Source organism: Anomaloglossus baeobatrachus, chromosome 1 (assembly GCF_048569485.1).
Source record: "Anomaloglossus baeobatrachus isolate aAnoBae1 chromosome 1, aAnoBae1.hap1, whole genome shotgun sequence".
NCBI classification, from domain to species: domain Eukaryota; kingdom Metazoa; phylum Chordata; class Amphibia; order Anura; family Aromobatidae; genus Anomaloglossus; species Anomaloglossus baeobatrachus.
Genome location: NC_134353.1, coordinates 526,533,427 through 526,677,605, shown reverse-complemented (window position 1 = coordinate 526,677,605; position 144,179 = coordinate 526,533,427). Strand labels below are relative to the sequence as shown.

Sequence of the window (144,179 nt, the reverse complement as noted above, 5' to 3'; positions counted from 1 at the left end):
GTTAATCCTCTCTACTCGGTCACCATAGAAGCTTCGTACAATCACAGAAACATGGCAATCTGTTTGGTTGTTATGAAGTTTTGATGAATGAACATCTATTTTTTCTTATCATTTTATAACCGTACATGTCTTATTTTTCTTTTATATTTCTTAAACAGATATTTCTTAAGCAGATGGAAAAAGACCGTGATGGAGACCGAGATCTATTTCTGGTAATTATGTTATAGAGTTATGCCCCTATGTCTTTAGATGTAACTATAGGAGTCTCCCTGTACAGGGGTATAGAGGTGTAATCCTGGGGTGAGTGGGTGCCAGAGGTGTAGCTAGACGGGGGAAGGGGTCACACAAAACACATCGGAGTGGGGTCCTGTAACCATGATTACCACTATGGTGCCCCCCTAATCATAGAGGGTAAAGGGGGAACTGAGTAGATGATCATTACTGAGAAAATTGGGATATAAACTTTTAGAAATGAAAAACACTACATTTGTTTCTCCAGTTTCCCCCGGAGTGATTTTTATGGATGTCAGCCATTTTTGCATACCTTTTGCAAAGCTTTTTCTACTAAAGAGTGGCAAAAATAGTTGACAGCAGAAAAAAAAGATCACTTTCGGCATAGAGCAAAATTCATGAATCTTGCGCCATTTTGATGAATTGGACACAAAACGACATCAACATAAAACACAAGTCTAGAAAGAAAAGTCATTTAAAAAAAAGTAAATGATGAATCGGCCCCGTGTTTTTATATAGAAGAGACGTATTATATAGATAACAATCTCATGAGGATTCAGTTTCCTTCATCTTATCTGAGTCTGTATTTTCTCTTCCAGGCCCATTGACTTTGGAAAATTGACATCATTGCCCACACTTGAGACAATACCGTAAGTCTGTACAACAAGCGAAATGATTGTATACTTACACTGTACTTCTGCCATTTTGTGTCTGTGTAATAGGTCGAAAGTTATAGTGCGTAATAAAGTTAAATGTCTATTGCCACTCCTGAACACTCCTGTACATTTCTTTATCAATATCCTTGGGTATGCAAATCATCAAGATCCACTGATGGCAGCTCCCTTACCATCCAGCTTACCAAAAATGATGTCCCAGATATGATCGATGGGAGATAAGTGCAGTGAGGAGTCCTGCTTTTCTCTTAGACACAGTGATAGCTGGAAATTAGTTTTGGGATTATGGGTACAATGCCATAAAGAAGCCTTCACAAGTGAAAATGAACCAGGAACTGTTTAAAAACACAATGCCAGACCACACATTGCCTATGCTACTGTGAGCAGCTTACATTGCCTAAACATAGCACCAATGCCTGCATCATTTCCAGACTTGTCTCCCGTCAAGCACATTTGGAATGTCATTGGTCAGAAAATGCAAAGGGAGCTGCCAGAAGTGGATATTGATGATTTACATGAGAAAGTGCGTTCAGGGTAGCAGAACATTCCCCAGTCCACCATTAATAACATGCCAAGGTGTCTAAGTAGATGTATTTCTGCCCGTACAGCTCATGCTCCATCCTGAGTAAAACGAGGTGTTCAAAACTTTTTTCCAGTTTTTCATCATTTCCATATCAATAACATATCTATAGATCCTGTGATTTTCATAATTCCATGATTTTTCCTTCTTGGTGTTGCAATTTCCATGTTGTGGAGTGTATATTATGTGCTTTTGAATAGTGAGGAAGATGAGGAGGAAGATGGATTTGAGGACTATAATGCAGACAGTCAGGATATAGGATATTCTGAGATGGATACAGATATAAAGAGCGGATATGATAACATCAGCGAGTAAGTAAAGAATACAGCTACAATCAACTAATTATGTGCAAACACTATAGATGGGTATAGGAACTTAATGTATGACTTTTCTTAGGGCAAGCTGCATACATAGGGCAAGATATGCTTATCATATAATTTTGCCTCGGCAGACTCCCTTTAACCTATTAACGCTTTATGATGTACATATCAGTCATGAGCACATGTCACCTAGTGCCCCATGATGGATATCTGTGCCACGCTGATTGCATGGTACAGCGTCTCTACCTGTGCGATCAGCTGCAGGAGCAAATATACACGGCAAGTCACATCTGTAACTGCTGGGATTGCTGTTCTGACCAATCCTAGCTGTATAACTGTTTTCATATGCTGCTGTCAATAGTGACAGTGGCACACAAGGACATTACTCTGTTATCCCATTGGCACCCAGGCAGCACCAATTAGTATAGCCAGTGGGTTGATATGGCACCCAGAGACTTGGCAAAGACCTCCAGGTCTGCCATGTACCAAAGCGTACCAGATCCCAACAGAGGCAGGGCCTAATAGATGACCTGTCAGTCAAGGAATGAAGGGACAGTATAAGGCCCCCTTCACACGTCCGTGAAAAACACGCACGTGTGTTATGGGCCGTTTTTCGGGTCCGTGTCCCGTTTTTGTGTCCATTTTTAAGGTCCGTGTGGCATCTATGTGAACTGCGTATGCTAGCTGTGTGTGCGTGTGTAATGCCCGTGTGTGCGTGGGAAACTTAACTGACGTGTGTGTGTTGTGCGTGTGAAATGTCCGTGTGTGTGATGCTAAATGTCATTGATACATAACCGCTGACAGCAGACAAAGTCGTGCGCTGAGAATGAACTCGGGTGAACTTCACACGACTTCATCCTCATACCGCGGCTCTGTCTGTGTCGCGTCCTGATTAGCGGTCACCCGTGAAGCACTCACCGGTGACCGCTAATCTCCTGAGTGACTGCCGTGCGGAAAAAACTGTGGAAAAACAAGCGCATAGGGTCTTACCCCAATATGTGAGGGGTGGGGGTGGGGGAGTAAAACTACTCACCAGATGTAGTTGTGAGAAGCCACAACTACTGTAATCGCATGTATCACACAATCCAAGGCTGCAGCCACCAAAACGGTAGATAACAGAGAGCACAAGAGAGTGGTGTTTAATGCCGCGCCAATAGATCACTTCAGATGATGTTCAGACCAGTGTTACTTTATTGTTTTCCAGGTCAACGCGTTTCTGGGGCATCTGCCCCCTTCATCAGGACCACCAAAGAAACAGATAACATCCAATCTGTCTAGTACAGACAATGTATACAATATATAGACACATTGACGTCACAGGCACAACCCCTAAAGAAAAAAACGAGCGGGAAAGACTGCCACGTTGCATGGAATGACGTCAAAAGAAAAAAAAAAAAACAAAAAAAAAAAAAAAAAAAAAAACCACTTAACAAAACAAAAAAATTTTTTGAATAAAGATTAATCCCTATTTGTTGGTTAAATACCCTGATTTTTAAGGTTGTACCATATTCTGTTCGTCCCACACGGGGGTTTTTTTGATCCTCGCCGGTTCACAGGCAAGGTGCTTTTAAATCTCTATTGTTAGTTTGGTGGTTTCTTTGACCCTAGTATGTTCTTAGCGCGATCATGAGTAATCTCATGGTCGGCTCAAAGTCTGAGGGTGTACGGGTTCTATAGGTTGTTGCAGGGCGTTTATTAAGGAGATTGGCTGAGCATGCGTAATGGTTTTGGTTCCCACGCTCCTGCACTCCCGTGAACTTGTGCCGGCTCATTACCTGTACTTTGCTTCGGCGCATGCTCTTTGGCTCTTTTTCCCACGGTCTTGTCCTGGGTTGAACTGCGGTCTGAGTTCACAGATCAGAAGCGGTTCTTCTGAATCTCTTTAGTTCTTTCGCTAGGCACACTGCACTTGCTGTTTCATGGTGGTGGTTGAAAGATGTAAAAGCACAGGTGGCGGCAGGTTATAATGCCGTGGCTTTGAAATGTCTAAAGTGGAACACACATATTACAACGAGGGTTCTCATCCCTCCCTTGGGTAATCGCTGACTTGTCCGGCGTATAAGACAAGTTTAATTTCCATGGGCATACACGTATTTATTTCACGCACTATTGCGGATGAATGGTTTTACACACTTTTCTTTATTTGTCTTTTTTCACGCACATATATATATATATATTTATTCTTTTGACAAATATGTAAAATAATATGGATCCCTGTATAAGGAAATATATGTTAATACATGTCAAATAGGGATTAATCTTTATTCAAAAAATTTTTTTGTTTTGTTAAGTGGTTTGTTTTTTTTTTTTTTTTTTTTTTCTTTTGACGTCATTCCATGCAACGTGGCAGTCTTTCCCGCTCGTTTTTTTCTTTAGGGGTTGTGCCTGTGACGTCAATGTGTCTATATATTGTATACATTGTCTGTACTAGACAGATTGGATGTTATCTGTTTCTTTGGTGGTCCTGATGAAGGGGGCAGATGCCCCAGAAACGCGTTGACCTGGAAAACAATAAAGTAACACTGGTCTGAACATCATCTGAAGTGATCTATTGGCGCGGCATTAAACACCACTCTCTTGTGCTCTCCGAGTGACTGCCGTGAGCAGCGCGATTTGCGCTACTGTCACTCAGGTTACCCGCGGCTAGTTGGATCCTCCCCCCGTGACCGCAACTCACCTGTGACTTCATCGCTGTCACTCGGGTGACTTGCTGTCACAGGTGGAGGATCCAGCGGTGGCCGCGAGTCACCTTAGTGACAGCACAGCTGATCGCGCCACTCACCTCAGTTGCTGCGTGGAGCTCACAGGAGCGGCGGTGTTCTTCTGCTGCTCCTGTCACCTGCATGTAGCAGAGCTGGATGCGATGCTGGAGGTCCGTGGATTACGCCGGACATGGAGGGCTTTGTTGGAGTTAATAAATTGGTTACGAGGGAATTGGTTTGTGTTTTTTATTTATAATAAAGGATTTTTCGTGTGTGTGTGTTTTTCAACTGTAACCTACAGATTAATCATGGAAGGTATCTCGGGGAGACGCCTGACATGATTAATCTAGGATTTAGTGGCAGCTATGGGCTGCCATTAACTCCTTATTACCCCGATTGCCAACGCACCAGGGCAAATCGGGAAGACCCGGGTAGAGTCCCAGAACTGTCGCATCTATTGTATGCGGCAATTCTGGGCAGCTGATGGCTGATATTGTTAGGCTGGGGGGCTCCCCATAACGTGGGGCTCCCCATCCTGAGAACGGGGCCCCTCCGTGGGTGGCGTGGGGAGCGGGGGTGAATGCGGCAGAAATTCCCCGCGCGGCAGCTGACAGCGGCCCGCCTGCCGCATTCTCGGGGCCCGCTGCTCCTGCGACCGGAGTAGGGGCTACAGCCATCTCGCCATCCTCTGCCCCCGCGGGCGCCGCCGCTCCATCGGTCGGCATGGGGTTAGCATCAAACTCGGGAGCCGACATCTTCCATCCCGTTCCCCCTTAGTCTTTTTCCGGCTCCTCCTCTACAGGGGCGGGGTTTCGGTTTTCGCGCCTCCACTACTCGGGAAGACGCTCGAGCGGGGACTTTTCGCGCCCAAAATGGCGGCTTCTCCAAATTTTCGGCCGGACACCTCCGGCGGTTACAAGGCGCACCTCTACCAGACGGCAGAGCGGTAAGATCCTGTTCGTGACGCCAAGTTGTCGCGGGCGGAGGAGCTCACCCACTGCTCGGGTCCGGCTGCTGCTGCTCAGTGGTGGCTCGAGCGGTGGGCCGGATCCCGGGGACTCGAGTGGCGTTCCTCGCCCGTGAGTAAAAGGGGGTGGTTTGGTTTAGGGATATTGTCCGTGACGCCACCCACGGTTGTGGTGAGGTTGTGACACCACCGCTGCTCTGGATGGGGATCCCGGGAGCGATGACAGGGAGCAGCTTGGATGTTGTTTCTCCCCTCCGTGGGTAGGGGGGTTGGTTGTCCCGGGGCCCGGTGAGGGGTAGGGATGGATGGCAGGCGGATTACGGGGCCTGGTGAGGTGCAGGCTCACGGGGGCAGCGCTGTGCCACATGGCACGGTGGTACTCACTCAGCCAGTAATTCACACGGAGTCTCTGGTCAAAGAAACGGCTGGATGGACGGGTCCCACAGACGGCTGCGGTTGTTTTCCTCCCGGTAGGTTGATGGTGACTGCCTTTCCCTGCACCTGTGTTGTGTTTACGGTTCCAATGGCTTCCCACCGGTAACCCACTCCACAGCTTGGATGGATGCTGAAGGAGCCCCTTTTGCCCGCAGGCTCTGGCCCTGGGAACTGTAGCCTTGGCGGTGACTGTGTTTCCCTTTACGGTGTGAGCTGTTGCCTTCAATCGGGTCTTGACTGCTGGGAAACCCCGGAGGTTCCCTTCGCTAACGGATTTGACCAGTTTTACGGCGACTCCTAGCCTGGTCGGGGTCCGTAAGCCGTGCCAGATGGTGCTGGCTTCTCTTTGCTCTCCAATCCGGTACCGTCGGGCCACCGCCCGTCCACGGTCCTTACAGTTCGCTCCAATCAGCCTCTCCTGCAGACGGTCACCACCTTGCTGTTCCGTCCGGGCCACACACCCGGACGCCTTCAGTCTCCTCTGCTACCACTTCACTTCCAAAACTAATCTGACTCCTTTTCCCGCCTCCAGGACTGTGAACTCCTCGGTGGGCGGGACCAACCGCGTGGCCCACCCCCTGGTGTGGACATCAGCCCCTGGAGGGAGGCAACAAGGATTTGTGTTTGGCTTCGGTGTGCCTAGCCGGGGTGTGGGGTGTATTGGTGTAGTACCTGTGACGACCTGGCTTGTCCAGGGCGCCACACTTCTATCTGGAAATACAGAAATAAGCACTAATGTATCTCCGTTATATATCTATATAATACTGCCTTAGAGGATGACTTCCTGGATAAAATGTATGTATCCCATTGAAGAATACCAGCAGAAGGGACTATTATCCTATTATCTGGTATTAATTCTCCTGGATACTACCTCATATTCTCACATCAGAGAAGTAAACTTTAAAGGATGTTGGACACTATTTTAAAATTGATGGCCTATCCTTAGGATAGGTCATCAATGTCTGATCGACTGGGGTCCAATGCCTGGCACACCCTCCGATAAGCTTGTCTCGGTGCCGGAAGTGCTCAGTTCTGTAGTTGCCCCGTCTTCTGATAGCGGCCACAACCAGGTATTGTACATCCGCCTCCCATTTAAATCAATAGGAGGTGGATGTGCAGTATCCGGCCGCTATCAGAAAACGGGACAGCTCCGGAACGGTGCATTTCTGGCCACAGGCTGCTGCCGCTGGCACTGATAACAGTTGATCGGCAAGGGTGCCGGGTGTCGAGCCCTGGCCTATTAGACATTGATGACCTTTCCTAAGGATAATACATCAATTGTAAAGTAGTGTACAACACTTTTAACAATAAAAGTTAGAATGTAGAATAAAATAAGGGTCTGAGCCCACGATCAGTGTTTGCAGCATTTTGGATGTAGCAAGTTTTCGCAGCGACCAAAATGCTGCGGTGTACAGTACAAGTATAGCTTTCGGTGCACTCGGTCACCATAGAAGCTTTGTACAATCACAGAAACATGGCAAACTGTTTGGTTGTTATGAAGTTTTGACGAATGAACATCTATTTTTTCTTATCATTTTATAACAGTACGTCTTATTTTTCTTTTATATTTCTTAAAAAGATGGAAAAAGACCGTGATGGAGACCGAGATCTATTTCCGGTAATTATGTTATAGAGTTATGCCCCTATGTCTTTAGGTGTAACTATAGGAGTTTCCCTGTACAGGGGTATACAGGTGTAATCCTGGGGTGAGTGGGTGCCAGAGGTGTAGCTAGAGGGGGGAAGGGGTCACACAAAACACATCGGAGTGGGGTCCTGTAACCATGATTACCACTATGGTGGCCCCCTAATCATAATGGGTAAAGGGGAACTGAGTAGATGATTATTACTGAGAAAATCGGGATATAAACTTTTAGAAATGAAAAACACTAAATTTGTTTCTCCAGTTTCCCCCGGAGTGATTTTTATGGATGTCAGCCATTTTTGCGTACGTTTTGCAAAACATACAACTTTTTCTACTAAAGAGTCGCAAAAATAGTTGACAGCAGAAAAAAAAGATCACTTTCGGCATAGAGCAGAATTCATGAATCATGTGCGCCATTTTCATGAATTGCTTAAGCAAGCATTGTTGACCTTAGGGAGGTCAACATATCCACTGCGGAGACACCATCACGTGTTTCTCAACGCAGTGATTCTAGAGCATTGCCCCCTGGGAAGTATGCAAATAAGAAAGCCGCGGAGACACCATCACGTGTTTCTCAACGCTGGCAGGAAACTAGCCAGGTCTTTCACCGGGAAGGAACAACCACGGGAAGGGCAGTCTCCAGTCAAGGAGACCACCTATACCAAACATGGTATCCATCCACAGACAGCCGTTTCGGGGTATTTGCCCCTCATCAGTGTGGAGTAGGAATCTGGCTAGTGGGGGCAATGAATTGGACACAAAACGACATCAACATAAAACACAAGTCAAGAAAGAAAATTCATTTAAAAAAAAGTAAATGATGAATCGGCCCTGTGTTTTTATATAGAAGAGACGTATTATATACAGTCAGGGCCAAAAATATTTGGACAGTGACACAAGTTTTGTTATTTTAGCTGTTTACAAAAACATGTTCAGAAATACAATTATATATATAATATGGGCTGAAAGTGCACACTCCCAGCTGCAATATGAGAGTTTTCACATCCAAATTGGAGAAAGGGTTTAGGAATCATAGCTCTGTAATGCATAGCCTCCTCTTTTTCAAGGGACCAAAAGTAATTGGACAAGGGACTCTAAGGGCTGCAATTAACTCTGAAGGCGTCTCCCTCGTTAACCTGTAATCAATGAAGTAGTTAAAAGGTCTGGGGTTGATTACAGGTGTGTGGTTTTGCATTTGGAAGCTGTTGCTGTGACCAGACAACATGCGGTCTAAGGAACTCTCAATTGAGGTGAAGCAGAACATCCTGAGGCTGAAAAAAAAGAAAAAATCCATCAGAGAGATAGCAGACATGCTTGGAGTAGCAAAATCAACAGTCGTGTACATTCTGAGAAAAAAGGAATTGACTGGTGAGCTTGGGAACTCAAAAAGGCCTGGGCGTCCACGGATGACAACAGGAGTGGATGATCGCCGCATACTTTCTTTGGTGAAGAAGAACCCGTTCACAACATCAACTGAAGTCCAGAACACTCTCAGTGAAGTAGGTGTATCTGTCTCTAAGTCAACAGTAAAGAGAAGACTCCATGAAAGTAAATACAAAGGGTTCACATCTAGATGCAAACCATTCATCAATTCCAAAAATAGACAGGCCAGAGTTAAATTTGCTGAAAAACACCTCATGAAGCCAGCTCAGTTCTGGAAAAGTATTCTATGGACAGGTGAGACCAAGATCAACCTGTACCAGAATGATGGGAAGAAAAAAGTTTGGAGAAGAAAGGGAACGGCGCATGATCCAAGGCACACCACATCCTCTGTAAAACATGGTGGAGGCAACGTGATGGCATGGGCATGCATGGCTTTCAATGGCACTGGGTCACTTGTGTTTATTGATGACATAACAGCAGACAAGAGTAGCCGGATGAATTCTGAAGTGTACCGGGATATACTTTCAGCCCAGATTCAGCCAAATGCCACAAAGTTGATCGGACGGCGCTTCATAGTACAGATGAACAATGACCCCAAGCATACAGCCAAAGCTACCCAGGAGTTCATGAGTGCAAAAAAGTGGAACATTCTGCAATGGCCAAGTCAATCACCAGATCTTAACCCAATTGAGCATGCATTTCACTTGCTCAAATCCAGACTTAAGACGGAAAAACCCACAAACAAGCAAGACCTGAAGGCTGCGGCTGTAAAGGCCTGGCAAAGCATTAAGAAGGAGGAAACCCAGCATTTGGGTTAACAATCTCATGAGAATTCAGTTTCCTTCATCTTATCTGAGTCTGTATTTTCTCTTCCAGGCCCATTGACTTTGGAAAATATAAATTTTGGCCCACACTTGAGACAATACCGTAAGTCTGTACAACAAGCGAAATGATTGTATACTTACACTGATGCTGGTAATGGTTCTCACATATTCCTAATATCAGCCATTAGAATATGGTACTTCTGCCATTTTGTGTCTGTGTGTATATATATATATATATATATACCGTATATATATATATATATATATATTTATTTATACTGTACATGATAAAGATAAATGTGGGCTGTCACTCCTGAACACTCTTGTACATTCCACTGATGGCAGCTCCCTTACCATCCAGCTTACCAAAAATGATGTCCCGGATGTGCTTGATGGGAGATAAGTGCAGTGAGGAGTCTAAAAATTAAAAATTAGTTTTGGGATTATGGGTTGTGAGGTATCAACCGGCTGTATTACAAAGGGCCGGTATGTTTTGCAGAAGCGTGGGTGCTCTGCAATGTGAAGCTGGCTGGGACCTGTGGTTCCACAGGATTGCATTACATGCAGAGCCATGGAAGGGTGTGTGATGCTGATTACACACTCCTTACCACCTGTGGGTGTGGCTCCAGGGGTTAAAGCAATCCTGTTTCTGAACCTGGGTGGAGTGTGTCTAGGGCAGTCTAGAGAGAGACTAGCTCTAGACTTCCAGCGTGTGTGCTGGGAGAGAGTGAGAGCAGAGCAGGGAGCTCTGGCTGTATCAGCCTGTGTGGAGATTGAACACAAGGCTCTGATATTGAGTCTGAGGTGAGTGGAGCCAGGCCAGGGCTGTAGGGCCGAATCTCTCCAGAAGGAGAGACAGACAGGGGTCTGCAGAGGGCCCTGGGTGCTGGAAGGAACCTTGGCTAGAGCTGTACGCTGGCAGGTGCCAGAGAGTGGGGAAGTTGCTAAACTTCCACTATGGACTTGTAATGGACTGGATGCCCACGGTACGTGGATCGTTTATGTTTAAGAGCAGTTTATGCTGAGAGTGTTTTTAAACAAACTGCCGGAATTGTTCTAAAGAAACTGTGTGCATATGTTGCTGAAGCTACCTCACACCGTTGCAAGCGAGTGGAACCCCCACGTTGCAGGGCGCAACGTTACATATGGTGGAGAATGTGGGCATGCGGTCTGGTTGCTAGGGGCAACGCAGCCTGGTTGCTAAGGGCAACAGCCTAGGACGTATTGCTGTGGATCGGCGGGTCCACGAAAATTGTGTCGGCGCACTCAAGCAGCTGGCGGTGGATCGGCGGGTCCACGAAAATTTTTGTCTGCGCACTCAAGCAGATAGCGGTGGATCGGCGGGTCCACGAACAGTGACAGCGTGCTCGAGCTGCTGGCGGTGAATCAGTGGGTCTACAGGGTTCTCTGCTGCAGTGGCGAGAGACCAGTGACTGGAGGTTCCAGGCCAGCCGGAATTGCGAGGCCCTGCTTGGTGAGCAGTGATATACCACAGGCTGGAGATCCTGGTTGTACGGGCGGTACAACCCGGAAAGGTTAGTGGTTCTCTAAACCCCCCCCCCTGTCTTTGACCACCGGGTATTACCCATTGGAGCGCCCCTCCTGTTCCTCTTCTCTTTGCAGCATGGAGGGGCTCCTGAACCAGCTGCTGCAGAGCCAGCAGCACCAACAGCATGTTCCTGGAGGTCCAGTGACAGCAGTGGGGGCTAAAAGCCAAAAAGAGGGAATGGTCCCTGCGGACGTTGTGGAGGAGCTGTACCAGTTCCTGGTCCAGGGACAGCAGGAGCTGTCAGTGTGTAGCGATGTCGCAGCCATGGACCAGTTTGAGCGTACCCTTCGGGGGCCAGTATGGACACTGGGTGCCCAGGGAGACAAGGGCAAACGGTGTGAACTGGGGGCTAAGGACATTGCATGGAAACCGCAAAAGGGGGCGGAGTCCCAGAAGGGAATAGTTGCCCATAGGGGGGTGGAGTCCCATAAAGGGGTGGTTGCCCATAAGAGGGTGGAGTCCCATAAAGGGGTGGTTGCCCATAAGGGGATGGAGTCCCAGAAAGCGGTGGTCCCCCAAAAGGGTGCGGAGCATCCCAAATCCAAGGGTGAAGTGGCGCAGATGGACTGTAGCCAGGGACAACAGTGTTCATGCCACAAGTGTCCTGTTTGCAATATAGACCACCCATCCGACGAGAAGCCACGTCTGTGTTCCGTGGAAGTGGATGGGGAATCTGTAACAGGAGTCGTAGACTCAAGGAGCTTGGTGACCCTGGTGAGGGCCACCTCTGATGTCCACTTGATTCCTGGAAGGAAGATCCACGTCGGCTGCACCCACAGTAATGAGACAGAATACCCGGTCTCCAGCGTGGTCATTAAGACAGCCTGGGACAGTGGTTCTCATGATGTTGGAGTAGTCTCAGATTTACTACACCCAATTATTATAGGTTGGGACTCTAAATTATTTGTGCACTTGTGGAAGCAGGGGGACGTATACGGTTGCTTGTGTAAGAGCCGGAACAGCCCAAAGGAAACCCCACCACATTGGGAGGTGAAAAGGGGTCCTTGTTGTGCAGTTATGTGTGGTAAGGAGGAGATAGCACCTCCTAAAATTGACTGTCCTAAGTTAGAGGTGACCAAAGAAAATGATGGACGGACCCAACTTAGTGACATAAGGACTAAGGGAATAACCGATAGTGTGACCGTTAAAAACGGGGTAGCTCCAGAAAGGGAGGCAGATATCTGGTTAAGTGGGGACATGATAGTCCAGGATACCAGGGGGAGTGATGATGACTCCAGTAAAGACACTGACTCTAGTAAGGTGGCAAACGAGTACAGTGTGGTACAGATGGGCGAGAAGGGCAAAACTTCCTCCCGACGCCGAAGACGTAATAAGCGCCGAGAGGGGGCACAGTGTAGGCCGTCTGAGGGTGCAGAGAAAGTGACATGCCTGGTTAATGAAGACATGGTGCTAATAACACCTGCTACGGTGGAGTCAGACGGTGATATCCTACAAAAGACTGAGGAATCAGAGATTGAACTGACACATTGTGACGACAGAACTCAGCGGGCTGCAAGTGCAGAGAAGGAGCCAACCAAGGACGTAATGGTGGTGGTCCCTATGATTTCAAAGTGTGAAGTTGATAGTCTGTCAGGCGAGAGTGGTATAGGAAATGGAATCCTAGAGAGTGTGGGGAAAGGAATAATCCCCAACAGTCGTGGTGAGCAGACTGGTGAACTACCAAGTGCTGGGGTGGATGACAGCGAATTTAGCCCCAAATCTCTAAAAGGAACAGAGTGCCATGTTGAAGGGTGTGACACCCAGGCTGAGGGTGACACTGCAGAGACCCCAGAGGAAGTGGAAGATAATGCAGTGAAGAACCAAGAAACAGCTGGCGCTGAAGTGAAGAGAGCCTCTGAGTAGGTGAAGTCTGGACCAGAGGTCTCATCCAGGACTGGGAGCCTGCCTGACCCGCTTGGTAAAACCACGATGGAGGATATAGAGAAGGTCGTGGGTAAGGAGTGTAAGAAACCCAAACGTTCTGAAGCTGAGATGGAAGAAGCCTCAGAAATAGTGTGTCGTAGACCAGAGAGGTCCGCAAGTGAAGACTCATTCAAGAAGATGAGCAAAGACCATCTGCAACAAGAGATACTTCTTAGGCAGGCTACTGAGAGTCGAGTAAGGGAGCTGGAGAAAGAAGTGGCTGAGCTCCGAAGTCGCTTGGCAGAGTACCAGTCCAAGTCCCAGGGAGCCATGGAGCAGATGGAGCAGCGAGTGTCAATCCTGACCAAACATGTTGAAGCAGGGGAGGCCCAAAGAGAGCTGACTTTGGAAGCTAAACTTGACAAGCATGTGGCAGGGATGAATGAGACTTCTGTAGTCAAGTGCATGGTGGATATACCTGAGGACTTAAGAGAAGCGTGTGCCACCGAGTGCATGCATGACGAATTTAAGAGAGCTGTGGAAGCGTGTGAGGTCTACTGTACCCCAGGGGCTGAACAGTTAGTGATATTGTCCACCAGTGAAATTACTGGGCAGCGGGTGGCTATTCTAAAGGACATGCACTTCAGATGTGTTCGTATGAAGTGGCAGGTCCAACTGCAAAAGGAAGAAGCCACTAGACAGCTAGAGTATAAAAGGAAAGCGCAGAGTCTGGCGGAAGATATTGTCCAAGTACCCCGGGCTCTGGTGGGGAGAGTCATTGGAAAAACCGGACGAGTCATGCAAGACATGGTGAATAAATCAGGATTGGTGAGATTAAGAATCCCTGCTGCTAATGAGAGCAAGATACCCAGGGAAGCTGGTATGGTTCCATTCGTCTGTGTCGGGACTGTAGAGAGTCTTGGAAACATTCGAAGCCTTATTGAATATCGGGTACACCATGTACGTGACATGGAGCGGTTGTGGCAAGAAAACCTGAAAATTAAGGAGCAGCTTCGCCAACTGTGTGGGGGACAGCAGCCGTCTTCCACCCGTTGTTCAGGGGAAAGAAGTGGAAGATGGCGTGTCGGTCCAGTAGTTCAGACGCGCGATAAAAGGAATCGCCGACAGAGTGGTAACCTACGATGTACTGTAGATAGTGGCCGCTATGAGCTTAGAGTTCCCGACAGTAGCCTTGGGGGTACTTGAGAAAGCCTAGGTTCGGACAAGACTGTAGGTTTGACTGGGGACATGTCTCTCTACTACGGTGACCCTGGGAGGGGTTCAGGGAGAGAACGGTCTGGAAATGGGACGTCCTTTAACCCTAGGTTGACCAGACAGGGTTTGGTGACAGTGTCGGGCGATGCCTCAGGGACTACTGCTCTTGGACGGCCCTCTCAACTGGTGGGGCATGGCAGCGGGGATGCCCTGTCTCGCGGCCCCAGGTCATTGGCAAGTGTTCTCCCCTACGGGTTTGAACAGAGGGGGAGGGTATGTGAGGTATCAACCGGCTGTATTACAAAGGACCGGTATGTTTTGCAGAAGCGTGGGTGCTCTGCAATGTGAAGCTGGCTGGGACCTGTGGTTCCACAGGATTGCATTACATGCAGAGCCATGGAAGGGTGTGTGATGCTGATTACACACTCCTTACCAACTGTGGGTGTGGCTCCAGGGGTTAAAGCAATCCTGTCTCTGAACCTGGGTGGAGTGTGTCTAGGGCAGTCTAGAGAGAGACTGGCTCTAGATGTCCAGTGTGTGGACTGGAAACAAGCGAGAGCAGAGCCGAGAGCTCTGGGTGTATCAGCCTGTGTGGAGGTTGAACACAAGGCTCTGATATTGAGTCTGAGGTGAGTGCAGCTAGGCCAGGGCTGTAGGGCCGAATCTCTCCAGAAGGAGAGACAGACAGGGGTCTGCAGAGGGCCCTGGGTGCTGGAAGGAACCTCGGCTAGAGCTGTACGCTGGCAGGTGCCAGAGAGTGGGGAAGTTGCTAAACTTCCACTATGGACTTGTAATGGACTGGATGCCCACGGTACGTGGATCGTTTATGTTTAAGAGCAGTTTATGCTGAGAGTGTTTTTAAATAAACTGTCGGAATTGTTCTAAAGAAACTGTGTGCATATGTTACTGAAGCTACCTCACACCGTTGCAAGCGAGTGGAACCCCCACGTTGCAGGGCGCAACGTTACAGGGTGCAATGCCATAAAGAAGCCTTCACAAGTGAAAATGAACCAGGATCTGTTTTAAAACACAATGCCAGGCCACACATTGCCTACACTACTGTGAGCAGCTTACATGGCCTAAACATAGTACCATGGCCTGTATCATTGCCAGACTTGTCTCCTGTCAAGCACATTTGGAATGTCATTGGTCAGAAAATGCAAAGGGAGCTGCCAGAAGCGGATATTGATGATTTACATGAGAAAGTGCGTTCAGGGTAGCAGAACATTCCCCAGTCCACCATTAATAACATGCCAAGGTGTCTAAGTAGATGTATTTCTGCACGTACAGCTCATGCTCCATCCTGAGTAAAACGAGGTGTTCAAAACCTTTTTCCAGTTTTTCATCATTTCCATATCATTAACGTGTCTATAGATCCTGTGATTTTCATAACTCCATGATTTTTCCTTCTTGGTGTTGCAATTTCCATGTTGTGGAGTGTATATTATGTGTTTTTGAATAGTGAGGAAGATGAGGAGGAAGATGGATTTGAGGACTATAATGGGGACAGTCAGGATATAGGATATTCTGAGATGGACACAGATACAGATATAAAGAGCGGATATGATAACATCAGCGAGTAAGTAAAGAATACAGCTACCATCAACTAATTATGTGCAAACACTATAGGTGGGCATATGAACTTAATTTATGACTTTTCTTAGGGCAAGCTGCATACATAGGGCAAAATATGCTTACTTTATCATATAATTTTGCCCCGGCAGACTCCCTTTAACCTATTAACGCTTTATGATGTACATATCAGTCATGAGGACATGTCACCTAGTGCCCCATGATGGATATTTGTGCCACGCTGATTGCACGGTACAGCGTCTCTACCTGTGCGATCAGCTGCAGGAGCAAATATACACGGCAGGTCACCTCTAGCTCGTGAGATTGGTGTTCTGACCAGTCCTAGCTGTATAACTGTTTTCAAAAACTTCTTGAGATGGCGACAGAGACAGACAAAAAGAATGGATATGAGAAAGTCAGTGTGTAAGTAAAAAATCCCGCTAATTATATACAGACACTATATATTACACAATATTATATGTATCTCATTGATACTGCGCAGTGTACAGGACACATTCACAGGTAACCAGGACAGGGCCGATGTTAGATTAAGGGTTATTATTGGGGTTTGATATTACACCCGATGACCCTATAAGTCAGACATGTAAAGGCTATATCTTTATTATTGTACCGTCATGGATATTTATAAAGTGCAGCTTATATCTAGAAGAATCACAACAGGCAATGAGGTTCCTTAATTCTACATGTTTATAGTAGAGGTACTGCTGTGAGTCCTAGAATATTACTATCTTCTCTAATAGGATGGAGGATGAAGACTATATGGATGACAATGAGGATAATGAAGAATACCCAGATGAGATGAAAGATATGAACATCTACCCGGATGAGATGGAGGATATCGATGACTACCCGGATGATATGGAGGATATTTACAACTACCCAGATGAAATGGAGGACATGAATGACTTCTTGGATGAGATGTATGTTTTCCATACTAGGATCCCTGAAAGTGACTGTTGTCCCAATATCTGGGGTTAATCCTCTCTACTCGGTCACCAGAGAAGCTTCGTACAATCACAGAAAAATGGCAATCTGTTTGGTTGTTATGAAGTTTTGATGAATGAACATCTATTTTTTCTTATCATTTTATAACAGTACATGTCTTATTTTTCTTTTATATTTCTTAAACAGATGGAAAAAGACCGTGATGGAGACCGAGATCTATTTCGGGTAATTATGTTATAGAGTTATGCCCCTATGTCTTTAGGTGTAACTATAGGAGTCTCCCTGTACAGTGGTATAGAGGTGTAATCCTGGGGTGAGTGGGTGCCAGAGGTGTAGCTAGAAAGGGGAAGGGGTCACACAAAACACATCGGAGTGGTGTCCTGTAACCATGATTACCACTATGGTGTCCCCCCTAATCAAAATGGGTAAAGGGGGAACTGAGTAGATGGTCATTACTGAGAAAATCGGGATATAAACTATTAGAAATGAAAAACACTAAATTTGTTTCTCCAGTTTCCACCGGAGTGATTTTTATAGATTTCAGCCATTTTTGCGTACCTTTTGCAAAACATACAACTTTTTCCGCAAAAATAGTTGACAGCAGAAAAAAAAAATCACTTTCGGCATAGAGTAAAATTCATGAATTATTTGCGCCATTTTGATGAATTGGATACAAAACGACATCAACATAAAACACAAGTCAAGAAAGAAAAGTCATTTAAAAAAATATGTAAATGATGAATCGGCCCCGTGTTTTTATATAGAAGAGACGTATTATATAGATAACAATCTCATGAGAATTCAGTTTCCTTCATCTTATCTGAGTCTGTATTTTCTCTTCCAGGCCCATTGACTTTGGAAAATTGACATCATTGCCCACACTTGAGACAATACCGTAAGTCTGTACAACAAGCGAAATTATGGTATACTTACACTGATGCTGGTAATGGTTCTCACATATTCCTAATATCAGCCATTAGAGTAAGGCACTTCTGCCATTTTGGGTGTGTATATATATTGTGAGGTAGCGTGGTCGGCTGCGCGGCAGAAGACACGGGATCCAGGCACCAATGGTCACAGCACACGGTTTATTGCACAAACAAAGTCCAAAACAGCACACAACACGTTCCGGAATGTCCTCCTCCTGGACCAACAAGCCAGGTTCCAGAAATGGCTCACATGTTTTTCTTTGGCAGAAACTCAGGGAGTTGTGTTCACTCCCTCACACTAGGGGCCCACGCCCATGTTCCTGTTTCCTTTTAACCCTCCATTCAGCCTGCAGGGAAACAGCATTAACCCTGGAGTGGAGTTGCTTTCTATACATGGAGGGAGCACAACCGGCCGTCATAGACAACCCCGGTCACAGTCTCACATACCCCCCCCTCAGTTCAAGCGTGCGGGGTTGAACTCCCGCCATCAAACACGGGCCGCAGGACAAGGCATCGGCGTTGCCCTGCAACCTACCGGCCCGGTGTTCAACCGTAAACCAGAAGTTCTGTAGAGAAAGGAACCACCGGGTAACCCGGGCATTCCGTTCCTTGGCGGACCTCATCCAGACCAGCGGAGAGTGATCAGTCACCAAGCGAAACTGCCGCCCCAGCAGGTAATAGCGTAGGGACTCCAAGGCCCACTTGATCGCCAGGCACTCCTTCTCCACTACGCTATAATTCCGCTCGGGAGGGGTGAGCTTCCTACTTAAGAAGGTGACGGGGTGTTCCTCCCGCTGAACCACCTGAGACAGCACTGCCCCCAGGCCGACCTCAGAGGCGTCAGTCTGTACTATGAACTCCTTCCGGAAATCAGGGTTGACAAGAACGGGCTGTCCGCACAGGACCCCCTTCAGGGCCCGGAAGGAGTCCTCGGCCTGCGGAGTCCAGCGCACCATGACGGACTTCTTGCCTTTGAGAAGGTCCGTCAAGGGGGCTGATGGTCCCGCAAAATTTTTTACAAACCTCCTGTAGTACCCCACGATACCCAGGAAGGCCCTAACCTGCTTCGTGGTCAGGGGTCTAGGCCACTTCTGGATCGCCTCAACTTTGTTAATTTGGAGCTTAATCACTCCTTGGCCTATTACGTAGCCCAAGTAGCGGGCTTCCGTGAGCCCCAACGCACATTTCTTGGGATTGGCTGTCAATCCGGCTGTTCGGAGCGCGTTCACCACCGCTTGTACCTGTTCCAAGTGGGTCTGCCACTCGGAGCTGTAAATAATGATGTCATCAATGTACGCTGATGCATACGCCTGGTGGGGTTCCAGCACCAAGTCCATCAACCTCTGGAACGTGGCTGGAGCGCCATGTAACCCAAAAGGCAAGACAACATAGTGGAAGAGACCCTCCGGCGTAACAAAAGCGGTTTTCTCCTTGGCGGACTCCGTCAGTGGCACCTGCCAGTACCCCTTGGTCAGGTCGAGCGTGGTGAAATATCGCGCCTGTCCCAGCCTATCAATCAGCTCATCCACCCGGGGCATGGGGTAGAGATCGAACTTGGATATTTCGTTCAATCTCCTAAAGTCATTGCAGAACCTTAAGGAGCCATCGGGTTTTGGTATTAGGACAATGGGACTAGCCCATTCACTCCGGGATTTTTCGATGACCCCCAGGCGTAGCATTGTCTTCACTTCCTCTGATATGGCTTGTCTTCGAGCCTCCGGCACCCGGTATGGCTTCAGGCGTACCTTCAGGTGAGGCTCGGTGACAATGTCATGTCGTATCAGACTGGTCCTACCAGGCAGCTCGGAGAAGACATCAGGGTTCTGCTGAACCAGCCGTCTGGCCTCTCACCTCTGTTGCTTGGTGAGGGCTTCTCCAATCCTTACTTCCGGTTCGTCCTCTCCGGGGGTCGCTGGAGCCGGGTTTGAACGACCCGAAGAGGAGGGAGATGGGGGAAAAATCAACCATCAGGCTTTCCCGTTCCTGCCAAGGTTTTAACAGGTTGACATGGTATATTTGTTCAGGTTTCCACCTACCGGGCTGCAATACCTTATAGTTGACCACCCCAATTCTTTCCTTTATCTCGTAGGGGCCTTGCCACTGAGCCAGGAATTTATTCTCTGCCGTGGTGACCAATACCAGCACCCGATCCCCGGGGTTAAAGGTCCGCACGGTGGCTTGTCTATTGTAGCGGCCGCTTTGCGCGGCCTGAGCCTCCTGTAAATGCTCCTTCACAATTGGCATGACCGCGCTTATGCGGTTCTGCATTCCTAAAATGTGTTCAATCACACTTTTATGGGGGGTGGGCTCCTGCTCCCATGTTTCCTTTGCCAGGTCCAACAATCCCCGGGGATGTCACCCGTATAACAACTCAAAAGGCGAAAACCCCGTGGATGCCTGTGGCACCTCTCGGATGGCAAACATCAAATAGGGAAGCATCATGTCCCAGTCTTTCCCGTCTTTGGAAATCACCCTTTTGAGCATGGTTTTCAGGGTTTTATTGAATCGCTCGACTAAACCGTCCATTTGAGGATGATACACAGACGTACGCAACTGCTTGATCTGGAGTAGCCGGCATAGCTCTTTGGTCACTTTAGACATGAATGGGGTCCCCTGATCCGTAAGGATCTCCTTGGGCAACCCCACCCGGCAGAACACAGCAAACAACTCCCGAGCTATAAGCTTCGCTGCAGTATGTCTGAGAGGTATCGCCTCTGGATACCGGGTGGCATAGTCAACGATCACTAGGATGTGTTGCTGCCCTCGAGCGGACTTTACGAGGGGCCCCACCAGATCCATCCCTATCCGTTCAAAAGGGACTTCTATAATGGGTAACGGTACCAACGGACTGCGAAAGTGGGCCAGGGGTGCGGTAAGCTGACACTCCGGGCAGGTTTCGCAGAACCGTTTTACCTCCCCAAAGACCCCGGGCCAATAGAACCTTTGCAATATTCGCTCCTGCATTTTCTTGACCCCTAGGTGGCCACTCATCAGGTGTTTATGAGCCAAGTCGAGGACCCGCCGGCGATACGGCTGGGGCACCACCAACTGCTCTACCCCCACGCCCCGTATTTCATCTACCCGGTAGAGTAAATCCTGCTTAAGAGCGAAATGGGGGTACCTTACCTGGGCACCGGGCAGCTGTGCCACCCCGTCAACCACTGTCACCCGACTCCGGGCATGTATTAATGTAGGGTCCTGGAGTTGGGCTGTCCCAAATGTATCTGGGGACGCCTCCAACTCCGGGATGGGCTCGACCATCTCAGCCTCTCCTGCCAATACCTCTAAGGGTGACCTATCGGGTTCACATTCTGTCCCTATCATGGGGACCCCTACGGCAGGCGTCCCAGATTCGGGATTGTCGGGCTCAGGTCCCGGACTGTCCAATACCTGAGGGGACTTAGGAGGCCCCTTCCATAGAGTCCAAAAATACGGCAGATCCCTTCCTAGGATCACGTCATAGGGAAGAGAGTTCATAAGTCCCACCTCATGTTGCACCTGACCGCAGGGTGCTGTGATGGTGACAACCCCCGTGGGATAGTCTCGGCGGTCCCCATGTATGCAAACCACCCCCACTGTACGTCCTGTGGCCTTTACTTCAGCCATTAGGGTTGATCGCACAAGGGTTACTAAGCTTCCGGAATCCAACAAGCCGGTAACCGGACATCCATTCACCTGTATTTGGCACAAGTGGGGCTCAGTCTCCGGGGAGACAAGGTCTGCGGTACTCACCGCCTGAGCATACATTGAACCCCGCCGGGTAACCCCACAATCCATGGGCTCCGTGGTGAGTGGACACTGGGCTTCCATATGTCCAACCCGCTGGCACCGCAACATCTAATAGGGAAGGAAACCCCCTTGATGAGTTGTCGTTTAGGGTACATAGCCTTCCGGACCTCAGGGACGGCGGGCGCGGCCTCAGACGGGACGGTAGCGGACTCCCGCACCGGTGTCAGCGGTGGGTCCTTGGCCCGAGGCTGGGAGGGGCCGGACCGACGGGCGGCACGCAAACTCTCAGTGTCCCGTATCAAGTCCTGCGTAGCCACATGCCGCTCCACCAGGCACACTAATTGGTCCAGGGTACTTGGGTCGCCCTGTCCTACCCACCGTTGAATGGTGACGGGTAAAGTGCGCACAAAGCGATCAACCACTACCCTCTCCACCATTTGCGCAGGGCTCAGTGTCAGGCTGCAACCACTTCTTTACCAGATGCAACAAGTCATAGGCCTGGGAGTGTACGGGTTTGACTTCCTCATAGAACCACTGATTTACCCGCTGAGCCCGTACATAGGTATTCACTCCCAACCGAGCAAGTATTTCGGCTTTCAGGGTCTCATATTCTATGGCGTCCTCGGTACAGAGGTCCAGGTACGCTTTTTGGGGCTCCCCCGTCAGATAGGGCGACAATACCTCAGCCCACTGGGGGGTCGGCAGCTTCTCCCGCTCGGCCACCCACTCAAACACCGCCAGGAACGCTTCCACATCATCCCCCGGGGTCATCTTTTGCAACGCTTGTCTCACCGCTTTCCGGACGCTGCTGTCGTCACCCGGTCCTGGGGTTGTTGCTGCCGGTCCGGCACGGATCGACTTGGCCAGGAGAACCATCGGGACTTGGTGCCTTTGTTCCTGCAATTGCAAGGAGTGCTGGTGCTGTTGCTGCTGACGATCCAACGACCGGAGCAGGTGTGCATTGGTCTGTTGTTGCTGTGCATTAGCCTGAGCCAGCTGCTTTAGTATGTCCTCCATGGCGTCGCCGGGTTTGGGCTGTAGTATAGCCGCTCGAATCCAGGACATGCGCTACTACGTCACCAGGGATGGATGCTACACCTCGCCGGGCTGGCATGCCCGCATTCTCCACCATCTGTGAGGTAGCGTGGTCGGCTGCGCGGCAGAAGACACGGGATCCAGGCACCAATGGTCACAGCACACGGTTTATTGCACAAACAAAGTCCAAAACAGCACACAACACGTTCCGGAATGTCCTCCTCCTGGACCAACAAGCCAGGTTCCAGAAATGGCTCACATGTGTTTCTTTGGCAGAAACTCAGGGAGTTGTGTTCACTCCCTCACACTAGGGGCCCACGCCCATGTTCCTGTTTCCTTTTAACCCTCCTTTCAGCCTGCAGGGAAACAGCATTAACCCTGGAGTGGAGTTGCTTTCTATACATGGAGGGAGCACAACCGGGGCGAGACGTACCGGCCGTACATACATATATATATATATATATATATATATATATATATATATATATATATATATATATACACGCTATATGTTTCTATTAAGTAAAAGGTCCAAAGTTATAGTATTTATACTGTACGTGATAAAGTTAAATATGGGATGTCACTCCTGAACACTCCTGTACATTTCTTTATCAATATCCTTAAGTATGCAAATCATCAAGATCCACTGGTGGCAGCTCCCTTACCATCCAGCTTACCAACCCATGATGTCCCAGATATGATCGATGGGAGATAAGTGCAGTGAGGAGTCCTGCTTTTCTCTTAGACACAGTGATAGCCGAAAAATTAGTTTTAGGATTATGGGTACAATGCCATAAAGAAGCCTTCACAAGTGAAAATGAACCAGGATCTGTTTTAAAACACAATGCCAGGCCACACATTGCCTATGCTACTGTGAGCAGCTTACATGGCCTGTCGAGCATATCTGGGATGTCATTGGTCAGAAAATGCAAAGGCAGCTGCCAGAAGCGGATATTGATGATTTACATGAGAAAGTGTGTTCAGGGTAGCAGAACATTCCCCAGTCCACCATTAATAACATGCCAAGGTGTCTAAGTAGATGTATTTCTGCACGTGCAGCTCATGCTCCATCCTGAGTAAAACGAGGTGTTCAAAACTTTTTTCCAGTTTTTCATCATTTCCATATCAATAATATGTCGATTTTCATAACTCCATGATTTTTCCTTCTTGGTGTTGCAATTTCCATGTTGTGGAGTGTATATTATGTGCTTTTGAATAGTGAGGAAGATGAGGAGGAAGATGGATTTGAGGACTATAATGGAGACAGTCAAGATATAGGACATTGTGAGATGGATACAGATAAAGAAAGCGGATATGATAACATCAGTGGGTAAGTAAAGAATGCAGCTACCATCAACTAATTATGTACAAACACTATAGATGGGTATAGGACCTTAATTGATGACTTTTCCTAGGGCGAGCTGCATACATAGGGCAAGATACGCTTACTTTATCATATAATTGTGCCCCGGCAGACTCCCTTTAACCTATTAATGCTTTATGATGTACATATCAGTCATGAGCACATGTCACCTAGTGCCCCATGATGGATATCTGTGCCATACTGATTGCATGGTACAGCGTCTCTACCTGTGCGATCAGCTGCAGGAGCGCAACTGATATAGACGGCTGGTCACCTCTGTAACTGCTGGAATTGGTGTTCTGACCAATCCTAGCTGTGCTGCTGTCAATAGTGACAGTGGCACAGAAGGAGATTACTCTGTTAGCCCATTGGCACCCACAGCACCAATCGGTATAGCCAGTGGGTTGATATGGCACCCAGAGACTTGGCAAAGACCTCCAGGTCTGCCATGTACCAGATCCCAACAGAGGCAGGGCCTTATAGATGACCTGTCAGTGAAGGAATGAAGGGACAGTATAATACACAGCACTGCTTGACCAATGCTGTGTATTACTAATGCGATCATAAGATCTCATGTTCAAGTCCCCTTCATGGACTAAGAAATGTCATAAAAATTGCTTTTAAATTATTTAAAAAAATGTAAAAACACCCTCCTCAAAATTCCAGTTTTCACAATTAAAAAATTGGTTTAATCTGTAAAAATAAAAAACGTACGTTGTAAACAGCTATTATTATAGTATTGTCTCATCTGCAACATGTACTATAAGACTATCATTATTTATCCTGAACACAGCTAAAAATAAAAGAAACAATGCCATAATTACCATTTTTGTACATCACTCTACATTATATACTCATAAATAGTGATTAAAAAGTGTGATATCCCCAAATAGTGCCAATAATTACTACAGCCGGTTATGCAACTACCCGGATGAGATGGAGGATATTTCTAACTACCCGGATGAGATGGAGGATATTTACAACTACCCGGAAGAAATTGAGGACATGGACAACTACCCGGATGAAATGGAGGACATGGATGACTTCTTGGATGAGATGTATGTGTTGCATACTAGGATCCCTGAAAGTGACTGTTGTCCCATTATCTGGGGTTAATCCGCACTCTACTCAGTCACCAGAAAAGCTTCTTACAATCACAGAAAAATGGCAATCTGTTTGGTTGTTATGAAGTTTTGATGAATGAACATCTATTTTTTCTTATCATTTTATAACAGTACATGTCTTATTTTTCTTTTATATTTCTTAAACAGATGGAAAAAGACTGTGACGGAGACCGAGATCTATTTCCGGTAATTATGTTATAGAGTTATGCCCCTATGTCTTTAGGTGTAACTATAGGAGTCTCCCTGTACAGTGGTATAGAGGTGTAATCCTGGGGTGAGTGGGTGCTAGAGGTGTACCGCCCTGAGAGGGGCCCGGACGCTTCTTCCGCTTCCTCGGGCCGAGCCGCTCGAGGTCCGGGCTCGGGCTGTCGGTGGCACGAGCGCCTCCAGACCGGGGGCCACGTCACTCTTGTTAAGGGGAGTAGGCGGTGGGAGGATGGTGGTCGTGTAACGGGTCGTGACGCCACCCACGGGTCGTGGTGACGGGAGAAGCACCACCGCTGTGGCTGAAATAATGTCGGGCTCGTCCGGGATCGGTGCTGCGGCCGCAGCCGAGATGTTAGCCCCTCCATGGGTAGGGGCGGTGTGTCCCGGGGCCCGGTGGGGGACTGTGAGGGTTGGTGGTTGTTGTAGTCTGGGTGCAGGACGCCGTGCCGCGATGTAGTGCATCGTGCCCGGATGGCACTGGTGTACTCACAATTAATTCACACTGAGTCACTGGTAAACCAAAGTTCGGTAGTGGTCGGTCCCCGCGGCTGGCTATTGATGTCTCCTGTGGGGTTGATGGTGGCCCCTTTTCCCGTGCACCTCTGGATGTTTGTGTTTCGGCCCCCCCCTGTCTAAGCAGTGGTGGCCCGCTCCCCGGCGTTGAGCTGCCGGAGGAGCCCTCGGGTGCCCGCAGGCGCTGGCCAGTTGGGTGTTTGGCCCTTGGCGGTGGCGCTCACCCGATCTCCGTGGGCTTTTGCCTTCTTTCAGGACTTTGGTTGTGGATGAACCCCTGAGGTCCGGCCAGCAATCAGTCAATTTGCCTATACTCAGTGGCTTCTAAGCTAGGACGGGGTCTGAGTACCCTTCTGTTTGGTGCTCCGGTACACGTTTGACTCCCCGGTTCGGGACCGGCGGGCCACAACCCAGGCCCGGTCCGTACGGTTCCGCTGGTTGCTGTACCGGTACTCCTGCAGACGGCCACCACCGCCTGCCTGTCTGACGTTTTCCAAGGGGCCCAGGCTCTTACCCGGGTCCCTGACAGCTCTGCAACTCCTAACATTAAGGAATAACGTTTGGAACTCCATTCTATGTCTGAACTGGGTGCAAAAAACCTAAAAAACATCACTATGGGGAGATAAGGTATGCACACCAGTGACTATGGAAGGGGAATACATGGAATAGCAGAAACTGCTGTGTGAATACTGACATGAAAAATTCAATAGCTATTTGTAAGAATGAAATGTGAAAAATGGAACCTGCATTACTGCCATGAATATATGAATAAAGAGAAATTTAGCTACTGAATTGATCAATGCAGAAGAGCCCCAACACTACGCCAAAGTATTTCTCTACGTTGGGGTCCCTAGCTTGTGTGTGTCCTCTCATGCAGTTAAAAAACTTACCGTGTATGGGACGCTGAGACCCAGGCTATATATACGATGTGGATTGGCAATAGGTGTGTGTGGGGAGGGTTCACAAACGAAAAACTACTAACATTAAGGAATAACGTTTGGAACTCCATTCTATGTCTGAACTGGGTGCAAAAAACCTAAAAAACATCACTATGGGGAGATAAGGTATGCACACCAGTGACTATGGAAGGGGAATACATGGAATAGCAGAAACTGCTGTGTGAATACTGACATGAAAAATTCAATAGCTATTTGTAAGAATGAAATGTGAAAAATGGAACCTGCATTACTGCCATGAATATATGAATAAAGAGAAATTTAGCTACTGAATTGATCAATGCAGAAGAGCCCCAACACTACGCCAAAGTATTTCTCTACGTTGGGGTCCCTAGCTTGTGTGTGTCCTCTCATGCAGTTAAAAAACTTACCGTGTATGGGACGCTGAGACCCAGGCTATATATACGATGTGGATTGGCAATAGGTGTGTGTGGGGAGGGTTCACAAACGAAAAACTACTAACATTAAGGAATAACGTTTGGAACTCCATTCTATGTCTGAACTGGGTGCAAAAAACCTAAAAAACATCACTATGGGGAGATAAGGTATGCACACCAGTGACTATGGAAGGGGAATACATGGAATAGCAGAAACTGCTGTGTGAATACTGACATGAAAAATTCAATAGCTATTTGTAAGAATGAAATGTGAAAAATGGAACCTGCATTACTGCCATGAATATATGAATAAAGAGAAATTTAGCTACTGAATTGATCAATGCAGAAGAGCCCCAACACTACGCCAAAGTATTTCTCTACGTTGGGGTCCCTAGCTTGTGTGTGTCCTCTCATGCAGTTAAAAAACTTACCGTGTATGGGACGCTGAGACCCAGGCTATATATACGATGTGGATTGGCAATAGGTGTGTGTGGGGAGGGTTCACAAACGAAAAACTACTAACATTAAGGAATAACGTTTGGAACTCCATTCTATGTCTGAACTGGGTGCAAAAAACCTAAAAAACATCACTATGGGGAGATAAGGTATGCACACCAGTGACTATGGAAGGGGAATACATGGAATAGCAGAAACTGCTGTGTGAATACTGACATGAAAAATTCAATAGCTATTTGTAAGAATGAAATGTGAAAAATGGAACCTGCATTACTGCCATGAATATATGAATAAAGAGAAATTTAGCTACTGAATTGATCAATGCAGAAGAGCCCCAACACTACGCCAAAGTATTTCTCTACGTTGGGGTCCCTAGCTTGTGTGTGTCCTCTCATGCAGTTAAAAAACTTATGCAGTTAAAAAACTTACCGTGTATGGGACGCTGAGACCCAGGCTATATATACGATGTGGATTGGCAATAGGTGTGTGTGGGGAGGGTTCACAAACGAAAAACTACTAACATTAAGGAATAACGTTTGGAACTCCATTCTATGTCTGAACTGGGTGCAAAAAACCTAAAAAACATCACTATGGGGAGATAAGGTATGCACACCAGTGACTATGGAAGGGGAATACATGGAATAGCAGAAACTGCTGTGTGAATACTGACATGAAAAATTCAATAGCTATTTGTAAGAATGAAATGTGAAAAATGGAACCTGCATTACTGCCATGAATATATGAATAAAGAGAAATTTAGCTACTGAATTGATCAATGCAGAAGAGCCCCAACACTACGCCAAAGTATTTCTCTACGTTGGGGTCCCTAGCTTGTGTGTGTCCTCTCATGCAGTTAAAAAACTTACCGTGTATGGGACGCTGAGACCCAGGCTATATATACGATGTGGATTGGCAATAGGTGTGTGTGGGGAGGGTTCACAAACGAAAAACTACTAACATTAAGGAATAACGTTTGGAACTCCATTCTATGTCTGAACTGGGTGCAAAAAACCTAAAAAACATCACTATGGGGAGATAAGGTATGCACACCAGTGACTATGGAAGGGGAATACATGGAATAGCAGAAACTGCTGTGTGAATACTGACATGAAAAATTCAATAGCTATTTGTAAGAATGAAATGTGAAAAATGGAACCTGCATTACTGCCATGAATATATGAATAAAGAGAAATTTAGCTACTGAATTGATCAATGCAGAAGAGCCCCAACACTACGCCAAAGTATTTCTCTACGTTGGGGTCCCTAGCTTGTGTGTGTCCTCTCATGCAGTTAAAAAACTTACCGTGTATGGGACGCTGAGACCCAGGCTATATATACGATGTGGATTGGCAATAGGTGTGTGTGGGGAGGGTTCACAAACGAAAAACTACTAACATTAAGGAATAACGTTTGGAACTCCATTCTATGTCTGAACTGGGTGCAAAAAGCGTCCCATAGCCTGGGTCTCAGCGTCCCATACACGGTAAGTTTTTTAACTGCATGAGAGGACACACACAAGCTAGGGACCCCAACGTAGAGAAATACTTTGGCGTAGTGTTGGGGCTCTTCTGCATTGATCAATTCAGTAGCTAAATTTCTCCTTATTCATATATTCATGGCAGTAATGCAGGTTCCATTTTTCACATTTCATTCTTACAAATAGCTATTGAATTTTTCATGTCAGTATTCACACAGCAGTTTCTGCTATTCCATGTATTCCCCTTCCATAGTCACTGGTGTGCATACCTTATCTCCCCATAGTGATGTTTTTTAGGTTTTTTGCACCCAGTTCAGACATAGAATGGAGTTCCAAACGTTATTCCTTAATGTTAGTAGTTTTTCGTTTGTGAACCCTCCCCACACACACCTATTGCCAATCCACATCGTATATATAGCCTGGGTCTCAGCGTCCCATACACGGTAAGTTTTTTAACTGCATAAGTTTTTTAACTGCATGAGAGGACACACACAAGCTAGGGACCCCAACGTAGAGAAATACTTTGGCGTAGTGTTGGGGCTCTTCTGCATTGATCAATTCAGTAGCTAAATTTCTCTTTATTCATATATTCATGGCAGTAATGCAGGTTCCATTTTTCACATTTCATTCTTACAAATAGCTATTGAATTTTTCATGTCAGTATTCACACAGCAGTTTCTGCTATTCCATGTATTCCCCTTCCATAGTCACTGGTGTGCATACCTTATCTCCCCATAGTGATGTTTTTTAGTTTTTTTGCACCCAGTTCAGACATAGAATGGAGTTCCAAACGTTATTCCTTAATGTTAGTAGTTTTTCGTTTGTGAACCCTCCCCACACACACCTATTGCCAATCCACATCGTATATATAGCCTGGGTCTCAGCGTCCCATACACGGTAAGTTTTTTAACTGCATGAGAGGACACACACAAGCTAGGGACCCCAACGTAGAGAAATACTTTGGCGTAGTGTTGGGGCTCTTCTGCATTGATCAATTCAGTAGCTAAATTTCTCTTTATTCATATATTCATGGCAGTAATGCAGGTTCCATTTTTCACATTTCATTCTTACAAATAGCTATTGAATTTTTCATGTCAGTATTCACACAGCAGTTTCTGCTATTCCATGTATTCCCCTTCCATAGTCACTGGTGTGCATACCTTATCTCCCCATAGCTCTGCAACTCCTGTCACTACTCTCTCCAGAACTTCACTGTTTGAACTTCCTGCCCCAGGACAGTAGTCTCCTCGGTGGGCGTGTCTTTCCGCCTGACTCCGCCCACCTGGTGTGCTCTACTTTCCCTGGAGGAGGCATCAGGTCTCCCTATCGGGTGACATGTACAGTTAGGTCCAGAAATATTTGGACAGTGACACAAGTTTTGTTATTTTAGCTGTTTACAAAAACATGTTCAGAAATACAATTATATATATAAAATGGGCTGAAAGTGCACACTCCCAGCTGCAATATGAGAGTTTTCACATCCAAATCGGAGAAAGGGTTTAGGAATCATAGCTCTGTAATGCATAGCCTCCTCTTTTTAAAGGGACCAAAAGTAATTGGACAAGCGACTCTAAGGGCTGCAATTAACTCTGAAGGCGTCTCCCTCGTTAACCTGTAATCAATGAAGTAGTTAAAAGGTCTGAGGTTGATTACAGGTGTGTGGTTTTGCATTTGGAAGCTGTTGCTGTGACCAGACAACATGCGGTCTAAGGAACTCTCAATTGAGGTGAAGCAGAACATCCTGAGGCTGAAAAAAAACAAAAAATCCATCAGAGAGATAGCAGACATGCTTGGAGTAGCAAAATCAACAGTCAGGTACATTCTGAGAAAAAAGGAATTGACTGGTGAGCTTGGGAACTCAAAAAGGCCTGGGCGTCCACGGATGACAACAGTGGTGGATGATCGCCGCATACTTTCTTTGGTGAAGAAGAACCCGTTCACAACATCAACTGAAGTCCAGAACACTCTCAGTGAAGTAGGTGTATCTGTCTCTAAGTCAACAGTAAAGAGAAGACTCCATGAAAGTAAATACAAAGGGTTCACATCTAGATGCAAACCATTCATCAATTCCAAAAATAGACAGGCCAGAGTTAAATTTGCTGAAAAAACACCTCATGAAGCCAGCTCAGTTCTGGAAAAGTATTCTATGGACAGATGAGACAAAGATCAACCTGTACCAGAATGATGGGAAGAAAAAAGTTTGGAGAAGAAAGGGAACGGCACATGATCCAAGGCACACCACATCCTCTGTAAAACATGGTGGAGGCAACGTGATGGCATGGGCATGCATGGCTTTCAATGGCACTGGGTCACTTGTGTTTATTGATGACATAACAGCAGACAAGAGTAGCCGGATGAATTCTGAAGTGTACCGGGATATACTTTCAGCCCAGATTCAGCCAAATGCCGCAAAGTTGATCGGACGGCGCTTCATAGTACAGATGGACAATGACCCCAAGCATACAGCCAAAGCTACCCAGGAGTTCATGAGTGCTAAAAAGTGGAACATTCTGCAATAGCCAAGTCAATCACCAGATCTTAACCCAATTGAGCATGCATTTCACTTGCTCAAATCCAGACTTAAGACGGAAAGACCCACAAACAAGCAAGACCTGAAGGCTGCGGCTGTAAAGGCCTGGCAAAGCATTAAGAAGGAGGAAACCCAGCGTTTGGTGATGTCCATGGGTTCCAGACTTAAGGCAGTGATTGCCTCCAAAGGATTCGCAACAAAATATTGCAAATAAAATTATTTTGTTTGGGTTTGGTTTATTTGTCCAATTACTTTTGACCTCCTAAAATGTGGAGTGTTTGTAAAGAAATGTGTACAATTCCTACAATTTCTATCAGATATTTTTGTTCAAACCTTCAAATTAAACGTTACAATCTGCACTTGAATTCTGTTGTAGAGGTTTCATTTCAATTCCAATGTGGTGGCATGCAGAGCCCAACTCGCGAAAATTGTGTCACTGTCCAAATATTTCTGGACCTAACTGTATGTGACCTCACAGGGGATGGGGGTGTGTGTGTATGTGGCTGATGTAATTACCTGTGACCCCTGGGGTCCAGGGCGTCACATACCCCCTTGGTTTAATGCAGACCGTCCGCGGGCTGCCCGACCAACTCCGGTTAATTTTTATTTTTCAAACTGTAAAACGGGAAAGAAAAACGGGAAAACACTTACAATTATAATAACATTTGTACAAACTATGGTTACTGAAGGTCTTCCCTTAACGGGAGGCATTTTACTTTAACATTTTAAACTTTATTAAATGGGAACGGGTCCATGTCCTTCCGCCTTTCCCACCCAATCAACCTAGCCTTGATGCTGCCCCTTAGAAATGGGCAGCACCCTTTTTCCCCAGTCCGGAAACAGGAACACTGTAGGTCTCCCAGGTGGGAACGGGTACAGTACAGCGCACCCGGCAGTTGTTAAAGGGCTCCCCGGAGGATAGTCACCGGTCCCGGTGGTGACCGGACCCCAGCCTGCTCTGCTGCGGGTCCTACCTCCAATCTGCCTCTCTGGAGGCCAATGGAATGGGAAGGCATGATAAAGGGGGGCAGGATAGGGAAATATTTACAAGATCAAAAGTTTTTGGGTGGCCGGCAAGTCCACGGCCTTGTCCATGAGAAGGCACTCACGCAACAGGGGTTTCAACATCACACAAGTCCCAATGGGGACGGGTCCTCTTAGCTGCAACGGATTTCCACTTACTCAGCGGGAGGTTCCTCTTCCTCAACCTCCACATCGGGGGTGTACGGTGGAGGAGGGGGCTGTCTGCCACTCCGGACATCTAGGGTAAACCAGCCCCTCTCCCCTCAGTGCCGGGTGTAGTGCACCAAGTCGCCGGGTAGGAGGTCACGGTCCGGGTGCCGAACGGGAGATAGCTGTTTACATCCCTTTGGGAAAAGAACACCTCCACTTCCAGACCGGGGTCGTACAAGAATCCCCAGCCCTTGTCCTTATTGAAGCTCCGGACCTGACCCTGGTGGGTGGGGCCTAGTACCCAGTAGCCAGCGTTCCTTAGGTGCTCCTTCCCCTCGATGGTACGGGCTAGCACCTCCTCTCTCTTCCTTTCACGGGCCGCAATCTCCCGACTCAACTGGCTGGGCTGCCGCTCCCAGTACGGTGGGTTTCCATACCCGGGGTCTGCTTCAGTGGGGGTCTGGCCCAGCCGGCGCTCTCCCATGTTGACCACTATCAACACCCTCGGAGGGGAGCGCCGCTGTGTCGCGGCCGGCTCTGCTGCCCTGCAGCTGCCTCCCCGCGGAACCTCAGCTGAGGCCCGCGACCCTGGAGCAGTGTATTTTGCCTTTGGGGCCTTCTTGGCCCAGCGGGTTGCTGGAGCCTGGGTACCTTTGGGTGCGGCCACTTCCGGAGCCCTCGGCATCGCCTCCGGTTCAGGTGCCGTCCGGTAACGGGCCTCTTCCGGCAACGGGCTCTGCGCGGCCGGGTTCCATTGCAGGTCCAGGCCTGCCTTCTCCAGTAACTTCCCATGAGCGCCCGGGACGTACTCAGTCACCGATGTTGGGGGTGGGGATACGGGTGGAGGAGCAGCAACCACTGTTGCGGGCAATGGAGGAGGTGGTATGGCGGGCAACAGCAGACCGAGCCCCTCAGCCGCGATGGCCGACCCCTCAAGGGCATAGGGACGTGGGCGCCTCCCCACCCTGCCAACACCATCATCCTCTCACGGGCCCGCACAGCAGCCACTATTTCCCCCATCTCCGCCGCCCAGTGCTCCACCAGGAAGCTCACCTGGTGCTGGAGGCGGCGACACATCTCCTCCGTCCGGGCCTTCACCCACGCCGCTGTTCCTTGCGCGGGCTCCAGGGTATCGGGACGCGGGACAGGAGGCGCCATGCTGCACAGTGTGGGTCCAGGAACGGAATGGATGCAGGGTCCTGGAGTCCTCGGTTACATCCGGCAGCCTTCTCGCCCGCCGCCCCCTTGGTTTTCTCTTAACACTCCTCTTCCGGGGGCGGGGCTTCTCTTTTCACGCCTTCACTGCTTGGCGAAGACGACTCGAGCGGGAAACTTTCGCGCCAAGATGGCGGGGCTTCAACTTTTTCGGCAGCATGCCGCTAACGGAAACTTCTAAGGCGCACTTTCCACAGGTAAGTGGACTGTCCGAATCCTGTTCGTGATGCCAGAAAGAGTATACGTGTACCGCCCTGAGAGGGGCCCGGCCGCTCCCTCCGCTTGCTCGGGCTGAGCCGCTTGAGGTCCGGGCTTGGGCCGTCAGTGGCACAAGCGCCTCCGGATAGGGGGCCACGTCACTCTTGTTAAGGGGAGTAGGCGGTGGGAGGATGGTGGTCGTGTAACGGGTCGTGACACCACCCACGGGTCGTGGTGACGGGAGAAGCACCACCGCTGCGGCTGAAGTAATGGCGGGCTCGTCCGGGATTGGTGTTTTGCGGCTGCAGCCGAGATGTTAGCCCCTCCGTGGGTAGAGGCGGTGTGTCCCGGGGCCCGGTGGGGGACTGTGAGGGTTGGTGGTTGTTGTAGTCGGGGTGCAGGGCGCCGTGCCGTGGTGTAGTGCGTCGTGGCCGGATGGCACTGGTGTACTCACGATTAATTCACACTGAGTCACTGGTAAACCAAAGTTCGGTAGTGGTCAGTCCCCGCGGCAGGTTGCTGATGTCCCCTGTGGGGTTGATGGTGGCCCCTTTTCCCGTGCACCTCTGGATGTTTGTGTTTCGGCCCCCCCTGCCTAAGCAGTGGTGGCCCGCTCCCCGGCGTTGAGCTGCCGGAGGAGCCCTTGGTTGCCCGCAGGTGCTGGCCCGTCGGGTGTTTGGCCCTTGGCGGTGGTGCTCACCCGGTCTCGGTGGGCTTTTGCCTTCTTTCAGGACTTTGGTTGTGGATGAACCCCTGAGGTCCGGCCAGCAATCAGTCAATTTGCCTATACTCAGTGGCTTCTAAGCTAGGACGGGGTCTGAGTACCCTTCTGTTTGGTGCTCCGGTACACGTTTGACTCCCCGGTTCGGGACCGGCAGGCCACAACCCAGGCCCGATCCATACGGTTCCGCCGGTTGCTGTACCGGTACTCCTGCAGACGTCCACCACCGCCTGCCTGATGTTTTCCAAGGTGCCCAGGCTCCTACCCGGGTCCCTGACAGCTCTGCAACTCCTGTCACTACTCTCTCCAGAACTGCACTGTTTGAACTTCCTGCCCCAGGACAGTAGTCTTCTCGGTGGGCGTGTCTTTCCGCCTGACTCCGCCCACCTGGTGTGCTCTACTTGCTTTGGGGGAGGCATCAGGTCTCCCTATCGGGTGACATGTATGTGACCTCACAGGGGATGGGGGTGTGTGTATGTGGCTGATGTAATTACCTGTGACCCCTGGGGTCCAGGGCGTCACAGAGGCGTAGCTAGAGGGGGGAAGGGGTCACACAAAACACATTGGAGTGGGGCCCTGTAACCATGATTACAACTATGGTGCCCACCCTAATCATAGTGGGTAAAGGGGGAACTGAGCAGATGATCATTACTGAGAAAATCAGGATATAAAGTTTTAGAAATGAAAAAAACACTAAATTTGTTTCTCCAGTTTCCCCCGGAGAGATTTTTATGGATGTCAGCCATTTTTGCATACCTTTTGCCAAACATACAACGTTTTCTACTAAAGAGTCACAAACATATTTGACAGCAAAAAAAAAAAGATCACTTTCGGCATAGAACAAAATTCATGAATCTTGCGCCATTTTGATGAATTGGACACAAAACGACATCAACATAAAACACAAGTCAAAAAAGAAAAGTCATTTAAAAAAAATGTAAATGATGAATCGGCCCCGTGTTTTTATATAGAAGAGACGTATAATATAGATAACAATCTCAGGAGGATTCAGTTTCTTTCACTTTATCTGAATCTGTATTTTCTCTTCCAGGCCCATTGATTTTGGAGACTTTACATTTCGGACTACACTTGAGACAATACTGTAAGTCTGTACATCAAGCGAATATATACTTACACTGATGCTGGTAATGATTCTCACATACTCCTAATATCAGCCATTAGAGTATTGTACTTCTGCCATTTTGTGTGTATATATATATATATATATATATATATATATATACACGCTATATGTTTCTATTAAGTAATAGATCCAAAGTTATAGTATTTATACTGTACGTGATAAAGTTAATTGTGGGTTGTCACTCCTGAACACTCCTGTACATTGGGTAATCAATATCCTTTGGTATGCAAATCATCAAGATCCACTAATGGCAGCTCCCTTACCATTAAGGCTGACATGATAAAGATAAAGCAATGACAGATATAGATATATTTCAGAAAGTCAGTGGGTAAGTATCCAGCTACAATAATAAGCCTAAAGTGAACTTCTTAGCACGATTTTATAATGCACAGTACAGACATTGCTGTAATGTCGCTTTAATACTGGGTACACTGACACCTTTGGTGAAGAAATCCACTTTCTGGTTCTATAACCATTTGTAGTTTTCTGATAATTATCTTTCGGTGCAAAGGGGCCAAACTGTACACTGGGTCTTCTCCTCCCTGTCTGTGATTCCCCAACCTCTACACCTACCTCCGGTCTGTGGATGACCTGCCTTCTCTGATTGATTCAGTAGTGACCTGTCATTCTCAGACGGGAGACAGGTGGAGGGGCCAGAGGAATCACAGACAGGGAGGAAAAAACCCAGTGCATTTTCCAGCCCCGTGCACCAAAATCTAATTAGCAGAAAACTTCAAATGGTTAAAGAAACACAAAGCCAATTTCTTCACCAAAGGTATTCATGTAATCAGTATCATAGTGCTTTTACATTTATGTCTTTAATCCACATTACTTAATCGTGCTGGCAGGTTCTTTTTAAAGAGATTTTCTTTTCCATTTTCAAAACCCCCCAATTGCAGTTTATTACTTTAAAAAACAACTGTGCTTTAGTCACCCTCCCGGGGTCCAGAGCCGAGTCTCCGCCGCTCTTCCTGGTGTCTGTTATTGGCTGCAGTGCTGACATATCAATAGCGCTGTCACCAATAATGGAGCTCAGCAGCTTTTGTTATGGAACAATTAGTGCTGCAACAATAACCGGGAGCGGAAACTCAGGCGCTGGACCCAGACAGGGTATGTAAAAACAGTTTGTGTCTTTAAAACCAACTGCAGCCTATAAAACAGGTTCTACAATGGAAAACCTCTTTAAGGTGTGGAGACGGCATATGTAACTACAGTTAGGTCCAGAAATATTTGGACAGTGACACAAGTTTTGTTATTTTAGCTGTTTACAAAAACATGTTCAGAAATACAATTATATATATAATATGGGCTGAAAGTGCACACTCCCAGCTGCAATATGAGAGTTTTCACATCCAAATCGGAGAAAGGGTTTAGGAATCATAGCTCTGTAATGCATAGCCTCCTCTTTTTCAAGGGACCAAAAGTAATTGGACAAGGGACTCTAAGGGCTGCAATTAACTCTGAAGGCATCTCCCTCGTTCACCTGTAATCAATGAAGTAGTTAAAAGGTCTGGGGTTGATTACAGTTGTGTGGTTTTGCATTTGGAAGCTGTTGCTGTGACCAGACAACATGCGGTCTAAGGAACTCTCAATTGAGGTGAAGCAGAACATCCTGAGGCTGAAAAAAAAGAAAAAATCCATCAGAGAGATAGCAGACATGCTTGGAGTAGCAAAATCAACAGTCGGGTACATTCTGAGAAAAAAGGAATTGACTGGTGAGCTTGGGAACTCAAAAAGGCCTGGGCGTCCACGGATGACAAAGTTGTGGATGATCGCCGCATACTTTCTTTGGTGAAGAAGAACCCGTTCACAACATCAACTGAAGTCCAGAACACTCTCAGTGAAGTAGGTGTATCTGTCTCTAAGTCAACAGTAAAGAGAAGACTCCATGAAAGTAAATACAAAGGGTTCATATCTAGATGCAAACCATTCATCAATTCCAAAAATAGACAGGCCAGAGTTAAATTTGCTGAAAAAACACCTCATGAAGCCAGCTCAGTTCTGGAAAAGTATTCTATGGACAGATGAGACAAAGATCAACCTGTACCAGAATGATGGGAAGAAAAAAGTTTGGAGAAGAAAGGGAACGGCACATGATCCAAGGCACACCACATCCTCTGTAAAACATGGTGGAGGCAACGTGATGGCATGGGCATGCATGGCTTTCAATGGCACTGGGTCACTTGTGTTTATTGATGACATAACAGCAGACAAGAGTAGCCGGATGAATTCTGAAGTGTACCGGGATATACTTTCAGCCCAGATTCAGCCAAATGCCGCAAAGTTGATCGGACGGCGCTTCATAGTACAGATGGACAATGACCCCAAGCATACAGCCAAAGCTACCCAGGAGTTCATGAGTGCTAAAAAGTGGAACATTCTGCAATAGCCAAGTCAATCACCAGATCTTAACCCAATTGAGCATGCATTTCACTTGCTCAAATCCAGACTTAAGACGGAAAGACCCACAAACAAGCAAGACCTGAAGGCTGCGGCTGTAAAGGCCTGGCAAAGCATTAAGAAGGAGGAAACCCAGCGTTTGGTGATGTCCATGGGTTCCAGACTTAAGGCAGTGATTGCCTCCAAAGGATTCGCAACAAAATATTGAAAATAAAAATATTTTGTTTGGGTTTGGTTTATTTGTCCAATTACTTTTGACCTCCTAAAATGTGGAGTGTTTGTAAAGAAATGTGTACAATTCCTACAATTTCTATCAGATATTTTTGTTCAAACCTTCAAATTAAACGTTACAATCTGCACTTGAATTCTGTTGTACAGGTTTCATTTCAAATCCAATGTGGTGGCATGCAGAGCCCAACTCGTGAAAATTGTGTCACTGTCCAAATATTTCTGGACCTAAGTGTATATCATGGTGTCATTCAGCGTCTGTATAGTGGCATCATTTAGTCACAGGAGGCCACAAGCACTTATATTAATGACGATTGTTTATGGCGTCTCTGGTGTGGAGGCTTCATGGATAAAATCTCTAGAACAACTCTGCAGAAACAAAAACCTTTTCTATGTTCTGTATTATTCATCAGTGAAGAAGAGGAAAAAGTCATTGAGGAAGGAGATGAAGCAAGACAGAATATGGGACGTGTGAAGATGAAAACACAGGCAGATAAGGATGAACTGGAAAATGCCAGTCGGTAAGTAGAGAAGGCAGCGGCTATGAGGTCACCGTAGAGCTCACCGGATTTCACCAGGCAATGTCCAGATTATCACACAGATCTATTTACAGGAGTGTTTTCTTACCATTAGAATCCATGTCAGAACGGCTGTACAATCCTTTGTGAAAGTTTACACGCCGTCTCCCACACCGAGCCTGATTGAGCATGGAAGACCAATACCTCCACAATGGACACATTTTTGATATTTTGATGGATAAACCAGATCCTGTTACTTTGCCGGGCACAAATATGTTAGCCACAGCTTCTTATTTGTTCCTATGGGCTCTTATCAATATTTTTCTTTGTCTTATTGTCCAATGAATCTCATAAATTAGCTTCGGTTGATTAGGATTCATTCCCATGATCAGGAGACCCTGCATTGTAGAGGCAGTGTCATCCCTCCTGCGGAGACGCTAGTGTTCTCCACAGAAGAAAGTAGCGTCCGTGCCCATGATCAGGATTCTGGGTGCAGTGGCATCCCTCCTGCGGAGACGCTGGTGTTCTCCACAGAAGAAAGCAGCGTCCAGGCCAATGATCAGGATAGTGGGTGCAGTGTCATCCCTCCTGCGGAGACGCTGGTGTTCTCCACAGAAGAAGGATTCTGGGTGCAGTATCATCCCTCCTGCGGAGACGCTAGTGTTCTCCACAGAAGAAAGCAGCGTCCAGGCCCATGATCAGGATTCTGGATGCAGTGTCATCCCTCCTGCGGAGACGCTAGTGTTCTCCACAGAAGAAAGCAGCATCCGTGCCCATGATCAGGATTCTGGATGCAGTGTCATTCCTCCTGCGGAGACGATAGTGTTCTCCACAGAAGAAGGATTCTGGGCACAGTATCATCCCTCCTGCGGAGACGCTAGTGTTCTCCACAGAAGAAAGCAGTGTCCGTGCCCATGATCAGGATTCTGGGCACAGTATCATCCCTCCTGCGGAGACGCTAGTGTTCTCCACAGAAGAAAGCAGAGTCCGTGCCCATGATCAGGATTCTGGGCGCAGTGTCATCCCTCCTGCGGAGACACTAGTGTTCTCCACAGAACAAAGTAATGTCCGTGCCCATAATCAGGATTCTGGATGGTGCGATCCTTCACTGTGCTCTTCCGCTGACAACACTCGTGTTTCTGCAGTATAAATTATTAGCACCTCTTAATGATGAGTAAAGTACAGAGAAAACATTTGTGCCCGATTCCTCATTGCCTTTGCACCTTTTTTGTTTAGTTTCTGCCTTTTCTTCGTTTGCACACAATTCATTTTTCTCCTTGCGTCTTTTTTGGTCTTATTTATACGTCTTCACCTGTTTTGCGATTTTCTTCCACTTTGTGGGGGAGTTGATGATTCCAGATGTTTTCAGCTAATTCCGCTAATCCACAGCACATATAATGTAAAGGCCCTGTCACACACAGAGATAAATCTTTGGCAGATCTGTGGTTGCAGTGAAATCATGGACATATTGTTCCATTTGTACACAGCCACAAACCTGGCACTCATTGTCCACAATTTCCCTGCAACCACAGATCTGCCACAGATCTGCCTCTGTGTGTGACAGGGCCTTTACTCTTCCATCTCAGCAGATCATTGTCCTTTATATGTTTATTACTTTGCATGGATTTGCTCTATATTTATTACTATATTGTGATGGGATTGTATTTTGTCTCCAGGAGCTACAGACAATGGAGGAGATTGTTGAGGTAAATGCAGGAGTTTTATGTTGTGTTACTTTTCATTGTGAATAATGGGGACTAATAATAAGCCAAGCTTGATTTCTCTTCTGCATTCCTGTATGGAGACATTACAGGGGATTTCATGGTTTTCAGTCTTCTGTACAGAGCACAATGTGGAGAATACACAGCTTGTGCCCCCCGTCACCAATCCCACTAAGCGGGGGTCTCTCATCGCCATCATTATCCAGGCTTCTCTATCATATACCTCTCCTTTGGGTATCTATATTGTGCTCAGTGAATACTAATGTATACTGTGTTTTACATATTAAAGCACCACTGCACCATTCTTTTGTATTTCACCCCATCAGTGGCATCACTAATGCATGTTCCCTGGCCCAGGTAAAATACTTACCAGCCGCTGTCTTCTGCATTTCCCGTTCTGCCATCTTGTGACTGCAGCTTCTGATTGGCCAAAAGTCAGAGGTAACGGTCACAAACTCTCAATGTAAATCTATGAGAATTTCATTTTGGCTCTCATAGATTTGCATTGCGAAGTGACCTCGGGTTTGTCCAGCAAACAGTGGAGATCCGGCAGGTCACAACTAGCAGAACAGGACCAGAGCGGTGCCAAGAACAGCTGAAGACGGCAGCTGGTAAGTATTTTACTAAACGCAAGGAGCATATATTACTGATACCTCTCTGGTGGTGAAATAACAAACAATGCTGAGTGCTTTAAGAAAGACAGGAAGAACATATAATGACCATAGTCATCTAGATAAAACTTCAGCCCCCTAACAGAATGATAAATGCATATAGCCCTCTAGGAAGGTAGGATCAGAGAAAAGCCTGTCAGGAATCCTGATGTTCTCGAAATCTGGTTTCAAGTCTAAATGGGACTTTACACGCAACAACATTGCTAACGAGATATCGCTGGGGTCACAGAATTCGTGACGCACATCCGGCCTCGTTAGCAACATCGTTGCGTGTGACAACATACGAGCGACCACTAATGATGCAAAATACTCACCAAATCGTTGACTGTTGACACGTCGTCCATTTCCCAAATGTTGTTGCTGATTTTGGACGCAGTTTGTTCGTCGTTCGTGAGGCAGCACACATCGCTACATGTGACACCCCAGGAACAACGAACAACACCTCCTCCGGCAACGAGGTGGGCGTGTCTTTCATGCGGCTGATCTCCGCCCCTCCGCTTCTATTGGACGCCTGCCGTGTGACATCGCTGTGACGCCGCATGAACCGCCCCCTTAGAAAAGAGGCTGTTCACCGCCCATAGCGACGTCGCTAGGAAGGTAAGTACGTGTGACGGGTCCTAGCGATATTATGCGCCACAGGCAGTGATTTGCCCATGACGCACAAACAACGGGGGCGGGTGCTTTCACGAGCGACATCGCTAGCGATGTTGTTGCGTGTAACACCCCCTTAAGTCTTTTTGACCAATGTTCCCCCAAGACTCATGTTCTCTCACATTTGTCTCACATTTGCTTTTTTCTTGATTTAGATTCTTTCGAGAAACTTTCTCCTGCTGCAGTATCCAGACATCAGAATAACCGGTAATTATATAATATCAGGGGCGTATATAGAAATCATGGGGCCCAGAGCAAAGTCCTAATGGTTTGTCCCTACCTCCATATATTGAAAAAAATACTATGCGTATTTGTCAGTATACATAGCAGTGCCATCCATACTATGCCAAAATACTACTAAAAGCCAAATAACTCCATACATAGAAGATAATCTAATAGCAGTGATGGACAGCGCCCGATTCATCAAAGGGGTTTTGATAGAAATCTGGGAAAAAACTTTAATAATTCACAAAATTTTTGTGCAGCTCGAGGATGTGTAAAAACTTTCATTCACTTCTACATTCCTTTATATAGGGCTATTTTATATTGTATCTGGGGGCGCACCCCTATATCTACTCAAAACACTAATCCCCTAGGGATACAAAGGGTGCATGAAACCCAAAATATGGATAAAATTGTAATACCTTATTTTATTGCGCAGTGGTAAAGACACAGACTAAAAATTAGCCAGATGTCCACTGGGGGCAGCATCGTACCGGATATCAATAGTTTATATATGAAGAGTCTATATAGCTGAATATAATGACGTTAACTGAAAAATAACACTGGACAATTAGCACTTTTGGTAAAGCATGTACCCACATAAATCAGGACGTATGATGGTAAAATATTGTAATTAACCATCACATGTAAAAGAATAGTAATGTAAATGAATGTGTGTTCAGTGGGCTAAATAGCCAGTAGTACTACAAGTGAAACAATACTTGAGCCGGCGCTTGCTGTTATCATCCCATATTGACGTCTACATTACAACAGGTCTGTACTCATTTATACTTGTGTTCTCACTATGGTCTGGATACAGTTCATATGTTACTAAGGTCTGCTCTTCACCTTTGGTTGCTCAGCTATTGTTTCACTTGTAGTACTACTGGCTATTTAGCCCACTGAACACACATTCATTTACATTACTATTCTTTTACATGTGATAATTAATTGCAATATTTTACCATCATCTGTGGGAACATGCGTTATCAAAAGTGCTAATTGTCCAGTATTATTTTTCAATTAAAGGGAACCTGTCATCACTTTTTTTGTCTATAAGCTGCGGCCACCACCACAGGGCTCTTATATACAGCATTCTAACATGCTGTATATAAGAGGCCAGGCTGCTGTGACTACATAAAAAACACTTTATAATACTTACCTAACGGTCGCGCTGCGGTGGAATTGGGTCACGGAGGCGTCTCCGGTGCCGGCGCCGCCTCTTTCTGCCATCTTTGTCCTCCTTCTGAAGCCTGGGTGCATGACGCGTCTACATCATACACACTCGCCGGTCCTGAGCAGGCGCACTACAATACTTTGATCTGCTCTGCTCAGGGCAGATCAAAGTGCAGGACCTGAATGCCGGTGAGTGTGGATGACGTCGGACACGTCATGCACCGCGGCTTCAGAAGAAGGAGGACAAAGATGGCCGAAAGAGCCGGCGCTGGACAACAAAGACGCCTCCGTGACCCAATTCCATCACAGCGCGACTGTTAGGTAAGTATTATAAAGTGTTTTTATGTTCTCACAGTGGCCTGGGCTCTTATATACAGCATGTTAGAATGCTGTATATAAGAGCCCTGTGGTGGTGACCGCAGCTTATAGCCAAAACAAGTGGTGACAGGTTCCCTTTAACGTCATTATGTTTCGCTATATAGAATCTTCATATATAAACTATTGATATCTGATACGATGCTGCCCCCCAGTGGACATCTGGCTAATTTTTTGTCTGTCCTTTAAATCACTGTTTAATAAAATAAAGTGTCACAATTTTATCAATATTTGGGGTTTCATGCACCTTTGTATCTCTAGTGGATAATGATATCAACTTTTGGAATTTCAGTTTCGGACAGCACCGACACAAAGGGCAGAGCTGTGATGGGGTAAAGGCGTGGGGGCATGATGCCACAGCTCATCTAATTCATGGTGGACCTTCCACCAGAAATCTTTCTCGGAGTCACGACCTCTGCACTGCTCTGACTCTTGTATGTTGCTGTATCTGGTATCTGGGGGGGCTGAGCTGTCCGTCTGGTTATGTTCTGTGTTAGTCTCCATGCTGGTTCTGGGAAGGGTGGAATCACTCAGGGGTTGTTACTCTCCAGTGATTGCTCTGCTTTTCTAGTGTTCAGGTTTCCCCAGTCTGGTATCAGTCGCACTTCTTGCATGTAGTACAGTGTGGGCGCCTGGTTTGTGATCTCTGTTTTCTGACCTGGACTGACTTTGTTTTTTCTCTTCCTGATTTTAATAATAATAATAAAAAATAATCTTTATTTCTATAGCTCTAACATATTCCGCAGCGCTTCTGACCCCTTGACCATCACTTGTTTTTGCTTTCGTTTAGTGCCTGGATCCTTGTCTGACTCTACTGGCATACCGACCTTGGCTTGTTTTTTGACCACGTATCTGGATTCTCCTATTGTACTGCGACCTCTCCTGGACACGACCTCGGCTTGTTTTTTGACCACGTATCTGGATTCTCCTATTGTACTGCGACCTCTCCTGGACACGACCTCGGCTTGTTTTTGGACCACGTCTCTGGATTCTCCTAATGTACTGCGACCTCTCCTGGACACAACCTCGGCTTGTTTTTGGACAACGTCTCTGGATTCTCCTAATGTACTGCGACCTCTCCTGGTACCGACCCCGGCTTGAATGACCACTCTATCATTGGACATACTAAAAAGAATTAAAAAAAAGAATAAATAAAATAATGAATATGATAACTTCTTTGTCCCAAATTATAGAAATGAATAATAGGTATCATAGACATTATAGACATGGGATGAATAAGTAATATATGCTAAAAGACCTGTTTTTCTAGGATAACCTTGTATGCGGCTTCATTCCTACGTCCTTCGCAAAGTTTAATCTGCCCAATTTCTAGAGTTAGGTAATCTTCTCTAATGAGTCTAATTTTCATCTTTGCCCAACACCTGGTTGTGTACTGCTTAGGCGGAGACCTGGAGAGGTGTACAAGCCACAGTGTCTTGCACTCACTGTAATAGTTGGTGAAGGATCGGTGATGATGTGGGGATGCTTCAGCAAGGCTGGAATTAAGCAGATTAAACTTTGCGAAGGACGTATGCATCAAGCAGCATACAAGGTTATCCAGGAAAAACAGTTGCTTCCTTCTGCTCAGGCAATGTTCCCCAACACTGAGGACTAGTAATCAATGAATCAATGTGTGGATGAAGTACCACCACATCAAAACCCTGTCATGCCCAGCCCAATCTCCTGACCTGAACCCCATTGAAAACCTCTGGAATGTAGTCAAGAGAAAGATGGATAGTCACAAGCCATCAAAGAAAGAAGACCTGCTTACATTTTTTCACCATGACTGGCAAAAGCAGTGTGAAAGACTGGTGGAAAGCATGCCAAGACGCATGAAAGCTGTGATTAAAAATCATGGTTATTCAACAAAATATTGATTTCTGAACTCTTCCTGAATTAAAACATTATTAGTATTGTTGTTTCTAAATGATTATGAACTTGTTTTCTTTGCATTATTTGAGGTCTGAAAGCAATGCATTGCTTTGTTATTTTGACCATTTCTCATTTTCAGAAAATAAATACAAAATATTTTGCTTGGAAATTCAGAGACATTGTCAGTAGTTTATAGAATAAAAGAACAATTTACATTTAACTCAAAAATATATCTATAATATCAGAAAAACTGACAATTTTGCAGTGGTCTCTTAATTTTTGCCAGAGTTGTGTACATTGTGTGCAGACTTATTAGGAAAATGAGTATTTTGCTCACATGATACTTTTTATACATGTTATCCTACTCCAAGCTGTATAGGCTTGAGAGCCAACTACCAATTAAGTAAATCTGGTGATGTGCATCGCTGTATTGAGGAGGGGTGCGGTGTAATGACATCAACACCCTATATAAGGTGTGCTTAATTATTAGGCAACTTCCTTTCCTTTGACAAAATGGGTCAGAAGAAAGAATTGACAGGCTCTGAAAAGTCCAAAATTGTGAGATGTCTTGCAGAGGGATGCAGCAGTCTTAAAATTGCCAAACTTTTGAAGCGTGATCACCGAACAATCAAGCGTTTCATGGCAAATAGCCAACAGGGTCGCAAGAAGCGTGTTGGGCAAAAAAGGCGCAAAATAACTGCCCATGAATTGAGGAAAATCAAGAATGAAGCTGCCAAGATGCCATTTGCCACCAGTTTGGCCATATTTCAGAGCTGCAACGTCACTGGAGTATCAAAAAGCACAAGGTGTGCCATACTCCGGGACATGGCCAAGGTAAGGAAGGCTGCAAAACAACCACCTTTGAACAAGAAACATATGATAAAACGTCAAGACTGGGCCAAGAAATATCTTAAGACTGATTTTTCAAAGGTTTTATGGACTGATGAAATGAGAGTGACTCTTGATGGGCCAGATGGATGGGCCAGAGGCTGGATCAGTAAAGGGCAGAGAGCTCCACTCCGACTCAGACGCCAGCAAGGTGGAGGTGGTGTACTGGTATGGACTGGTATCATCAAAGATGAACTTGTGGGACCTTTTCGGGTTGAGGATGGAGTGAAGCTCAACTCCCAGATTTACTGCCAGTTTCTGGAAGACAACTTCTTCAAGAAGTGGTAAAGGAAGGACTTCTTCCTGTACCATTGCTTGAAGAAGTTGTCTTCCAGAAACTGGCAGTAGGTCTGGGAGTTGAGCTTCACTCCATCCTCAAACCGAAAAGGTCCCACAAGTTAATGTTTGATGATACCAGCTCATACCAGTACCCCACCTCCACCTTGCTGGCGTCGGAGTGGAGCTCTCTGCCCTTTACTAACCCAGCCTAGGGCCCATCCATGTGGCCCATCAAGAGTCTCGCTCATTTCATCAGTCCATAAAACCTTTGAAAAATCAATCTTAAGATATTTCTTGGCCCAGTCTTGACGTTTTATCTTGCTTCTTGTTCAAAGGTGGTCGTTTTTCAGCCTTCCTTCCTTGGCCATGTCCCTGAGTATGGCACACCTTGTGCTTTTTGATATTCCAGTAACATTGCAGCTCTGAAATATGGCCAAACTGGTGGCAAATGGCATCTTGGCAGCTTCATGCTTGATTTTCCTCAATTCATGGGCAGTTATTTTGCGCCTTTTTTGCCCAACACGCTTCTTGCGACCCTGTTGGCTATTTGCTTCATGCTTGATTTTCGGCATGGTGGCTCAGTGGTTAGCACTGCAGTCTTGCAGCGCTGGGGTCCTGGGTTCAAATCCCACCAAGGACACCATCTGCAAGGAGTTTGTATGTTCTCCCCGTGTTTGCGTGGGTTTCCTCCGGGTACTCCGGTTTCCTCCCACACTCCAAAGACATACAGATAGGGACTCTAGATTGTGAGCCCCAATGGGGACAGTGTTGCCGATGCATGTAAAGCGCTGTGGAATTAATTGCGCTATATAAATGAATAAAAATATTAATTAAAAAAAAATAAATTAAAAAAAAATGTCCTCAATTTATGGGCAGTTATTTTGTGCCTTTTTTGCCCAACACGCTTCTTGCGACCCTGTTGGCTATTTGCCATGAAACACTTGATTGTTCGGTGATCACGCTTCAAACGTTTGGCAATTTCAAGACTGCTGCATCCCTCTACAAGACATCTCACAATTTTGGACTTTTCAGAGCCAGTCAAAATCTCTCTTTTGACCCATTTTGCCAAAGGAAAGGAAGTTGCCTAATAATTAAGCACACCTTATATAGGGTGTTGACGTCATTACACCACACCCCTCCTCATTACAGAAATGCACATCACCTGATTTACTTAATTGTCACGCCTATACAGCTTGGAGTAGGACAACATGTATAAAAAATATCATGTGATCAAAATACTCATTTGCCTAATAATTCTGCACACAGTGTATAGCCCCATCCTGGTATGTGTCCCAACATGTCCCCATCCTTATATATACCAGGATGGGGACATTATTGGGACATATAGCTTCATTATGTCCCGATCCTGGTATATATGGCCAAATCATGTCCCCATCCTGGTATATAGACCCATCTTAGTATATGGCCACAACCTAGTATATGTCCCAATCATATCATCCTTGTATATAGCTTCATCATGTCCCCATCCTGGTATATATAGCCCAATCATGTCCCCATCCTGGTATATATATCCCCATCATGTTTCCATCCTGGTATATAGGCCCATCCTGGTATATAGAGCCCTTCATGTCTCTATCCTGGTATATAGCCTCATGCTGCTATATATATATATATTGTGAGGTAGCGTGGTCGACTGCGCAGCAGAAGACACGGGATCCAGGCATCAAGGTTCACAGCATCCGGTTTAATAGTCAAACAAAAGTCCATAACATTACACATGGGCCTCTCCAGCAGAGAACTCAGGGAGTTGTGTTCACTCCCTCACACACTAAGCCCCCACGCCCATCTTTCTGTTTCCTTTTAACCCTGTAGGGAAACAGCATTAACCCCGGAGTGGAGTTACTTTTTATCATGGAGTGAGCACAACCGGGGCGAGACGTACCGGCCGTCATAGATAACCCCGGTCACAGTCTCACATACCCCCCCCCCTCAGTTCAAGCGAGCGGGGTTGAACTCCCGCCATCAAACACGGGCCGCGGGACAAGGCATCGGTGTTGCCCTGCAACCTACCGGCCCGGTGTTCAACCGTAAACCGGAAGTTCTGCAGAGAAAGGAACCACCGGGTAACCCGGGCATTCCGTTCCTTGGCGGACCTCATCCAGACCAGTGGAGAGTGATCCGTCACCAAGCGAAACTGCCATCCCAGCAGGTAATAGCGTAGGGACTCCAAGGCCCACTTGATCGCCAGCTACTCCTTCTCCACTACGCTATAATTCCGCTCGGGAGGGGTGAGCTTCCTACTTAAGAAGGTGACGGGGTGTTCCTCCCCCTGAACCACCTGAGACAGCACTGCCCCCAGGCCGACCTCCGAGGCGTCAGTCTGTACTATGAACTCCTTCCGGAAATCAGGGTTTACAAGAACGGGCTGTCCGCACAGAACCCCCTTCAGGGCCCGGAAGGAGTCCTCGGCCTGCGGAGTCCAGCACACCATGACGGACTTCTTGCCTTTGAGAAGGTCCGTCAAGGGGGCTGATAGTCCCCAAAATCTTTTACAAACCTCCTGTAGTACCCCACGATACCCAGGAAGGCCCTAACCTGCTTCGTGGTCAGGGGTCTAGGCCACTTCTGGATCGCCTCAACCTTGTTAATTTGGGGCTTAATCACTCCTTGGCCTATCACGTAGCCCAAGTAGCGGGCTTCCGTGAGTCCCAACGCACATTTCTTGGGATTGGCTGTCAATCCGGCTGTTCGAAGCGCGTCCACCACCGCTTGTACCTGTTCCAAGTGGGTCTGCCACTCGGAGCTGTAAATGATGATGTCATCAAGGTACGCTGATGCATACGCCTGGTGGGGTTCCAGCACCAAGTCCATCAACCTCTGGAACGTGGCCGGAGCGCCATGTAACCCAAAAGGCAAGACAACATAGTGGAAGAGACCCTCCGGCGTAACAAAGGCGGTTTTCTCCTTGGCGGACTCCGTCAGTGGCACCTGCCAGTACCCCTTGGTCAGGTCGAGCGTGGTAAAATATCGCGCCTGTCCCAGCCTATCAATCAGCTCATCCACCCGGGGCATGGGGTAGAGATCGAACTTGGATATTTCGTTCAATTTCCTAAAGTCATTGCAGAATCTTAAGGAGCCATCGGGTTTTGGTATTAGGACAATGGGACTAGCCCATTCACTCTGGGATTTTTCGATGACCCCCAGGCGTAGCATTGTCTTCACTTCCTCTGATATGGCTTGTCTTCGAGCCTCCGGTACGCGGTATGACTTCAGGCGAACCTTCAGGTGGGGCTCGGTGACAATGTCATGTCGTATCAGACTGGTCCTACCCGGCAACTCGGAGAAGACATCGGGGTTCTGCTGAACCAGCCGTCTGGCCTCTCGCCTCTGTTGCTTGGTGAGGGCTTCTCCAATCCTTACTTCCGGTTCGTCCTCTCCGGAGGTTGCTGGAGCCGGGTTTGAACGACCCGAAGAGGAGGGAGATGGGGAAAAATCAACCATCAGGCTTTCCCGTTCCTGCCACGGTTTTAATAGGTTGACATGGTATATTTGTTCAGGTTTTCGCCTACCGGGCTGCAATACTTTATAGTTGACCACCCCGACTCTTTCCTTTATCTCGTAGGGGCCTTGCCACTGAGCCAGGAATTTACTCTCCGCCGTGGGGATCAATACCAACACCCGATCCCCGGGTTTAAAGGTCCGCACGGTGGCTTGTCTATTGTAGCGGCCGCTTTGCGCGGCCTGAGCCTCCTGTAAATGCTCCTTCACAATTGGCATGACCGCGCTTATGCGGTTCTGCATTCCTAAAATGTGTTCAATCACACTTTTATGGGGGGTGGGCTCTTGCTCCCATGTTTCCTTTGCCAGGTCCAACAATCCCCGGGGATGTCGCCCGTATAACAACTCAAAAGGCGAAAACCCCGTGGATGCCTGTGGCACCTCTCGTATGGCAAACATCAAATAGGGAAGCATCATATCCCAGTCTTTCCCGTCTTTGGAGATCACCCTTTTTAGCATGGTTTTCAGGGTTTTATTGAATCGTTCTACTAACCCATCCGTCTGAGGATGATACACAGACGTACGCAACTGCTTGATCTGGAGTAGCCGGCATAGTTCTTTGGTCACTTTAGACATGAATGGGGTCCCCTGATCCGTAAGGATCTCCTTGGGCAACCCCACCCGGCAGAACACAGAAAACAACTCCCGAGCTATAAGCTTCGCCGCAGTATGTCTGAGAGGTATCGCCTCTGGATACCGGGTGGCATAGTCAACGATCACTAGGATGTGTTGGTGCCCTCGAGCAGACTTTACGAGGGGCCCCACCAGATCCATCCCTATCCGTTCAAAAGGGACTTCTATAATGGGTAACGGCACCAACGGACTGCGAAAGTGGGCCAGTGGTGCGGTAAGCTGACACTCCGGGCAGGTTTCGCAGAACCGTTTTACCTCCCCAAAGACCCCGGGCCAATAGAACCTTTGCAATATTCGCTCCTGCGTTTTCTTGACCCCTAGGTGGCCACTCATCAGGTGTTTATGAGCCAAGTCGAGGACCCGCCGGCGATACGGCTGGGGCACCACCAACTGCTCTACCCCCACGCCCCGTATTTCATCTACCCGGTAGAGTAAATCCTGCTTAAGAGCGAAATGGGGGTACCTTACCTGGGCACCGGGCAGCTGTGCCACCCCGTTAATTACCATCACCCGATTCCGGGCATGTATTAATGTAGGGTCCTGGAGTTGGGCTGTCCCAAACGCATCCGGGGATGCCTCCAAGTCCGGGATGGGCTCGACCGTCTCAGCCTCTCCTGCCAATACCTCTAGGGGCGACCTATCGGGTTCACACTCTGTCCCTATCATGGGGACCCCTATGGCAGGCGTCCCGGATTCAGGATTGTAGGGCTCAGGTCCCGGACTGACCAATATCTGAGGGGACTTAGGAGGTCCCTTCCATAAAGTCCAAAAATAGGGCAGATCCCTTCCTAGGATCACGTCATAGGGAAGAGAGTTAATAAGTCCCACCTCATGTTGCACCTGACCGCAAGGTACTGTGATGGTGACAATCCCCGTGGGATAGTCTCGTCGGTCCCCATGTATGCAAACCACCCCCACGGTACGTCCTGTGGCCTTTACTTTAGCCCTTATAGTTGATCGCACAAGGGTCACTAAGCTTCCGGAATCCAACAAGCCGGTAACCGGACATCCATTCACCTGTATTTGGCACAAGTGGGGCTCCGTCTCTGGGGAGACCAGGTCAGCGGTACACACCACCTGAGCATACATTGAACCCCGCCGGGTAACCCCACAATCCATGGGCTCCGTGGTGAGTGGACACTGGGCTTCCATATGTCCCACCCGCTGGCACCGCCAACATCTAATAGGGAAGGAAACCCCCTTGACGAGTTGTCGTTTGGGGTACATAGCCTTCCGGACCTCAGGGACGGAGGGTACGGCCTCAGACGGGACGGTAGCGGATTCCCGCACCGGTGTCAGCGGTGGGTCCTTGACCCTAGGCTTGGAGGGGCCGGACCGACGGGCGGTACGCAAAGTCTCAGTGTCCCGTATCAAGTCCTGCGTAGCCACATGCCGCTCTACCAGGCCCACTAATTGATCCAGGGTACTTGGGTCGCCCTGTCCTACCCACCGTTGAATAGTGACGGGTAAGGTGCGCACAAAACGATCAACAACTACCCTTTCCACCATTTGCGCCGGGCTCAGAGTGTCAGGCTGCAACCACTTTTTTACGAGATGCAACAAGTCATAGGCCTGTGAGCGTACGGGTTTGGCTTCCTCATAGAACCACTGATTTACCCGCTGAACCCGTACATAGGTATTCACCCCCAATCGATCAAGTATTTCGGCTTTCAGGGTTGCATAGTCTATGGCGTCCTCGGTACAGAGGTCCAGGTACGCTTTTTGGGGCTCCCCCGTCAGATAGGGCGACAATACCTCAGCCCACTGGGGGGTCGGCAGCTTTTCCCGCTCGGCCACCCGCTCAAACACCGCCAGGAACGCTTCCACATCATCCCCCGGGGTCATCTTTTGCAACGCTTGTCTCACCGCTTTCCGGATGCTGCCGTCGTCACCCGGTCCCGGGGTTGTTGCTGCCGGTCCGACACGGATCGACTTGGCCAGGAGGACCATCTGTTCTTGGTGCCTCTGTTCCTGCAATTTCAAGGATTGCTGCTGATGATCCAACGTCCGGAGCAGGTGTGTATTAGTCTGCTGTTGCTGTGCAGTAGCCTGAGCCAGCTGCCTTAGTATGTCCTCCATAACGTCGCCGGCTTTGGGCTGTAGTATAGCCGCTTGAATCCAGGACATGTGCTACCGGGTCACCAGAAATGGAAGCTACACCTCACCGGGCTGGCATGCCCGCCGATTCTCCACCATATGTGAGGTAGCGTGGTCGGCTGCGCAGCGGAAGACACGGGATCCAGGCATCAAGGTTCACAGCATCCGGTTTAATAGTCAAACAAAAGTCCATAACATTACACATGGGCCTCTCCGGCAGAGAACTCAGGGAGTTGTGTTCACTCCCTCACACACTAAGCCCCCACGCCCATCTTTCTGTTTCCTTTTAACCCTGTAGGGAAACAGCATTAACCCCGGAGTGGAGTTACTTTCTATCATGGAGTGAGCACAACCGGGGCGAGACGTAGCGGCCGTCATAGATAACCCCGGTCACAGTCTCACAATATATATATATATATATATATATATAATATATATATATATATATATATATATATATATATATATATATATATATAGCCCCATCATTTCTCCATCGTGGTGCATAGCCCCATCCTGATATATGTCCCCATCCTGATATATGTCCCCATCCTGGCTTCATCCTTGTATACAACCCCATCCTGGTATATGTCTCCATCTTGGCCGCATCATTGTATATAGCCCCATCCTGTACATAGCCCCATCCTGGTATATATTCCCACTGTGGCCACATGCTTGTATACAGCCCCATCCTGGTATATAGGCCCATGTCCACATCCTGGTAACCATGATCCCTCATCATGCCACACACAGTAAAAAAAAAACAAAAAAAACTAAACGATTACACTCACTTTCCATCAACTCCCCTGATGTCTTCCTCCAGAGCTGGCATGCTGGCAATTGACCAGCATGTAAATGTCGCACCCAGGGCTATGGGGTACTCGGTTCTGGGCAGTGTCTCTCTTGGGAATGTCATGATGGTGGCCGTTACCCGGTTCCGTGCCCTGGGCCCTTTTTGTAATGGGGATATTTACAGGGAATTTGTGAATAAAGTCTATTCGTGAAGCCACTGGCGGTGTTGCGGCTAAAAGTAGGGAGCCGTCGCTACAAAATGTCTCTACTGGGGCTGATGGTATTGCAGCTATAATGGTAGTTCCTCCGCAAGTAGGGTATTGCCCCAGCGGGTGTATGGTGCGGTGGGCGTCGGAAGAAGGAGTCCAGACAGGTATTCAGTGAAACTGGTTTACTCACTTTTCGGGTGTTAACTGGTTGCCTGAGGCCGGCTGGTTTCGCCTCCAGGTCCCCTTCGTCCCAGTGCCAGTCTGGTTCTCTGGTATCTTCTTCCCCTGCACCTGTCTCTGGTAAGTTGGTCCCCGTGGTATGGAACACTGGGGGTCCCCGGTTTGTGGTTTGTCCACCTCTGTCCGCCTGATGGTAGCGTGAACCCTGTGGGGTTGGAGTCTCTGGTCCTGTCCACGGTTCTCCCTTTGCTACTGAGTCTTTGGATTCTTTAGGATCAGTAAGGTCCTTGATGGTCCCTTTTGCTGTGCAGTTGTTAACAGGTTGGCTTGAAGCTCTTTCATGTCCTAGGGTCCTGTACACCATCGGTGCGTAGTTCCGGGAGTACTCCACTAGCAACCACCTCTCCTGGGTACCAGGTCACCGTTAACCCGAGTCAGGAAGTCACTTTGCTTCCACCTTCACTCTCCTGCTGTTGTGTCGCCCACCTGCAACGGTCGCCCCAGGGACTCCTCTCCACCTTCGGGGATGCCGCAGGGTCTTCAATTTGGTATTTCTGGTCACAGGTATGTCGGTTTATATATATAGGAGTCATGACGCCACTCACGGTTTTCGGTCAGGGATATGGGTGACCGCCACTGCAGGTTTAACAAGCGTCTGAGGCTGATGGAGTCTGCAGTTGGATGGTGTGGCCTCCCGTGAGTGAGGCTGGCCGCAGGAGCTCGGGTGTGTATAACAACAGGTCCCAGAATAACTCAGTCTCAGTCTGGAAAGTCTTTCAACTTGTTTTTACTCACTCTTAGATGGTTTGTGAGGTACCCGGGTGATGCTGAGATTAAACCAGGTGGAACCAGGTATCCTTTAGGCCAGTATAAGAGTAACCATTAACTCGCCTTCCTAGAACTTCTTGTTTCGGACAACCCCCGACTTAAAGTACCGTGGGATTCATCCAGGGAAGTCGCTACTGCCTTTTCTCTCCTTTCTGGCCCGTTTGCCAGCAGCGTGGACCAAGTGAGATGGCTCCAGGCTCGATCCCTCTTATGGACCCCCTCGTTGCTGCTGAGGCTCAGACTCTGTAATGGTTGGTGAGGAACCTCTAGTCCCTCCACCTGCAAGATTTATCAGACCACTAAATTGATGTCCACTCTAGGGACCTGTTCCCCATGCGTGCCTAGTCACCAGGAGTCCCTGTACTCGACCAGGTGACTCCTTCAGCGTCTTTCTGACTGACTTGCCGGTGACCGATCTCCCCCGCCAACGGCTACTTCACGTGCAGGGTCTGACTCTTCTGTGCACGTCCGCTCTCTCTTGGCAACCGCGCTCACTGCCCTCAGACTGGCTTGCTCCTCCTCTTTTCCCTGACAGCCGCTGCAACCTAGCCTCCAGGCCCTCCACTACACCCCTCGATGAGATGTGGGTCTGCCCAAGGGTCCCCTCACACTATTCCAGCCTTTAGATTTACCTGGAAGTACTGCCCCAGCATGGGTGCAGTACTCAGTGGTGCCTGACCAGGTCAGGGGCGCCACACTGTCAGCTCCCAACTGACTACTCTCCACAGTCTGCCTTCCCACCTGGTCAACTAGTGGACTGGATTGACTCCACCTCTAGGTGGTCATCCATTGGTCCCACCCTAGCTAAGTAACATTGTATGGGGGATTGTTGGGGAAAAAACTGGGATTACCTGGGTTTTTGTTGGCACTGGCACTGGGGTTCTGGGTACCTCAGGGGGTAGGCCCTGCATTCTGGCGGGGATGCAGAACCTTGTAGCATCCTGATGGGTTCAGGGGCGATACAAAAACAGCACAGTGCATTACGTCACTGTCTTGCGCGCCAAGTTAGGGGCACTTTGCACACTACGACATCGCAGGTGCGATGTCGGTGGGGTCAAATCGAAAGTGATGCACATCCGGCGTCGCTCTCGACATCATAGTGCAGTCATGGCGAACCTTTCACAGGCCGAGTGCCCAAACTGTAGCCCTAAACCCATTTTTTTTTCCGAAGTGCCAACCAATCCTATTATGTAAATAGTTGATTTTAACCTTACCTTTGCAGTCTTCTCTTCTCTTCAGCAGGGGGCATCACGCTCATGCATGCTTACCACACATTGAAGCTGAGCCCCTGCCCTTTCCAGACACAGCAGTTGGATTGATGTTTCTGGAAAAAATTGCAGCATATTAGACAGAGATTTTAGCCTGGAATGCAATCAGATTTCACCCTGTAATCCACATCTACATTTCAAAGTCTGAACATCCTGAAATCCCATGAAGATGTGCAAGTTGCTCCCCTCCCCTTCATTGTGTAGTTATGTCCCCCTTCCTGGCCACCTTTTGGTAAACATGCCCCCCATCCTGATATATATTTCCTACATTCTGGTATATTTGTCCCCATCATGGCCCCATCCTGGTAAATGTACCCCATCCCGGCATATTCCCCATCCTGGTAAATGTTCCCCATTCCTGGTAAATGTACCCCATCCTGGTAAATGTACCCCATCCTCGTAAATGTACCTCATCCAGGCATGTTCCCTTATCCTGGGAAATGTCGCCTTTCCTGGTAAATGTACCCCATCCTTGTAAATGTACCCCATCCTGATAAATGTCACCCTTCCTGCTAAATGTTCCCCATCCTTGCTTTTTTCCTCATCCTAGCATGTTCATGTACCCCATCCTGGCATGTTTCCCCCCATCCTGGTAAATGTATCCCCCATCCTGGTAAATGTACCCCATCCTGGCATGTTCCCCCATGCTGTTAAATGACCCCATCCTGGTAAATGTACCTCATCCAGGCATGTTCCCTTATCCTGGTAAATGTCCCCTTTCCTGGTAAATGTACCCCATACTGGTAAATGTCACCCTTCCTGCTAAATGTTCCCCATCCTGGCATTTTTCCTCATCCTGGCATGTTCATGTACCCCATCCTGGCATGTTTCCCTCCATCCTGGTAAATGTATCCCCCATCCTGGTAAATGTACCCCTTCCTGCTAAATGTACCCCATCCTGGCATGTTTCCCCCCATCCTTGCAGCCATGTTTTCCCCCATCCTTGCAGCCATGTTCCCCCCATCCTTGCAGCCATGTTTCCCCATCTTTGCATGTTTCACTCCCTCTTTGCACGTTTCTCCCCATCTTTGCACATTTCCCCCATCCTTGCAGCCATGTTTGCCCCGTGCTCTGTTTGCCCCCGTGCACTCCATGTTTGCCCCCGTGCTCTGTCCCCCGTGCTCCATGTTTGCCCCGTGCTGGGTCTGTCCCCCGTGCTCTCCATGTTTGCTCCGTGCTGGCTCTGTCCCCCGTGCTCCATGTTTGCCCCGTGCTGGCTCTGTCCCCCGTGCTCCACGTTTGCACCGTGCTGGCTCTGTCCCCCGTGCTCCATGTTTGCCCCGTGCTGGCTCTGTGCCCGTGCTCCATGTTTGCCCCGTGCTGGCTCTGTGCCCGTGCTCCATGTTTGCCCCGTGCTGGCTCTGTCCCCCGTGCTGGCTCTGTCCCCCGTGCTCCATGTTTGCCCCGTGCTGGCTCTGTCCCCCGTGCTCCATGTTTGCCCCGTGCTGGCTCTGTCCCCCGTGCTCCATGTTTGCCCCGTGGTGGCTCTGTGCCCGTGCTTCATGTTTGCCCCGTGCTGGCTCTGTCCCCCGTGCTCCATGTTTGCCCCGTGCTGGCTCTGTCCCCCGTGCTCCACGTTTGCCCCGTGCTGGCTCTGTCCCCCGTGCTCCATGTTTGCCCCGTGCTGGCTCTGTGCCCGTGCTCAGGCAACAGTCCTGCAGCCCAGGAGAGGAGGAGTGAGAGGGAGGAGAAATGTCTCCTCTGCTAAACACCACTTTGTACTGTCGGCGCGATCACACCGTTAGTGCAAAGTGTCTCAGTGTGGCGACAGCGCGCGTGCCAGCACAAAGGGCTCTGCGTGCCCTGTTTGGCACGCGTGCTGTCGCGGGCAGGGAGGGGTGCCGCTACGCTCACCGCGCTCGGGTCCGGCTCTGGGCTGTTGCTTGCTCGTCGCTGCTCGGTGGCTTGAGTGATGGGCCGGATCCGGGGACTCGAGCGGCGCTCCTCGCCCGTGAGTGAAAGGGGTGGTTTGGGGTTGGAGGGTATGGTCCGTGACGCCACCCACGGTTTGTGGTGAGGTTGGGACACCACCGCTGCTCTGGATGGGGATCCCAAAAGCGATGACAGGGAGCAGCCGAGATGTTTCTCTCCCCTCCGTGGGTAGGGGGGATTTGGTGGTCCCGGGGCCTGGTGAGGTGTTGGGGGAGGCAGGGTTGGTGAGGTGCAGGGTCGCGGGGGCAGCGCGTTGCCTGACAGCACAGTGGTACTCACTCAGCCAATGATGAATACAGAGTCTCCGGTAAAACAAACTGCTGGATGGACGGGTCCCGCAGCCGGCTCCGGTGGTTACTCCCGGACGGGTGGTGGTGGCTGCCTTTCCCTGCACCTGTTGTGTGTCTTCAGTCCCGATGGCTTCCCACCGGTAACCCGCTCCCCAGCTTGGATGTGTGCTGGAGGAGCCCCTTTTGCCCGCAGGCTCTGGCCCTGGGAACTCTAGCTGTGGCGGTAGCTGTATTTCCCTTTCTCGGTTTGGACGGTTGCCTTCTATCGGGTCTTTGCTGCTGGGAAACCCCGGAGGTTCCAGTCGCTAACGGATTTGACCAGTTTAACGGCGACTCCCAGCCTGGTCAGGGTCCGTAGGCCCTGCCGGTTTGTGCTGGCTTCTCTTTGCTCCCCGGTTCGGTCGATCGGCCTCTCCTGCAGACGGCCACCACCGTCTGCCAACCTTGCTGTATGTGCCCGGGCCACGTACCCGGACACGGTCAGTCTGCTCCTCATTTGCCACTTCACACCTTCTACTTCACTCTCCCTCACTACTCTGACTTCCTTTCCCGCCTCCAGGACTGTGAACTCCTCGGTGGGCGGGGCCAACCGCCTGGCTCCACCCCACCTGGTGTGGACATCAGCCCCTGGAGATTAATACGATTAATGAGCACAAAAGCGTCATAATCGTATCATTGGTGTAGCGTCGGTCATTTCCATTAATTGGGAAAGACCGATGTTACGATGTTGTTCCTTGTTCCTGCGGCAGCACACATCGCTGTGTGTGACACTGCAGGAGTGACGAACATCTCCAACATGCGTCCACCGGCAATGAGGAAGGAAGGAGGTGGGCGGGATGTTTACGTCCTGTTCATCTCCGCCCCTCCGCTTCTATTGGCCGCCTGCCGTGTGACGTCGCTGTGACGCCGCACGACCCGCCCCCTTAGGAAGGAGGCGGTTTGCCGGCCAGAGCGACGTCGCAGGGCAGGTGAGTGCATGTGAAGCTGCCGTAGCGATAATGTTCGCTACGGCAGCTATCACCATGATATCGCAGCTGCGACGGGGGCGGGGACTATCGCGCTCGGCATCGCAGCATTGGCTTGCGATGTCGTAGTGTGCAAAGGGCCCCTTACAATGCTGTCAGATGTGTCAGAATATTCGCTGCTCCCCATGCCCGGGATTGTGGATGACAGGAGCAGTGAATATATCATAGCATTAATTGGCGGCCGACACCTCGCAGGGCAGGGACCCGACAGGTCTCTGTGCTGCGATGTATTCAGCAGGATGCGCGCCCTCAGACGCACATCCAGCTGAAACAGGTGCTGGAGTCGGCGGCCCCCCACACCCCCGGCCTGGTTGCGATTCCTGCGACCGCCCCTGATGGCACTATATCAAAATAAAGATTATTATTATTTATATATGCTGCTCAAAAAACTAAAGGGAGCACAAACAACAGAATGGTATTTTAGTGTTCCCTTTATTTTTTTTGAGCAGTAATATATATATAAATGTATAGAAGCTAGTGTATAGTGACTCCTGCAGAGATATAGAAAATCTGCACTTAATGCTTAGCAGCACATGCAGCAGATGGGTGCAATAACATCCTCTGCACCAAAGCCAAGGTAATAACATGAAATAGGCGCTTGAGTAACGCTGCAGTGAGACAGCTGACATCCCATAGGGCTGCCGCCATCCATTCCTGAAGAGATCGATAAGGCAGAGAAGATAAGTGACAGCTATTGTCATAGGTCTCCGGCAGCGGCTGGTGCGCTCCACACTATATCCTGCTGGAACTTTGGTACAGTCCACTCTCCCTGTATCTTGGCTGCAGTGGCAAAGACCGGTGGGCGCGGTCTGGCCCGGGGGAAAGGGGCGCGGTCTGGCCTGGGAAGGGGGGCGCGGTCTGGCCCGGGAAGGGGGCGCGGTCTGGCCCGGGAAGGGGGGCGCTTCTCAGGCTGGAGGCGCGGCGTCTGCACTGGGATGGGCGTGACTGGCCAGGGAAGAGGGCCGCTATTGAGGCTGGAGGCGTGGTCTGCCCGGGGAGGGGGCGCGGTCTCAGGCTGGAGGCGCGGTGTGCTCCAAGGGGCGCGGCCTGCCTCAGGGGCGTGATCTCAGACTGGAGGCGCAGTCTGCCAAGGAAGGGGCGCGGCTTGCTTTGGGGGGTGCGGTCTCAGGCAAGAGGCGTGGTCTGTCAATGGGAGGGGGCGTGGTCTCAGACTGGAGAAGCAGTCTGGCAGGGGGAGGGGGCGCAGTCTGCCAGGGGGAGGGGGCGCGGTCTGCCAGGGGGAGGGGGCACGGTCTGACAGAGGGAGGAGGCGCGGTCTGCCAGGGGGAGGGGGCGCGGTCTGCCAGGGGGAGGGGGCGCGGTCTGCCAGGGGGAGGGGGCGCGGTCTGAGGCTGGAGGTTCCTGAGCAGCTGCACGTCTGCCCCCGGAGCCTTGCACTGTAGTGTGAGAAGTGTCAGTGACAAGCAGCCATCCCTCGAGTGTCCATAGTGCTCTGTCCTCAGCATACAGCATTGCAGGGGCTGACAGGATGCTGTGCACACTGCGGACCCTGCTCTTAAAGGGGAGTCTCTCAGTGAGAGGCGTACAGGTGAGGTCACGTGCTCACGGATATCTCCGCGTACAGCTGTAGCCCTAATGAACAGTTATCTCATCATGCCTTTTAATTATAAGTAAGAAAATGTAAAGCCCCTTAGTAATATATAAGTCCTCCATGAAGGTAAAACACCGCTGTATTATGGGGAACCGGTCACCTCGGAAAACGCTATTTACCTGCAGACACAGGGTTAATCTGGGAAATAGAGTTGCAATGCTGGCGGACCACCCACTGAACGTGCGGCTACCGGGAGAAATAATAGTTACCCCAGTCCTCGGTGTGCACAGGCCGCTCCAGGCAGCCCCCTCACTGTGCGGTCAGTGGCGAGTACGCTCCCCAGGACTGCAGCCGGCTCTGCGGGGCCTGTGTGCAGAGGAAGCTGTCAGTCCAGGTCACGGGGTGAGCGTGTGAAGCGACCGGTGGTAGGGCCGCGGGTGTGTGTGTATGCTCTATTCCAACAAAATCCCCATACTCAGATTTTACCGGTAGTAACATTTCTTTACTAGGAAGCATATTTATAATACAATCAACCGAACTATCTGCGCACATGTGTATAGTGGAGTCCCCGGATCTTCACTCCTTCCGGGTACGCAGCAAGAAGGGAAAAAAAAAACAACAAAGAAATGGCGGCAACTTTCCCTAACTTTCCCTACAATCACGTACCAGTCTATCCCGGAAGAAGATGTCGCTCCCACGTCGCAGGCCTGGAGTCTCACGATGATGGGTCCCAGTGCAGCGCTGAAGGGATGCAGCTCCTCGGTCTTTTCCTTTGATCTTCTCCCGCTGGTAACGGATTCTAGTCAGTCTTTTAGTCCCAGGGCACGCCGAGCAGAAGAAGGGAGGTCACAGCCCCTGCACTTGCACTCAGGGTGCGATGCTCTGCAGTCCGTTTAGATCCTTGGTGAAAACAAAGTCCTGCAGACCGGGAATGGCAGAAACCACTTCCACAGGGTGATTCCTCCAAGACTCCGGTGGCAAAAGAGCCCTCTGTTCAGGAAGACCACACGCAGCTGTCCTCTGGCTGAGCTCCAGAGCTGAACAACCTTCCCGCACTTTTTCTTCCTGGTTCAAACACACAAGCTGCAGTAGGGGATTTCCCACCTCTATGTTTGTGGTTGCACAGTCTGACACTGCCCCCTTGTGGGCAAGTGCTGAAGCAATATACAAATCCATTTCTACATTAATGATGCAGTCTGAATTGTTGATCCCATTACATACCCCCCACTTAAAGGTTGGCAGTCCCTGTCAACTACCGTCGGTTGCCAGGCAGCGATGACTGCAGATGTCACAGGGGTTGGTTGAGAAGTGGGCCATACATACTGGTCCCTGTAAGACCGCCCGGGCGGGATCCCAGCAGTGGTGCGGTCAGTGCGTCTCAAAGGTCGGTTGTTCCCTTCCCTGTATTTACGCCCCACTTCAGTCAGCACTCCGGGGGAAGAACTGGGTTGTGTAGGTGGGTCACCGGTCTCAGAGTCGACGTGATCACTATGCTGGGAAACGTCCGTGACGTCAGTCGTGTTGGCAGCGTCACCCCCTCCGGGTACTGTGGTAGGGGAGTCAGGCTGTGATCGGCAGGGACGCAACATATTTCGGTGAACAGTGCGAATGTTGCAACTGTCTTCACCCTGCACTCGGTATACTTGCCCGTTGGGGTAGGGGTGTTCGATTACCCGGTAGACTTCAGTCTCCCACTTGGCTCGAAGTTTCCCTTGTGGCTTCTTGATACGGAGCAAGACTAGCTGTCCTAACTTCAAGGGTTGCTCTTGCACGGGGAGTGGGTCAGCATGTATCTGGCCCCGGATTTGTTGGCTCACCAGCCGGTGTACAGTCTCCATCTTCTGTCGGTGAGCATTTAGCCAGGAGGGGTAGTTATGGCAGACATCATCTCCAGGGCGGAATAGGTTCAGGTCATGGACCCCTTTTCCGGGGCGGCCAAAGAGAAGGGTATGTGGAGTGTAACCAGTCACGGAGTGGACCTGGTTGTTGTAGGCCCATACTAGATCGGGAAGGAATTGGAGCCATTGGTCTTTCTTATCATCGGCCAAGGTGCGGATCAGCTGGAGTAGAGTCCGGTTGAAGCGCACATGCACCGTTCCCTTGTGGGTGGTAAGGAGTGGTCCTTGACTTCTGGATCCCATACATCCGATGCAGCTCTTCGATGACTCGGCCTTCGAAACAAGCCCCCTGGTCGGAGTGCAACCTCTCCGGGCACCCGTAGACGTGGATGAACTGTCGACAGATGGCCCGAGCAGCCGATTCAGCCGTCTGGTCTTTGGTAGCGACCGCGACAGCGAATTTTGTGAAGTGATCCACCATGACTAGGCAGTACTGATAGCCACTGCTCGCCGTCCCAATCAGCATATAGTCCACCATCAACAGCTCAAGGGGCCTGGATGTTTTAATTGTCTGAACAGGTGCACGCTGCTCAGGGGACTTGTGTAGTTCACAGGTGCGACAGGTCTGGCAGACGTCTTCAACCAGCTTGCGGAGCCCCGGACAATAGATGGACTGTTGAATCCACCGAAAGGTCTTGTCTATTCCGAAGTGCCCATTCCTTTTGTGGGCTTGGGCCACCATCTCACGGGCCAATTGATCAGGCACCACAACTTGTGTGCATTCCTCCAGCATGTGCGACAAGAGAACCTTCCGGTATAGCACTCCTTCTCTCAGAATCAGCCAGTCCCACTGACTGAGCAGGGTCAAGGTCCCGGTAGACAGTCGTGCCCGTATATCGGCGGGAGGCTTCTGCTGCCGCTTCACCCATTGTTTGAGTAGAGCCTGTGACGACATGGACTCTCATGGGTTAACGTTTCTTAAAATCCAGCCAGACAGCATGATAGATTGTCTATAGATGGGGGAGAAGTCCCTCATTGTTTTTACAAGACTCTTGTTGACTCAATGTAATTGTGTTGGCCACTGAAAGCTAGACTATTGTTCTCCAGACATTTCCAGTAACCATTGTATTGTAGTTGTGTATTGATAATGTAATTACCGTAGTAGCCATTGTCTAGTCAGTGGCTCCCAGTTTACATGTACACCCTCAGCCTTTCTAAGCACATCATTTGAATGAGCATTGTCCATGTAGCTTGAAATTCGTCCAATGGGAGAAGCAATCTTGTCCAACCAATGGATGAGGACGCAGTGTGTCCAGGGGGAGGGCTGTGGCTATAAGAGAGGACTTCTTTAAGCCACCAGGTTGTTGATGGTTGATGGATTCAGTCTAAGCTCTTTGGAGCTGACTGGAGGATCAGGACATCTTATGGCTTCAATCTAGGGACTCCGGATCCGGTTGGAGACCATATCCACAGCCTAGGGATTTCGACTCCGGCTGCCAGGATTTTAACATCAAACCAGGACTACCTAAGGAGGACACTCAGGTTGGGACAGTTCAGTCACCTGTTACAGACTTTGCAGACCTCAGACAGCTTGGAACCTGTGAGGCATGGACATCCTAAATCCCTGGTGAGCCAGCGGAAGGGTGAGACTCTGTTGCCTGTTACATTTGTGTGTTTTGCTGGTTATGTGCTATGTGCTGTTAATTGTTTGGGGATCCAATAAAGTCTAATTATTGTGGTTCCCTCACCCTGTGTTGTCTGAGTAGTGTTACACCCACGGTTAAGGAGGCCGGCGTTCAGTTGGGATGAGCCCTGAGCCCCGTGTCTCCACAATTGGTGGCAGCAGTGGGATACTACTCAGCCTGGTTTACCCAGGGGAGCTGCAGTGGACTGGTGTTTTCGGACACCGTCCAGGGCTCAACAACCAGGGAGGCACATAAGCATACCCAGCAGGCCATAGGGGAGGCATTCAGGTTTCGGACGCTGCCATGTCCAACCCCACCAGCTCAGCCATGGGACAAGGACAAGAGAGGAGTTACGACTGCTGCAGTAAATGGATGCTACAGGATATGTGCCAGAGGCGAAAGATTATCTACTGGAACGCTGAGACTCGGTCAGCCTTGATCCAGAAATTAGTCCGTTGGGATGCCCAGAATGATGCAGAGGACGATGAGGATCCCGCCGATATTGACCCTGAGGATTTAAACTATGTGCCACATCATGGATCTAGTGACAATCGGAAATCAACTTTGTCCAAATTGGCCCAAGCCACAGCGTTGTTGGATGCATTGGGGCCTAGATCCTCAAGAGAAGAGAGGGCTTGGGTTATGGAATATGTTTATGGGATTCCAGCTGCCGTACTGGTAGCACCAGCCGGTCGAGAAGGATGGTCCCACTACCCAGCAGAAGCTGAACCAAAACAAAGAGGCCGAATGCTTGGAGCCCATCTGCCAGTCCAACCAGTCAACATATGCCGAGATGAACCAACGAGACCTGAGGAATGCTACTCCCAAGAAACACCAATAGCTGAGGAAGTGGTTTATCCAGTCCACACCCTACGGCAGGCCGGACACCGTACACCAGCCAACCTCCATCCCCACATCCAGACGGTCAAGGTCGGTGATATACAGGCTCAGGGACTTCGAGACATTGGATCTTCCATCACTCTGGTTAGCCCAGTTATTGTTTCCGCAGAAGACCCTTTACCAGATTCCCAATTATCCATCACCCTGGCTGAGGGCCAGCGCTCAGACGTCCCTCTGGCATGTGTGCAGTTGGACCTAAGGACCGACCAGGGAGAGGTCGAGGTGGAGCTTGAGGACAGCCTCCCCACACCTGGTATTTTGGGGACCAACCAGGAAGTGATCGATGTGGAGATTGTGAACAGCCTCCCCATACCTGTCATTGTGGAGACTGACCAGAGCAAGGCTGATGCAGAGCTTATGGACACCGTCCCCACACCAGTTATTTCGGGAAAGGACCAGGGAGAGGTTTATGTGAGACTTGTGAACAGCCTCCCCACACCTGTCATTGTGGAGACTGACCAGAGCAAGGCTGATGTGGAGCTTATGGACACCGTCCCCACACCAGTTATTTCGGGAAAGGACCAGGGAGAGGTTGATGTGAGACTTGTGAACAGCCTCCCCACACCTGTCATTGTGGAGACTAATCAGAGCAAGGCTGATGTGGAGCTTATGGATACCATCCCCACACCAGTTACTTTGGGGTCTGACCAGGAAGAGGTCCATATGGAGTTTATGGACAGCCTCCCCACACCTGTTGTTTTGGGGTCTAGCCAGGAGGAAGTTGAAGTGGGGTTCATAGATGGCCCCACAAAGCCTGTTGTTTCGGATACAACTCAAAGGGAAGTGAAAGTAAGGATTGTGAATTACCTGCTCACACCAGTCATTTTGGAGAATGACCTAGGACAAGGACTATCCAGTCAGTTTGAAGCAGCCATCACCCACCTCCAAGCCAAGCAGGACCCTGATGTGGATCTTTCTAACATCTTTTCCAGGGATGGTTTGCATTCCCGGTCTCCATCATCCACTTCTGAGCCAAGAACCGTGAGTAAGCCTAACCACACTGTGGCTATTGACTGGGGGAGGATTGATAGTGGGACATTTGTGCAGGCCCAACTCATGGACCCCACCTTAGTGCTTGTCCACAATATGGCTGCTCAACTTGGGGGAGGTAATCAGGGGGAGGTGTATGGATGCGAGCCTCTCTTGCTGACCTCACCATTAAAAAGGACAATGCCGTCAAGAGGAGAAGGATGATCGGAAGCCTATCATGTCTGGCTAATATTAAGAAGGGGGAGGAATGTGACGACATGGACTCTCATGGGTTAACGTTTCTTAAAATCCAGCCAGACAGCATGATAGATTGTCTATAGATGGGGGAGAAGTCCCTCATTGTTTTTACAAGACTCTTGTTGACTCAATGTAATTGTGTTGGCCACTGAAAGCTAGACTATTGTTCTCCAGACATTTCCAGTAACCATTGTATTGTAGTTGTGTATTGATAATGTAATTACCGTAGTAGCCATTGTCTAGTCAGTGGCTCCCAGTTTACATGTACACCCTCAGCCTTTCTAAGCACATCATTTGAATGAGCATTGTCCATGTAGCTTGAAATTCGTCCAATGGGAGAAGCAATCTTGTCCAACCAATGGATGAGGACGCAGTGTGTCCAGGGGGAGGGCTGTGGCTATAAGAGAGGACTTCTTTAAGCCACCAGGTTGTTGATGGTTGATGGATTCAGTCTAAGCTCTTTGGAGCTGACTGGAGGATCAGGACATCTTATGGCTTCAATCTAGGGACTCCGGATCCGGTTGGAGACCATATCCACAGCCTAGGGATTTCGACTCCGGCTGCCAGGATTTTAACATCAAACCAGGACTACCTAAGGAGGACACTCAGGTTGGGACAGTTCAGTCACCTGTTACAGACTTTGCAGACCTCAGACAGCTTGGAACCTGTGAGGCATGGACATCCTAAATCCCTGGTGAGCCAGCGGAAGGGTGAGACTCTGTTGCCTGTTACATTTGTGTGTTTTGCTGGTTATGTGCTATGTGCTGTTAATTGTTTGGGGATCCAATAAAGTCTAATTATTGTGGTTCCCTCACCCTGTGTTGTCTGAGTAGTGTTACACCCACGGTTAAGGAGGCCGGCGTTCAGTTGGGATGAGCCCTGAGCCACGCTGTCTTTCTAAAGGCGGCAGGTGTTAGTGGACGAGAGCGCCCACTGAGCCCCGTGTCTCCACAGAGCCCATTCAGGGTTCTGGTCCTGGAGCCTGCACCACTCCTGGGGTGGCAAGGCGACCCCCACTGGAGTTCCAGCTTCGCCCACAACGAACTGGCGGTAATCCACCATCTGTTGGGCGAGCTTTGCAAAGTCAGGCGTCTCGTCCCCTTCTAATTCTTCATCCCGGTCTCGGTTGAGTAAGGGGTATGACACTCTAGACAGGCTGTCCGCATTTTGATTCTCAGCTCCAGCCCTATATTTGATCTTGTAATTGAACTTGGAGAGCCGAGCCATCCAACGCTGCTCCATGACTCCGAGCTTCGCATTTTCTAAGGGGGCCAACGGGTTGTTATCGGTCAGGACTAGTACTTTAGCCCCCGTGAGGTATCCTGCAAATTTCTCCGCCATAGCCCACGTTAGGGCCAACAGCTCCAGCCGGAACGAGCTATAATTGGTGGGGTACGGTGATCATGGCTACCGGCAGTTGTTCTTCTGTCATTCGCTGGAGGTTGCAGGTCCGGACCACTTGCTGAAAGGCACGGCGGGTGGCCCTATGTGCGGTCACTTCTTGCCAGTACTTGGGCCCCTTCTTGGTAAACAACACCAGATTCAGGTCTTTCAAGATGTTCATCCCAATAATCATGGGCGTCACTGATCCAAAGCCTTCCCTGACCACGATTATCCCTCTCTTCCCGAGACCTTGACCACAAATTTCGGTGTTCATCCAGGCAACTCCCGTCACCGGAATGGGTAGGTTATTGGCTGCTTTGATCTTGATGGTGGTATCAGGGTCATAGGTAACCCGCGGCTTTAGACACTCTTCGTAGAACTGCTCGGAGATGGTGGATACCTGAGACCCAGTATCCATTAACCCTTGTACGGCGATCCCTTCCAGTAATACTTCCAGGGTGGGGCTATTTGATGCAAGTTTGTTCCGTGGCTGGCTCTGTTTTCCTACACCCCTCTCTTTGGCATCCCCTGCCGAGTGAGCCTCTTTGGCAGGGGCGTCTAGTTTAAAGGCGGCCACTGTTGTGGGACATGACTTGCTGGTTCTGGTAGATCGGACTGTGGATGAACTTGAAAGTTCTGGGGGCAACGGTTGGCTCTATGGCGGGGATCGCCGCATGTCCAGCATCTTCCCATCGGCCGGCTGGGTTGTTGTCTCGCTTGCCGGCCCGCCTGTTGGTCTAGGGTGAGCTGTAACACCTGTTTCTGCAACTCTGCCACCATCTGTTTCAGTTCTTCCGTGTTGCTGTTCGGAGTCCCGATACCAGATATGGACCTGCAAGCCGCGGTATATGTCTGTGTCTCCACGACAGGTCCCCTTGAACGTTCTATAGCTTCTTGTTTGACCTCAGCGAACGTAAAGGCCGGATTTATCCGGAGTAGATCTTGCAATGAGCGGTTAAGGTACGGGTCTCTCAATCCGGTCACGAACTGATCTCTCAACACCAGGTCACGGGTACCCATACTAGCTATCTGTTCTTCGTTTCTACCGGCTTGTTCTAGTAGCACTTGAAGGGCATTGGCATATTGACGAATGTCCTGCGACTCAAGTTGAGTACGCCGGAAGAACATATAGCGCAACGTTCCCGCATATGTGGTCAGCCCATAGGTGTTCTCCAGCACCCGCACCAAGTCATCCAACGTACGCTGGCCCCTAACCGTCTCCAGCCTGACTGTCGTCCACGCTTCCCCCTCTAATGTTAGCATGGCCATTTCTGCTAAGGTCTTAGGATCAGCGTTATACATTTCCCCCACTATCTTAAGTTGTTCAGTCCATTCAGTTACAGGATAGTTCCGTCCGTCAAACTTTCTCACCTGATTGACAATAGACGGCGGGGGAGCTGTCCGGTTATAAGTTACTACCGGGGGATGATTTTGTTGGTCACACATCCTGCCGACTACGCCACATGAAGCGACCGGTGGTAGGGCCGCGGGTGTGTGTGTATGCTCTATTCCAACAAAATCCCCATACTCAGATTTTACCGGTAGTAACATTTCTTTACTAGGAAGCATATTTATAATACAATCAACCGAACTATCTGCGCACATGTGTATAGTGGAGTCCCCGGATTTTCACTCCTTCTGGGTACGCAGCAAGAAGAAAGGGAAAAAAAAAACAACAAAGAAATGGCGGCAACTTTCCCTACAATCACGTACCAGTCTATCCCGGAAGAAGATGCCGCTCCCACGTCGCAGGCCTGGAGTCTCACGATGATGGGTCCCGGTGCAGCGCTGAAGGGATGCAGCTCCTCGGTCTTTTCCTTTGATCTTCTCCCGCTGGTAACGGATTCTAGTCAGTCTTTTAGTCCCAGGGCACGCTGAACAGAAGAAGGGAGGTCACAGCCCCTGCACTTGCACTCAGGGTGCGATGCTCTGCAGTCCGTTTAGATCCTTGGTGAAAACAAAGTCCTGCAGACCGGGAATGGCAGAAACCACTTCCACAGGGTGATTCCTCCAAGACTCCGGTGGCAAAAGAGCCCTCTGTTCAGGAAGACCACACGCAGCTGTCCTCTGGCTGAGCTCCAGAGCTGAACAACCTTCCCGCACTTTTTCTTCCTGGTTCAAACACACAAGCTGCAGTAGGGGATTTCCCACCTCTGTGTTTGTGGTTGCACAGTCTGACACTGCCCCCTTGTGGGCAAGTGCTGAAGCAATATTCAAATCCATTTCTACATTAATGATGCAGTCTGAATTGTTGATCCCATTACACGTGTACCTGACCGCACAGTGAGGGGGGTGCCTGGCACGCCCTGTGCACACCAAGGACTGGATAAGTGCATTTCTCCCGGTAGCCGCACGTTCAGTAAGGTGGTCCGCCAGCATTGCAACTCTATTTCCCAGATTAACCCTATGACCACAGGAGTTTGCTAACTAAAGAACAGACAGATCCATATTCCCGCTGTTACACTTATGTTACCTGTGATGACGGTATCTTTTTTGTGGGTAATGAGTGTGTGATGTTTTCTTGTAACCATACCTTTGTGCTTCAGAGCAGAGCTGTAGGGGGGTTGCAAGCCTGTGGGGGGCAGACCTATAGATCGGCAGGCCTCTGGGAGCAAGACTGGTGGGCCTGTCAGAACAATCCTGTGGGGGTGGGGGCGGTCCTGTAGATCAGCAGACGTGTGGGGTGAGCATTGGGCCTTAGACCGGCCAGCCTGTGGGGGGGGCAAACCTATGGGTGGTGGGCACGTGGGGGCGGGCCTGTAGACTGGCGTGTCTGTAGGTGCCAGCTTTGTAGATTAGAGGGCCTGTGGGGGCAAGCTTGTGGGTGGTGGGCCTGTCAGGGCAGGTCTTCAGCTTTGCTCCGGCCTCTACGCTGTCTCCGGTATCTTTATAATCTTTCTGGATTAAATTTTGCGCCTGTGCCGTCCAAGCTGCAGGTGGTGCTTGCGCACATTGATCTCTTGACAGTCTTCAGGAAAGTGGCGGTGCATGCGCATATTTAGATCTCAGCTCAATGGCAAGCCAAGATCTCAATTTGCGCATGTGCCGCTACCAGGGCCGTTTTATTGAAGACTGCCAGGAGGTCAATGTGTGCAAGTACCACCCGCAGCCACCATGTTTTTCCGAAAATAAAAAAGTCATCTTTTTTTTGCCCTGAAAAAAGCACTTGGGCTTATTTTCAAGTATGTCTTAGGCCCGTTTCACACGTCAGTGAAAAACACGCACATGTCCCTCCGTGTGCCGTGAATCACGGCACACGTGGGTTTTCTAAGTGCAATCCGGGCTCCGTTCTCCGTGGCCCGTGATTGCACTTAGAGATTAACTCACCTGTGCGCGCTCCCGCTCTCCATGGTGCTGATCGCTCCCGTGGTGCAGCATCCGGCCGGCGCTGACCCCCGCAGCAGCTGCTTCCGAGTCGGCTGTGTCGTGCATCATGAATATGCGTGACAGTAATGAGCCAGCTCAGAAGCAGCAAGCTGCACGGGCTGCAGAGGACATCGCTGGAGCCGGGTGAGTAAAAATGATTTTTATTTTTAGAAGCACGTTTTTTTCTGGCACGTGTTTCACGGACCACACCACTGCGTTGTACGTGGGACATCAGTGATGCCAGAAAAAAATGGACATGTCATTGTGCGGCAATCACGGACACGCGGGTACGCCGCACGGAGACACGTGCAGTGAAAAATCACTGACGTGTGAGCAGACCCATTCATTATAATGGGTCTGCGTATGTCAGTGATTCTGGTACGTTTAAAAAAAAAGCACAAACGTACCAGAATCACTGACGTGTGAAAGGGGCCTTATTCTTGGGTAAAAAAGCACCCCCCCCCTTCCCAGGATAATCATACTTATCAGACCACAGACATCTGCGTGGTTCCCAGGTCATCCTGCAATCTTCAGTGGGTGCTCCCAGAAGGTATGTGTGAAGCCCCACAGGTGTAGTGTCGGTGCATTACCTTCAGGGACTCCACGTAGCTGGATCTCCGTCACTGGTAGGAAATCTTCTTGTTTGATCGTGACGCCACTCTCAGTATTGCGGTCAGTGGGGACCGCCACTGCAGGTTAGGGGACGCCTGGGGCTGATGGTGTGTGCAGTTAGTTGGAATAGCCTCCTGAGAGTGAGGCAAGCCCCAGGGCCCGGTGTGAGTTTGTAGTACCACAAGGCGCAGAATGACCACACAAGCAGGAATGTCTTTCAAGGGCTTTACTCACATTTGATGGCAGGGTGAGTAGCCCGGGCGTAGCTGAGATGAACCAGGTGGGAACCAGGTATCCTTCAGGCTGACTTTATGAGGGTGACTACTGACTCGCCTTCCTTAGCCCTTGGTGGTTTGGGGTGACCCCGACTTTTAGTCCCTATGGGGGTCACCCAGGGAAGATGCTGCAGCCTCTCTCCCCTTGTTGTTTGCCGTGTGCTTGTTCCCCGGACCAGGCCACTCCAGCCTCTTGCCTCCTATGACCTATGGGCCCAAACTTGTGGTTACGTGGCTGCGGCTTTTGTAGTGTTGTGGTGTGGGCTTTAAGAGCCCCACACCGGCAGGTTTAGCAGAAGAAAGTTGAATCTATCCCCGCTTCGGGATCTGCCGCCCGGTTGGGCCTGGTGCTCTCTAGCAGTCTCCTTACTTCCCACTCCGTTGCACTCCCTAGCTGAAGCTGGCTTTCAGGCAGCACTCCTAGTTGACCGTTCTCCCCCGTCTGTAGCCACTGCGCGGGCGCTGTTAGACAGCAACAGCCCCACAGGTCTGCTCCTCACTGAGCCCTATGGAGTTCTGCTCTAACTGACTCACTGCCCCTCCTCTCCTGTTCTTGCCTACGCCACCTAGCAACCAGACTCTCTACCACACCCCTTGAGAGGAGATGGAGGCTCTACCCCCTCCACTATTCCAGTGAAGGTGAAGGCTTGCCCCCTCCTGGGATCCCCAGGGGTCCTCTCATGGGTACATGTGTGAGACCTGATCACTATGCGCCTGTGTTCCACACCCCAGTCAGCCTTCTGGATTACCTGTATTGTACTGTCCCCAGCATGGGTGCAGTACTCAGTGGTGCCTGACCAGGTCAGGGGCGCCACATTCCCCCTTAGTTATCACCAGCACGTCCTCGGGCTGCAAGACAACATTTTAGAATGCATAAAACATTAAAACATGTAAAACATTTTTAAAACCACCAGGTATCATACATCACCACCCTCCACCCACAAGTCCGTTAACCCACCCAAAACCCTCTCAGGAGGCAGGTCACCGGTTTCTTTTTGGTAACCAGGTCCGGGCCATCCGTTTCCCCAGACCTTTCCTCCAATCTTCCTCTCCCGTTGGCCGCGACTTCAGCCACTTCTGGCAGGATGTAGAGGCGGCTTTCATGGGCTGGTGGTTTCAGGGTATACCTGGCCTGGTGGATCCGCGCCGTCAACCTCTTCTGGCAGGATGCAGAGGCGGCCTCCACAGTTGGTGCTGGCCAGGTACCCTCTTTGTGGTGGTGAGCCAAGGCCCCATAAACAGGCGTGCTCTCTGATCGCAGGTGAGCCAAGGCCCTTTTCTACGGACGGGCCCCCCTGGTCGCAGACGAGCCAAGCCCCTAAACAGGCTGGCCCTGGTGGTGGTGCCACTGGTGTAACTATTTACACTGCGAGAGTTTGTGGCTATAGCAAGTTCATAGCCTTAAGGTTTATGGTTTTCTCACAATAGTTTTTGTGGGCACATGCTTAAACGTTGCAAAACAAAACTTGTCAAAACTTCAACTGGTAACTTGCTGTATTTCTTGACTTCTCTCTACTCTACTCCTCCATTTCACCAGGGCGTGGGCATGTAGGGCACCGGCACCTGTGACTTTCTTGCTCTCCGTCGTCGTCCGTGGTTGTTTCATCTGTAGGATCTTTGTCTGTGGTTGTTTCATCTGTAGGTTCTTTATCTTTCCTTTCTTGGTCTTCGTCTGTTTCTACATCTGGTTCTTTATCTCTGTCTTTTCTTTCTTGTCTTTCTTGTCTTTCTTGTCTTTCTTGTCTTTCTTGTCTTTCTTGTCTTTCTTGTCTTTCTTGTCTTTCTTGTAGCATGGGATGGCTGTAAGGTTTGCTGGGACATAACGCTACGTCCAGGGCATACAATCCCCTTTCGCCTTGATGCATGGTGAACTGAACTGAGTCTCCCATCTTTAGATTTCTGCCAGGGTGTCCTCTAGGCAGATGAGCGCTTACATCTCTCCTGTTAACAAATATCCCCTCCTTGATGCCAGGGGCTACAATGAATCCATAACCACTTCTCAGATTGAAATCTTCCACTACGCCATGACACAGGGGTCCTCTGGCCTGGGCTTTGGACCTTCTTAGGCACCTTTTCTCCTCCAGGTCTCTGACCGTGACCTCTCTCTGCTCTGGAGACTGTGGTGTTGGAGGATACTTTGTTCTGCTGCGCCGTGTCTTGCGGGCTGGGTTCATGCCTGCGGGCTCCCAGGTGAGGTCTTTGGGCTGATCTTCGTCTGCAGACGGTGTCAAATCTTCCTCCTCCCAGCGGGAATAGGGCAGCATCTCCGGCTCTGGGTAGGGGTCTGCTGCGGTTGGCGTCGGAGTCAGCCCTTCTGCTTCCTGGTCTCCTCTCCCCCTTAGTTCTTCGCTGCACTCTGGTTGTGGCAGCGCTGGGGATGAGTGTTCTTCAGCTGGCCCAGGCGATGGACTCTTCGGCGCAGCTGCAGGGGTTGCCTGTATTTCCTTGGGGGTATGCGGAGGGAGCAGATACCGATCCACCATCTCTTGCGGGAACTGGGCCTCCAAGTCAGCCTTCAGCTTCCAGTATTCGGGGTCCTCTCCTATCAGGGTCTTCCTAGCAGGGACCTCTCTGGACTGGGGAGCGGTGTCTGCTCTGGCCTTGCAGGCCGGGGAAAATAGTGATGCCATCTCTTGGCGGGCCGCGCCCTGTATGGCGGCGGCCTGGTCTTGGCGGGCCGCGCCTGGCATGGCAGCGGCCTGGTCTTGGCGGGCCGCGCCTGGCATGGCGGCGGCCTGGTCTTGGCGGGCCGCGCCCGGCATGGCGGCGGCCTGGTCTTGGCGGGCCGCGCCCTGTATGGCGGCGGCCTGGATTGGCGTTTCTGTCGCGGCCGGTTCCTGGCGGGCCGGACTGGACACTGCAGCCGCGGTCTCACTTGGCGTCGCAGCCTCGATGGGGTCCGTGCAGGCTGAGCCGGGCGTCGCTGCAGTGATCGGAGCTTGGCGGGCCGCACCCGGCGGGGCTGCGGCCTGGTTCAGCATATCACTTGCGGCGCGGACGAGCGTCGCTGCTGCGTTGGGGTCTTGGCGGACCGGGTTTAGCAGGGTGGCAGCCTGGGTCAGCGTCACACCTGCAGCACGGATGAGCACTGCCGTGGTGGTCGGAGCCCTGCGGGACAGGCGGGGCATCGCTGCAGCGGCCTGGGCTTGGCGGGCCGCATCTAGCGTGGCTGCGGCCTGGTCCGGTGGCGCCGCGCCGGGCGCCTCTTCCGGGACCGCGGGCGTGGCAGCAGGGGTCGGGGCACTTGTGCTGGCCGGGGCATCACTTGACTCACCCACCGGTGGCAGCATCGGGGTCTGCGTCATCGCCGTCCTGTCTGGCACTCGGCGCGCGGCTCTCCTTTCATAGGCCCGAACCGCCGCGGTCATCTCCAGCATTTCCATCCGTTCTTCCCGGATCTGCTCCACAACCCGGGTCTCCAGTCGGTCGCAGAACTGGGCCAGCTCCCGGTACCACCAGGCAGCGGAGCCTGGTTCTGGGTTCCTGCGGTCAGACGCCATTTCTTCTGCGCCGTCTTCTGCACGATCTCCCAGCAGTGGACTCGCCGTTGCCTCTGATAGCAAGCTGTTCAGTTTCTGCTCTGCCTCTTTCAGCAGCTCCTCTCCCAGCAGCAGGCTTGTGGCTCTCTTTCCTTCCCGCCGTCTCTGGACGCTTCCACTCTCATAGCTGGCAAGCTCCGAACTCTGCAGGGGATCTCTGGGTAGCCACACCTCTTCGTGGGCGGTAACTTCTCCCAGCGCGGGCTGCTGTTGTTTTTCAGCGCGCTTTTCATGGTGGCAATATGGCGGCGCTTCCAATTTTTCAAGCGGACCGCCCAGGCACATGGTCACCTGTCGGGACAGGTCTAGTCCTTATCCTGTTCGTGACGCCAGATGTGAAGCCCCACAGGTGTAGTGTCGGTGCATTACCTTCAGGGACTCCACGTAGCTGGATCTCCGTCACTGGTAGGAAATCTTCTTGTTTGATCGTGACGCCACTCTCAGTATTGCGGTCAGTGGGGACCGCCACTGCAGGTTAGGGGACGCCTGGGGCTGATGGTGTGTGCAGTTAGTTGGAATAGCCTCCTGAGAGTGAGGCAAGCCCCAGGGCCCGGTGTGAGTTTGTAGTACCACAAGGCGCAGAATGACCACACAAGCAGGAATGTCTTTCAAGGGCTTTACTCACATTTGATGGCAGGGTGAGTAGCCCGGGCGTAGCTGAGATGAACCAGGTGGGAACCAGGTATCCTTCAGGCTGACTTTATGAGGGTGACTACTGACTCGCCTTCCTTAGCCCTTGGTGGTTTGGGGTGACCCCGACTTTTAGTCCCTATGGGGGTCACCCAGGGAAGATGCTGCAGCCTCTCTCCCCTTGTTGTTTGCCGTGTGCTTGTTCCCCGGACCAGGCCACTCCAGCCTTTTGCCTCCTATGACCTATGGGCCCAAACTTGTGGTTACGTGGCTGCGGCTTTTGTAGTGTTGTGGTGTGGGCTTTAAGAGCCCCACACCGGCAGGTTTAGCAGAAGAAAGTTGAATCTATCCCCGCTTCGGGATCTGCCGCCCGGTTGGGCCTGGTGCTCTCTAGCAGTCTCCTTACTTCCCACTCCGTTGCACTCCCTAGCTGAAGCTGGCTTTCAGGCAGCACTCCTAGTTGACCGTTCTCCCCCGTCTGTAGCCACTGCGCGGGCGCTGTTAGACAGCAACAGCCCCACAGGTCTGCTCCTCACTGAGCCCTATGGAGTTCTGCTCTAACTGACTCACTGCCCCTCCTCTCCTGTTCTTGCCTACGCCACCTAGCAACCAGACTCTCTACCACACCCCTTGAGAGGAGATGGAGGCTCTACCCCCTCCACTATTCCAGTGAAGGTGAAGGCTTGCCCCCTCCTGGGATCCCCAGGGGTCCTCTCATGGGTACATGTGTGAGACCTGATCACTATGCGCCTGTGTTCCACACCCCAGTCAGCCTTCTGGATTACCTGTATTGTACTGTCCCCAGCATGGGTGCAGTACTCAGTGGTGCCTGACCAGGTCAGGGGCGCCACATATGCTCCACATGGTCCTTCCTCCACACTCACACACTGATACACACACACACATCAGGTCGCACACACACACTCGCCATATCCGGCGATACTGATTGCTTCCAGCCAGCAGGTCAGTGCAGTGGAGCACATGGAGGTCTCAGCAGTGGAACGCATCGATGAACCCCACCGCAGGTCCTCTATACGTTCCACCGCACTACGTCCCAGCAATCGGTATCGCTGAAAGTGGTGAGTGAGTTGATGAGTGTGTATGTGTGGATGCGCGATCTGATTGTTGGCAGGTGCACGATCTGATTTGTGTGGGTACGTGATCTGATGGATGGATGGATGTGTGTGTGTGTTTGTGTGTGTGTGTTCCACTGAAGGTCCTCCTGTTTGGTGTCTGCTGAGTATGATTGGGGGTCTTCAGTCTTCTTTCTTTTAGGGGTGTCTGCTGTCTATAATGAAGTGTCCTGCAGTATCTTTGACTTTTGCTAGCTGCATGGACACTTCATTGTTGAACTGCGACTAGGGCTTGTTTTCAGGGGAGGTCTTATAGCTAAGCCTTACACTGAAAATGCTGAAAATTCCTGCTAGGATTTATTTTTTGGGGAGGTCTTATTATTGGAAAAACACAATAGTACGGCGCAGGCACAAAATTTAAACCAGACACTGTCTTTTCTTTAGTTAGCAAAATCCTGCTGACGGGACTGGTTCTCTTTAACCCTATGTCTGCCCGAATATAGCATTTTCTGAGATACCAATTGCCTTTATGCTCTTATTTCATTGTCTAAGGGCTCAGCTTAGCTTTTGCAGACAGAAGTATAATATGGGAGGGTGTACTGAAATCTAATCCCTGGTGCCTACAAATGCCCCTCTACCTTAGGACATCTGTATTATAAGGGCAGGGGCCGGATGGCCATATTTTCAGTTAGAGTGTGATCCTACAAAACATCAGATCACGCACCGACCATTGTTAAGGCCCTGTCACACACACAGATAAATCTGCGGCAGATCTGTGGTTGCAGTGAAATTGTGGACAATCAGTGCCAGGTTTGTGTACAAGTGGAACAATATGTCCATGATTTCACTGCAACCACAGATCTGCCAAAGATTTACCTCTGTGTGTGACGGGGCCTTTAGTCTATGGGGTCAGCTGCAGCCAAGCGGTGACCACGTTTGAATGAAATGTGAAGGGTGCTGCCGATCAGTGGCTGTTGATTGGCTTCAGCCACCATATAACATTGTTTATGCCACCAGGAGACTGATGGAGACGGGAGGAGTAATCAATCATAGAGGTGACTACAGTCCCCCCAACCTCCTCTGGGCCCATACACAAGAGATCGAGTTCATCAAAGGTTTTACAAGAAATTTCTGCTTCATCAAAGGATTGTACCAAAGTTTTTTGACTGTTTGCGACCTCACATCATTTTCAACCAGCTCTGACAAAGTTGAGACTGGACAAGGGCGAGGTAACCCTTGTTCATGAAAAATGACTAGTGACAGCGTCCCCTGTGTTAGGGTATGTGCGCACTAGGCATTTTTTTGTGGCATCAAAAACGCTGCGTTTCTGGCCGCTAAAAAACGCACAAACGCAAAACGCATTAAAAACGCATGCATTTTTACCGCGATTTGGTGCGTTTTGCTGCGTTTTTGTTCACTGTGTTTTTATGCGTTTTTTTTATCATTGAACAATGCCATTAAAGATTGGTGAAGAAAAAAAGAAAAGATCTGATGACATTTCCTGCTTCAATCTGTTCTCCTTCATTCTCCACTAGTGTATGCAGGAGAACAGACAGCAGCTGCAGAACTACAAGGCTCAGCATGCTCCATCCAGTATTGTATGCTGGAGGGAGAGGCAGGGTGAGCAGAACTACAAGGCCCAGCATACTCCATCCACTAGTGTATGCAGGAGAGCAGACAGCAGCTGCAGAACTACAAGGCTCAGCATACTCCATCCAGGACTATATGCAGGAGTTTTTTGCCCAAAAATGTAAAAAAAAAAAAAAAAAAAAAAAAAAAAAAGACGTGGGCTTCGCCATGTTTTTGTATGCTAGCCAGATACAGCAGACAGGTACGGCTGTCCCCAACCCCCAGCTGCCTATTTGTACTTGGCTAGGAACCAAAAATATAGGGAAGCCCTTTTTTTAAAATTTTATTTCCTAAAATTATCTTTAAAAAAAAATGACATGGGCTTCGCCCAATTTTTGTATCCAGCCAGGTACAACTAGGCAGCTGGGGATTGGAATCCGTAGCGCAGAGTGCCCATTCTTTCTGGGCATTCCTGCTGGAAATTGCAGTTCGCAGCCGCCCCAGAAAATGGCGCTTTCATAGAAGCGCTATCTTCTGGCGCTGTATCCAACTCTTCCAGCGGCCCTGATGCCGGGTGGCTCGCTGGATAATAATGGGGTTTGGGCTAGCTGTGTATTATCAACTGGCCCTAAGCCCGAAGTTCATGGTGTCACGCCAATATTAGACATGGCCACCATGCATTTCTAGTAAAGATAAAAAAAAAAAAATACACAGAAAAATATTTTTATTAGAAATAAAATACAACACAATTAGTGACTCCATCTTTATTAAAATAAAGAACCCCCCTCCGCAGTAATCCTGGGTCAAGGGTCCAGCGATGTCCAATCCGATCCAATATCATCTGATCGGTTTGCCAGAAAAAAAGGCAAAGCGATCAGATGATGATAGGTTCAAGGATGTGAATCACATGACACATCAGCTGATTGTATAAACGGCGTTTATACAACCAGCTGATGCATCAGTAAAAAAAAAAACAAAACAAAAAACGACTCACCTCTGTGCAGACTCCAGTCCGAACGCTGCAGGAACTGCCGGTAATCATTGATGCGGTCACCTGACAGCATCAGCTGATAGTTTAAGCCGGGCGGGCGGTAAAAAGCCGGCCTCACCGCGAGACTTATATGATCAGCTGATGCGGTCAGGTGACCGCATCAGCTGATCACCGGCAGGTCCTGCAGTGATCGGATGTGTCACGGGAGTCTGCACACAGCCGGAGCAGGGGTGGCAGTACCGGGAAGAGGAGCAGGGAGCGGACGTGTACCGGGAGTCTGCAGACAGGTGAATATGTTTTCACGCTTTTCTGTTTACCAACAGAAGGAATCCTCTTCCTGTACTCGTCACTGTACTACCACCCCTTGCGTTTATAGCTGCGTTTTTAGTCATAGAAACGCAGCTATATTTGCAATTTGCGTTTTTCATTGCGTTTTTGAACATCTCATTGAACTCAATGGGTGAAAAACACAGGAATAATTGACATGCTGCGTTTTTGTGGGCACCACAAAAATGCAGCTAAAAAAACCCCGCTGTGTGCAGACAGCAAAAATGAAAACTCATAGACTTTGCTGGTGAAGCAAAATCATGCAGTTTTCTTAACAAAAACACACGCGAAAAACACGCAAAAAACGCCTAGTGCGCACATAGCCTTACATAGTTACATAGTTACTTAGGTTGAAAAAAGACCTAGGTCCATCTAGTTCAACCTTCCTCCACCAGTTCTACATTTAGTCACTAAGTCATTTATAACCAACAATGTTTTGTGTACTGATGAAATCATCCAGCCCTTTTTTAAAAGCTGTTATAGTATCTGCCATTACTACCTCTTGTGGTAGTGTATTCCACAGTCTGACCGCTCTAACTGTAAAGAACCCTTTCCTATTTAGGTGTCGGAATCGCTTTTCTTCCACTCGCAGTGAGTGCCCCCTGGTCCTTAGTACTGTCTTTGGAAGAAATAAGTCATGTGCCAGTCCTTTATATTGACCACACATGTATTTATACATATAAATGAGATCTCCTCTGAGACGTCTTTTTTCTAAGCTAAACATATCTAACTTTTTCAACCTGTCATCATATGGGAGGCCTTCCATTCCTTGTAATAGTCTAGTTGCCCGCCTTTGAACTGACTCTAACTTCTGAATGTCCTTTTTAAAATGTGGAGCCCAAAACTGGATCCCGTATTCCAGATGTGGCCTTACAAGTGATTTATAGAGGGGTAACAATACGTTGGGATCACGGGATCTAATCTCTCTTTTTATACACCCTAAAATCTTGTTTGCTTTAGCAGCTGCTGCTTGACATTGAGTGCTGCTGCTCAGCTTATTTGTAATGAGAATACCCAAGTCCTTCTCCTGTTCTGTAGTCCCGAGTTTACTTCCATTTAATGTATACGCAGCTATAGGATTACTCCGTCCTAGGTGCATTACTTTACATTTATCAACATTAAATCTTATTTGCCAAGTATCTGCCCATTCTGACATCTTATCCAGATCTTTTTGTAATATTGTACTATCCAGGTCAGTTTTTAATATCCTACATAGTTTGGTGTCATCAGCAAAGACTGACACTGTACTATCAATCCCATCCACAAGGTCATTAATAAAGAGAGTAAAAAGAATCGGTCCAAGCACAGATCCCTGCGGCACCCCACTGCTGACTATAGCCCATTTAGAGAATGTACCATTTATGACTACTCTTTGTTTCCTATCTTTTAGCCAATTCCTTACCCAGTTGCATATTGTGTCCCCTAGTCCTTGCTTCTGGAGCTTTAGTATAAGGCTATTATGTGGTACAGTATCAAATGCCTTTGCAAAGTCCAAATAAATCACATCAGCTGCATTACCAATATCCAGGTTTGAACTTACCCCCTCATAGAACCCCAACAGGTTGGTTAGACACGACTTATCTTTCATGAATCCATGCTGTTTGTCAGTTATCATATTATTTTCTGCAATATATTTTTGCATGTCATCCCTTAAAATGCCCTCAAAAACTTTGCATACTACTGATGTCAGGCTTACTGGACGGTAGTTGCCTGGATCTACCCTCTTACCTTTCTTAAATATCGGTACCACATCAGCAATCCTCCAATCCTGAGGCACCAACCCTGTTACAAGTGAGTCTAAAAAGATGAGATACAGCGGTCTGTCGATTACGGAGCTCAATTCCCTCAATATTCGTGGATGAATGCCATCTGGCCCTGGGGATTTGTCAATGTTTAATTTACTCAGACGTAGGCGTACTTCATCTTGTGTTAAATTAATTATATTGGGTGGTGGACTTTGATTTTTCACTTGTTGAATGATCCCTGGTACAGTCAGTTCCTTGGTGAATACAGATGAGAAATGCCTATTTAATATCTCAGTCTTTTGTTTGTCCTCTATAACTAACTTGTTATTATATTTTAAGGGGCCGATACTATCCTTTGTTTTCCTTTTGGCATTAATGTATTTATAAAAGATTTTGGGATTTATTTTAATGTCATTGGCGATTTTTGTTTCAGTAGCTAATTTTGCTTGTTTGATCTCTTTTTTACATTTCCTATTGATATCTTTATACTCCTGCAATGCTATTTCTGTATTCTAAGCCTTTAAGATTTTAAATGCCCTTTGTTTTTGTTTTATTATACTTTGTACAGTCTTATTTATCCATAGTGGTTTCTTTTTATTCCTGGACATTTTATTACCAGAGGGTATACGTTTTTTACAGGACTCTAGTAGTATATCCTTAAACTTACCCCATTTATGTTCGGTATCCCCAGTTACCATGACTTTGTCCCAATCTACACATTTAAGCTCTTCCCTTAATTTGTTGAAATCAGCTTTCCTAAAATTCCAGGTTTTAGCACTCCCCCTTTGAAATGTTCTATTGAATATTATGTTGAAGCTTACCATATTATGATCGCTGGTGCCCAAGTGCTCCCGGACCTGTAGATCTGAAATTGTATCCGGTCTATTTGACAGGACCAGATCTAGCAAATTATCTCCCCTGGTCGGTTCACCTACCATCTGAGAGAGGAAATGGTCTTGAATGGTAGATAAGAACTTACAGCTTTTAGCAGAACCAGAAGATTCTATGTCCCACTGAATGTCTGGATAGTTGAAATCCCCCATAATAAGAACCCGATTATTATTATTAGCTGCCTTTTCAATTTGTTCCAGCATTTCACCCTCTATTTGTTCAGGTATGTTAGGAGGCTTATAGCAAACTCCAATTAGCATTTTTTGCATTATTCCCCTCCCCATGTACATTTACCCATACTGACTCTACATTGTTGCTGTTCCCCTCAATGTCATCATACAACACATGTTTTAGGTTAGATTTAATAAATATACACACCCCACCACCTTTTTGGCCTTTCCTGTCCTTCCTAAATGTACTATAACCCTGTATGTTTGTCACCCAGTCATGGCTTTCATCCAGCCAGGTTTCCGTAATGCCCACCACATCATAATCCATGGTTGACATAAGAGTCTCCAATTCATTCATTTTGTTTGCAAGACTTCTTGCATTTGCCAGTAGACATTTAATCCTATTAACACCTTTATTACTCCTAGCCTCCCTACGTTCCTTGTATGTCCCATCCCCCCCTAATCCTTCATTGACCCCTACCGTCTCCCTGTCTCTATCTGCTCTATCTATCCCCTTATTTGCTCCACTACCCTCCCTCCCCCCCGATCCTAGTTTAAAAGCTCCTCCATCCGTCTGACCATTTTCTCCCCCAGCACAGCTGCACCTTCCCCATTGAGGTGCAGCCCGTCCCCACCGTAGAGCCTGTAGCCAACTGAGAAGTCGGCCCAGTTCTCCATGAACCCGAACCCTTCCTTCCTGCACCAATTTCTAAGCCACATATTTATCTCCCTAAGCTCCCGCTGTCTTTCTAGTGACGCTCGTGGCACCGGTAGTATTTCTGAAAACACCACCTTGGAGGTCCTGGACTTCAGCTTCTCTCCTAGTTCCCTGTAATCATTTTTAAGGACCTTCCACCTGCCTCTAACTTTGTCATTAGTACCAATGTGCACCATGACCGCTGGGTTTTCCCCAGCCCCACCCAGCAATCTGTCTATCCGATCCACAATATGCCGAACCCGAGCACCCGGCAGACAACACACTGTTCGGCATTCACGGTCTCGGCGACAGATGACCCTGTCTGTCCGCCTAATTATAGAGTCCCCTACCACCAACATCTGTCTGGGCTTTGCTGCACTCCTATTTCCCTCCTTCCTACAGCAGTTGTTTTCCTGGTTGCTAGGAGCAACATCCTGCTGTAGTGACCCTAGTCCAGGCCCTTCATTCCTAATATCAGCCAAACAGGCATATTTACTAGGTTGTGCCAGGTCAGGACTAGGCTCCCTGACACTTTTCCCCCTACCTCTTCTTCTGTTACCCAGCTACCTACCTCTGGGTCCTGATCTTCCCCACTTCCACCCTCCTCCATATCACTGGCCCCAGCCAGAGAAAGCTCAGTGAGCTCTAAACTCCTCTCCAGGTTTGCAATGCCCCTTAGTGTTGCAAGCTGCTTATTTAGATCAGTTACCTTGGCTTCCAAATACGCAACATGCTTGCATCGAGTGCAGATATAGTCACCCTCGAACGGCTGCTCAAGGCATGCATACATCTGACAAGATACACACCTGGTAGCATTGTCCATGGAGCACCTATCAAATGGGGATAAACAGTAAAGTAGAAAAACAAAGAGAAAAAAAAACGAAAAAAACCCAATGGGAAACGTATAAGGATAAATTCAAACTATGTTCTTGTGTCAAACTATGTAATTGTGTTGAAACTATGCACTTATCTTAAATTCAGCACTTTACTTCAGTTCAGCACCTCGCTCGCTCCATTCAGCACCTCGCTCGCCTTACAAATCTTCAGTGTCGGACTAAAGTAAGATAGTTGTGAGTTACACATGGAGCAGAACTTTACTTTTCAGACATGCCAGATTCCTTATGAATCAGGAGCGTCGGACTCCAGCATGCCTCCTCATCAAGACATGAAAAAACAGACAGTAGACCTCACAAAAAAATAAATAAATTCAACCTAAACTTATCTGGCGCCCCTTTGTCTTTTTTTTTCTCTACTGTTTACTAGATGGCGATTGGAATTTGTTTTTTCGCATGCCAGAAAAATGGATGGTACACTCATGGAGAATCGCAAAAACGGACCCATAGACCAAAAATTTATAAAAATCAAATCCAGCACACTAATAATAGTGCAAAAAAAAGGTCAAAATTAGGCTGAATTGTTGTATCGATCATTAAAGGCTCATACAGACGAATGTAGATTCTCTCATCCGAGAGAATCTGGTCAGTTATGCAAATGACACTGATCAGAGTGTGATCCAATTCTCTGGGATATGGAGGAAATAAAATTCTCCATCCTCTCAGTCTGCGGAACTCGGACTGCACTCAGATGTCATCCAAGTGCAATCCAATGTTTCCAACGCACTCATTGACTTGCATCTGACCATTGGATCAAACTCATTTTCTTTTGTGCTTTTTTCATTGTTCTGAGCAGAAATATTCTTCCATTTTACTTGGTATATAAAATGCAGAGAAAAGATAAAACCTAATCCATAGTGCTGTGAAGTCCCATTGGGCTCAGTCTAGTTTACACTTATTAGGATTGCACATCACCTGGACTGGGATAACTATAAAGTCAGTGTTCAGTGTGGAGACCCGGGGCTCAGTGGGTGCTCTCGTCCACTAAAACCCGCCGCCTTTAGAAAGACAGCGTGGCTCAGGGCTCATCCCAACTGAACGCTGGCCTCCTCAACCGTGGGCGTAACACTACTCAGACAACACAGGGTGAGGGAACCACAATAATTAGACTTTATTGGATCCCCAAACAATTAACGGCACATAACAAATAACCAGCAAAACACACAAATGTAACAGGCAACAGAGTCTCACCCTTCCGCTGGCTCACCAGGGATTTAGAATATCCATGCCTCAGAGCTTCCAGGGCCGCTTACTCCAGTCCAGCAGCACCCCGCTTTTGGCGGGCACCCACCGAGAAAGGAATAATGCCAGATTCAGGAAGCTGTGTGAGGTCCGCAAAGTCTGTAACAAGTGACTGAACTGTCCCAACCTGAGTGTCCTCCTTAGGTAGTCCTGGTTTGATGTTACAATCCTGGCAGCCGGAGTCGAAATCCCTAGGCTGTGGATATGGTCTCCAACCGGAACCGGGGTCCCTAGATTGAAGCCATAAGATATTCTGATCCTCTAGTCAGCTCCAAAGAGCTTAGACTGGATCCATCAGCATCCATCAACCTTCATCAACCCTGGTGGCTTAAAGAAGTCCCTTTTATAGCCATAACCTTCCCTTAGGATACACTGCGTCCTCATCGATTGGTTGGACAAGATTGCTTCTCCCATTGGATGAATTTCAAGCTGCATGGATAATGTTCATTTAAATGATGTGCATAGAAAGACTCAGTATATCTACATGGAGTCGGCAAGTCACAGACTCAACAATGGCTACTAAGGTAATCACATTAGCAATACACAACTACAATACAATGGTTACTGGAAAAGTCTGGAGAACAATACGTCTGGCTTTCAGTGACCAACACAATTACATTGAGTCAACAAGAGTCTTGTAAAAACAATGAGGGACTTCTCCCCCATCTATAGACAATCTATCATGCTGTCTGGCTGGATTTTAAGAAACTTTAACCCATGAGAGTCCATGTCTTCACATTCAGTAGAACCACATAAGGCTTTACATCTTAGGCTGCGTTCACATGTTATCACTGAACATGTGCACATGTAGTTCGACACAAATGACAAATACTATAAAAGCATAAATCATATTCATTGTTAATGGCTTTCAGGTTTACAATAAAAATGATCCGTGTCGTGAGAAGACAAAAATATAGGTGGCACTCACCAATGTGTAAAATCTTCTCTTTCAATTTCAATAAAGCATAGCAGGTGAAGTGGTGGATGCTGGCAGCGTGATGATTGCCGCTTCACTCTGTACTGGTTCTGTCAGGTTAAGTACCTGTTGAAGTGTGCTCTAGCGCAAAATGGCTATCGTCCCACACGCCGCCCGCATCCACCACTTCACCTGCTATGGTTTAATGAAATTAAACAATAAAGAGAAGATTATATGCATCGGTGAGTGTCACCTATATTCTTGTCTTCTCAGGATACAAACTTTTATGAACTCTGCCACGCAAGGTTGTGCACCACCTTATTGCAGAATTGTAACTATACCCCCGGTCCACGTGTCTTCCAGCTGGGTCCTTTATTAATCTATGGTGCAGAGCCACTTCTGTTTTTTGTGGTTTCATAATAAAAATAACATATGTGCCTCCCTCGTGCCAGCAGCCCGCGCTGCTAGGATCCAGACCCGCTGCGTGGCTCGAGGGATCCTCTGGACCAGAGGGTCACGCGGACACGCCGATTGAAAAGGGGGACGTAGTTGTACGGCCTTGACCGTATTCGGTTCGTGACGCCACCCACGGTGTGTGGTGAAGTGGGACACCACCGCTGCTGTTGTAGGATACCCGGGGGAGATGTAATGGCAGCCAGATGTTAACCCCTCCGTGGGTAGGGATGGTTGCCCCAAGGCCCAGTGTCTCTGTGGAGGGTATGGCGATGGCAGGGGCTTGCGCGCCCGGATGGACCAGGGGATGTTTGGTTACTCACAAGTAAAAGAATCACACGAGTCTTTTGGTAAATCAAGGTGCTGGTGGCCAGCCGCCGCAGCCAGTTGTACTCTGGTCCCCCACCCGGGCTGGTGGTCGCCGTCTCTTCCTCTGCACTAGTTGTGGTTGTGTGTTTGGACTTCCCAGTATGGAACACGGGAGTCCTCTCCCGGCTTTCTGTGTGCCTGAGGAGCTGTGCCCGCTGACCCATGGGATCTATGGGCCCTAGCAGTTGCCCTATCCCTTTCTGTGGGTGGTTGTCTGCTTCTGGGACTTTGGTTGGGACAGGACCTATAATCCTGCCCTCAATTGGTTGATTAGCTAGGCCGTTGGTTGCGGTCCTGGCTTCAGGGTCCGAGTACCCCCTCTGTGCACGGTTTGCGGTCGGGTCTCGGTACCGGCGGGCTCCAACCCTGCTCCGGTCCTCCTCGGATCTGCCGAGCCGTCTTCTAATCTCGTGCTGACGGAGACCACCGTCTGCCACCTTAGCCAAGGTCCCAGGGATCAGACCCTGGCATCGTTTAACTTGAACTTCTCCTCCACTGGAGCTACACCTAGCTCCAGCCCACACTCCTCAACTTGAACTACAGACTTTTTCTCTTACTGTTTTCCCACCCCAGGCTGTCTAGACCCCTAGGTGGGCGTTCCCTAACCGCCTGGTCCCGCCCACTGGTGTATCTGTCTTGCCCTGAGGGGGGTGACTTGGGTTTCGGGTCAACTGTATGTAACCTAGGTGAGGGAAGGTGTTATGCGGGGGCCTATTGTGTGACTACCTGGTTTTGCCAGGGCGTCACATTCCCCCTTGGTTTAATACAGACCGTCCGCGGGCTGTCCGACCGCCAACATTTATTTAACAGGAACTGAAAAGAGAAAAATAACATTTTACAAGCATAATAACAGTGGTACATTTTGTTTTTCTTCCCTTGCGGGAGGCACTTTTCTTAAACGTTACACATGCAAACCGGGACGGGATGGACTGGGTCCTTCTCACCTCACTCCCACCCAAAACAACCTTACCCCCCTGTGCCACCGCTAAGCATAATGGTGCGAACCCCTTGCCCAAGTCCAGGACAGGTCCGGGTGTTGCCTTAAGGGCCGGGTAAAAAGTTCCTTACCCGGCAGTCTTTTTCAAGGGCCCCACGTTCAGGGGACCCCTGACCCTGAGGTAGCCACCAGTTTTGGTGGTGATTGGGCCTCGGCCGACTCTACCGCGGGCCCTTCCTCCAACCAGCCTCTCCAGAGACTGCAGCAGGGTGAGAAGGTTGGTCAGGGACTATTTACAAGGCCCAATAGTTTTTGGGTTGGCCTGCCAGTTCATGGCCATGGTCCATTTTTAAAACTTTTTCAAACGGGAACTTTGAACGGTTAACAGTCCCAATGGGGACTCACACTGGGGGTAGCCGGGGTTTCACTACCTACTCATTATCCTCTGTGCTGGAGAGTGGCAGAGGTAGAATTTTTCTCAAATGCTCACCCATCTTTTGACATCAAGGGCGAACCACCCCCTCTCTCCGCAATGCCGAGTGTACGTAACCAACTCTCCAGGCTCTAGGTCTCGGTCTGGGTGGCCAACGGGCAGATGAGGGGCCACATACCTCCGGGATACGAAGATCTTGGCCTCCAGGCCCGGCTCATATGTAAAACCACATCCTTTCTGGGCATTATCTGCCCTTGATAGGTTGGGCCCCGCACCCGGAAGGTGGCATTCCGGAGGTGGTCCTTCTCCATGTAGGTCCGGGTCAGCACCTCCGCTTTCCTCTTCTCCTGGGCGGTGATCTCCTTCCTCAGCTGGCGCCGCTGCTGCTCCCAATACGGGGCTCCAGCCTCGTACTCTGCTTCCACCTACGCGGGGGTCGGGCCCAGCCGGACACCCTCCGTGCCGGCTACGACCGGCACCACAGGCAATGGAGGGTTCCACTGTGTTGTGGCCCGCTTTGCTGCCCTACAGGTGCATCCCGGCTGTGCCTCAGCTGGGACTGGGAATTGGGGAGCGGTTGGCGTCTCAGCTGCTACCGACTCCCGGTTGGGCACCACCTCTGCTGCGGCCGGGCGGACTGCTGGGGCCATCATCGGGGTTGCGGCCTGGCTCGGGACCGGAGGGGACGTCTTCCGGGCTTTAGTCTGGCGTGGAGCTGGTACGGGTGCCGGGGCGGTGACGTGCTCGCGGCTTGAGGATTCCGCTGGCGGGTCCTCATGGGCAGATGGTACGAGTACCGCTGCCGTAGCTTGTGGCAGCGGACCGAGCGGGGGTCGGCCACAGGTACGGGCAGTGAGGGAGGTGGTGTGGCGGACGGGGGCAGACCGAGCCCCTCAGCCTGGTGGGCCGGTTCCGGTGGGACATAAAGGTGTGGGTCGCTTACCCGCTCCTCTGAGGTCGGCTCCACTTCACGGGCCCGAACGGCTGCAGCCAGCTCCACTATCTCGGCCATCCATCGCTTCAGCAAGAAGCTAGCCTGAGCCTGGATCCTGCGGCACATGCGTTCGGTCTGGGATTCCACCCAGTCGGCTCCTCCACTGCTGGTTTGCCAGACTGGTCGGCCATGTTTCGCTGTCTGTGTCCAGGAACAAAAGGGTCGCAGAGTCCTGGCGTCTCTGCCCTTTATCTGTTCAGGTCAAATGCTGCAGACTCTTCGCCCGCCCCCCCTTGGTCTTTTGCAAGCACGCCCTCGTGTGGCAGGTTAGTTTTGTTTTCGGCCTCAGGGTGTTGTTTCCTTCCGCCCGTGCTCCCAGGGGACGGGACTTCAGCTTCGCGCCCTTTCTCGGGGGAGAAGACGCTGGGCTGTAGTTTTTCGTGCCTAAAAATGGTGGCAAAAATGGCGACTTCTGAAAATTTTTCAACGGATCACCGCTGACTGTCCAATGCAAGGCGCACTTCAACCAGGTAGGTGGATGGGTTTGAATCCTGTTCGTGACGCCAAGTTTCGGGGTGTGCCGCCCCCGTGCCAGCAGCCGGCGCTGCTCGGATCCGGACCCGCTGCGTGGCTCGAGGGATCCTCCGGACCCGGGGGTCACGCGGACATGCCGAATGAAAAGGGGGGTGTAGTTGTACGGCCTTGACCGTATTCGGTTCGTGACGCCATCCACGGTGTGTGGTGAAGTGGGACACCATCGCTGCTTTGTGGTATACCCGGGGGAGATATAATGGCAGCCGGATGTTAACCCCTCAGTGGGTGGGGATGGTTGCCCCGGGGCCCAGTGTCTCTGTGCAGGGTATGGCGATGGCAGGGGCTTGCGCACCCGGATGGACCAGGGGATGTTTGGTTACTCACAAGTAAAAGAATCACACGAGTCTTTTGGTAAACCAAGGTGCTGGTGGCCGTCCGCCGCAGCCGGATGTACTTTGGTCCCCCACCCGGGCTGGTGGTCGCCGTCTCTTCCTCTGCACTAGTTGTTGTTGTGTTTGGACTTCCCGGTATGGAACATGGGAGTACGCTCTCGGCTTTCTGTGTGCCTGAGGAACCGTGCCTACTGACGCTGACCCGTGGAATCTATGGTCCCTGGCGGTTGTCCTATCCCTTTCTGTGGGTGGTTGTCTGCTTCTGGGACTTTGGTTGGGACAGGACCTATAATCGTGCCCTCAATCGGTTGATTAGCTAGGCCGTTGGTTGCGGTCCTGGTTTCAGGGTCCGAGTACCCCCTCTGTGCACGGTTTCCGGTCGGGTCTCCGGTGTCGGTACTGGCGGGCTCCAACTCTGCTCCGGTCCTCCTCGGATTTGCCGAGCCGTCTTTACAGTCTCTTGCTGACGGAGACCGCCATCTGCCACCTAGCCAAGGTACTAGTGCTCTGACCCTGGCATCGTTCAACTTGAACTTCTCCGCTGGAGCTACACCTAGCTCCAGCCCACACTCCTCTCAACTTGAACTACAGACTTTTTCTCTTACTGTTTTCCCGCCCCGGGCTATCTAGACCCCTAGGTGGGCGTTCTCTAACCGCCTGGTCCCGCTCACTGGTGTGCCTGTCTTGCCCTGAGGGGGGTGACTAGGGTTTCAGGTCGGCTGTATGTAACCTAGGTGAGGGAAGGTGTTATGCGGGGGCCTATTGTGTGACTACCTGGTTTTGCCAGGGCGTCACACATACACTGTAAAACCAGACTTTCCCGTCCATCTGAAATGAAGAGTGCATGGGAAGACAGGTCAAGTGCACAAAGTGGTCTTTTTTCTCTTGCGTGCACAACATAGGTGGCCAATGGAGCTATGTTGCTGTAGAGGTTGAGAAGTTGTGGATTCCTCAACTATTTAGTCCCTAAATATCTAGGTCTGAATGGCTGTCATGTGTAAGAGCAGCTATGTGGTAATATGACCCGTGCCCTCTATGTTCCTGCTGGGATTGACCTCTATGAATCTGGGCCACTTCAGTGTTTTTCATCTAAGGTCATGTACAGAAGTGTTCGGTGTCCTTGGAGTTGTGACTGAAGCTTATCAGAGAGCAGACCTTTCCCTGCTGAGTCGGAGCCTCTCTGCTCCCGGTATTAACATGCCATACACTTCTCTGGAAATCTGTAAACTGCCATGGTATCACAAGACCCAATATCCAGAACACCTTGAAACATAAAATGACACAGACGCCAGAATTGTGGAGGTCACCCAATAAATAACTGACGTAAATAAATACCAGTAAAGCTTTTATAGATCGATAACCAAGTTGCTCACCCCTACTATAATGGTATGTTCGCACGTTGCGTTCTGTGCAGTGCAGACCAGAACGCACCCTCTAAAACTGTAAACACTGCATTTTGGATGCATTTTGCATGCGTTTTGGATGCATTTTTTGGAGTGCGGTCCCACAGCAATTCAGCTCTGCTACATGCCCGCTGACAGCAGACAGTCGGGCGATGAGAATGAACTCGGATGAATTTCACCTGACTTTATTGTCATCCCGCGGCTCTGTCTGTGTCGTGTCCTGATTAGCGGTCACCCGTGAAAGTGACCGCAAATCACATGAGTGACTGAAGTGAGCAGCGCGATCAGTGCTGCCGGTACTCAGGTTACCCGCGGCTAGCTGGAGTTCTCCACCCGAGACCGCAACTCACCTGTGATGTCATCGCTGATCGCGCAGCTCACTTCAGTCACTCGGGCGACTTGCTGTCACAATTGGAGAATCCAGCGGTGGCCGCGGGTAACCTGAGTGACGTCATCGTTGATCACGCGGCTCACTTCAGTCGCTACGTGAAGCTGAAAGAGAGCGGTCTGGTCTGTGACCGCTCCTGTCAGCTTCATGTAGCAGAGCTGAGAGCATTGTGGGACGTCGTGTGGATTACGCCGGACCTGTATGGGTATTTGGGGGTTAAGTGGTGAAAGAGGGTGGGGGTTTTGTTTTTTATTCCAAATAAAGGATTTTTTTCGGGTGTATGTGTTTATTTTCTTTAACTTACAGGTTAATCATGGAAGGTATCTTGGGAGACACCTGCCATGATTAACCTAGGACTTAGTGGCAGCTATGGGCTGCCATTAACTCCCTATTACCCCGATTGCCACCGCACCAGGGCAGTTCGGAATGGGCCGGGTAGAGTCCCGGGACTGTCACATCTAATGGATGCGGCAATTCCAGGCGGCTGCTGGCTGATATTGTTAGGTTGGGGGGCTCCCCATAACGTGGAGCTCCCCATCCTGAGAATACCAGCCTTCAGCCGTGTGGCTTTACCCTGGCTGGTATCAAAATTGGGGGGGACGGCACGTCGTGTTTTTTTTTTTAATTTACGGCACGATATAGACCCGCCCACCCGTGGCTTCGATTGGTTGCAGTGAGACAGCTGTCACTCAGCGTGGGGGCGTGACTGACTGCAACCAATCATAGGCACCGGTGGGCGGGGAAAGCAGGGAATACGAGATTGAATAATGAGCGGCCGGCATTTTCAAAAGAGGAGAAGCCGCCAGAGCTTTGTGACAGCCGTGCAGCACCGCGCTGGTGATCGGGGATCTGTGAGTATGAGAGAGGGGGAGAGACCGACTGACGGACAGAGAGAGGGACAGACAGAGAGAAACCGACGGACAGAGAAAGAGACCGACCGACAGAGGGAGATTGACCGACATCCACAGAGACTGAAAAGACCTGCATTTTGCTTGTCAAAAAAAGCATGCAGAACACAACAAAAATGCAGTCCAAGTGCATTTTGATTGCGTTTTGACCCACATCATTGATTTCAATGTGTGGAAAACGCGGCTACAACGCACAAAAGAAGTGAAATGCTGCTTTTTTTTTTTTTACGCAGCGATTTGTGGCATCCAAAACGCTGTGTTTAAAAACGCAGCGTGCGCATTGAATTTTCAGACTTCTCATAGACTTTGCTGGGAAAGCTGAACGCATGCAATTTGGTACTGAAATGCTGCAGTTCAAAACGCAGCGTTAACCCGGGAAAAAACGCAACGTGCGCACATTGCCATAAGACCTTTAGGCTATGTGTTAAACAGGCTTTCTCTAAATTAAGCTTTTTATCTTCATTGTCTTGTGCTAGGTTCAAATAATAAACTTAGATGCCATTTAACCACTCCAGGTCCAGCACTGGTAGTTTTATTGAAAATACTAAACAAACATCTCGTTTCATCGTTGGTCCTGCACCTCGTCAGGTTCATAAAAAGAATCAATGATTTACAACTGTAATACCATACATTCCTTACCATGTGAAGTGAAGGGGATATAGTGAGACAGGTCAAAGTGTAAACCTAAATATACGGTCTCATTCAGACGTCCATATTTAAACACGTTCATGAAAGAATGGTACAGGTGTCATTGTTTTGTATCAGTGTACGGTCTATGAGTCCAATTTTACCATTTGTGTGTCATCAGTGTTTTTCGCATATGCGTAAGGAAAGAAAGAAGTGACAAAACTTCTCCTATACTTTGAATGTTAAACACGCAGAGTACACTGTTTCCAGCTATGTGCTGTACATGATTTTCACGGACCCATAGGCTTGTATTGGCCATTGTCATCCGTTCTGCCAGAATAACACTGATATGTCTCCGCAGGGTTGGACTGGGGTGTCTGGGGCCCACCAGAGGAATTCACTCCAGGGGCCCACCCTACAGCGATATGCAAATACCTGTTAGCCATTATCCCCGTTATAGTGGAGCATCGATGGTGAAACACAGGCTCCTGCACATCTCCTGTGCACACAATAACTGATGTACAATCACAGTAATTTGCAGTAAGGGGGATCTTTGGTGACAACAAGTTATCACTGATCCACAGGTTTGGTAGGTGATAACTTATTGAATGAATGGATCAGGTGATGAGTTGGACATCAGCTCCACTTTCAAGGGGATAAAAGTTGCAGGATCAGTGCAGGTGCCAGCAATCGGTCCCCACAGATTAATAAGTTATCACTTATCTTTAGGCCACGTTCACACGTTCAGTACTTGGTCAGAATGTTACATTATTATTTCTAAGCCAAAACTAGGAGTGGGTGAAATGGGCAGAGGTGTTTCTATTATACCGTATTTTTCAGACTATAAGACGCACTGGACCATAAGACGCACCCTGGTTTTAGAGGAGGAAAATAGGAAAATAAAATTTTAAGCAAAAAATGTGGTCATGACACACTGTTATGGGGCGAGGATCTGCTGCTGACACTGTTATGGGGGGTAATGTCCCCAAATTCTCTACTAAGGTACCCCATCCTGATAATGAGCCTCCTGCCTTGTATATGATCCCCATCCTTGTATATATGTCCCTCATCCTGGTATAGCCCTCATCTTGCTATATACTGCCATCCTGGTATAGCCCTCATCCTGCTATATACCCCCATCCTGGCATATGGCCGCATCCTGCTATATACCCCATCCTGGTATATGGCCAAATCCTGTGGCACACAAAAAAAAAATAAACGTTCATACTCACCTTTCCTCGCTCCACACAGCATCTCTCCTACTCCCGTCTGTGCCAGCAGCAGTGCCGCTGATCTGTGTGGAGCTGGCCTCGATCCCTGCAGCATCACGATGTCCTCCTCTCTGTGCCGGCCGCGGCTGTGTGTGGACACGTGCGCACAGGGATGACGTCATCGCTGTGCGTAACGCTAGTCTTCACACACAGCCATGGCCGGCACAGACAGGAGGACGAGCGATGCTGCGGGGATCATGGCCGGTGAGTATAGTGATTCACTGCACCCCGCGCTGATGATTATGCGCGGGGGGCAGTGAATATAGCCGCGCATGATCACTCCAGGCTGTAGTTGCCAGGGGTGAACATGCAGGCTGGCTGTTTAGTATGCGCACATCCCCCACCCATCAACTCGCCCACCTGTCAGCGCTGGCTTCAGCGCTGAGGTATTATGGGCGGGATGATGGGCGTGTATATGAAATGAGCGGGCCCACGTGGTCACGGCAGGTGCTGCTGCAACCTGCTCGTGCCCCTGATTACCCGCACTACTGCAGCACCCTCATTCCCTACAGCCATGCCCTACATTCAGACTATAAGATGCGCCCCCCACTTTCCCCCAACATTTGGGTGGAAAAAAGTGCGTCTAATAGTCCAAAAAATACGGTACTTTTCCTCACATTTTACCACTCACGGTTTTGGCTACAAATACTGATGTAAAATACTGACCAAATACTCAACATGGGCACATGACCTTAGAATAGGTAATTACTTAGCATATTTGCTACAGATTAGAATTCATACTAAGCACTTCAAGAGACCATATTCAAATCAATATATCAATCTTTATTCACATAGTTTAAAAACATAAACACTAAACAATTACGACAATTTAAAAATTCGACAAAACAGGGTGTAAGGTAGAGGGTCCACCATAATTCATTAATTTAGTATCACAAAATATTTAATGAAATTCTCATATGTATTTCTAAATGTCACAAAACACTTCAATTCATAATAGAGCTTTGTTTAATCCATTCAATTAAAATATGATCTGCATGACCTCTTTTATTCCTTAATATTACAAATATTCATTTCATCATTGCAATATGTATAACCAACAAGAAAATACACTATCTCTTTCCACTTTAGTGCCACAGAGTGTTAAATTCATGTCAGAAATTCTGATAGTCTCGAGCACTTATATTCATATGTACCATATATTATCTTGTATATTTCTTATTTTCAAACATTTAAAAGTTAGAATCTATACTGCATTAGTGTCGCAGTGTATTACAGCCAGAGATGACATTTGCTGAAATCTATTAGATGGCAATAGAGAATAGAATCCTACCTATTCCCATAAGAGGAATTAGGAACAGCCTCTCAGGCAAGGAGTAAACCAGACAGTCATTTTGATCAATATTAAAGATACTTTACCTAGGCGGACCCTCCCCACACCACTCCAACGATCGTTTCAACGTATCTTCGTCAGGGAGTCCCTGTAATACACTGCGACACTAATGCAGTATAGATTCTAACTTTTAAATGTTTGAAAATAAGAAATATACAAGATAATATATGGTACATATGAATATAAGTGCTCGAGACTATCAGAATTTCTGACATGAATTTAACACTCTGTGGCACTAAAGTGGAAAGAGATAGTGTATTTTCTTGTTGGTTATACATATTGCAATGATGAAATGAATATTTGTAATATTAAGGAATAAAAGAGGTCATGCAGATCATATTTTAATTGAATGGATTAAACAAAGCTCTATTATGAATTGAAGTGTTTTGTGACATTTAGAAATACATATGAGAATTTCATTAAATATTTTGTGATACTAAATTAATGAATTATGGTGGACCCTCTACCTTACACCCTGTTTTGTCGAATTTTTAAATTGTCGTAATTGTTTAGTGTTTATGTTTTTAAACTATGTGAATAAAGATTGATATATTGATTTGAATATGGTCTCTTGAAGTGCTTAGTATGAATTCTGATTGGTAAAACACTCTGAGACCACATTAGTAGTTTTGTGGATAGATGATAACTTCCTTGTGAGTAAATTTTGCTACAGATTAGTAGTCACAGGACAGGGTGGGGTTAAACATCCAAGTATTTAATCTCTACTGGAAATAATCTTCCCTTTATTGATAGAAAGTGACCTCCAGACACAACACAATCCACTATAGCAAGACCAATAATACCACATACAAGAGAGAACTACCGTCACACCATGACCAATAACATATTACCACCCCATAGTAACCGACTATTACCACATACAAGGGAGAAATACCTTAGCACTATGACCAGACCACATAAATGACCAAATACCACGTACAACAGAGAAATAACACCACACTGTGACCAGACCACATATTACCACCGCACAGTGCCCAAATAATGTTACAATAATGATCATGAATAAATAGCACAATACTAATAACACTAATATTACCATCAGTGCCATTATACACAGGAGCTCTGTATATAGTGTCAGTGTACAGGTAATACAGTGATCACCAGTAACATTATACACAGGAGCGGTGTATATAGTGTATAGTGTGTGTGTACATGTAATACACTGACTTACCAGTAACGTCTCTAGCTGAAGTTATTTATCTTTGCTTTCTCTCTTCATCCGACATTGACCGTCATCACTTGTTCCTGCCATGACACGACTCTGCAGAAAATAACACAGTCACCTATAGCTGCTCACTGACAGAGCACATGCCTCACTTTTCACCCAATTTCTACACCACGTCAGACTTTTGTTCCCCCATGGAAGACAGTAGCCTCAAAATTAAATTATATTACACCGGTAATAATGTCCCCTAATTTGCCCCTACAGTAATTATCTCCACTATTTGCTACCAAAAACCAATAATGCATGTTGCTCGTTCTGGCCCCATATAGTAATAATATCTCCCATCCTGGCCCTCTTTATTTAATAATGTACCCATACTGGCCACCTTTATTTAATAAAGTCTCCCATCCTGGGCCCCTATTTTCCCTCAAATGATTGTTGACTCCTAAGGTGGGGAGACAGAAGCTGGCAGTGATTCAACGTGGGGCTCCCGTGGTGTCACAATGTATTGTGAGCCACGAATCGTGATTACTGACAGTGCTGAAACAGTGCCAGCACCAGAGGTGAATACAGGGTCTGTTATTTTAGCTGGGTGAAACAAGGGGAATCAGAAGGGGTTGTTAATTGCTTCCTGCACAAAATATCCACCCTACAAAATAGCCCCACAAAGTGCCCCTTTCTATAATGTCCCCCCAAAACATGCCCTTTCTATAATATCTCCCCCATACTACGTCTCTGCATAAAGTTCCCCTCACTCCTCGTTAAACTAATTATACTATGCCGCCTTTCATAATCTCTTTCCTAATTGTCCCATCCTGTCCCTCATTGCCCTATCCTGTTCCCCACTGCCCGATAATGTCACTTGTAAAGTGACACCGCTCCTCCCCTACCACAGCCCCTGCATCTAAACTGATTCTCTGTCATGTTCAACTCCACAGGAGCGCTTACATTGTGCCTGCACGTCCTCTTCCTCCATGCGGCCCCAGTGATGACAGCATGTCGGTGCGGTGCTGAGGAGCTCCTCTGTCCTGGCGCTGCACTGTTCAAATGTATGCGCGCCTGAAAGACGCGCATACATTTAAATATGAGAGGCGAAGTCTGCAGGTCCTGTGCGCACCTCATTTTGTGCAGGCCTGAGGATCCCGCAGTGCAAGGACCTTTGGTGAGTCACATGACTGTGATGCCACCACAGGTCATTCTGCAACTGCAGAGATCGCACAGAATTTGTGCGATCACTGCAGTTTATGTTGGAAAGGTTGGCGGGCCCCTCAGAGCAATGGGGCCCAGTCTGCCCGCTCTAATGCTGGCCCTGAGAAACACCCCTGCCCAGCCCACAGTAACAAGCCCACGGTACCCTGCACAATATAAGGCATGGGTGCTCACTGGGGCCCCTGGACCCACCGGAGGATTCCTCGGTGCCCCGGTGGGTCAGTCCGACACTGTGTCTCCGTGTGTTTTGCACGGACACGTGATATGTACCTATATGATACGTACATGATATGTATGTATATGATAGGAACCTCAAGACCCACCTCTTCCAACAAGCCTACAACCTACAATAGCCCTCAGTCCAGTAGACCACTGCGCAACCAGCTCTGTCCTCACCTATTGTACCATCACCCATTCCCTGTAGACTGTGAGCCCTCGCGGGCAGGGTCCTCTCTCCTCCTATACCAGTCTGTCTTGTACTGTTAATGATTGTTGTACGTATACCCTCTCTCACTTGTAAAGCGCCATGGAATAAATGGCGCTATAATAATAAATAATAATAATATGTGCTATAAATGTATGTAACACAAACATCTAAATGAGGCCTAACATAAAGGGCTCATACAGACGGATGTAGTCCGAGTGCACTCCAAAAAACATTAATGACACTTAGACCAAGGTTATTCAACGAGTCAATGTACATATCTGATTATTTTCCTTGGTCCAAATGGGCTGAAGAAAAAAATTACCGCATGCACGCATTGCCTCTGTAAATCGGATCACACTCACCCATTAGATTCTAGGGCTCCGTGAAAAATGAAAATAGTCTGCACTATGATGCTATTCTAGTGTGTGCTGATTTTCATGGACTGACTGAATGGAAGAAGATGGAGACATTTTTTGTTTTCCTTTTCCAATCTTCTCCACATCCGAGAAAAATGAATCCCACTCCGATCAGTCTGATTACCATAATCGGACCGTCTTATCGGATGGAGAAAATACGGCCGGGGGACACTAGCCAAAGACACAATTTACATCACCCTCCAAAAAGCTCAAGTATACTGTTGTGCTCCTTACATGTAGGTGTATGATGGGAGTGAGTTTGACTATGTTTTATGAATTTTTTGCACCCTATCTTTTCTTTTTTTTTTGTTTGTACTAGTTAAGTAACAAAACGTTTCTCTTTAGGCAACAGCTGCATTTGCTACATGTCCTCGCCAACATGACACTACCTTATATGAATTCCGCACTTACTCTATCAAGCCGTCAATGATGAATTCATTCATGGAGCTCACACAGGAGAACCTTCATCTGCGTACCGCTCATTCAGAGATGGTTGGCTACTGGACCTATAAATTATGGGGACTGAATTAGGTATTTCACATATGGAAATATGGTATGATGCTAATTTACAAATGATAGACTATTTGACATCATGCTGCTCAATAGTGTTTACTGATTATCGATCACTATTTCATGAAAGCTGACCAGCCTATTCCTGCAGGTTCTTCTTTTCTAACCACTGGCAATCTGGCATGATCGCCAGGGAAGTCACTTCTGTCCATATATTTCTCTTGCATGGACCCGATGGACGTGCTGGGTCCATTGGAGCAGCTCTATATTCTGTTTCGTAGATGGAGGTTCCTACGTCCATATGTTTCTGTTGCAAAATTCCTGGCAATAGTGATACGTCAGTCCTGTCTCCAGGAAGATTATTCTTTCTCATACCTGACACCACTCCTTTAGCTTCATCAATGTTAGTCTTTAGATTTTCTAGCTTCATGGTGTGTCGTATTGTTTTATATCCCTGAAACAGGAGTGATCAATTCTTGATTCTGTGCTCATGGCTGTTAAAATGAATCCAAGTACTGGTTTAGTGCTTGCAGATTGATGAAACTTTACTATGAGTGGTCATCCCATGACTACAAATATGTGAATTGCGGTGTTGCAGTTCTATGCTGACTAGCAACTTTACCTTCTTCTCGCAATATTCTGTTGAGAGAAGTAGATGAGAAGCTAGCAGACTGCACCTACGCAAATCACATACTTGTGATAATGTGAGTAGCACTTGCAATGGAAATAGACAGGAACCCCAACAGCACGCATATTGCACACTGTCAGGATTCGGTATTCTGCAGTCAAATATGGTGACTGTAGAGATTTATGAGTGGCTCTGCTGAAAACCCCTTTAATCTGGTATGCTAACCTAATGAGTCAATTTTTCTATAGACAGCTTTACACATCGAACAGCAGTACGCTCCAAGCTGGCTCAAGACAAATCATGGAAGGAGAATTACATATCTAAAGCACTGCCCATGATGGACAAACAAGACAATGAGATTGCTTATTTGTTACCTTGGTGTAAACTTGAGATACCTGAAAAAGAAGGTTAGTACTATTCACTTCTAGTTCTATTATAATGAGTTACTAAAGCCCACTTTACACGTTGCAATTAGTTGTACAATCGCATTTGCGATGTGACACGCCCAGGTTGCATACGGGATCTATGAGATTTCATGTTGGTCGTTCATTTGCTGTCACACGAGCGTTAGTAGTCTATGTTAAATTGGTCAATTTTGTGTGCGATCCTTTAGATCATGTGTTCTGTGACGTATGCATTGAGCACCTTTTTTTTTTTTTTATTTATTGACTTGCCAAGCGTGTGTAATGTGGGATGCGTTTTTACTATGTCATCTGCCATTCAGCTCTGCTACATGGCCGCTAACAGCAGACACAGACAGCCGTGTAGCAGAGCTGAATGGCAGATGACAGCAGACACAGAAAGAGCCGCACGATCAGAATGAACTCGGGTGAACTTCACCCGACTTCATTGTCATGCTGCGGCTCTGTCTGTGTCGCGCCCTGATTAGCGGTCACCAGTGAAGACTCACCGGTGACCGCTAATCTCCTGAGTAACTGAAGTTAGCAGCCCTCTCTCATATACTCACCAATCCCCGATCCCCGGCGCTGCACGGCATTCTCACTGCTCCGGCGGCTTTTACTGTTTTGAAAAAGCCAGCCGCCCATTAAACAATTTCGTATTCCCTGCTTTCCCCGCCCACCAGCGCCTATGATTGGTTACAGTGAGACACGCCCCCACTCTGAGTGACAGGTGTCACACTGCACCCAATCACAGCAGCCGGTGGGCGTGTCTATACTGTGTAGTGAAATAAATAATTAAATAATTAAAAAAAACGGCGTGCGGTTCCCCCCATTTTTAAAACCAGCCAGATAAAGCCATACGGCTGAAGGCTGGTATTCTCAGGATGGGGAGCTCCACGTTATGGGGAGCCCCCCACCCTAACAATATCAGCCAACAGCCGCCCAGAATTGCCGCATACATAATATGCGACAGTTCTGGGACTGTACCCGGCTCTTCCCGATTTACCCTGGTGCGTTGGCAAATCGGGGTAATAAGGAGTTATTGGCAGCCCATAGCTGCCAATAAGTCCTAGATTAATCATGTCAGGCGTCTATGAGACACCCTCCATGATTAATCTGTAAGTTACAGTAAATAAACACACACCCGAAAAAATCCTTTATTAGAAATAAAAACACACACATATACCCTGGTTCACCACTTTAATCTGCCCCAAAAAGCCCTCCTTGTCCGGCGTAATCCAGGATGATCCAGCGTCGCTTCCACCGCAGCTGCATGGAGGTGACCGGAGCCGCAGCAGACACAGCCGCTCCGGTCACCTCCATGCAGCAAATGAACACAGCCGCGCGATCAGCTGCTGTCACTGAGGTTACCCGCGGCCACCGCTGCATCCACCGGTGGCCGCGGGTAACCTCAGTGACAGCAGCTGATCGCACGGCTGTGTTCATTTGCTGCATGGAGGTGACCGGAGCGGCTGTGTCTGCTGCGGCTCCGGTCACCTCCATGCAGCTGCGGTGGAAGCGACGCTGGATCATCCTGGATTACGCCGGACAAGGAGGGCTTTTTGGGGCAGATTAAAGTGGTGAACCAGGGTATATGTGTGTGTTTTTATTTCTAATAAAGGATTTTTTCGGGTGTGTGTTTATTTACTGTAACTTACAGATTAATCATGGAGGGTGTCTCATAGACGCCTGACATGATTAATCTAGGACTTATTGGCAGCTATGGGCTGCCAATAACTCCTTATTACCCCGATTTGCCAACGCACCAGGGTAAATCGGGAAGAGCCGGGTACAGTCCCAGAACTGTCGCATATTATGTATGCGGCAATTCTGGGCGGCTGTTGGCTGATATTGTTAGGGTGGGGGGCTCCCCATAACGTGGAGCTCCCCATCCTGAGAATACCAGCCTTCAGCCGTATGGCTTTATCTGGCTGGTTTTAAAAATGGGGGGAACCGCACGCCGTTTTTTTTAATTATTTAATTATTTATTTCACTACACAGTATAGACACGCCCACCGGCTGCTGTGATTGGGTGCAGTGTGACACCTGTCACTCAGAGTGGGGGCGTGTCTCACTGTAACCAATCATAGGCGCTGGTGGGCGGGGAAAGCAGGGAATACGAAATTGTTTAATGGGCGGCCGGCTTTTTCAAAACAGTAAAAGCCGCCGGAGCAGTGTGAATGCCGTGCAGCGCCAGGGATCGGGGATCGGTGAGTATATGAGAGAGAGGGATAGACTGACATGGACTGAGAGTGAGGGACAGAGATAGTGACGGACTGACAGAGATTAGTGCATGACAGACATTGTGAGGCGCTTCAGAACGCAGCTTTTCAGCTGCGCTCTGAAGCAGACCTTTTTGAAGCTGCGGTGCAGAGCGCACACCTGCGCACATAGCATCAGACACCAAAATCGTATGAGGGATGTCACACGTTACAATTGACTAGGTTCGTGCAACAAAACGCTCAATTCTAGAGAATGATACGATGTGTTTGCGATCAACGGTTTTGCGTTCAATCCTGATCGCATGTAGCTGTCACACGCAGATACCTCACAAACGATGCCGGATGTGCGTCACTTACAACTTGACCCCAACGACGGATTGTGAGATATATTGAAGCGTGTGTAGCGGGCTTAACTAAGCAAATATAACTAGACTTAACAATTATCTTTTTTTTTAATCTCAATTAATAAATAGGTTTTACTTTTAGTTGAACCATTTTTCCAGTGAATAACTGTATTGTTTTTTCTATGTTTGAAAGGATCTTCTCCTACTTTAAAGGTTCTTGTCAATGGGCCCATAGTGATAAAACAAAATCATATAACCAACTTCTGTACAAGCATCAAGTGTCCGCTTTCACTACTGTGTGTCCCACCAGTCTTTGAGCATTACATGACGCATCTATAAGGGATAAGCAGGTTATCCTGTAAAACACACCCCCCGTACCATATCTACCTAAATGAAGACGAGAACCACGACTTTATTGCAGGAATGGCCACAGTTTTATTTTACCGTATATATGTATACCAAACTTGTGGCCCAACATGCCACTCAATTGTTAAACTTAACCTTATACATATATACCCGTATAACCAGAAACACCGATAGATCCGTCCGAGAGGCAAACCATCATTCCTAACCCCCCGGCCGTAACCTCCAAACCGGCCCAGAGGACCACCTCGGCCGTGACCACCCGGCCCGAGGTGAGGGGTAACAACGTTCCATCGTTAATTACCCCTACCCAGAACCTGCGGGACCTCCGCCCACAAGTTCCCATCCACTCCGAAGCCACTCCCCTTGAGCGACTTCGTACCAACAAGCCGACTGTCGGTACTCCCACCCTCTCAGACGGACCTATCACCCCGCTGTGACAACAATAAATTAGCAACTCAACCTTGTATTCTCCTTTATTCCTCTTTTTTTTTTTTTTTTGAAAACCATCACCTTTTCACCTTTTTATTTATTTTTTTTTTTTGAACATATACATATAATTATATATCAGGGCGGGCGGGTGGGACACAAAGATCTATCGACGAAAGGGGAGGTAAACAGCACACCCCCCTCTCTTATACCTCTCCCAACACCCCACCCCTTCCTTGCTCCCCCCCAATCCCCTTACAGCTCCCTACTACCAATCCTGTACTCCCACACATCCCCCATCCCATGCAAACCTATTAACCCTTTCCTAACCTTGCACCCTCCCGATCGTCATGGGGTCCATTCACCCCTATGGGGCTCACTGCCCTTCTTGACGCATCTATAAGGGATAAGCAGGTTATCCTGTAAAACACACCCCCCGTACCATATCTACCTAAATGAAGACGAGAACCACGACTTTATTGCAGGAATGGCCACAGTTTTATTTTACCGTATATATGTATACCAAACTTGTGGCCCAACATGCCACTCAATTGTTAAACTTAACCTTATACATATATACCCGTATAACCAGAAACACCGATAGATCCGTCCGAGAGGCAAACCATCATTCCTAACCCCCCGGCCGTAACCTCCAAACTGGCCCAGAGGACCACCTCGGCCGTGACCACCCGGCCCGAGGTGAGGGGTAACAACGTTCCATCGTTAATTACCCCTACCCAGAACCTGCGGGACCTCCGCCCACAAGTTCCCATCCACTCCGAAGCCACTCCCCTTGAGCGACTTCGTACCAACAAGCCGACTGTCGGTACTCCCACCCTCTCAGACGGACCTATCACCCCGCCACAGGCCGGCCAAGTGACACCCTTACTTGGCCCGGGCCCCCCACACCCCCAGTGCTTGCTCTAGGCCATCCCTCAAACCCAACATCCATAAATCCAGACCCACATCAGTCAGGTGAACCCCATCTCTCCTTAGATACTGCTCCGTGGACTCCTCCAATTCTCTATGCCGCACCACCAACCCACCATTTCTCGCCACAAACCTGCCAATAGCCCGGTTCAGCTTGCTCCGAGCCCTATTAATACGGTCCACCGACCTCCCAAAACGCCACTGCGTCTGAGCTATAATGTCCGACCAAACGATAACTATGCCCGGGAACGCCCTCCACAAATGTAACAGGTCCAGCTTTATATCCCTTTTCAATTCCCTCGCCGACCTTACTCCCAAATCGTTCCCTCCCACATGCAAAATTAACACATCAGGGACACGATCCATACGGCTATAATAAGCCACCTCAGGGCGCACCCTACCCCAGGTCATGCCCCGAATTCCGAGCCACTTTACTCGAGCTTCCAACACCGACACTCCGAGCTGCCGACCGTCACGCCGCACATCCGCCCGTAACGCTCCCCAATACACATAGGAGTGCCCGAGGATCCACACAAGGCATGGACCTATAAAATACAAAGACCACGAATAAAAACAGCAACAGCACAAGAAATTGCCCACAAACCGGCATCTAACACCAACCTTGAATCCCCCACCCCTGACCATCACCTGACCAAGTGAGGCCTAATGTACAAACGGAACCTGGAAGACTCCCACCTCCCAATCCGCCGGATACAATCCTCACTCAAACCCCACCTGGCGGCCTCCGTTGCCGCCCCAATCCGGAAGGAGTGAGACCCGTACTCACGTGGCTCCTCCCCCACCCTTGCTAGAGCCATCTTCAGCACCGCATTGAATTGATACCGCGACAAAGCCAATCCGTCCGTATGTCTAAGAAAAACACCAGGGTAACCGCCGCGCACCTTTAAAAACTCTGACACATGTAACACTGGGCACAACTGGTGCCCCGGTAAAGCGTACAACACTACTAAGCGCCCCCGGCCCCTCTGATCCGTCTTAGAAAAACGAAGCCGACATTCCACTCTATCCTCCCCCAGCATCACATCACCCAACAGCAAACCACCCATCGCTTGCTTAGTCGGGCTGACCAATTCGCCAATACGAAAGGCCCCAAAAACGCCAGTACAAAAGCTACCGAGAACAACACCCGCTCATAAGGAGACGAACACAACTCCCCTAAACACCCCACCAAACGCACCAACAATGGCAATGACACCGGCCGCCTACAGTCACGCGACTGAGCTCCTTTTCGAAAACCCTTCATCGCCTGTCGCACCAGAAAATCCTTAGTCGCGTCCCGAACCCCTTGCATCTGGAACAAAAAGGCCAACGCCGCCAACTTGCAACCAATCACCGAAACAGACCTGCCTTCCGAAAAATCCCCACTTATTAACATCAGTACCCCCAACACTCGACCCTGGTAACCCGACTCCATGAACTCCCTACTTTCCAACTCTGCCCATTCCTGCCACACCGCCTGATATCGGCACCAAGTAGCCTCAGACACCGATCTCCGAATTCCCTCAAAAGCTACACCGATGCCAGGTCCCACAGCCAGTTCGGGCAAGGTTCCCCCTCCGCGTCCGCTTCCGGCACCAGCTTCCTGAACCTGCAAAACTGAAACCGTGATAGCGCATCAGCCACCTCGTTGCGAATCCCAGGCACATGCCGAGCCACCACGCAAATGTTTAACTCCAAACAACGCAACACTAGATGCCTTAAATACCCCACAACCGGCGGGGATTTTGCCGACAGTGCGTTGATGGAATGCACCACCGCCATGTTGTCACAATGCATGCAAACCCTTCTTCCAGCAAAAACAGGGCCCCACAACTCCACCGCCACAATAATGGGAAACAATTCCAACAGCGCCAAATTCCTCACCAAACCTGCTTCCACCCACCGCCGCGGCCACTTTCCCACACACCAGCGCGTTTGAAAAATTGCTCCAAAACCTGTCGCCCCAGCCGCATCCGTGTACAATTCCAGCTGGCTATTGGACACCGCCTCGCTCATCCAAAGGGTCCGACCGTTGTACCGGTCCAAGAACTCCTCCCACACCAACAAATCCTCTTTCATCATTTTTGTCACTCTGACAAAGTGATTTGGAGCTTTTACCCCTGCGGTTGCGCTCGCCAGTCTCCTATTAAATATCCGCCCCATCGGCATAATGCGACAAGCGAAATTCAATTTTCCGAGCACTGACTGCAACTCCCGCAACCGCACCTTCTTGGCCTGAGACAAGAACCGCACCGACGCATTCAAATCCAACAGCTTTCCCTCCGGCAACCGGCATTCCATTGCCAGTGTATCAATTTCGATACCTAAGAAACATAATACCGTCACCGGCCCTTCTGTTTTGTCTTTTGCCAACGGAATACCCAGGCTCCGCGCGATCCGCTCTAACGTAAACAACAACAAGGAGCAAACCGAAGAGCCCGCCGGACCCACGCAAAAGAAGTCATCCAAATAGTGAATCACCGAATGGACTCCTGCCACCTCCTTGACTACCCATTCCACAAACGTACTGAATGCCTAAAATAAGCACACGAAATGGAACAGCCCATCGGCAGGCAACGATCCACATAGTATTCACCATCCCACATACACCCCAAGAGATGAAAGCTCTCTGGATGCACCGGGAGTAAACGAAAAGCTGCTTCCACATCCGCCTTTGCCATCAGGGCCCCCCGCCCCGCTACCCTTACCAGCTCCAAGGCCCTATCGAACGATACATAACATACCGCCGACAATTCCGGTGATATCCCATCATTCACCGACAATCCCGCCGGATAAGATAAATGATGAATGAGCCGAAATTTGTTCGGCTCCTTCTTAGGTACCACCCCAAGGGGGGAAATCCGTAAATTAGAGAATGGCGGGTCCTGGAATGGGCCCGCCATCCTCCCCAACTCCACCTCCTTCTGCAGCTTTTCCTTCACCACCGCCGGATGTTCTTTTGCGGACCGCAAGTTTCCCGGGCGAAACACCGGCGCCTCAGATTCAAACGGAATCCGAAAGCCCTCTGTAAAACCACGTTCCAACAACTCCGCCGCCCGCACATCCGGGTATCTACTTAAATAGGGAAGCATCGCCTCTACCCTCACTGGCGTCCTCCCTTTTTCCAGACCCCTCCCCCGCCTTTCCTTTGCCTTTCTTGAAGCACCTGGCCAGAGGGTGGGACCCTCCACATCCGGAACACTCGTGTCTGAACCGACAAGAGGCCCCGAACTTACACTGTCCCTCGTTATACTGCCAACAAGCTCCCTTTTTCTGTCCAGCCGAGGACCCGCCACTCGCACCCGGGCTCCCGGCACCCCCTCGAAAGGGCTGAGCCGGCGCCGTCATTAACCGCATCCACAAAGAAATATCCTTGTGGCCCCACTGGACTCCCGGCCGCAGAGCCTTCCGCTGCCGGAACTGCTCATCATATCTCAACCACCCCAAACCGCCGTATACTCTATACGCTTCCCCTATCGCGTCCATATATCCAAATAGGGCGGAACAATGCTCCGGCTCCTTTTCCCCGATCACACTGGCTAAGATAGCAAAGGCCTGTAGCCAGTTAGTAAACGTCCTCGGGATCAACCTATACCGCCGTTTTTCCTCATCCTCCTTCTCCTTTTTTGTATCACTAGGTTTCACCTTATCCAAATTAAACTTTTCCAAGGGAAGCAGGGAAAAAATTTCCACATACTCCCCCTTCCAAATCTTTTCCCTCACCTCCTTTTTTAAATGAACCCCTAACTGCCCTTCAAAGCACACATAAATTTCACTCCGTGCCCTATCATCCAAACGCACTACCTCATCCTCCTTTTCTTTTTCCTTTTCCGCCTCCTTACTCGCACCCACGGAAGCCGCCCCACCAGCCTCCTGTCCCGTACCTGCCGCCGAGGTCGTGTCCCCCGCCGCAACATCGCGCACCGGCGCTTCTGTCCGCACCACTTCCGTGGGGCCCACCCACGCCCCCACCGGAGCCCCAGGCCCAGTCCGACTACCCCGTTCCGCAGACAACCCCTGCAACACCCCCAAAAGCTGCCCCCAAAACTCTGGACCCGGTAAACCAGACTGCCCGACCGCACTCGCCCCCAGCGCAACGCGTCCCGCGACGGAACCCCCGCCCTCGCCCGCGCTACCCACAGCATGTAACATTTCTGTTGTCTGCTCACCAGGCTGCCGTTGAGTCGACGCCGGAACAGCCGTGCCACGATCTTCCAGCTGCCGCTCCGTCCGACCTGCCGCTGCTCCTTCTTCCTCGCTGGAGTCCGATGCGCTGCCGAAATCCTCAGGGGGGACCAGCGAGGGGACAGCCCGCACCTGGCGGCCGTCGACCCCCACGGTCACCGCACCCCGCTCGTCCGGGCGACTCCTGCTTGACCTCTTCCTTTTCTCCCGCCGTGGCGCCCTGCCGCCGTCTCTTCCCGCTGTAATCGTGATATCCTGCTGCGCCGCCCCTTCTCCTGTCGTCCTCAGTGGGCTCCCTCCCTGCCGACTGCCGGAAGGCCGTGCCGAGCTTGCTCCTCGCCGGGACCCACCCCCAGCACGCTCCTCGCCGGGGGGGACCGTGACCACCGATCTCCTCTGTGCCTGCGGGCCACCGTACCCCTCCTCCGATCTCCTGACCTCGCCGCTCACATCCGCTCCCGTCCCCCGTCCTGTTGCTCTCCCCTGCGGCCTGCAGGGAGTCTCCTCCGGCAATCCGGCACGCCGAGCGCCACCCCCAGCCGGCACATCACTGGGGGCTGCCGTCATCCATGCTCCGATCTGGTGCTGCGCAGGCCGCGGACCGGAAGTGGGCCTCGCAGAGGCTCCGCCCACCCCCGACCCACGGGATCTCCGTCGCGGATTCCTCCCGGTGGCCGGCTGCTCCCCTAGGTTAGTTGGAGGGCTCCGCCGCTGCTCCGGAGGGTCCCCGCAGGGGCTCCTTGATCTGATTCTCCCCCTCCAGCTGGGGGAGTAGCGCTCCGGCGGTCGCGCCCGCCGAGCACGTAGCCACGGCCCGGGCGCTGGAACAGCAGGCGGCGCCGCTCCAGCCCCACAGACCGCTGCCAGCTGCTGCCTCAGGGCATCCACTCCCACGACCTCGGATGCCCCCCGCACCATCTCCAGGAGTTCAGCAAGGGCAGCCATGGCAGGAAGCAGCAGCAGCACTACGTCCTGGGACACAAAGATCTATCGACGAAAGGGGAGGTAAACAGCACACCCCCCTCTCTTATACCTCTCCCAACACCCCACCCCTTCCTTGCTCCCCCCCAATCCCCTTACAGCTCCCTACTACCAATCCTGTACTCCCACACATCCCCCATCCCATGCAAACCTATTAACCCTTTCCTAACCTTGCACCCTCCCGATCGTCATGGGGTCCATTCACCCCTATGGGGCTCACTGCCCTTCTTTACCATTGCAGCTAATCAACAGTTTGGTGATGTTTAGACACAATGTGACGGCCGCAGACAATCGTCATTTGCTGATTAGTTGCAGTAGTAATATTAAACCCCCTCCAGATGTTGACACCACAAGTCCGGCAGATGACACAGTTGCAAGTGTATGTGTATATATATATATATATATATATATATATATATATATATATATATATATATATAATTATATATATATATATATTATAATAATAATCTCTTGCCTTTGTTCACGCTTGCTTTATTCTGTTCAGAGGTGACCCCTGTAAAGAAGCATCTTGCTGGCTTGTCTGCACAGTTGTGGCACCTGAGGTTTCAGTCTGTGCCACGCCTTTCGCTTTGCAAATATTGACAGTGACTGCTAAGCACATACACTAAACTTATCCATAAGGGCCCAATGGACTCTTATAAATACTACCAGATATGAGTCAACATAACTTAAGTATATACAATAATGTAATCGACTGCAGTTTTCAAAATGGAGGTGTTCAGTAAACAGTATAGCGTATGGTATGCATTTGTTACATTGACTTACATCAAAAACTTATGTAAGAAAATACTCTCCACATATATAGTACTGTGCAAAAAGTTTTAAGCAGTTGTGGAAAAAATTGCTGCAATGTAAGAATGCTTTTAAAATAAAAAAGAAAAGAAAAGATACAGTGCTTTGCGAAAGTATTCACCTCCTTGGCTTTTTACCTATTTGTTACATTACTACCTGTATTTAAATATTTGTGTGATGCATCAACACTAAATAGTCTAAGTTGGGGAAGTGAAGTGAGAAAAATATAGTAATAAATGTAATTTATGGGATAAAATAAATAAAAAATTGCCATGTGCACATGTATTCACCCCTTTTGCTATGAAGCCCCTAACAATTTCTGGTGCAAGCAATTACCTTTATAAAGGGCGCTTTACACGCTACAATGTATCTTACGATGTGTCGGCGGGGTCACGTCGTAAGTGACGCACATCTGGCATCATAAGTTACATTGTAGCATGTAACAGCTACGTGCGATTGCGATTGAACGGTAAAATGTTCATCGCATGCACGTTGTTCAATTCCTAAAAATTGAACGTCAGGTTGTTCATCGTACCCGGGGTAGCACACATCGCAGTGTGTGACACCCCAGGAACGATGAACAGATCTTACCTACGTCCTGCGGCTCCCGCGGGCAATGCGGAGGGAAGGAGGTGGGCGGGATGTTCACGTCCCGCTCAGCTCCACCCCTCCACTTCTATTGGCCGGCTGCCGCATGACGTCGATGTGACGCCGAACGTCCCTCCCACTCCAGGAAGTGCATGTTCGCCACTCACATCGAGGTCATATGGACGGGTAAGTACGTTTGACGGGGGGTTACTCGTTTGTGCGACACGTTCAACAAATTGAACGTGCCGCACATACGATGGGGGCAGGTACGATCGCATACCATATCGTATGCTAGATCGTATGGTGTAAAGCAGGCTTTAGTCACATGCTTAGTGAACTGAAGTCTACACGTGTGCAATTTAAGTGTCACAAGGTCTGTCAGTATTTACACACCTTTTCTGCAAGGACATAGAGGCTGCAACACCATTAAGCAAGAGGTACCACTAACCAAACAACACCATAAAGACCAAGGAGCTTCCCAAACAAGTTAGGGACAAAGTTGTTGAGCAGTACAGTCAAGGGTTGGATTCTAAAAAAAAATCCCAATCTCTGATCACCCCGTGGAGCACCATCAAATCCATTATCATCAAATGGAAAGAACATGGTACCACAGTAAACATGCCAAGAGAGGGCCGCAAACCAAAACACTCAGCAAGGAGGGTATTAATCAGAGAGGCAGCACAGAGACCAAAGGTAGCCCTGAAGGATCTGCAGAGTTCCCAAGCAGAGACTGGAGTATCTGTGCATACAACCACAATAAGCTATTATAGAAAGGGGAGAGCCAGCACTGCCTATGAATGGCATGCAACAAATAAAAAGTGTAAAATTCACAAATTCATTTCTACTGTACTATAATGCAAAATGAGATTTTTAGCAAACAATTGATCAATAATTTGAGCTACCCCTGCCACGTCACGGCAAATCTCAATAGAAGGGTCCTACTCTATATTATATAATTTACCATTGTGCCATACGGCCTCCTAAATATTTTAATAAGCAGAACCATACAAAAGCAACACATATACCTGTGACATCTCAGAACCGCTCCCATGTTACAAAGACAGATAACTGCGAATAAAGGCAGTCCAGGTGCCAGCATATGCAGCAAGGCCACACACACCAGCACAATGACAGAACTGGCCCTCAGTGTCTGACCAGGAGCCATGGATAAAGGCGGAGTAGGCCCAAGTAAATGGTGCTTGATTAATGATGCCTCTGGAACAGGGTGAGGTAGTTTAATGTGAACAGCCTCCAACATTAGTTTTGATAGTAGCAGAAAGAATTTTCCCTGCCGCCCATGACAGCACCACCTGAGAGGTTCCGCCCACATCAGGACAGGAAACCCACTGATAAAAAGGCAGTACCTCTCCTCCGCATCAGTTTGGTTTCCTGGTATGGACAACCCATTGCTGTCCCAGGTCGGCCCTGTTGTGGAAGCCTGGTACTTACCAGAAGCCGGTGCTCGGGCCTGGATGCACCCCCCTCCTTGGTCTCAGGCCTCTGTGGCGGTGTGGCGCAGGCCTGGAGTGGGAGCTCGGCCCGGCGTAGCTCCAGAGATGTGTGCACTCACGGCGGCCGCTGGAAGGCTTGTCCCTGCTGTGCAAGCACGCTGGAGTGAAGCAGGAAGCGCCGACCGGAAATGACGCGTGGACCCTGGTGACGTGCGCGGTGTGACCAGGAATTGACTGAAGGACGCATGTGCACTAGGATCCAAGATGGCGGTGTCCATGAAACGGAGCTCTCCCTTTAAAATGTGGCTGGCTTAACCCCTTAACGACCCATGACGTACTAGGTACGTCATGGATCGTGTGCCAGTAAGCCCCGCCCCCTGCCGCCGGCAGGCGGCGGCGAGACGCGCACATATCAGCTGTTATCAACAGCTGATATGTGTGCCTGCTAGCCGCGGGTGGAATCGCTTCCACCCGCGGCCATTAACCCCTTACATTTCGCTGCCAAAGTCTTGGCAGCGATATGTGTATGGGCGCCGCCATGACAGTGACTTACCCCGCCCCCACCGGAAGTCACGTGACATGATCACGTGACTTTCGGCGGTTGCCATGGTAGCACAGGGTCATGTGATGACGCCTGTAGCTAACATGAGTCTCTCAATGCCGGAATACAGCCGGCATTGAAAGTGAAGCAGCAAATCTGCAGTTCTCAGCTCTGTAGCTGAGATCTGCAGATAGTGCAGAGCGATCGGATTGCTGATCGCAATAGCCCCCTAGGGGGACTAGTAAAATAAAAAAAAAAAAGTAAAAAAAAAAGTTTTAAAAAATTAAAAAAAATAAAAAAACCTAAAAGTTCAAATCACCCCCCTTTCACCCCATTGAAAATTAAAGGGTTAAAAAAATAAAAAATACACACATATTTGGTATCGCCACGTTCAGAAATGCCCGATCTATCAAAATATAAAATCAATGAATCTGATCAGTAAACGGCGTAGCGGCAAAAAAATTCCAAACGCCAAAATTACGTTTTTTTGGTCGCCGCAAATTTTGCGCAAAATGCAATAACAGGCGATCAAAACGTAGCATCTGCGCAAAAATGGTACAGTTAAGAACGTCAGGTCGAGACGCAAAAAATAAGCCATCACTGAGCCTCAGATTCCGAAAAATGAGAACGCTACGGGTTTTGGAAAATGGCGCAAAACGTGCGCCACGTTTTTTGGACAAGCTTGTGAATTTTTTTTAACCCCTTAGATACAAGTAAACCTATACATGTTTGGTGTCTACAAACTCGCACCGACCTGAGGCATCATACCCACACATCAGTTTTACCATATAGTGAACACGGTGAATAAAATATCCCAAAAACTATTGTACAATCCCACTTTTTTTGCAATTTTTCCACACTTGGAATTTTTTTGCCGTTTTCCAGTACACTATATGGTAAAACTTATGGTATCATTTAAAATTACAACTCGTCCCGCAAAAAACAAGCCCTCATATGGCAAGATTGATGGAAAAATAAAAAAGTTACGCCTCTCGGAAGAAGGGGAGCAAAAAACAAAAACGGAAAGTGCCCGGGGGCTGAAGGGGTTAAGGGACGGGTGAGTTTTTTTTCTCCTCCATTTTTTCATTATGGCAGGAGATTCACCCGCAGCAAGGAGCAGCGCAAGGAGTCACTGCAGCGTGACTCAGAACGCAGCTCAGCTGATCGTTCCAGGACTGCTGTTTCCAATCCGGGCAGCGTTCGGTCGGTGGGTTCCAGGAGGAACAGGTTGGGAGGAAAGAATCCACTTCCAGATCCGGTATTGCCAGGAGTCGAGGGGGGTGAGTGAACCTCGTGGTCAGATGTGTTTACTAAGGCCCCGTTTCCATGTCCCCTTTCTTGTTCGGTACAGAAAAAGTGTACCTCCAAGCATCGTCATTAAGAATGTGCAATATGACAATCCTCTCTGTCACCTGATTACAACAAAGTCCTCTGTGCGGGCTGTATCCAGCAGACCCTAATCAAAGAAGGGCCAGGGTTCTCCACAAAATTGCGGACCATTATCAGGGCAGAAGTACAGGAATCCCTAAAGTCCCTCAAGGGGGCAAGAGACGCAAGAAGTCTCATCATCTTAAGCGGTCTACTCCTGATACTTCGGCAGGTTCGGCTTATGACTCTGTTGTCGGCATGATCGGGATCCTCCTCATCCGATTCTGACTACTCCTCCTCTACAGACGAAGGTGTTAGACCTTGTTTCCCTACTGCTGATGTGGGCCCCTTAGTGAAGGCGGTGCGATCAACCATGGGGATGGTGGACCCGAATCAACCCAGGATGTCATTTTTGGGGGATTGGATTCCAAAAAATGTAAAGGTTATATTCCCCAGAAGGTTCAAGGTCTCATTTGATGAAAAGTGGATAGAAGGATAAATCTTTCCTCCTCCCTTAAGAGGAAGTACTCGGTGGATGGTGAGGCGTCTACATCCTGGGATAGAACACCAAAGATTGATGTCGCCATTGCCAAAGCTTCACGTTCCACTACCTTGCCATTTGAGGATATGGGGTCCCTTAAGGATCAGCTACATAGAAAGGCTGATGGGTTTCTGAGAGGGACTTGGGAGTCCACAGTGGGTGGCTTATGCCCTGCGGTGACAAGTGCCTGCGTTGCCCGGTCATTGATGGTATGGCTTCAGGAATTTGAAGACCAGTTGAGAAATGACACTACTAGAAAAGATATCATCTCGTCCTTGCCCTTAATACAGGGTGCTGCAGCCTTTATGGCAGATGTCTCTGTTGATTCCTTAAGACTTTTCGCCAGATCAGCAGCACTTTTTCATTCCGCAAGGAGGGCCCTCTGGCTGAAAAATTGGAAAGGTGATTTCCCAGTCCAAGGGACGGCTGTGTGGCATGCCTTGTGAAGGTACATATCTCTTTGGCTCGGGCCTGGATGACCTCCTCACTAAAGCATCCGATAAGAAAAAAGGTTTTCCGGTTTTCCCGGGGACCTCCTCTCACAGCCAGCCCTTTTGGAGACGTCAATTTTTCAGTAAAAAGTCCCAAAAAACACAAGATCAGTGGAAAGACCATAGAAAAACTACCTCAGGTTTTCTCTTTGGCAAACACTCTGACAATAAGAACAAGCCAACCCAATGACGCCAGACATCAGGTGGGGGGCAGGCTGTCCCTCTTCCTACATGCCGGGAAGACTATCTCATCCAACAAATGGCTCCTTCAGATAGTGGCGGAAGGGTTGAAATTGGAGTTCAGTTCGCCCCCTCGGGGGTCTCTAATTATAACATCCTTACGGTCCCCAGTGAGGCAGCAGGCCTTAGAAACAGAAGTAATGACTCTCCTCTCAAGGAGGGTCATTCAAGATGTCCCCAAGGGACAGGAGGGGGACGGCTTTTACTCCACTCTGTTTCTTGTTCGGAAACCGGACTCCTCCTTCCGGACCATCATCAACTTGAAGAAATTGAATTTGCATCTGGTGCAGCGAGCCTTCAAAATGGAGACCATGAAGTCAACTATCCGGCTGTTGTATCCAGAGTGTTTTATGGCAGTTCTCGACCTAAAGGGCGCCTAATATCAAATACCTATTTTTCCGACTCACCGACAGTTTCTCAGATTCGCACTACATATCTCCGGGAGGCTGAGACACTTCCAGTTCACAGCGCTGCCATTTGCTCTTTCTATGGCCCCAAGAATCTTCACCAAGGTCATCACGGAGGTCATGGCGCATGTCCGGGAACAAGACGTTTTAATCGTCTCGTATCTAGACGACTTCCTAATAGTGGGTCAGTTGGAGACTCAATGTGCAGATCACGTGTCCAGAGTCATCACCATCCTGGAAGGCCTGGGTTGGGTGGTGAATCGGGAGAAGTCCAGACTTCTGCCTCTTCAGTGTCAAGTCTTCCGAAGTCTCATCTGGGATTCCACCAGGCAGTTGTGCCACCTGCCCGAGGACAAGATCAACAGGATCCTGTCCTTACTCTCTTCAGTAAGAAGTTACCCCTGCATGTCCTTCCGTCAGGCTATGTCACTAGTCGGGACTCTCACCTCTTGCATTCCAGGAGTATGGTGGGCCCAAATACATTCCAGAGTCCTCCAGATGGAAGTCCTGAGGTTTCAAAGACTGTTTGGAAGCTGTTTGGAGCAGAAATTGACCCTGTCGGCAGACACCTTGCACTCCCTGGCTTGGTGGCAAGACACTTCTCACTTACAGACGGGGGTTCCTTGGCTTTCCCAAGTCACAGACACGATAGTCACGGATGCCAGCCGTTGGGGGTGGAGAGCCCATCTGCGCCAACAGGTGTTTCAGGGTCCCTGGGACGCTCAGTCACCCAATCCTCCAACTACAAAGAGCTCATAGCAGTTCTCAAAGCACTAGAAGGGTTCCTACCTTTCTTACGAGGACGCCATGTTCGGATCCTTTCGGACAACCGGGTGATGGTGGCAAATGTCAACCATCAGGGAGGCACCAGGTCCCCATCACTTCTGACTCTGTCTCTACAAATCTTCCAGCTGGCCGAACAACATCTCTCCTCCTTAACGACTCTTCATATCAAGGGAACAGACAACGAGGAAGCAGACTTTCTCAGCAGGCACTGTCTCAGTCAGGGGGAGTGGACCCAGAGATCTTTTGCCGGATCACGGTTCTCTGGGGTGTACCTGTACTGGACCTGTTCGCCACCAAGGCAAATTGGAAGGTGGACAAGTTCTGCTCACTCAACCCCAGAGACAGTCCAGTTGCCCTAGATGCGTTCCAGATATCCTGGTCGGAAGGTCTCCTTTATGCGTTTCCTCCCCTGATCTTATTGCCTTCAGTTCTCTGGAAGATAAGGGACGACAGAGCCGATGTTGTTCTCATTGCCCCCTTCTGGCCGAAACAAGCATGGTTTTACTGGCTGCGGAGGATGTCTCTGGTGGATCTTTGGGTTCTCCCAGACTACCCACATCTCCTCTCCCAGGGCCCAGTTCATCACCCCCACGATCTGGCTCTCCATTTGACAGCCTGGCGTTTTAGCGGCAGCTGTTAGCTAGACAGGGTTTTTCACCTGGATTGGTAGACACTCTTCTTAAAAGTAGAAAGGTAGTCACCACGGCCATTTAGGGGGGGTCTGGAAGCGGTTTCTCCTTTAGTCCGGAGCTCGGGCGGCGGGCCCCCCACCTATCTCTGCTATAATAGAATTTCTCCAGAAGAGGTTAGAATTGGGTCTCTCCACCAGTACACTCAAGGTGCAGGTGTCAGCTTTGGGGGCACTGTTTAATTGTGGTCTGGCATAAAATGAATGGATTTGCAGGTTTATTAGATCTTAAGTCCAGGTCCGTGCCGGTTCATACTCCCAGGGTTCCCCCGTGGGACCTCAATTTGATGTTAGATGCCCTCACAGAGCCACCTTTTGAACCCTTAGGGGAAGTACCTCTCAAAATGCTGTCCCTTAAGGTTTTGCTTCTCGTCGCACTTACCTTGGCCAGACGGGTGGGGGATCTCCAGGCCTTGTCCATAGTTCAGCCTTATACCCAAATTCTGGATGATAGGGTGGTGTTGAGGACTGATCCCTCCTACCTCCCCAAAGTTGCTAAGACTTTTCATCGCTCACAAGAAATCGTGCTCCCTTCCCTTTGTGACCCCCCTCATAACGAAAAAGAGGCTAGGTTGCACACATTAGATGTCAGGAGGGCCTTACTCACGTACCTAGATAGGACAAAAGAGTGGAGAAAATCTCAGGTCCTGTTTATCACATTTCAGGGGCAATCTAGGGGGAATGGGGCTACTAAAGCTACCTTTGCCAGACGGATCAGGGATGCTATCGCTCTGGCGTACTCATCTAAGGACACCACACCTCCTCAGGGCATTAGGGCACACTCCCCTAGAGCGATATCTACATCATGGGCAGAGAGCTCTGATGCCTCTATTGACCAGATCTGTCGGGTGGCTACTTGGTCGTCTCCTTGTACTTTCTTTCGCCACTATAGGCTGGACTTATCCTCCACAACTGACATTTCCTTTGGGAGACGGGTCTTACAGGCGGTGGTCCCTCCCTAAGGTGGTAGTTCTCTATAAAACTATCAGGTGGTGCTGTCATGGGCGGCAGGGAAAAATCTTAATGACTTACCGGTAATGGGATTTTCAATAGCCCATGACAGCACCCTTAGTTCCTCCCCTATTCACTGGTTGTGGGCACCCTTCGGGGAGTGTTAGTTATTGGTGTATTCCTTGGTGGTGGTATGATTAATATTTTCTGTTTTGTTTTGTTGGTCCTCTCTGGCTCTGTAAACCTACTGATGCGGAGGAGAGATACCGCCTTTTTATCAGTGGGTTTCCTGTCCTGATGTGGGCGGAACCTATTACCGGTAAGTAATTAAGATTTTGCAAACCACACTGGGCATGCACGACATAGTGGGGGTCAGCCACCAGACCAATAAATCATTATAGAAAGGGGGGAGCCAGCACTGCCTATGAATGGCATGCAACAAATAAAAAGTGTAAAATTCACAAATTCATTCCTACTGTACTATAATGCAAAATGAGATTTTTAGCAAACAATTGATCAATAATTTGAGCCACCCCTGCCACGTCATGGCATATCTCAATAGGGGGGTCCTACTCTATATTATATAATTTACCATTGTGCCATATGGCCTCCTAAATATTTTATTAAGCAGAACCATATAAAAGCAACACGTATACATATATGCAGTGCTGGCCCCCCCCTTTTTTTTATGTTACTGGTTCGATGGCTGACTCCCACCATGGCGTGAATGCCTGGTTTGATTTGTATATTCCTTTTGCTTCTATCTATATTTTACATTGGTGGCTGTTCACATTCAACCACCTCCCCCGTGTCCACAGGCTTTGTTAATTAAGCACCTTATACCTGGACCTGTTCCGCTTTCATTCATGGACACTGGTCTGGCACTGTGAGGGGCAGTTCTGACATTGTCCCGGCGTGGGTGGCGTTCACTGCACATGCTGGGATCTGGATTGCCTTTTTTCGCAGCTGCCTCTCCTTGATAACATGGAAATGGTTTCTCATATTTTACAAGTACATGTGTTGCTTTAATATGGTTCTGCTTTTAATGAATTTAGGAGACCGAATGGCACAATGTAAATATTAAATATAGAGTAGGACCCCCTATCGAGATTTGCCGTGACATGGCAGGGGCGGCTCAAAAAATTGATCAATTATTTGCTAAAAATCTCATTTTTGCATTATAGTACAGTTGGAAAATTATGTGAATTTTCACTTTTAATTATTTGCATGCCATCCTCATGCAGTGCTGGCTCCCCCCCCTTTTTTGAACCACAAGCTGTACACTCCACAGAGCTCGCCTTTATGGAAGAGTGACCAGAAAAAAAAATATACTTACACACAGAAATTAGAAGGTTCGCTTTGATTTTGCCAAAAGATGTGTGGGAGACTCTCCAAATGTATGGAGAAAGGTACTGTGGTCAGATGAGACCAAAATTGAACTTTTTGGCCACCAAGGGAAACAGTTGCCTGGCGCCAAACCAACACAGCTCCTCACGCCAAGAACACCATCCTCACAGTGAAACAAGGTGGGAACATCATGCTGTGGGGATATTTTTCGGCAGCATGGACAGAGCTATGGTCCGAGTCAAGGGGAAGATGAATGGTACAAAATACAGGGATTTTCTTCAGCAAAATTTATTTCAGTCAGGCAGTGATTTGAGATTAGGACAAAGGTTCACCATGCAAAAAGACAATGGCTCAAAGCATACTGCTAACGCAATACTCAAATGGTTTTAGGGAAAACATGTAAATGTATTGGAGTGGCTTAGTCAAAGCCCAGACATTAATCCAATTGAGAATCTGTGGTCAGACTTTAAGATTGTTGATCACTAGAGGAAACCATCTAACTTCAAAGTGCTGGAGCAGTTTTGCACTGAGATATGGGCAAAAATCACAGTGGAAATCTCATAGAAACTTATCCAAAGCAACTTGCAGCTGTAATTGCTGCAAAAGGAGGCTCTACAAAGTACAGACTTTGGGGCGGGGGGCCATATGTGCATATTCTTCTGTCTCTTCGTAAAATCAACAACGGTAGAAAAATTATCAAAACATAACTTTTACTAAATTAATATATAAAACACCACTTGGCTACAAGAGACAAACACAACAATTATTATGAAAAGGTGCCAGTAGCTTATACCCAAAACTGAGAATACACTTTGGGTAATAAGTGATAGCACAAGCAAGAATTAAGGCTACATGCCTAGTATGTTAACAAAATTGGAGAAGGTATGCATGTCAGAAAAGACGCCACAGAACATAGCAGTGAGATGAGTGTAATCTCCGCCTAGATCCGTGACGTCATATCCTTTTGAGCGGTGTTATGTCACTGAAATACTCATAGTGAGTGGAACGCAGACGTCACTCCCTTTTAAAAACCCAAGATTAAAATAATATGGACGTATACCTTATGGCCAGTGCGAACATGTGCTTATAAGTTGCATGTATACCAACTTGTGCAGCGGCTCATTTTTTTGGTTACTCCGTCACTCCCTTTTTAGCAAGAACTACAACAAAAAGAATGTAATCGAAATTAACACATTAAAATATCTGAAGGAAGTGGTTTATCCTATTATGATAATACAGGACCAGGGGTAGAACTAAATGTATTCTCTATTTGAATAGGAAAGATAGTGTGTAAAAATGATGGCGGGGGAGTAGAGAAATCCAAAACACACCCCTCTCAAAGATATAGGGACGTGAACTACATAGACCTTCCCAACGTACGTAATAAAAGTTACGTTTTAACAATTTTTCTACCCCTGCTGATACACCAATATACTGGTAGACTTTTGAAATATATCCTTATTGTTCCTGCTATTGCTCTTCGTGTAATCCCAGGTAGTCTCGATGTTGGAATCAGGACTCTGTGAGAGACATATTATCACTTTCAGAACTTTTTATTCTTCTTTATGCTGAAAATAGTTTATAATAATGGTGCATGTTTGGAGTCGTTGTCCTGCTGCAGAGCAAATTTTCAGACAATCAGTTTGCAGTCAATATCCCTGCATTCCTCTACATTGAGGACTCCATTATACCTGAGCAGCCAGATATTTCACATTTTGACTCATCAATCCAGAAAACGTTCTGCCATTTTTCTATAGAAAAGTACCTATTCTTAGTTTTACTGCATAATTGAGTCACTTGCCCTTGTTTTCATGTTGAATGTAGGTTTTTGGCCACAATTCTTCCGTTCAGACCACTTCTAGCTTGACTTTTCCAAACAGTTGATGGGTGTAACGGAGTCCCACTGGTTGCTGCCAGTTCTGAGCTGATGGCATTACTTGACTTTTTCCGTTGTCGAAGATAAGTAGGATGTGTCTTCTTCTGCTGCACTAAGTTTACTTGGATGACCACTGCGTGTACGTATGGTCCTCAATGTTGCCCATTGCTTGGTGTCCTCAGTGCAGAGCAATGCAGGCATATAATTGTCCATCATGCATTAGCATCAGGGAGGCACTAAGCGGGGGTCTTTCATCACCATCATTATCCAGGCTTCTCTATCATATACCAGTCCTTTGGGTGTCTATATTGTGCTCAGTGAATAGTAATGTATACTGTGTGTTACATATTAAAGCACCACTGCGACATTCTTTTGTATTTCACCCCATCAGTGGCATCACTAATGCATGTTCCCTGGCCCAGGTAAAATACTTACCAGCTGCTGTCTTCTGCATTTCCCGTTCTGCCATCTTGTGACTGTAGCTCTTGATTGGCAAAAGTCAGAGGTAACGGTCACAAACTCTCAATGGAAGTCTATGAGAACCTCGTTTTGGCTTTCATAGATTTGAGAATTGAGAAGTGACCTCGGGCTTGTACAGCAAACAGTGGAGCGATCCGGCAGGTCACAACTAACAGAACAGGACCAGAGCGGTGCCAAGAACAGCAGAAGACGGCAGCTGGTAAGTATTTTACTAAACGCAAGGAGCATATATTACTGATACCTCTCTGGTGGTGAAACAGAAAACCAATGCTGAGTGCTTTAAGAAAGAAAAGAAAAACATATAATGACCATAGTCATCTAGATAAAACTTCAGTCCCCTAACAGAATGATAAATGCATATAGTCCTCTAGGAAGGTAGAATCGGAGAAAAGCCCCTCAGGAATCCTGATGTTCTCGAAATCTGGTTTCAAGTCTAAAGGCCGCTTTACATGCAATGACATCACTAATGAGATGTCGTTGGGGGTCACAGAATTCGTGACGCAAATCCGGCCTCGTTAGCGACGTTGTTTTGTTTGAAACACACAAACGAACGCAAACGATCAAAATTACTCACCATATCATTGATCATTGACACGTTTTAATCTCAAATATCGTTGCTGTTGCAGGACGCAGGTTGTTTGTCATTCCTGCGGCAGCGCACATCGCTATGTGTGACACCCCAGGAACGAGGAACCACATCGTACCTGCGTCCTCCGGCAACGAGGAAGGAGGGAGGTGGGCTCATCCCCGCCCCTCCGCTTCTATTGGGCGGCCGCAGAGTGACGCCGCTGTGGCGCCGAACGAACCTCCCCCTTAGAAAGGAGGCGGTTCGCCAGCCACAGCGACGTCGCTAGGCAGGTAAGTATGTGTGACAGGGACTAACGATGTTGTGCACCACGGGCAGCGATTTGCCCGTGACGCACAACCGACGGGGGCGGGTGCTTTCACCAGCGACATCGCTAGCTAGCTAGTGTAAAGTGGCCTTTAGTCTTTTTAACCAATGTTCCCCCAAGACTCATGTTCTCTCACATTTTTCTCACATTTGCTTTTTTCTTCATTTAGATTCTTTTGAGAAACTTTCTCCTGCTGCAGTAACCAGACATCAGAATGACCGGTAATTATATAATATCAGGGGCGTATATAGAATTCATGGGGCAAATGAATATATAGAAAATATTGAATTTTCCAGAGCAAAAGTCCTAATGGTTTGTCCCTACCTCCATATATTGAAAAAATACTATGCCTATTTGTCAGTGTACATAGCAGTGCCACACATACTATGCCAAAATTCTACTAAAAGCCAAATAGCTCCATACATAGAAGATAAACTAATAGCAGAGATGGACAGCGCACGATTCATCAAAAGGGTTTGACAGAAATCTGGGGAAAAACTGATAATTTGCACAATTTTTGAGCAACTCAAGGATGTGTAAAAACTTTCATTCACTTCTACATTCCTATATAGGACTATTTTATATTCTATCTGGAACGCACCCCTATATCTACTCAAAACACTAATCCCCTAGGGATACAAAGGGTGCATGAAACTCAAAATATGGATAAAATTGTAATACCTTATTTAATTAAAGGGGTGGTTCACCCATTTTTTTTATTTTCCCAATGAGTGTCACTTACCATTGTATGCATCTTCTCAATTGGCTTGTATTTCCAGTTCTGGCACTGAGCGGCGCTATCCTGCACGCTCAGTGCCCGTCACATGACCCCCTGGAGCTGTGGCCGCCAGCATCCTCTGACGTCCCGGCATTTCCGGGCTCTCAAACTGGACGGGTACGTCAAAGGATGCCGGCGCCACTCACACTGATTGACTGGGCGGTGACTACCGCACGTCACAGCTCATCATCGAGGGGAGGATCCGGAGGACGCCAGTGTGGAGTGTGGAGCGGTGAAGGCAGAGCGCGCGCTTACCATCCGTCAGCTGTGGGAGGTATGGGCTCCAGTGTGGAGTACAGGGGGGGTTTCTTCCACTGAAATTCCCCCTGTCACGCAAGTATGTGATCACACTGTCCACCCGCCCGCTGTGCTCAGCTGTCAGGAGAGCGGGCGGTGTTGGCAGTGTGATCATATACTCCCCCCAGCAGCACAGGTGACCGGACGCTGCATGGGACCAATCTGCTCCACTCTGTCACCTGCACAAGTCCCAGAGTGGAGACAGTGAAATGCTCTGCTCTGACACATAGTGTGCTGCATGTCACTATCTGTCTCCACTCTGGGACTTGTTGTGCAGGTGACCGGATGATACATGTCACTAACTGCCCCACTCTGTGACTTCTGCTGCATAGTAACAACTGTATACACTCTCACCTGCACAACAAGTCCCAGAGTGGAGACAGATAGTGACATGCAGCACACTATGTGTCAGAGCAGAGCATGTCACTGTCTCCACTCTGGGACTTGTTGTGCAGGTGACCGGATGCTACATGTCACTTACTGTCTCCACTCTGAGACTTGTTCAGGTGAGAGCGTATACAGTTGGTACAATGCAGCAGAAGTCACAGAGTGGGGCAGTTAGTGACATTTAGCATCCGGTCACCTGCACAACAAGTCCCAGAGTGGATACAGTGACATGCAGCACACTATGTGTCAGAGCAGAGCATGTCACCAACTTGCTCTGCTCTGTCACCTGCGGTGCTGCATGTCACCAACTAAGGGTAAGTTCACACAGTGCGTTTTTTCGTGGCGTTTTTGCGCGTTTTTCGGGTGCGTTTTTGCTCAGAAAACTGCATGACTTTGCTTCCCCAGCAAAGTCTATGAGTTTTCATTTTTGCTGTCTGCACACAGCATTTTTTTCAGCTGCGTTTTTGTGGTGCCCACAAAAACGCAGCATGTCAATTATTTTTGTGTTTTTTCACTGCGTTTTACACCCATTGAGTTGAATGAGATGTTCAAAAACGCAATGAAAAACACAATTTGCAAATATAGCTGCGTTTTAGTGCGTTTCTATGACTAAAAACACAGCTATAAACGTAATGGGTGGGTAGTAAAGTGACGTGTACAGGAAGAGATTTCCTTCTGTCACTAAACACAGAAGCGTGAATCCTCCCGGTACCGTCACCGTCGCTTCCATCTCCCGTCCTCTGCCATGTCAGCTCCCGTGCGGCGCAATGTACGGGCAGGAGATTGAGGCAGCTGCTAAATCAAAAGTGAACAATAGAAAAAAAAATGTCATACTCACTTGTCTGCAGACTCCGGGTACCATGTCCGCTCCCAGCTCCTCTCCCAGGACCGCCGCTCCAGCTGTGTGCAGACTCTCCGGGCATGTCCGATGCCTGCAGGACCTGGCGCTGATCACCTGATGCGGTCACCTGACGCATCAGCTGATCGTAGTCTCGCGGTGACGCCATCTTTTTAGCGCCCGGCTGGCTATCAGCTGATGCCGTCATCAGCTGATTACCGGCAGTGATCTGACGGGATCAGACTCCCGTCCGATCGCTCTAGGAGCTGTCGGTAATCAGCACATAAGTGAGTGAGTATTTTTTTTTTTTTTCACTGATGCATCAGCTGATTGTATAACCGGCTTTTATACAATCAGCTGCTGTGTCGTGTGATTCATGTCCTTTAACCTGACATCATCTGATCGCTTTGCCTTCCAGCAAACCGATCAGATGATATTGGATCCGGATTGGACAGCGCGGGACCCTTGACCCAGGATTACTGCGGAGGGGGGTTATTTATTTCAATAAAGATGGAGTCACTAATTGTGTTGTGTTTTATTTCTAATAAAAATATTTTTCTGTGTTTTTTTAATCTTTACTAGAAATTCATGGTGGCCATGTCTAATATTGGCGTGACCCCATGAATTTTGGGCTTTGGGCCAGCTTATAATTTACAGCTAGCCCTAACCCCATTATTACCCAGCGAGCCACCAGTCACCAGGGCAGCTGGAAGAGTTGGATACAGCGCCAGAAGATGGAGCTTCTATGAAAGCGCCATTCTCTGGGGTGGCTGCGGACTGCAATTCGCAGAGGGGGTGCCCAGAAAGCTTGGGCACCCTGCACTGCGGATTCCAATCCCCAGCTGCCTAGTTGTACCTGGCTGGACTCAAAAATTCGGCGAAGCCCACGTCTTTTTTTTTTCTTTTAATTATTTCATGAAATTCATGAAATAAAAAAAAAAGGGCTTCTCTATATTTTTGGTTCCCAGCTGGGTACAATTAGGCAGCTGGGGGTTGGGGGCAGCCCGTAGCTGCCTGCTGTACCTGGCTAGCATACACAAATATGGCGAAGCCCACGTAATTTTTTTAAAAAAGTTTTCAGGCAAAAACCTTTATAATAAAAGAAAAAATGCTTCCCTGGATTTCTATTGCCAGTGAAAGTAACACCAAGCAGCGGGGGTTAGCAGCCAGTAGCTGCTTGGGTTACCCTTAGTAATAGAAAATGCAGCGGGAGCCCACAAACAATGTGATTTTTTTTTTTTTATTGTTAATGAATTTTTTAAAAAAAATAGACATGGGCTTCGCCCATCGAGCACCAGAGCATTTTACTGCTCAATTCATCCCAAGTAATCAGATGACTCCAGTGTCGGCCGATTACTTGTTCTGTGTCCCCCTGCATCCATTGCAGCGTGTACGGGCTGTGAGGTCAGCGGAGTTCAGTCCAGCACTGGAGTCAGCTGATCTGAACGCAGCTGAACTCCAGCCTGCACACGCTGCGATGGATGCAGGGGGACACAGAACAAGTAAGGTCTAAGCCATACGGCGAGAAAAACAGTGCGAGTGGAGTGCGATAAAACATCGCATTCCACTCGGACCAATATTAGCCTGTGTGTCAGCGCACATGAGTGATTATTTTCTCCACCCTAATTGGACCGAGAAAACAATCGCAGCATGCTACAACTGTAATGCAAGACTCTCTCTTTTACCCATTCAAGTGTATGTGGTGAGAGAAAAATCGCACTGCACTTGCGGTACATCGGTGGACTACGAAGGAGAGAAATCCCTCCCACCCCTCAGTGCTGGCCCACCCCTCGAGTGGCGGACCGCCTCCCGCAGCTGAGGTCTGCTCGCACAGTCGGACCTCAGTCGCAGGGACACACGCATGACACTCAGCTCTGCTGTACTGAGCGTGAGCCGAGTGTAATGCGAGGGGATCGCAGTAATCCCCGTGTGGCCCCAGCCTGATCGGCCGACACTTGAGTCAGCTGATCTGAACTCAGCTAAACTCCTGTACACACAGCCCGCACACACAGCCCGCACACGGTCACATGTGATCGGCAGCAGGCAGTGACTGCTGTTAAGGCTACATTCACATGACCGTTCCGTTTTTGCGGGCCACAAAAAAACGGTCCTTTTGTTTCACGGATGCATCCTAGTGGCATCCGTGTGAAATCTGCGTGCCTTCTGGATTTTTTTGCGGACCGCAAAAAACGGAAGCAGCAAGAAAGATAAATAGATGAGTAGATATAGAGATGGATAGATAGATATAGAGACAGAGGGATAGAGGGATGAATGAATGAATGAATAGAGGGCTGGATAGATAGATAGATAAGAAAGACATATATAATGTCCTACCCCCCTGCATATTCTAAGCTGGCACCCTTTTGTGACTGTCATGTGGCACTAAGGTGTTTAGTAGTGATGAGCGAGCATGCTTGTAACTACTCGGTACTCGCACGAGTATCACTGTACTCGGGCTGCTCGGCGGGTACCGAGTAATTTTGCAATACTCGTGCTTTACTCGTGGTCTTCATCCCTGCATGTTGGCGCTCTTTTGAGAGCCAGCCCTCATGCAGGGATTGGCTGGCAGACCACTGCAATGCCACAGCCCTGTTAGTTGTGGAATTGCAGTGATTGGCCGGCCTGCACAGCGTGACCGAGCCTTTATACCGGCCGGCGCGCTGTGCTCTGTACACAGCCATCTCATATTCCCTGCTTTCCACGCCCACAGGCGCCTATGATTGGTTGCAGTGAGACACGCCCCCACGCTGAGTGACAGGTGTCACACTGCACCCAATCACAGCAGCCGGTGGGCGTGTCTATACTGTGCAGTAAAATAAATAAATAAATAATTAAAAAAACGGCGTGCGGTTCCCCCCAATTTTAATACCAGCCAGATAAAGCCATACAGCTGAAGGCTGGTATTCTCAGGATGGGGAGCCCCACGTTATGGGGAGCCCCCCACCCTAACAATATCAGTCAGCAGCCGCCCAGAATTGCCGCATACATTAGATGCGACAGTTCTGGGGCTGTACCCGGCTCTTCCCGATTTACCCTGGTGCGTTGGCAAATCGGGGTAATAAGGAGTTATTGGAAGCCCATAGCTGCCAATAAGTCCTAGATTAATCATGTCATGCGTCTATGAGACACCCTCCATGATTAATCTGTAAGTTACAGTAAATAAACACACACACACCAGAAAAAATCCTTTATTAGAAATAAAAAACACACACATATACCCTGGTTCACCACTTTAATCAGCCCGAAAAAGCCCTCCTTGTCCGGCGTACTCCAGGATGATCCAGCGTCGCATCCAGCGCTGCTGCATGGAGGTGACCGGAGCTGCAGAAGACTCCGCCGCTCCGGTCACCTCCACACAGCAAATGAACACAGCCGCGCGATCAGCTGCTGTCACTGAGGTTACCCGCTGTCACCGCTGCATCCACCGGTGGCCGCGGGTAACCTCAGTGACAGCAGCTGATCGCGCGGCTGTCTTCATTTGCTGCGTGGAAGTGACCGGAGCGGCTGTGTCTGCTGCGGCTCCGGTCACCTCCATGCAGCAGCGGTGGAAGCGACGCTGGATCATCCTGGATTACGCCGGACATGGAGGGCTTTTTCGGGCTGATTAAAGTGGTGAACCAGGGTATATGTGTGTGTTTTTATTTCTAATAAAGGATTTTTTCTGGTGTGTGTGTGTTTATTTACTGTAACTTACAGATTAATCATGGAGGGTGTCTCATAGACGCATGACATGATTAATCTAGGACTTATTGGCAGCTATGGGCTGCCAATAACTCCTTATTACCCCGATTTGCCAACGCACCAGGGCAAATCGGGAAGAGCCGGGTACAGTCCCAGAACTGTCGCATATAATGTATGCGGCAATTCTGGGCGGCTGTTGGCTGATATTGTTAGGGTGGGGGGCTCCCCATAACGTGGAGCTCCCCATCCTGAGAATACCAGCCTTCAGCCGTATGGCTTTATCTGGCTGGTTTTAAAAATGGGGGGAACCGCACGCCGTTTTTTTTAATTATTTATTAATTTTAATTATTAATTTTAATTATTTATTAAATAATTAAAAAAAACGGCGTGCGGTTCCCCCCATTTTTAAAACCAGCCAGATAAAGCCATACGGCTGAAGGCTGGTATTCTCAGGATGGGGAGCTCCACGTTATGGGGAGCCCCGCACCCTAACAATATCAGCCAACAGCTGCCCAGAATTGCCGCATACATTATATGCGACAGTTCTGGGACTGTACCCGGCTCTTCCCGATTTACCCTGGTGCGTTGGCAAATCGGGGTAATAAGGAGTTAATGGCAGCCCATAGCTGCCACTAAATCCTAGATTAATCATGTCAGGCGTCTCCCCGAGATTCCTTCCATGATTAATCTGTAAATTACAGTTAAAAAACACACACATCCGAAAAATCCTTTATTAGAAATAAAAAACACTAACAAAGTCCCTCATTACCAATTTATTAACCCCGACAAACCCTCCATGTCCGGCGTACTCCACGGACTCCGGCGTCGCGTCCAGCTCTGCTGCATGGAAGTGACAGGAGCTGCAGAAGACACCGCCGCTCCGGTCACCTCCACGCAGCTAATGAAGACAGCCGTGCGATCAGCTGAGCTGTCACTGAGGTTACCCGCTGTCACTGGATCCAGTGACGGCGGGTAACCTCAGTGACAGCTCAGCTGATCGCGCTACTCACCTCATTTGCTGCGTGGAAGTGACCGGAGCGGCGGTGTCTTCTGCAGCTCCGGTCACCTCTATGCAGCAGCGCAGGATGCGACGCTGGAACATCCTGGATGACGCCGGACATGGAGGGCTTTTTGGGGCTGATTAAAGTGGTGAACCAGGGAATGTGTGTGTGTTTTTTATTTCTAATAAAGGATTTTTCGGGTGTGTGTGTTTATTTACTGTAACTTACAGATTAATCATGGAGGGTGTCTCATAGACGCCTGACATGATTAATCTAGGATTTAGTGGCAGCTATGGGCTGCCATTAACTCCTTATTACCCCGATTTGCCAAAGCACCAGGGCAAATCGGGAAGAGCCGGGTACAGCCCCAGAACTGTCGCATATAATGTATGCGGCAATTCTGGGCGGCTGCTGACTGATATTGTTAGGCTGGGGGGCTCCCCATAACGTGGAGCTCCCCATCCTGAGAATACCAGCCTTCAGCCGTATGGCTTTATCTGGCTGGCATTAAAATGGGGGGGACCGCACGCCGTTTTTTTTTAATTATTTATTAATTTATTTTACTGCACAGTATAGACACGCCCACCGGCTGCTGTGATTGGGTGCAGTGTGACACCTGTCACTCAGCGTGGGGGCGTGTCTCACTGCAACCAATCATAGGCACCGGTGGGCGGGGAAAGCAGGGAATAGGAGATTGTTTAATGAGCGGCCGGCTTTTTCAAAATAGTAAAAGCCGCCGGTCACCTCCACGCAGCTAATGAAGGGAATAGCGCGATCAGCTGCTGTCAGTCAGGTAACTCCCGGCCACTGCTGGATCCAGCGGTGCCGCGATTAACCTCAGTGACAGCAGCTGATCGCTCTACTCACCTCAGTTGGTGCATGGAGCTGACTGGAGCGGCGGTGAGTAGCGCGATCAGCTGAGCTGTCACTGAGGTTACCCGCGGCCACCGCTGCATCCACCGCTGGATCCAGGTAACCTCAGTGACAGCTCAGCTGATCGCTATACTCATCTCATTAGCTGCGTGGAGGTGACCAGAGCGGCGGTGTCTTCTGCAGCTCCTGTCACTTCCATGCAGCAGAGCTGGACGCGACGCTGGAGGACTGTGGAGTACGCCGGACATGGAGGGTTTGTCGGGGTTAATAAATTGGTAATGAGGGACTTTGTTAGTGTTTTTTATTTCTAATAAAGGATTTTTCGGGTGTGTGTGTTTTTTAACTGTAATTTACAGATTAATCATGGAAGGAATCTCGGGGAGACGCCTGACATGATTAATCTAGGATTTAGTGGCAGCTATGGGCTGCCATTAACTCCTTATTACCCCGATTTGCCAACGCACCAGGGTAAATCGGGAAGAGCCGGGTACAGCCCCAGAACTGTCGCATCTAATGTATGCGGCAATTCTGGGCGGCTGCTGACTGATATTGTTAGGGTGGGGGGCTCCCCATAACGTGGAGCTCCCCATCCTGAGAATACCAGCCTTCAGCCGTATGGCTTTATCTGGCTGGTATTAAAATTGGGGGGACCGCATGCCGTTTTTTTTAATTATTTAATTATTTATTTCACTGCACAGTATACACACACCGGCTGCTGTGATTGGTTGCAGTGAGACAGCTGTCACTCAGTGTGGGAGCGTGTCTCACTGCAACCAATCATAGGCGCCGAAAAGCAGGACAGCAGGGAATAGGAGATTGATTAATGAGCGGCCGGCTTTTTCAAAAGAGGAAAAGCCACCGGAGTTTGAACAGCTGTGCAGCGCCGCGGCAGTGATCGGGGAACGGTAAGTAAGAGAGAGGGGGGGGAACTGACCGACAGACTGTGAGAGGGGGACAGACAAGACAGAGAGAGACAGACCGACGGACTGAGGGAGATAGAATAATAAAAAAAAAATGACCGACATCGCTAGTAAAAAGCACAAAACGTGCGTTTTGGACATCGGAGTGCCACACAAGGTTTTCATGTAAAATCTTTCATGTATTAATCTCAAAAAGTAACATACACCAGCTCTATCTCACTATTGGGTATATGCCCTTAACATTTCCGCCATGAAAATTCATTTTGGTGTCATTTTGGAAGGTTTTCTGGTGAGTCCGTAAAAATGGCGTAAAACTCGGACAAAATTGTTCACATCTGTGACTTTTGAGTGATAAATGCTTCAAGGGGTCTTCCCCATGCTGATGCCATGTCATTTGAGCACTCTTCTGAGACTTTTGTGACATTTTTAGGGTTTCTCCATGCTGCCGGGGGGTCATTTCACAAAAATACTCGGGTCTCCCATAGGATAACATTGGGCTCGGTGCTCGGGCCGAGTACACGAGTATCTTGGGAGGCTCGGCCCGAGCTTCGAGCACCCGAGCTTTTTAGTACTCGCTCATCACTAGTGTTTAGTCTTGTATTTAGCCAAAAAATAAATAAAAAAAATGACATGCGGTCCCCCTATCTTTTGTAGCCAGCTAGGGTAAAGCAAACGGCTGCAGCCTGCAAACCACAGCTGGCAGCTTCACCTTGGCTGGTAATCCAAAACAGAGGCCCCCCACACTGTTATTTTAAATTAACTAAATAATTTAAAACAAAAAACACGGGGTCCCACGAAATTGGATCAACAGCCAAGGTAAAGCGGACAGCTGTGGTCTGGTATTCTCAGACTAGGGAGGTTCACCGTTATTGGACACTCCCCAGCCTAAAAATAGCAGGCTGCAGCCGCCCCAGAAGTAGCGCATCCATTAGATGTGCCAGTCCTGGTGCTTCGCGCCAGCTCATCCCGTTGCCCTGGTGCGGTGGCAAACGGGGTAATATATGGGGTTAATACCAGATGTGTAATGTTACTTGGCATCAAGCCCTGGAGTTAGTGATGTCAGGCGTGTATCAGATACCCGACATCACCAACCCAGGCAGTAATAAAAAAAAAAAAATAGACAACAAACACATTTTTATTTGAAAAAACACTCCCCAACACATTCCCTCTTTCACCAATTTATTAGAAAGAAAAACAAATCCAGGTCTGGTGTAATACAAGGGGGTCCCACGATGATCCATACCATAGTCAATGTCCCAGTAAATGAAGAACATAATGTTCATTATTTGCTGGGAGAGCCGTGCAGTGAGCTGAGCTAACATCAATAGGTCAGCCCAGGTCACTGCAGGGCATGACGAGTGCTGCTATCAGGAGGTTAGCGAAGTATATTACCTGCGATGATCGCTGAACTCCTGACAGCAGCGCTGTCACCGAGTTCAATGACCGCCGCCTTCACAAACAAAGTATCGCGAGCAGCCCGTGACGTTACCACTAGTCACAGTCTCGGGTCGACAGCGAGAGGTGATGTGACAAGCGGCGGGCATAGAAGGCAGTGAAGACCGCTGACGTCAGGAGGGCAGGACTTCATCACCGTATGTAATGAACTTACTAACCTCCTGACGGTAGTGCTTGTCATCCCCGCGGCTGCTGACACTGCAGTGCGGGCCGCTGCTGACACTGCTGAGCGGGCAGCCGCGGGGCTGGGGCTGGAGCGGGACACTGACTGCACGGGCACCCAACGGAAGTCACATGGAAGTGCTTCCGTGTTGCTTCCAGGAATTTTGCGGACCCATTGACTTGTATTGAGTCACGGTTCGTTATTACGGAACAGAATAGGACATGTTCCATAATAACGGAGCGGAGATACGGCATCCGATGTGTTTTTTTTGTAGGATCGGATGCACCTGGAAGTGCTACCGTGTACCATCCGATCCTACACAAAAGACATTGAAAAGATGGTCCTGTCTGTGGGGCCGCAAAAAAACAGGAACTGAGCAGGACAAACGGAATGGTCATGTGAATGAGCCCACCTGCAGCTATTGCAGCGTGTGCGGGCTGTGAGATCAGGAGTCAGCTGACTCCAGCGCCGGACGATAAATTCTGTGTCCCGCTGCAGAAGGATCCGGTAAAATAACGGTTGCATGCGCTGCACATTTAATCCACAGGATCCGATCATATGCGGTTTGCGGATGATACGGAAGACACACAGACTAGGCAAGAGGGAAAAAAGCAATCTCATCACCCCCTCACTTTTTTTTCCCCAATTATTTTTTTCACATGTTGCGCCGGCTAATAATCATAATTTCTGTACACACACACTCACGCACAAACACTCACAAGAACACACACACACACACTCACACACAAACTCTCACAAACACACACACACTCACACACACTTTCTTCCCCTGGTTGTGTGCAGAGCTGGCAGCTTCGGATGTCTGTGTGATTTCTCTCATCCACACAGGGAAGAGGCAGGGAGGGAGGAGACTTTGTGTGGAGAGCTGAGGGGGTGTATTAGATACAATGGGTGTGTTAGATAAGCTAGACACCGCCCTAGAGCCACAAAGAATTCTGGAACTTGTAGGAACTGAACACAGGAAGTCAGAGGAGAGATTAACCCCATCAGAGCTGGAGCCAGCAATGAGCATGTGCTGCTAGTGCACAATAAAACCTAATTTTGCTGAAAAAACATAATAGATGTGTTGAGGGGCACATATTAGCAAGATTTATCAGAAAAAAAAAAAATCAGTTTTGGTAACTGGACAACTTCTTTAAGCAGTGGTTAAAAAGACAGACTAAACATTAGCCAGATGTCCACTGGGGGCAGCATCGTACCGGATATCAATAGTGATTTATGAAGAGTCTATATAGCTGAATATAATGACTTTAAGTGAAAAATAACACCGGACAATTAGCACTTTTGGTAAAGCATGTACCCACATAAATCGGGACGTATGATGGTAAAATATTGTAATTAACCATCACATGTAAAAGAATAGTAATGTAAATGAATAAGTGTGTTCAGTGGGCTAAATAGTCAGTAGTACTACAAGTGAAACAATACTTGAGTCGGCGCTTGCTGTTATCATCCCATATTGACGTCTACATTACATATGACATCTGGCTAATTTTTAGTCTGTTCTTCTTATCACTTTTTAATAAAATAAAGTATTACAATTTTATCAATATTTTGGGTTTCATGTACCTTTGTATCCCTAGTGGATATTGTCAACTTTTGGCATTTTGGTTACGGACAGCACCAACACAAAAGGCAGAGCAGTGATGGGGTAAAGGCGTGGGGGCATGATGCCACAGCTCATCTAATTCATGGTGGACCTTCCACCAGAAATGTTTCTCGGAGTCACGATCTCCACTCTGTACTGCTCTGACTCTTGTATGTTGCTGTTTCTGGTACCTGGGGGGGCTGAGCTGTCCGTCTGGTTATGTTCTGTGTTAGATGCTGGTTCTGGGAAGGGTGGAATTACTCAGGGGTTGTTACTCTCCAGTGATTGCTCTGCTTTTCTAGTGTTCACCTTTCCCAAGTCTGGTGTCGGTCACACTTCTTGCATGTGGGCGCCTGTATTTGTGATCTCTGTTTTCTGACCTGCACTGACCTTGGTTTCTCTCCTCCTGATTTTCTCACCCCTGAATCATCACCTGTTTTTGCCTTTGTTTAGTGCCTGCATCCTTGTCTGACTCTACTGGCATACCGGACCTCGGCTTGTTTTTTGGACCACGTCTCTGGATTCTCCTAATGTACTGCCACCTCTTCTGGACCCGACCTCGGCTTGTTTTTTGGACCACGTCTCTGGATTCTCCTAATGTACTGCTACCTCTTCTGGACCCGACCTCGGCTTGTTTTTTGGACCACGTCTCTGGATTCTCCTAATGTACTGCAACCTCTTCTAGACATGACCTCGGCTTGTTTTTTGGACCACGTCTCTGGATTCTCCTATTGTACTGCGACCTCTTCTGGACCCGACCTCGGCTTGTTTTTTGGACCACGTCTCTGGATTCTCCTAATGTACTGCAACCTCTTCTGAACCCAACCTCGGCTTGTTTTTTGGACCACGTCTCTGGATTCTCCTATTGTACTGCAACCTCTTCTGGACCCGACCTCGGCTTGTTTTTTGGACCACGTCTCTGGATTCTCCTAATGTATTGCAACCTCTTCTGGACCCGACCTCGGCTTGTTTTTTGGACCACGTCTCTGGATTCTCATAATGTATTGCTACCTCTTCTAGGCACGACCTCGGCTTGTTTTTTGGACCACGTCTCTGGATTCTCATAATGTATTGCTACCTCTTCTGGACCCGACCTCGGCTTGCTTTTTGGACCACGTCTCTGGATTTTCCAAATGTACTGCGACCTCTCCTGGACCCGACCTCTGCTTGAATGACCACTCTGTCATTGCAATTACTAAAAAGAATAAAAACAGAAATAAATAAATGAATGAACGTAATAACTTCTTTGTCCAAAATTATAGAGATGAATAATAGGTTTCTTAGACATCATAGACATGGAATGAACAAGTAATATATGCTAAAAGACCCAGTTTTGAAAAACACTTTACCCAATGAACCAGGAATTACGTTTCGTAGAGGGAGCACAATGAAAAACTTGGTTGCACCTAGTAGATTAAAAAAGAAAGATAAAATCTACTCCACCGAAGGAGATATGGAAATAAAATAATCAGAAGGAGTTTCAAATTGTTAACCAAAAAATGCTGTTGTTGCGCAATAATCAACCATGGGGCAAGAGAAATTAGATCTAATAGCAGAGAAGTGATAAAGATAAGACAACAGCTCTCTTGTAATAGTGATCATGTCATTTATGTCACAAATTGCAATTGTGGACTGCAGTATGTAGGCTGAACTACACAATCACCACACATATGAACGGCCAGCGACACAATGCTAAAAATGGCTTTTTGAAGCATAGCCTCTCCCGACATTTGGCAGGTAAACATGGGAAAGCATTTTGCATAACAGTCACTCCCATTGAAAGCATTGAATAGAAATAAGGTATTAAACCGCAAGAATCATATTGGATCTATAGATTTCAGAGCTTACATCCTGACGGATTAAATGATATCACTGAGCAAATTTAGGTCACAAAGTTTATATACTGTAACTTATGTTTTTCTCATAATAAGTAAAATCTATAAATTAGACATGCATTAGACATAAGTGAACTCACCTAACATTTTATATAATATGCACAGCAAGCAGATTAATTTTTTACCTCATATTATTTTAGTTGTGGCTTTCTTTTTTTGAGGTATTGGTTTTTTTTTCATTTTCTTTTTCTTCTCACATAAGTAAAATGTATAAAATGTAAATAATGTATAAAATAGATGTGAATCAGACATAACTGAACTCACCTAAAATGTTTTGTATTATGCACAGTATGCATAACAAGGAAAAAGTAAAGAATATATATAATATACAGTACAGACCAAAAGTTTGGACACACCGTCTCTTTCAAAGAGTTTTCTTAATTTTCATGACTCTGAAAATTGTAGATTCACATTGAAGGCATCAAAACTATGAATTAACACATGTGGAATGAAATACTTAACAAAAAAGTGTGAAACAACTGAAAATATGTCTTAGATTCTAGGTTCTTCAAAGTAGCCATCTTTTGCTTTGATTACTGCTTTGCACACTCTTGGCATTCTCTTGATGAGCTTCAACAGGTAGTCACCGGAAATGGTTTTCACTTCACAGGTGTGCCCTGTCAGGTTTAATAAGTGGGATTTCTTGCCTTATAAATGGGGTTGGGACCATCAGTTGTGTTGTGCAGAAGTCTGGTGGATACACAGCTGATAGTCCTACTGAATAGACTGTTAGCTGCTTTTTTCTTGCCATAATACAAATTCTAAGTAAAGAAAAACGAGTGGCCATCATTACTTTAAGAACTGAAGGTTAATCAGTCCGAAAAATTGGGAAAACTTTGAAAGTGTCCCCAAGTGCAGTGGCAAAAACCATCAAACGCTACAAAGAAACTGGCTCACATGAGGACCGCACCAGGAAAGGAAGACCAAGAGTCACCTCTGCTGCAGAGGATAACTTTATCCAAAACACCAGCCTCAGAAATCACAGGTTAACAGCAGCTCAGATTAGAGAGCAGGTCAATGCCACACAGAGTTCTAGCAGCAGACACATCTCTAGAACAACTGTTAAGAGGAGACTTTGTGCAGCAGGCCTTCATGGTAAAATAGCTGCTAGGAAACCACTGCTAAGGACAGGCAACACGCAGAAGAGACTTGATTGGGCTAAAGAACACAAGGAATGGATATTAGACCAGTGGAAATCTGTGATTTGGTCTGATGAGTCCAAATTTGAGATCTTTGGATCCAGCCACCGTGTCTTTGTGCAACGCAGAAAAGGTGAACGGATGGACGGATGAGGAGGTATGATGGTGTGGGGGTGCTTTGCTGGTGACACTCTTGGGGATTTAATCAAAATTGAAGGCATACTGAACCAGCATGGCTACCACAGCATCTTGCAGCGGCATGCTATTCCATCCGGTTTGCGTTTAGCTGGACCATCATTTATTTTTCAACGGGACAATCACCACAAACACACCTCCAGGCTATGTAAGGGCTATTTGACTAAGAAGGAGAATGATGGGGTGCTACGCCAGATGACCTGGCCTCCACAGTCACCAGACCTGAATCCAATCAAGATGGTTTGGGGTGAGCTGGACCGCAGAGTGAAGGCAAAAGGGCCAACAAGTGCTAAGCATCTCTGGGAACTCCTTCAAGACTTTTGGAAGACCATTTCCGGTGACTACCTCTTGAAGCTCATCAAGAGAATGCCGAAAGTGTGCAAATCATTTATCAAAGCAAAAGGTGGCTACTTTGAAGAACCTAGAATATAAGACATATTTTCAGTTGTTTCACACTTTTTTGTTAAGTATTTCATTCCACATGTGTTAATTCATAGTTTTGATGCCTTCAATGTGAATCTACAATTTTCAGAGTCATGAAAGTAAAGAAAACTCTTTGAATGAGAAGGTGTGTCGAAACGTTTGGTCTGTACTGTATATATACCAGATAAAAGTGAATTCATCTAGAATATTATATATTATGCATGGAATGCAAATAATTTAATATTTTTTTATTTAATTTTTGTTATTTTTTGTTTCACAACAAGTAAAATGTATAAAATAGACATGCATCAGACATGAGTGAGCTCACCCAAAAATTTTATATATCAAGCACCATAATGGTGTTTTCATAACATTTTGCCTGTGTGTTCTAGATTCCCTATACCCCATGAGGGGCATGTTATGTATAGAAGGAATTTGTTAATACTCTGATGTTTAACTATTAATAAAGTTGAGAATTTTAATCAGTGGTAGTCCCTGTATTTTTCTAGGTTCTAAATTTTATTTTGTGCCAGGTGTCTGACGGGTGTGATCGTAGTGTTGTGAAACATCTGTTTGAAATGGGAAAGGTACATCAACCATGAGTAGTAAATCCCGACAAGGTTGTGGTGGAAGAGTGAATAGGCAAGTGTACGTGTGGGAAGTTCTGTTAGTCAAAGCTCAAGTTAGCAAACACCTCCTCATCCTATCCCAAGAGAAATGAGAACAACTTCCGTTACTGGACAGCCTACTCCACTAGATTTCTTGATAAACAGCATGTGCTAGAGTGAATGGCAAGCGCTGCATCAAGTGGCCTCTCCTCCTCTTTCTGCACCTCAACATCACACACAGTTCATTCCTCAGAGGTGCCACCCAATTATACTTGTTTCCACCCGTGTCACAAATCTCCATCTGTCAAACTGATTGTACTGATCCACACATGGGCGAGTCTGCAGTGCTGTTCAGGCACTCTATCCCATGGGCATGGGCGATGCCCAAAATCTTTGTCAGTTGGATCCTGGCATGGACGAAGTAGGGTCCGAGCAGAATCCAAACCCTCGTCAACTGACATTAACCCCTGGGGGTGGAGGTGATGATGATAAGATTCAGGAACCAGAAACGCACGTGTACTGTCCTGTGATGCCAGGTCAGGAGGAGGAGGAGTGGGACAACATAGAGTATCATGAAGAAGTTCTAGATCCCGCTTGGTGTGAACCCAGTGGCACGCAGCTTAGTAGCTCAACAGATGAGGAGGAACACGAGGATGTTACGTACAAACACGTCGTGATGCAACCATGAGAAGCACTGCATCCTCACCCACAAATCTGTATGTGGCCAGCAGTAGTCACAGGTCTGCAGTTTTCAGATAGGGTTGCCTAGCCTGGTTCTTTTTTTCAGACTGCAAAGAATTACCCAACTTTCGTTATCTGCCAATGTTGTAAACAACAACTCAGTAGAGGGAAAACTTCAAATAATTTCACTACTACATGCATGAAACGTCACATGCACAACCAACATGCAATAGTGTGGGAAACTTACTGTGCTAAAATGCAGACTACCAGGCCTACCAAACGACGGCAGCCAAATCAAAAATGTCTGCTGCTTCTTTCTCCGCCTGTGTCACCGTCAAACTATTCTCACACAGGTCTCTGACCACAGAACCTCCACTTGTTTACCCACTACAGTCAGGGTCAGTGAGAGCCTGTCAGCTGTGATCGAAGTGACCGTGCCTCGTGTTTTTGACCCATGTGAGACACTGAGCACACCACGATTCTCAATTCAGCATTACATCTCTGCCTACACCTTCGTCACAGTCCACTGGACGGTTGTGTACACCTTATTCCACCCTCTCTCAGCACAGCAGCCAGCCCTCGGTCCCGCAGTTTTGGTCACGTAAAAGATCATTTCTTCATGCACATGCCAAAGCGAAGCGCTTGAACTTCACCATATCTAAACTGTTAAAAAAAAAAAAAAAAAAACAAGGAGAAAATTGTAGAAAAAATACCCTGACTATAAATAAATAAATTGCAAGTGCTTAATAAACAGGGTACTTAGTATATACATTTTTGCAAAAAGGTAAGAAGCTGTCTCACCTCGTCACGGTGTACCCATCTGAGACAGTCCCTAACCTACTAAAGTTAAAAACATATTCTGTACCTGACTTGTGTCATGTCAAAACTTCAATATGGATGGTAAAGTGGTTAGCTGGGTCCCAGATTAAATACACAGCAAAAAGTGAGACGCAGGTAATTGTTCAGCCTCAGTATCAGGAGGGCTGCACCCCCAACTTGCATTAAAGCAAGATAACAGACAAAAAACACCAAAAAAACTGAGCTGTGACAATTGTTCAATAAACATGCAACATTACAAGCATGTGAATTGCAGCCTTTTTTGGTGTTTTATATCTAAACTGTTGGCTACTGAAATGCTGCCTTTTCGCCTGGTGGATTCAGACAGTTTCTGAAACCTGATGGTCGTTGCAGTCCACCAGTACCAGTTGCCCAGTTGACATTACTTTTCTAATAAAGCTGTGCCTGCGCTACATCATCATGTCGCAGACAACATTACCTTTACATTGAAACATTCTGTATCTCCCAGGGTGCATTTCATCACTGACACCTGGACGAGCAAGCATGGCCAGGAGCATTACATCTCGCTGTCTGGGCACTGGGTTACTCTGATGGCTGCGGGGGCAGATGGGCAAGGGGCTGCTTCACAAGTCTTGAAATCGCTAAGGATTTTGGGACAAACCTCTAGACCAGGGGTCTCAAACACGCGGCCCCTCAGGGTAGTTTGTGCGGCCCCCAGGCCCGTGCCCCTGTTCACTATCGCGGCAGATGCAGGGGCCGCAGCCACTGTCTACACTTTATGTCAGATGTTTTTCAGGCGCTGCGCTCTCGCGCCGGCAATACAATCATCTGACATAAATCACTGACAGTGACACTGCACCTGCCGCGATAGTGAACAGGGGCTCGGGCCTGGGGGCCGCACGAAGCAGAGATGAGGCAGCCGAGGGAGCGCAGGACAGGTGAGAAGAATGGGGTGTGTGTGTGTGTTGGACGTTAACCCCTTAGCGAGCTATGACATACTGGGTACGTTATGGCTCCCTGGTACTTAAGGACCCATGATGTACCCAGTACGTCATGGCAAAATCGCAGCCCCGGTGGCTACGATCGCTGCAAATAACTTAGATTCGGGGAGGAGGGGACCTCAGGAGGGGTGGTGTCTCCTCCCTGGACCTACGGAGGTTGTGATTGGCTGACGAACGCCGCTCAGTTAATCACAGCCACTAATGTTTCAGCCATTGAAAATCGCTGAAACATTGAAATCCAGCCATGGTCAGTGCAGCTGTAGCCCTGATCATTGGCTGGAGCTGGGTGACCTGTGTTTCTCCCGCCCCCAGCTCTGATTGGAGAGACCGGCCTTGTGACCGATCTCTCCAATCACTGTGGATCTGGGTCCGCAGAC

The 144,179-nt window shown here is 48.6% G+C and overlaps 2 protein-coding genes across 2 annotated transcripts in view; both read left to right on the top strand.

Annotated features, from left to right (window-relative positions):
- LOC142311089 (uncharacterized) overlaps positions 1-45,149 on the top strand; it is a 72,603-nt gene extending 27,454 nt beyond the window's left edge. Inside the window, exons 13-29 of the mRNA XM_075349214.1 lie at positions 159-212; positions 831-881; positions 1,686-1,796; positions 7,489-7,527; positions 9,811-9,861; positions 15,848-15,964; positions 16,719-16,898; positions 17,110-17,148; positions 17,768-17,818; positions 23,836-23,946; positions 24,873-25,037; positions 25,251-25,289; positions 35,978-36,028; positions 39,112-39,219; positions 40,893-40,922; positions 42,415-42,466; positions 44,823-45,149. Coding sequence (XP_075205329.1) covers positions 159-212; positions 831-881; positions 1,686-1,796; positions 7,489-7,527; positions 9,811-9,861; positions 15,848-15,964; positions 16,719-16,898; positions 17,110-17,148; positions 17,768-17,818; positions 23,836-23,946; positions 24,873-25,037; positions 25,251-25,289; positions 35,978-36,028; positions 39,112-39,219; positions 40,893-40,922; positions 42,415-42,463 — 1,246 coding nt within the window. The 3' untranslated portion in view covers positions 42,464-42,466; positions 44,823-45,149. The remainder of the gene's footprint in view (positions 1-158; positions 213-830; positions 882-1,685; positions 1,797-7,488; positions 7,528-9,810; positions 9,862-15,847; positions 15,965-16,718; positions 16,899-17,109; positions 17,149-17,767; positions 17,819-23,835; positions 23,947-24,872; positions 25,038-25,250; positions 25,290-35,977; positions 36,029-39,111; positions 39,220-40,892; positions 40,923-42,414; positions 42,467-44,822) is intronic.
- A 16,036-nt stretch (positions 45,150-61,185) lies between these two features.
- Positions 61,186-139,317, top strand: LOC142295899 (protein NipSnap homolog 3A-like). The gene is made up of 5 exons (XM_075339019.1): positions 61,186-61,393; positions 100,949-101,134; positions 101,990-102,148; positions 125,230-125,281; positions 137,516-139,317. Exons 2-5 carry the CDS (start codon positions 101,119-101,121, stop codon positions 137,532-137,534), a joined length of 246 nt encoding a protein of 81 aa, XP_075195134.1. The 5' UTR covers positions 61,186-61,393; positions 100,949-101,118; the 3' UTR covers positions 137,535-139,317.
- The last annotated feature ends 4,862 nt before the right edge of the window (positions 139,318-144,179 follow it).

What these genes read in the sequence shown, in the direction of transcription:
- LOC142295899 (XM_075339019.1), top strand. An exon ending in TGAGATACCTGAAAAAGAAG is followed by an intron (nt 102,149 to 125,229) that starts GTTAGTACTATT and finishes TTCTTCATTTAG; the next exon opens with ATTCTTTTGAGAAACTTTCT.